The 121,896-nt window shown below is 38.4% G+C and overlaps 9 protein-coding genes and 1 long non-coding RNA gene across 13 annotated transcripts; 6 read left to right on the top strand and 4 right to left on the bottom strand.

The window, feature by feature from the left end:
• The first annotated feature begins 4,038 nt into the window (after positions 1 to 4,038).
• Positions 4,039 to 30,883, top strand: LOC117291736 (very low-density lipoprotein receptor-like). Of its 3 annotated transcripts, XM_033773604.1 has the most exons (9): positions 4,039 to 4,477; positions 19,754 to 19,897; positions 22,785 to 23,048; positions 23,762 to 23,884; positions 24,821 to 24,940; positions 26,101 to 26,232; positions 27,054 to 27,194; positions 28,891 to 29,039; positions 30,237 to 30,883. In XM_033773604.1, exons 1-9 carry the CDS (start codon positions 4,177 to 4,179, stop codon positions 30,327 to 30,329), a joined length of 1,467 nt encoding a protein of 488 aa, XP_033629495.1. In that variant the 5' UTR covers positions 4,039 to 4,176; the 3' UTR covers positions 30,330 to 30,883. The 3 variants fall into 3 exon arrangements, with proteins under 3 accessions (XP_033629495.1, XP_033629496.1, XP_033629497.1); XM_033773605.1 differs by lacking the exon at positions 23,762 to 23,884; XM_033773606.1 differs by lacking the exon at positions 28,891 to 29,039.
• A 6,626-nt stretch (positions 30,884 to 37,509) lies between these two features.
• Positions 37,510 to 46,402, bottom strand: LOC117291720 (syntaxin-17-like). Of its 2 annotated transcripts, none has more exons than XM_033773582.1 (7): positions 46,223 to 46,402; positions 43,659 to 43,902; positions 43,028 to 43,093; positions 41,489 to 41,732; positions 40,573 to 40,760; positions 38,936 to 39,022; positions 37,510 to 38,472 (listed from the first exon to the last, which is right to left on the bottom strand). In XM_033773582.1, the coding sequence occupies exons 2-7, from the start codon at positions 43,821 to 43,823 to the stop codon at positions 38,197 to 38,199; spliced, it is 1,026 nt and encodes a 341-aa protein (XP_033629473.1). In that variant the 5' UTR covers positions 43,824 to 43,902; positions 46,223 to 46,402; the 3' UTR covers positions 37,510 to 38,196. The 2 variants fall into 2 exon arrangements, with proteins under 2 accessions (XP_033629473.1, XP_033629474.1); XM_033773583.1 differs by having other exon boundaries at positions 40,573 to 40,757.
• Positions 46,403 to 49,370: 2,968 nt separating this feature from the next.
• On the bottom strand, positions 49,371 to 62,078 carry LOC117291592 (boophilin-H2-like). Its single transcript, XM_033773408.1, has 6 exons — positions 61,798 to 62,078; positions 52,787 to 52,948; positions 52,035 to 52,119; positions 51,271 to 51,308; positions 51,050 to 51,157; positions 49,371 to 50,152 (listed from the first exon to the last, which is right to left on the bottom strand). Exons 1-6 carry the CDS (start codon positions 61,871 to 61,873, stop codon positions 50,046 to 50,048), a joined length of 576 nt encoding a protein of 191 aa, XP_033629299.1. The 5' UTR covers positions 61,874 to 62,078; the 3' UTR covers positions 49,371 to 50,045.
• A 2,969-nt stretch (positions 62,079 to 65,047) lies between these two features.
• On the bottom strand, positions 65,048 to 66,571 carry LOC117291871 (beta-1 adrenergic receptor-like). The gene has a single exon (XM_033773813.1). The coding sequence runs from the start codon at positions 66,155 to 66,157 to the stop codon at positions 65,054 to 65,056; it is 1,104 nt and encodes a 367-aa protein (XP_033629704.1). The 5' UTR covers positions 66,158 to 66,571; the 3' UTR covers positions 65,048 to 65,053.
• Positions 66,572 to 69,033: 2,462 nt separating this feature from the next.
• Positions 69,034 to 70,155, top strand: LOC117291372 (trace amine-associated receptor 8b-like). The gene has a single exon (XM_033773022.1). The coding sequence runs from the start codon at positions 69,034 to 69,036 to the stop codon at positions 70,153 to 70,155; it is 1,122 nt and encodes a 373-aa protein (XP_033628913.1).
• Positions 70,156 to 73,087: 2,932 nt separating this feature from the next.
• Positions 73,088 to 74,331, bottom strand: LOC117291371 (beta-1 adrenergic receptor-like). Its single transcript, XM_033773021.1, has one exon. It carries the CDS (start codon positions 74,329 to 74,331, stop codon positions 73,228 to 73,230), a length of 1,104 nt encoding a protein of 367 aa, XP_033628912.1. The 3' UTR covers positions 73,088 to 73,227.
• A 2,876-nt stretch (positions 74,332 to 77,207) lies between these two features.
• Positions 77,208 to 77,795, top strand: LOC117291370 (trace amine-associated receptor 8b-like). The gene has a single exon (XM_033773020.1). The coding sequence runs from the start codon at positions 77,208 to 77,210 to the stop codon at positions 77,793 to 77,795; it is 588 nt and encodes a 195-aa protein (XP_033628911.1).
• Positions 77,796 to 86,484: 8,689 nt separating this feature from the next.
• Positions 86,485 to 87,255, top strand: LOC117291104 (probable G-protein coupled receptor 21; the record flags this gene model as incomplete). Its single annotated transcript, XM_033772631.1, is given in 1 exon segment — positions 86,485 to 87,255. A coding segment is annotated over 1 exon segment (720 nt), but the record flags the coding sequence as incomplete, so codon positions are not given.
• Positions 87,256 to 92,368: 5,113 nt separating this feature from the next.
• On the top strand, positions 92,369 to 94,384 carry LOC117291133. Its single transcript, XR_004519126.1, has 2 exons — positions 92,369 to 93,005; positions 93,882 to 94,384. It is a non-coding gene; the product is annotated as an uncharacterized LOC117291133 (long non-coding RNA).
• Positions 94,385 to 106,344: 11,960 nt separating this feature from the next.
• LOC117291369 (probable G-protein coupled receptor 21) lies at positions 106,345 to 107,579 on the top strand. Its single transcript, XM_033773019.1, has one exon. It carries the CDS (start codon positions 106,345 to 106,347, stop codon positions 107,176 to 107,178), a length of 834 nt encoding a protein of 277 aa, XP_033628910.1. The 3' UTR covers positions 107,179 to 107,579.
• Positions 107,580 to 121,896: the final 14,317 nt, after the last annotated feature.

Below are 121,896 nucleotides of genomic sequence, written 5' to 3'. Positions count from 1 at the left end.
TTTTGACTGGTATCCTACTCACTTCGTTAAGCAGAAAATTGTCAACAATATTTTCTACTTAAGTAGCGCTCTGAATATGAGCTCCAGTCATACGTGATAAACACTTGATGCTAGTTTGTCCCTCGAGTGCTTTCCTTTTGCTATGCGAGAATATGCGACTATGGCATCTCGTCGACATTCAGGTTGTTGTTTATGGCAGAGACATCTTCTCAAGGTCGCCGGTTCTATTCCCACCGAAGGTGCTGGTATGATTTATTTAAAGACAAGCACTTCAGTTTTATTCTCTATTCGATTGAAACTATAGCAACCTACATAATTATGAGCAGCACTTTCATGAATCATTTGGGAATTTTGTTATCATTCCCATGACTCGACAGCAGAAGATGAGGAAAGACTTGAGCGTAGTAGTGAAATTATGACTGGATAGATTTTTTTGTATAGGCCTATGCTACGTGAAACTTATATCTGAGCGAAAAAAAGCGAAGAACCCAGTGTCATGAAAACACTGTTGTTATTTGTATCTTTATGGCAAATCTTGTCTAATAAGTGGTATACAAATAAAAATAAAACTGATGAATAATATGGATGGAGCCATATATACGGCCATATTGTATTATGATGTCTTGTGGTGGATGAACGAAAAATTACCTTCATTGGCCCAATGGCTGGGAGTCCTCGTTAAAAAGGGTATAGACAAAAAATATGCTAAATGACGGTACCGAGCACTTTACTGGCGAGCAAGGCATTCAGTGCACTTGTCTTGGCATTCATTGTACAAGGATATCACCCAAAGACTCTTGAGTCTGTCTCCTTTCATACAACAAGTTTGTCTCTGAGTTCTTTCAATACTGGTAATTTGAAAAGGTCATCACACTCAGCCCTTCCCCCAATCGGCAGGAAACTTGTACCGATATGACAAAAGAGTCCGTAACATTTCCCCCTTTTCCCCCCAAAGGCAGTCATTTACCGGCAATTAGAGTCCATCTTTCGGGCAGATACAGAGTGGAATATTTCCATCTTGATCAATGACAGTGTTTGCCTGAGGTGGGACAAAACAAATTACAAAGGAAAGGAACACGGCGCGTTAGACCGCTCTCTATACGTTAATGGCCACCTTACGGTCACCGGGTCTGTACGTCATTGACTCTGGTTTTTTTTTTAAGTATTTAATCTGACTTTTCTATACGTTGAAGATGATAATAAACGTTGATGAAAACAATCTTTATTGTTTGAAAATCTGGCTATATATTTTGTTAGCTCCATGGTTTGAATCTAATGTATTCATTTTCCCCTTAGCACGCAATGTGATTTATTCATATAAGGATACACTTCTAAAGTTTTGCAGGCGGTTCAAATCTCACACTGTCACTATTTTGGATAGCTGTTTCTCATTTTAAGTGGATATAGCATCTAAGCTCAAACTTGCAGTGTAAATTGCATTATAGTGATGTGATAATGACATTTAGATAGAAATTAAGATGACGATAAAAAAAGACAAATGGTTGGGTTCGAATCCTGCTTTAAAACGTATTGCAATTTTCTAACCGGAAGACAAAATATAACCGATAGGCCTTTTCACCCTACGAAAAATCTCCGTTTTGGACACGGGTCCAACATCATCTTGTTCACACTGCAGCGTGCGCTTACCCCGTGTCTCCAACTATGATTACCTTTTGTGCCTCTACATTGGCAAAAAGCAAAACAAAGGTAAAATAATCATTATTCAGTTTACTCTTTGCATTGATTCCATCAAATAAAGCAAATTACGGAACGATCCCTTTGCTATAACAAGTTGGCTCAGATCAATAGCAAGTCACGTAGTTGCCTTAAGAAATGTTGATTTTGCACGGGCGGTTTAGTTCGATGGTGCAGCAGTGGTTTTCAGAAAAGTTGATCCACTCAAACAATATTAATAGGCCTGCCACTTCTTACTATCTTGTTGGGCATACGCATTCACAGAATCAGAACACTATTTTCAAAGATGACTGCATTTCAAAGACCAGTTATCAAAAACATCACTTGAAGCAAAGTCAACTCTTTCAAGATTTATAATCAGTGATGATGAATTACCATAACTTTGGTTTATTTCATTGTCTTGTTTATGTATTTTTGGCATGTTCTTGCTGATGTTATATCCGAATAAATTCAATCAATTATCAATAAATTAATCAACTACAACACGATTTCTAAGGACTGTTTCATAAACGCGGTAATGTAGTTGAATAACTTGAAAACACACAACTTCGTGTTACAAGGGTGTTTTCTTCTTTCATTATTATCTCGCAACTTCGACGACCAATCAAGCTAAAATTTTCACAGGTCTGTTATTTTATGCATATGTTGAGATACACCAACTGTGAAGACTAGTCTTTGACAATTACCAATAGTGTCCAGTGCCTTTAATCATTGCGTTTTTGTGACGTCAAAATTCGTATCGCATTCACGGAAAGTATAAACTAGCTTTATGGCACTACCTCCTATAGGCCACAGTATTGTGTTGTTCCGTTTGATTTGAAAACCAACCAGATTCTTTTAACTATAATATAAAAGTACAACAGATCAGCACAAAGGAAAACAATTATTGTCCAGCCTTTGTGGCTATGGTTTTCTAATATGTAGAACTCTTAATAGTGACTAAAGATGAATAACTAGTGGATGTTTCGAATCCTTGTTTTTCCTTTTTTTCCCATACGGATGTTTATGTACTGATTTGTTTTAATAATTCTACTCGTTGCTATACATCTAAAGAGCCTACTTCAATTTAATCTGACATATCCTGAATGATTATCCCTCGTTAAAGCATCTTCAAGAGGCTATTCGAGAATGTCAACTAGGATTTAGTCTTCCTCTAAAAGACATTTATTAGATTGGAGTCAAAATAAAGTGCTTGCTGAATTTTGTTTAAATCTGTACTTTACTGGGTTGTTGCTTATCTTACGGGTTTGCTTTAGCTAAATTGTGATCTTATTGTCATTTTCAATCCTTACATGCATGCAATACAGAAAACAACCGTGGATTTCGAAGAACAAAACACTGTCAAATAAATCGCCGTTGCCTCAAAGCATTTAGCTCATAGACATGTAAAACTTGGTATAGGCCTATACAATTGTGTAAAAGACACACAAGTACACCGAACCCAAAGGTTTGTGTTTGGCATCATGTTCTGATCCTTTGCAAACCCTCTATATAGGTATATTTGAATCTCGTCTTTAGCTTAAACATGACTTCCTCTTCTTGTCTTCGTGGGTTTCTTCACTGCCCGCGGCCTTAAAGAGTTACGTACTTTTGAGGCATATTCGGTTCCATTAAGCATTATACAATCAATGGGTCTACCTACCGTAATAGAACGATAATAGCATGCACTTGCAAAGGCATTGGGCTGTTAAATGTCGACAGCCAACAAAACCTTGCAACTAGTGATTTCTCAAAATTGACTTTAATTATAAGATGATCAGGGCCCAGTTTCCAAAAGCCTGTAAGCACAGAAAAGTATTGCTGAACAAAAACAGGTTGCCAGCCAAAATTGCATTCAACTTAAATTGTGGTGACTTGTGCCCCGCTTATTTGTTCTGCTTAGCAAAGAAATCACGCAGCATTTTCTGCTCAGCAGCTTTATGACGCGATGTTTAATCACATTTTGTATGTGTTTACCCCTTAAAGAAATCAAGCTTGCCTTATACTATAGTTTAAAAACAACGCATCAAGTGTCAGAGTTTACTTTTTACAACATAAGCAAAGATTTCAAACACCCTCTCATAAAATACCTTGACCAACCGAAAACCAATGTTGTAGGCATACAATCTTTTAGCATACGTTTAGTCGCTATAGTCAAATCGTAGAATTTTTAAACGGCTGACGGAGTATGGACAGTATCAAAACTGTTTCACATCGATTCCTGTGCAATAGATCACCTTGATGCATATTTAATAAATTATCATATTAATATCAATATTAACTTCGTATACGTATCCTCTCAGGAAAGTCACTAAATAAATCACGTGTATGTACAACACACAGTGCGTGGGCTTGCTTGTTGTGGATGGTCGTATATAAAAACTTGCTCACTTTACCGTCACTAAAGAAGTTTTACAAATCTCAACAGACGCGAATGTTCAGGAGTTCTTCCTCTCCACACTATTTTTTCTTTCATCATCTGATAAGTGACAATTTACACCAATGAGAAATTTTACGACAAAACCATGTGCGCTTTCACTAGCGTATTTGTGTCTAGTTTTATGCATCTGCAGCGGTGTTCAAGGTATTTGGTTTGGACGGCCAGGGGATAGCTGGATGCGGAGCAAGGTAATTTGGCAACGCCCGCAGAATGAGGAGATGGACGGGCCAGCCCCAGCGGACCGGGGCCGCTACCCTTCCCCGGGGGATGAGCCCCAAGAAGCCCTCTACTCCTGGTCCGCGGAAGAAGAAGATGACAAAAGGGACGGAGTCTCATCAAAGATACTTTTTAATTTAATCAGAGGTGAGTATTTCAATCCGGAAAAACGTTTCCGTATCATGCCACCTCGTTTTCATGCGTTATTTTACCTGAATGATACAATTCCCATTTTGTAAAAATGAGTGAAAAAGTGGTGGCAGGGTACGGAAAGTTTCCCTTTAATCAATTTATTGAACCAAAACCCTTGTAGAAACAAAACATTTGTATCCGAAAAATGGCCTAATGGATCCGAACTTTTAGAAGCTTTTCAAAACTCCTCCCATAAACTACCCCTTTGTGCTCGAAATGTTCAGCATTGTAATGAATTGTATGGTATTTAGTTCAATGATACTCAATCTTGCGCGCATAGTTTAAGTTGGAATGTTTTATTACGTAATTAAATCCTATTCACAGTATAAACCCACTTGGGGCACACACTCTCGTGGTCTGTCTTCCAGAGGCGCGTGTGTGCCGGCCACCTTACCTCGGCTATTTTCTTGTGGATAGGGTTGAATGCTGTACCGGTGAGTTTTTGTCCCATGTTAAAATTAAAAAATAATAATAACCTAAGCACGGAGTTTGTGCCTGCGTTTGCATTTTATTATGTTCACTTTGGCCAACTATGATCCCAAAGATGGTTGGAAAACATTACACAGTTAATAATGTTGTGGTCGCATTGTAATAAGATCGTTGACATCTGTGTAAAAAGAGTTAATGCAAAATAAACCACTTATATACAAAATAGGAAAAGTTTCCGTATGGCGCCACCACTTTTTCATTCGAAATAAAATAATATAGTATCTAATTTACCTGATTGATATATCCCTTTTTGTAAAAATGAGTGAAAAAGTGGTGGCGCCATACGGAAAGTTATCCACAAAATAAAATAAAATAAAGAAGTAACAATACCCTTCAAGTGTTAGTGCAGCTTTTCTTTTCAAGTCATCTAGTTTGAATTCGGTTATAACAAGATAACAACTTATTTAAACAGTGTTTTTAAACACCATTCACGGCACTGAATAACTATGTGGTAGATGTTGATTTTGCATCAGGCATACTGCAGTAATCTTTTATAAAAACTGTTTAAGCTCACTTCTCCATATTCATTTTTTATTTATCCATGTATGAAAGAGCTACAACTTCACATCACATATTGCCAGTTCGTGTCTCAGACTGAGTGATTTTGTTCTGTTAGACAGTCATCAAGTAAAACGGTTGTTTATGGCCAGTTTAAACTGTTTGTAAATTACTCTGTGGGGTGACATTGTTCTCACAGCTATATATTTGAAACACGCACGGATCATCTAAATGAATTTGCAAACATCTAGTGTCGAAATAAATAACGTAGATCTGTTATATATAATAAACGATGACCTGCTGTCGATTTCACATAACTCTTCCTAACTTCGGATTAATCTTAGGACTTAGGATGAGTCCCGACTCTGCACTGTTGCATGCAGACCTTAAGATTAATCCTAGTTTAGGACGAGTTACTCGTCCTAACTCGAGATAAGATGAGTCCTTTGTGAAATCGACATTGTGGGGTGATTTTTTGGACCGGGTTGTACTTGTTTCTACTTTGAGTCCCGGGCCGGGCAGCTGTGGCAGTCAGCAGCAGAGCGCATGGGTTGGGCGGCTCTACGTCCCCCCTGGTGGATCAAGAGGATGATGATGATGATGATGTTGTAGTTGTTGGGTGTTTGACTTTGGAAAGTTGTTAACAGGAAAGATTAAAGAAAAGCGATCATATACAACACCCGGGAGAGCGTCGCTCTGCTAAACATTATCTGTTTCGTATAGGCCTATTGCTTATGTAAAGGGAGTCGTTTTTGTAATTTGCTAGGGAAGAGACTACTTGATACCGATTCGATTGGGGTTGGAGGGAGGGGTGGGGTGTGATCCCTTTGAAATTAAAATTCATCAGAATAAAATATTGCACAATGTTTTGAGAATTGTTGAACTTTTATAGGCCCATACATTGATTTTGATTTTACCCCCTAGCAGTTTTATCTTACGATTTCTTGTACACGGCATAACACAGCTATGGAAACGGGATTATTTTAAAAAGGGTCAAAGGGAAAGTAGATCTACATTTGTTATTGGTCATAAATGCCCCCTAAGAAATGGCACACCTCTTTCCCCTAAAAATGGTACCAGAGCCTTAGCTTCGCCCATGGTGTTTGGTTTTGTGCTAGTTCTTGAACGTTTTATCCGGTTTTAAGTAAGTGTTTAAAACGTCGACTTGTTGTTTTCGTTTTCCTATTTTGCAGTTCTCGCCTTACCACCAATTGGGTATATGCTCAAATAAAACGCTTCGATCCAATTACCTTTATTTGTCAAGACTAGAGACACAGATGGTTTCACTGCAAATCAAAACTACAGGCATGTAGCTACAAAATATATAACATATACTTATTTTGCACCGTGGATGTATACAAAATATATCTTGATTTTTTTCAAATCGATGTGTTAAAGGCACTAATTGTCAAAGACCAGTCTTTTCACTTGGTGTATCCCAATATTGTATGCATGAAATATCAAACATGAGAAAATTTGAACTCAATTGGTCGTCGACGTTGCCAGATAATAATGGAAGAAAAAATACCATTGTCACACAAAGTTGTGTGCTTTCAGATGCTTGATTTCGGGACCTCAAAATATAATAATGATGTCTTGAAATCAAATTCAAATATTTTAGTGGTAAATTACTTCTTTCTCAAAAACTACGTAACTTCAGATGGAGTCGTTTTTCAGAATGTTTTATAGTATCAACAGCTCTCCAATGCTCGTTACTAAATAAGTTGTATGCTAACAATTATTTTAATTAATTAGCAACCTTTAGGCAGTATATACCCTGGGGTTAGATTCGAACCAATGACCTTTGTCATTCTAGAGAATGTGCCATAGAAACCGAGCTAGACCACCGATTCATATGTTAAAGGGAAGCTACATGTTTGGTAATCAGTCAAAACAAATATAACTTAAAAACTGACTTGGTAACGAGCATTGGAGAGCTGTTGATAGTATAAAACTTTGTGAGAAACAGCTCCCTCCGAAGTAGCAAAGAATGATTTTGAAATAGGGGTAATTTCTCACTAAAATAATAAAATACTTCTAGCTAGAAGTCTTTTACTCCTATCTGAAAGCACACAAATTTGTCCAACAAGGGTGTTTATTCTTTCATCATTTTCTTCCAACTCCGATGACCAATTGAGCTCAAATTTTCACATGTTTGTTATTTTATGCAAGTTTTGAGATACACCAAGTGAAAACACTGGTCTTGACAATTATCAATAGTGTACCTTCCCTTTAAGATTGCATTATACTATCAAGATATTTTGTTTTTGTGGTTACGAAATATTAACTGTTTTTCCGCTTGACTGTTTTGATATAACAAGATTAGCCAGCATTTGAATAGCTGATTAAACCTAAATTTTATCAACAGCAATGTTCTATACTATCAACAGCTCTCCATTGCTTGTTACCAAGTAAAACAATAACCTTAATAAATAAAATAAAAATATAAATTTTAATGAGTTTTATATTTTTATTTTATTTATTCAGGTTATTGTTTTCTGTGGTATTGTGGTTTAACTTGTGAAATTTTTGCATTTCAATATTTTATGTGTTGCCGTACAAAAGGATTTAAAATTTCATGTATTTTTATATACTTGACGAATAAACAATTCAATTCAATTCAATTCAATTCAAGTAAGTTTTTCTGCCAAATTTTTCGAATAATTACCGACAGTGTCTAATTCCCATAAAATAAGTGATGACACACTTGGGACCCTCCCATAATTACCTGCTGACTCTCTAAAGCTTCTAACACATTCCCACTTCCGTGTTGTACCCTTTTATATTACCGTTGTGTTTGCTGTTTTCCCAGGGTTAGGGTTAGTTTGGCATAAAGTAGGCCCAATCATTCTCTTTTAATATAGTAAAGGTTTGGGTGGGTTGAGTTGGGGTGGTTTTGAAAAGAATCATAGGTTTCAACTCAACGTTTCTATCAGTAGCTCTGATCATCGTCCACCATGCAAGTTTAAAATCCTACTAACTGTCTTCTGCCTAAACGTTCAATTTGAAAAACTTGTTTTTTAAACCCTGTGACCAAAACAATTGTGGACTGTAAATTATTGTTTAACAATAATTGATCATCCAGATCGAAAATTCATTGTCCTGTGCCACACTACACTTAAATAGTCCAATTTATCTTGAAGACCACGAACAGTGAATTTAGGGCCAATCTCGAACCATCCAGCGCATACTTATACCAATTTGGGTGAACAGACAGGGAACAAATTGGTGGGGGAAAAAACAGAGACAATCGGGCAGAAGGGTCATTGTAATAAAACGTATGTGTTTACATTGTTTAATATAAAATATCATAGAGTCAAATCTTCAAGAATTACAATAATGCAATGAATGAGTCAAAAACAATGAAACAAACTTCATTGCAAAGGTATTTCACAAATCTTGTCAAGACGCATCCTCAATCGCCTCCTGTCCACTGCCATCTGATTGGGCAAGTCTCTGCCTACGTCACATTTTCGTTGTTGAGTCTCAGGTTTTGTTAAAGGGGTTTGGGTCTTTTTCATACCACACAAAACACAACGTCCACAAATTTACTTTGAAACTTGGTTTGCAAATAATGATGGAAGCCATTCTCAGTTAGATAGGGATCCATTCGATCATTTCATGGCCAAAACTGTTTCTACAAAAGGTATCAAAAATCCTTTAAGGTTTCAATAGGCATAGTGGATAAAGTAAGCTGAATCTAAAGTTGTTTGGCTCAAATGTTGTCGTGTGTTCGTGTACTATAATATTCACATGTGAGTTATATTCCAATTATATCGAATACAAACTGTGCCCGTTACTTCCAATACCTGAATAATGCATGAAGCAGCAATTGCCCATCCACAGGTCCTGAAGGCCCATGACAGTAATTAAATATTTATTACATTACATTATTGGACAATGTTTCTCTGTCACTTTGGCAGGTTCCGTTGATTTATTTGAATAGAACACGACGATAACAACAACCGAAGAAAGAAAGAAATAGTTCCACCATCTAAAATGCAAGCTCAATAATAGTTGTTTTATGCGCACGAAGAAGCCTGCAGCTGCATGGCACCCTGTCGTCTCATTTTTGATTGATGCAATACAGGAAACAAACGATTACGTTACCACCCTGTAATGTTGAGAAAGTTTGTTTGGTGTTGTGGTGCTGGTTTTGTTTGATTGGTGTGGTGTTTGTTTGTTTGTTTGTTTGTTTGTTTGTTTGTTTGTGTTTTTGTGTTTTTCGTGTGTTTTTTCCCCAGTTTTGTTTTCACTGTTTATGATGACCTGCCTCATCCTCTCTCCATACCATCCGATACATCCCGCACTGTATGGCGTATGTCACATCGTGCTCATTCCAATTCACTACTTCCACACATGATCAATTAAAACGTAGGCTATTAAAAGCATTGGCTATTGAAGTATAATTCATTGTGTAAACCAACTAAAAAGTTTTCTTGTCAAAGCAAATTATGTTTTCAAATATCTCGATTCCTCTTGGTCTGGTGATTTAATCTGGATGTCGTTTCAACGTTGTGACCTTATGCACGGAGCCCAATTTGTAATTGTTGACGAAACCTGGTCAGAATTAATTGCAAACAAACTTTATAATAATCAAATATTTGTTACAACCCCTCTGCCGATTGCTCTTCTTGACCAATTTTGTTTTACTGCTGTGCAGTATAGGCAAACATTCATATCTTATGTCCCCTAGCCTCGTTGTTTGTGTAACTTATAGTTATTTTCATTTAGTGTGTAAATGCAATCTCAAATGCTGTATGTAATTAATACTTGTTGTAGCTACACACGTCATGGGGTCTCTACTAAAATCTCTGCTTTTTGGACACCCCACCACTTAATCACTTTCAATTCTGTATTTATCCCTGTATGTATAACTTATTGATTGGAAATAAAATGTTAAAATAAATATTGGAAGGAAGATGGTGGCTACCAACAATTAGTATAGCCATCGTCAAGAGAATTTGTTCCACCCCACGAGAAATAACGACTGTTTTTACACGTAGAATAAATAACAAGTTGTATGTTTGCTCCAAATTTACCCTACAAATTCATACTATATTTTATTATTAAGCCAGAAAATATTATCACAATATTGTGTGATTGCTAAACACCCATTTCGTGTCCAGTTTTACACTGAAGCCATTATCAGTTTTAATCAAAATCGCGGCGTCGTTAATTGAGGAAAACATATTTGGACAGTGGAATTAAATCAGATTGATTTTACAAGAGTGATTTTTATTTATTTATTAATCAGCATATACCGCTGGGATTTTAGAAACTTTGATGAAGGTTTTACGGCGTCGGAGGAAACGAGAGTAAACTCCATTTGTTTAAAAAATAAACATTGATTTTCTCAACTTGCGTAATATTGAAAAAGCAAAATTGAGTTGTAAGATTAAATTATTTTTTCCCAAACGGTTGCAAAACTTATTTTTACCAATAACTAAAGAGCATCAAAACGGGGGCGGTTCAAATTTATTGTGAGTACGGTAGACAATGTAGTAAATTTTAATAGTTTTATAGGAGTCTCGGAATACCATTATCATTATAGGTTGCATTAAAAAAAAAATTAAATGGTTCCCTCTGCTGTGAGGAACATCCTGGTACAGGAAATAACATCTCGGTGCTTGTTATTTATTTTTAGTTGGTTTATTTTTTTTTTAATTCTTGCGACGTGGGTCGGTTCATTTTCGGTGAGCTAGTTCAATTAAACGCTAAGGAAGAAGTTAAATCCAAAAGTACCGGGGTGGATTTAAAAAAGAGTTAGGACTAGTCTTATCTCGAGATAGGATGAGTAACTTGCCCTAACTTAGGACTAGCCATACATTGTAAGGTCGATTTCACAAACAGTTAGGACTAGTCCTAGATTAGGACTAGTCCTAGGAGATATAAATAAATGTATGGCTAGTCCTAAGTTATGACGAGTAACTCATCCTAACTCGAGATAAGACTAGTTCTAACTCTTTGTTGAAATCCACCCCGGACACTTTTGGATTTAGCATAAAAACTTACTTGGTAATGAGCAATGAGAGCTAATGATAGTATAAAACATTGTTAGGAACGGCTCACTCAGAAGTAAGGTAGTTTTTGAGAAAGAGGTAATTTCTCACTAAAATATTAAAAGACTTCATGTCTGAAACCTTTTATTTGGCATCTGAAAGCACACAAAGTTGCTCAACGATGGCGTTTTTTTCTGTCATTATTCTCTTGCAATCTCGATGAACAATTGAATCAAACTTTCCACTGATTCGTTATTTTATGCATAATTTTATGTTGGGATACACTAAGTGAGAATATTGGTCTTTGACAGTTACCAAATGTGTCCTGTAACTTTAATGTAGGAATGTCAATCCACAATCCGTTCTTCTCCTTAACAAAAACAGTTCCATATATCAATCCCTATCCAAACCGTAGCAATGAAACATCCCACGCGGTCTCACCTATCCCCCACTTAAACACTCCCTTACTCCCTCCCGTCCAGCCCCCGGTCTTTCTTCGGTGTTTTCCCTTACTCCGTCCTCCCCCTGCACAGGACGCGTAACATGTTTTCCAAAGCTTGCCTTTTTAATACATAACATTTCACAGGATTCCCATTTGTCAGCTTTTAAAAAAAGTATTCAAATTTTCTAGGAACAAAAGGCATAAACATATCACCAAAAGGAGAGAAGTAATCAAATAAATATATTCTATTCAAACCTGTGTCTTTATTTCATGGGATGCACATATTCTGCAAACCTGCTAAATAATGTAACATCGACAGATTCTGTTCGTAAATAGCGAGGGGTGGGGGTGGGGAGGGCAGACCTGAAAGCCTTTTCAAGGAAATTTCACATTCATCCAGTCTCATTCATGTACTCTAAAATCAAACTCAATATAACTAGCGGATCTGGGTCTCGACAATTACCAATAGTGTCCACTGCCTTTAAACTTCAACTTTATAGTTAATGTCTCTTCATGTTGAGAGCAACATTTCAGTATTTATAATCTATCAGAATAATGTTCGGTAACGCAACTTTCAAGTAGACAAAAATATTCTCATCAACATTAATAATGTAAGAAATGAGTAGCGGAACCATCCCAAACACACAGTCGCATATTTTATTTACATGTTATACAACTCTGGGTCTTATATATAATTCCCGATATTAATGCACGTAAGGTTTGCACTATTATGGACGCTGCTTTGACAATGTAAACACTTCGGTTGCGCTTGTGTTCTGTGGGCCATTGAAGTTATCACAGTTGTCACATTATGCGAGGGAATTCCATTGCAAACTTCAGTATGCTTTATGTCGGCATTTCCAATTGACGCCTTTTCAATGTCTTTGTTCTAATCTGTTCGTTCGATCGTGTTCTTGACACTGGACACATTTGGTAATTGTCAAAGTTCTCACTTGGTGCATCTCAACATTATGCACAAAATAACAAACCTGTAAAAATTTGAACTCAACTGATCGTCGAAGTTGCGAGATAATAGTGGAAGAAAAAACACCATTGTCACACGAAGTTGTGTGCTTTCATGTTCTTGATTTCGGGACCTCAAAATCTAACTCTGAGGTTTCGAAATCAAATTAAACAATTTTTAGTGGAAAATTACTTCTTTCTGAAAGCTACGCTACTTCAGAGGAAGCCGTTTATACTCACAGTGTTTTATACTATATCAACATCTCTCAATTGCTTGTTACCAAGTAAGTTTGTATGCTTACTATTTTTTTGAGTAATGACCAATAGCGTCCAGTGCCGTGTCTGTTCATCAGACATCTCACCTCAAGCCTCGGCTTCTAGATGATGCGTCCATACTTTATCAATCCACTTTCTGCCGTGTAAAAGAGCTTATTTATTGGTCACTTCTTCATAAATTATTGTTAAGGCATTTTAGCTATTTTTAATGAAGTATGGAAATGTGCGTTTGAATTTTGAATTGAATGTGCCATTTTATCAACTTCAAATGACAAAATATCGGTTCGGATACGCTTGTTTTCCCCTTCTATCCAACATATTTTGCAAGATACAATTTAATATCAAAATGTGAACGCCACGGTCGCAAAATATGTTTTCATTTCAAAAGGGCAAGCACCAAACTTCATTTTGTCTATAGTACCTTCGGCCCCAGGGAAATGTTCTTCAGGTCAGACCCCTCTCTCTCTCATCAGACGTGGACTTGATCTATGCCCGTTTTGCAGTCAAAATAACCACAAAAAGTACAATGACTGACACAAATATCACAGAAAACATTACTACTACAACATGGTTTAAACTGATATTTCATGTTTAGATATATCATTGTTCAATTTATTTGAAATCTGGTAATTTCAAAAACAGTGAGACAAACTGTCAGTTGTTAACGAATCGTTTCTATTATAGGCCTTTATCACATGCAGCAATCTGACCCGAATTTATGTCAAACTGACGGACAATCCGAGTCATGCATTCTCCCCAATTCGTTTTACTTCAATTTCCGGTTAAGCACAACCAGAAATGGCCCGTCTTATCTACACTTCACTGCATAATACACAATAATAACTCTTCCCCATACACAGTTGTGGCGTTAGCGAAGCACAAGGCGAGCGACGCCTACTCTTTTATTATATAAGAAAACATAAGTATTATAATATTATATTAACTTTACGTCATACCATTAAGCTGACATTGTACCTTCTTTGCACTTTGCACTTTGCACTCTGCACATTTTGCCCTCTGCACATTTTGCACCCTGCACCTTGCACTCTGCACTGTGCACTAAAAAACACATCATTGGGGGAACACGACTTCCAGGAAAAACCAGAGAATTTACTCTGGAAACCTGTGCCCAAAGACATTCGGAGTCCCCCTCCGTGAAGGTGTTGGACCTCACCTTGGCTGCCAAAATTAAATTTAAATAAATTACCTTACTTATTCCATAGTAATTAAACTTAACGAGAAGTACGCTGTGAAAGTGCTTGCTAGACTGACTACAATACCCTTTGTTACATAATGCCCACCTGATATGCACAATGCATTACTCGAATTCCTATAAGACAATTATTTCCCGCTATACTACGAACCGCGGGAAATGTGTAATATAGGGACTAAGAATCTGGGATTTTTGTCTGATCCGGGAGTTTTTAGTGTGTAACTGTTCATATCTTTGCAGTATTAGAATTTATTTTACTGTTCAACTTGTATATAATTATTGCGCAAACATCCGTAAATGGAAACCGTTTTTTAAAGTTACGCAATAAGTTGTTTGCAAAGCTTCAACCGGCCTAGTAATAATTATATTATAACTATTTCCCATTCGGTTTGAAGCGTATAAAGCAAACAACAGTCTATATCAATCACAATGATTACCTTACACACTATTGTCTATACATGTCAAGCTTTTGCGTATTAGCTGGCTGTATAAGTCGCAATAAGCTCTTTCACCCTTTTAAGCGACTATTCATGAAGACTGAAAACTGTCTTTAAGCGATTTATCCAGCACTTGTTTATCATTTCTGCGTTAAGAAGCCCATAGTAATGCTGACAGAAGATGGGGTTTTGATTTGTATTTTGTCCTCCTCTTTACAGGTTCTTGTTACAAAGCGCGACAAATTGTAAGCCTGGGGACTGACTTGGTTGATCACCTTGATTACCTCGTCACTAGTTTTGTACTCGGCTCAATTTCCCCCGAGTTGAAGTTTCTTTTATTCCCATCATTATTCAAAGCTACGGTGGTACACGAAAACATGCCAACCTCAGGCAGCTTAGGAAACCAAAATCACCGTCAAGAGGCCGACGAGCTTAATGGTCTGATCCGAGCTCCGGGCCAAAAGTATCAAATTAAATTCCGGCCACTTGGGACTGATAGACCTTTGTGGTGAAAAGCCAATCACAATCGAGGCAATTTGGGGGTTTCTTTTTTTCACCAAAGGTGGCGATTAACAAGTAAAGATTCATGTAAACAGAGAAGCTTGAGACATGTTCATGTATAGGCCTCAACACACTTCATTCGTGGGCTTCAAAGTATACGCAAATATCTCCTCTTGGATTACAATGGCTTTTATTTTAAACCCATAAAATCCAAATAAGTCAAGAAGAAGAAGAGAAATTGTTGGGGCTAGATGGTTGGCATTTGAATGTTTTGCTAAATGTCAGGGTACTTTTTTAAGAGTACACAATATTAACTATTTTCATTTAAAGGCAGTGGACACTTTTGGTAATTACTCAAAATAATTTTTAGCGCAAAACCTCACTTAGTATTGAGTAATGGGGAGAGGTTGAAAGGGTAAAATATTGTGAGAAACAGCTCCCTCTGAAGTGACGTAGTTTTCGAGAAAGAAGTTATTTTCCACGAATTTGATTTAGAGACCTCAAGTTTAGAATTTGAGGTCTCGAATTCGAGCATTTGAAAGCACACAACTTGGTGTGACAAGGGTGTTTTTTATTTCATTCATTATCTCGCAACTTCGACGACCAATTGAGCTAAAATTTTCACAGGTTTGTTATTTTATGCATATGTTGAGATACAGCAAGTGAGGAGACTGGTCTTTGACAACTACCAGTAGTGTCCACTGTCTTTAAGAGTACAAAACTGCAAACAGATGTGACACAGTAAATCCTTTTACAAAAGATTTAATGGCAACATAACAAAGTGCTTGGTGGTCACTCAGAAAAACCCAAAGTTTCTGAATTTATAATTTTACCTGGCACTTCCTAGTTAAAATTACAGCAAACTATAAGATAAACGAGATATGGCCCTTTAAGATTCCAGAAAAAATACTGTATTGTGGTTCTGTTATCTTCAAAAAATGACTTGCGTTTCTTTTTAAAATACCAAAGAAATCGAAAATTATAATTACAATATTTGATGAAGAAACCATCTTATTGTACTCTCTAGCATTCCATTTTAAAATTATAACGTTCTATAAGATTTCTGTTAGATAACCCCACAACCCTTGAAAAGTTATCCTTCAAAATATACATGTAAATAGTATTTAAAAGGCGTATTCTGAATGTTTGGAGCAGATAAGGTTTTGTCATGACAGAGCTAAGCTAATTAAAAGTTTCGCCCGATGTAGATAACTATACAAGTCCAAACTTAATTTGACAAAAAGGATTTTAAAACACCTTATAGCTACTGATCCTGGCAAAACTGTGAAATTACTCCAGAAATGCAATGATGGACCAATACATTTCACACATGTGAACGAGTTATGTGTTAAAGACACTGGACACTATTAGTAATTGTCAAAGACCAGTCTTCTCACTTGGTGTATCTCAACATATGCATAAAATAACAAACCTGTGAAAATTTGAGCTCAATTGGTCGTCGAAGTTGCGAGATAACTATGAAAGAAAAATCACCATTGTCACAAGAAGTTGTGTGCTTTCAGATGCTTGATTTCGAGACATCAAGCTCTAACCCTGAGGTCTCGAAATCAAATTCGTGGAAAATTACTTCTTTCTTGAAAACTTCTTTGCTTCAGAGGGAGCCGTTTCTCACAATGTTTTATACTATCAACCTCTCCCCATTACTCGTTACCAAGTAAGGTTTTATGCTTATAACTATTTTGCGTAAAAGTGTCCACTGCCTTTAAAGCTTGAAGAAGATGTAACAAAAAAGACTCAGGAATTCCTGAGGTTTAATAAACTTAATTCAAACCAAAGAGAAGCTCATTTGTTCTTAAAACAGAAAAACGTAGCATTCCTGTAAAGACACTAAGCACCCTTGATAATATTGTCAAAGACCAGTCTTCTCACTTGGTGTATTCCAACATATGCATCAAATAACTAATCTGTGAAAGTTTGGGTTAAATTAAAAAATTACTTCAAATCACTTCTTCCTCAAAAACTACGTTTCTCCCAGTGTTTTATCAACATATCTCCATTGCTTGTTACCAAGTAAGTTGTTACGCTAACAAACATTTTGAGTAATTTCAAATAGTGTCCATCACTGCCACTACCGGTCTTGATTCGTACTTCAGATGGGACGTAAAGTAGATCACGTGTGTTGTATATACAATGCATGTAAACTAACCCAGTTACACTTATCGCTAAGGAGACGGGGTTTGCCCCACAGTGCTGTGGCAGCAACGTCGACGTTCTGAGAATAATCTTAAAATTAAACTTGGACACTTATTGTTTCCTTCATTGAAACTGTGTCCATTCTGTGCTTATAGCTTCAAACCTTAATAATTGTATAGAGAATCATTTTCATTGACTGTAAACACCTATTCTGTTGGAGGTTTTACTCCTGCCCGTGGTCAATTGTTCCGCGTGTATTTTTAACAGAGCCTCAAATTGCCTTTCAGTGCGTTTTTTTGTTCTTAATGTAATAGTTTGTTCGTGGAAACTTGCGAAAATACATTTTCAACTTTGACTTCCTGTGTTCTGCGTCTAAATTTAAAGTTACAGTTTATCTTCGATTATAACCGAACAAGATATAGCTTTAGCATGTCGTTTCATTTATCAGCCATTTATCTGCCTTGTTAGTTTATACATATTTCTCTCATTGCAAGCCACGGTGATTTTAGTAATTGTTTATCATGCTGCCTCCATCTTGGTCATGTTCCGTGGTATCGAAAAACAAAAATGAATGCTAATATTAAGTTTGCAATTAGGAACCAGACTATTTTGTTATTTCTCCCATTAATATCAATGTTACCAAACCGAGGCCGGAATAAAAAAAAATAGTCTGGTTCCTACTTGCAAAATGATTATTAGCATTCATTATAGTTTAGGCACATTTCTCTCATTGCAAGCCAGTATGATTTTAGTATAATTGTTTTGTCTTAAATAATGTAACCTGTTTGTCTTGCCTCCGTTTTTGTAGTTTGTCTGTCTGTAGGCTGTCTTCTACAAGTATCGGCTTAATCTGACAGGTTCATACTCTCTTTTCAATTTGGTCTTTGTAGATTATTTGTTTCCCCTTCACTTTCGCTTGTCTGTGTAATGTGCTTTACATGTTTTATGATATCAAGAAGAAGAAGTAAATGTTGACTTGACTTGAATTAAAATTATATTAAGTGTGTAGCCTACAGGCAGTGGACACTATTGGTAATTACTCAAAAAATTATCATCACAAAACCTTTCTTGGTTACGAGTAATGGGGAGAGGTTGACAGTATAAAACATCGTGAGATACAGCTCCCTCCACGAATTTGATTTCGAGACCTCAAGTTTAGAATTTGAGGTCTCGAAATCAAGCATCAGAAAGCACACAACTTCGTATGACAAGGGTGATTTTTCTTTCATAATTATCTCGCAACTTCGACGACCGATTGAGCTCAAATTTTCACAGGTTTGTTATTTAATGCATATGTTGAGATACACCAACTGTGAAGACCAGTCTTTGACAATTACCAATTGTGTCCACTGTCTTTAATAGCCTAATAAGTCACCGTTACATTTTGTTTTACACAACTGTGGAAACGTTCCCAACTATTTTCCCACAATCCAAATTCAACAATTAGTAAAAAACATTGTCTGAATGCGGATACCATAAGTTTGTTCTATCCTCTTGTACAACATCAATGACGAGTCTTCACTTCTACTTTATTTCCCTCCATGTGTTTGAATAGGAGCATATAATATGAATCATAGAGAAAGAACTACAGACAAATTCATACTTTTGTACGACACAGTTGTACTTCCAGCGTTTTACCTCTACTGTGTTTTGACCCGTATACCTGAACTTTACCATTGATTTTTATACAATTATTTCAGTCATAAGTGAATTTACATCATGTAATTTTCTTAACATACCCCACACTCCTTTTTGAGAATTTGATTATGGGATTGAGACTGTCATGAAACACCTATGCTTTTAGGCCGCCAACGAGCTCAGTGAGAACAGGCCAGAGAATAATATATTGCGTAGACTTAGGTCGTAACCATTTTGATATCCCACCAGTATTAAACGATTCGAGATGTTGACAAAATAATATATATTTAAAATCACAGATCGTACACAAATCTAACTTGTATAAATCCTCAAACATTTGCCCTAACTAAGATATCTACTTAAGTGTTGGGTCATCGTTCGGTTTGTTTCAATAACAAAAGGCTTCGGCAGAAGTATTTTTTTATTTGAGTGGAAATTACATCTTTCTCAAACTGCGTTACTTCAGAGGGAGCCGTTTCTCACAATGTTTTATACCATAAACAGCTGTCCATTGCTCGTAACCAAGTAATTGTATATGCTGACAACTATTTTGAGTAATTACCATAAGTGTCCATGTGCCTTTGATTTTTCTTGATGATTTTGTTTTTCCCATCATAGGAAAGGGTCGTTCAAGTACAACAAAGCGCAGTGCCGAGTGTCAGACAGACGAGTTTCGATGTGGTGACGGCAGTTGCATTCCCAGTGAGTTGGAGTGTGATGGACAACAAGATTGCCAACTCGGCTCAGACGAACTTGTGTGCAGTGAGTAGTAAAACCCATAGTAGTCACATGCCCTGAAAATCAACCTGATAGATTGAAAGGCAACTCTACAAAGTTATAACTTACATCCCGTAAAATGAGAGTAAAACTTTACACTTTGACAACATTTAGATGTGCCTTTATTTTACTTATCTAATTAGTTGGTCGCAGGAAGTGAGGATCTCTATTTCCTATGGAAGCAAAGGTCGCCTAAAGAGTCTGAAGCTTGCGAAGGAAAAAAGGACTGGTCTTGGGAAGTCAAAAGTTTTACCCCACAAAAAAATATTGGACTCTGTGACTCTCTCTCAAGCAGGATATTCTACTAGTTTTTTTTTAATTCTCTAGTGTTAGTTATCAATTGCCTTCTTGGATGGAGAAAATCCCTTATTTATTGGAGTAGTTGATATGCCTTTAAATGTGTACGTCATAGTGGTCGTCAGAATCTAAGCTTCGGCAATGAATCTGTCGATCTCTTGCTAATGGCACATGGCTCTAAGGGATATTCATGTCAAGTAAATGACTTCCCGTAAGGCGGTTTTGGATTGCAAAAGACAGCTCAGGCTTAGAGCTGTCAATTTAAATACTAAGGAATTGGGGTTTACTTTCTCTGTTAGTATTAAGGTTTTAGCATTTATCCCTTCAGCTTTACTCCTGTAATGGCAAACTAATATTTGTTGGTTTCATACATTGAAAACAAGTCTAGTTTGATGATTTAACCATTAACGATTCACAAACAAGAAACATGGCATCTTCGGTATATAGCGCCCGAATCCTTCTAATTTCGACATCTTCTATATTTTGTTATTTCATATAAAACTTAGTTGTAATATGTTGACCTCCGTATAAATAAGCAACTGTCACTAACTATGGGCATGCTGGTATCTTGAACGCATGCTCTATGTTTACTAATAAATAATGGTTGTGCTCCACTCACAATCAGAGCAAGATTGTGTGTTTTATGTTTGTGAAGTTTGTATCAATAATAAATGACAGTACTGATATATTGAAATAAAGACTTTAACTAGCCCATGCTCTTATGCTATGGTTATTTGTTAAACTCAACTAAAGGATCAATGTTTTCCTATGAAACAAATTAAGTAATACACTCTAAAACCCAGAACTGACCCGAATTATCGGTGTAATGGGGCTTGACCTATTTTTGGGTCAAGCTGACCCGGAAAATGGTTTCTCAAAATTGGGTTATCAACTCAGTTATTGTGTCAGTTTGACCCACTTCTGGATAATTGATCCGTATTCCGGGTCATACTGACCCATAAATGGGTCAGGCCCCATAGACCGGAATTGACTTTTTCGTTCACTCTAAAAAAATTATTGCAAGGCATTAACACTGTTTATTACCCAACTTTTAGAAATAAACATTTGCTTTCATAACGAAGAAATTGAAATACAATCGTATAGCTTTGCGCTTTTCGCTTGATGTAGATATTTGATGAAGCACCCGACAAATCGAGAACTGCTAATTTAAAAGGTCAACTTTCCCCAAATTGTTCACAATAGCGGCCTTATGGTTTGTTTTGATGAGCTGTGACGTGTGGAGATTGAAAACAATTAAAAACAAGTCCCAAGGAAGTTGCCAATGGAAAAAAATATGACTCGTTAAGTGCTCAACCAAACTTTGAAATCTCACGAATACAGTTTTCCAATTCTTTCAGAAGAGCTGCAAAATCAGTGGCATTTAAATGCCCTCAAATCGCAGTGGCTTATTTATATTGCTGTATACAATCTAAATAAGTTCGATAGTCACATAAAAGAATTTCCGACCACATGCACATCAATGTTTAACAGAGATGTGATCACTGAGTTTGAATAAATTCAAATATTTTGTTGAATGTTTTTCGTGTATAATAAAAAGCAACTGCAAATTAATTGACTTTTATCAAAAAAATAACGTGTTTTTTTTCCTTTACCCAAAATGTACTTTATCAATACCCGTGAAAGAGCATCCGTAGGCCTACATGAAAAAAACAGGAATCCGACAATTATTTTATCTTATCACTGAGGAAACATCCACAGGTCTATAGTTGTAGAAAAAAATGCTCATCAGGAATGAAGTAGCAATAAACCAGAGTGCTCCATTAGATTATTATGCCCCTTGAGTTCCCAAAGACCGGACAATATTAAAGAACGACTTCTAAAGATTGGTAACATAAACAACGACACACCTGGGGACGAGGTTTCTTCAGGTGACGACGATTTCGGACGATATCATTTGTACCGTGGGGAGGGGGAGAGGGGGGGCGGGGGCATTGATGGATGTGATCCGTGCACTGAATAACAACTAACAACACTTGCACCAGTTAGCATTGCACGAGTAACTAACTCCACTTTTAAATGAACACTTTGCCTGGGATCGGCCGAGTAGGTCTTTGAAAAGCGTTTGTAACCGTTTGTTATAAATGCATATGGTTAGTTATAAACACATTTGCTTCGAAATTGCGTGGTTTGCCTTTTATTTTGCGAAGTAACACGTTCGGCCATTTATGGGAGTAAAAAATTTGGCCCTCATATTAATGGCCGACCGTGTTTGTCGACGAGGTAAAAGGGAAACCGTGCAATTTCGAGTGATACTTGTTTGGATCATGTTATTCTACTTTTAGAAATGTCTTTCTAATCATATGCATTTTATAACAAATACTTAAAAACTCTTTTCACAGACCAACTCGACCGATCAAAGTCGATGTGTTCCTTTAATTTCGATTCAAACTTCCCTCGGCCACGCAATATTTATTTGTAACGAGCGAATTTATAACTCAGATGGACTTCGTCATTGAGTTGTCACTTCGTCACTGTTGCATGTATTAATACAACTAAAGCATGGTGTGTTCCCCCTTCCCTACCCCTTTCCATTTTCCTCCCCCAAACAAATTAGAATTTCCCATGGGAAACGATGTACCCCCGAAGCATGACTCGACCCTTGGTGCCAGTGTAGGCAACCGCCAGCACGACAGAATGAATCAAGAATGCCTACACAAGCTGATTACCGGCTTACGTATTGCAGGCCCATTCACTCGAAGCTATAACTGTCCAGTAGGTTACATGAAGTGCGCCACCATCCAACGCCAGTGTTATGACGAACGTTACGCCTGTGACGGTCTTATCGACTGTTGGGACGGTTCTGATGAAGCTGATTGTGGTTAGTAAAAAAACATCATTAATTTAAGATTTTAACATCAATAAATCACTTTAAAATCCCAACTATCACGATTCGAACTTATAACGACGGCAACAAACTTACCGTTCATTTAAGAGCAGGGCGCCATCATTGGTTTGCTCCATTGTCATGGTTTCCAGGTTGTCAGATTTAAATTTCGAAGCTTCACTCAAGGTTTCGCCAACACTGATATAGGCCTATACATAGAACATGCCGTTGTATTATATGCAGTGATGTTTTAGTTCAAATGTTCACATTTTTCGGTTATTTCCCGGCATTACTATTATAACAATATTCTAGTATGCAACATTGGTTATTACTCAAAATAGTTGTAAGCATACAAACTTACTTGGTAATGAGCTATTGAAAGCTGTTGATAGTATAAACGCTATGAGAAACGTCTCCCTCTGAAGTAACGTAGTTTTTGAGAAAGAGGTTGTTTCTCAATCTTATAATGCAACTTCGATGTCACATCGACGACGTCACATCAAATCATAATTTTCACAGAATTGTTTTTTTATGCATATGTTGAGATACACCGAGTGAGGATACTGGTCTTTGGCAATTACCAATAGTGTCCAGAGCCTTTAAAATCAACTCAGTGGTACAGTCCACTATCACCAAAACATACAAGTCAAGCTTCCGTGTGTTTTTGAATCTGACTATTGGATTTGTCCCCCCTCTACATATTTTAGCCATAATTCCGTGTCCCGCAGAAGGATACATAAAATGTGACAACCAGTGGCAGTGTTTTGATACAACTCGTACTTGTGACGGACAGGTAGATTGCAACGATGGATCAGACGAGAGAAATTGTGGTATTTAAACAGTCAATTCATTATCAGATCATCTAAATATTGACTAATCATAAATATTTTATCAGATACTTTCCTTTTGCCGATATGTCATTTCAGAAACACCAATTAATTATTTATTAAGAAGTATAGAGTATTTTGTATCCACAGGTTGAATTTGGCATTGCATTTCTCACGGTCTGTTCCCAAAACCAGGAGGAATGTTATTGCAAATATTCGAGTTTTTAGGATCAGAGTTGTTGTTTTTTCTATGAAGGAGAATGATATACAATAGTCATTTTACGGAGTCAAATTTTTGACTCCCCAAAATGGCCGACCTTTGTTTGTTAGCAAAAGTAAAAGGAAAACCGTGCAATATCAAGGCATGTTTGTGTGGATCATTATATTTATTAAAAACATTTTCCAACCATAAATTATGCTTATCATAACAAACGGTTTCAAATGCTTCTCATCTTCCAACTCGCCCAATCAAAGGCAACGTGTCCCTTTCAAATTTACAACGATCATCGTACGGTACAGTTTATTGTTTATTACCTTAAGAACAGGTAAATAATGCATGGAGCCCGGAGAAGCTGTTCAAAGTAAAACACAAGACAGGATCAGTTTTAGTAGGAGTCCTTGGTGTTTGGGCCAGCAGCATTTTTATGCTTAGCTTAAGTCACGCCTCCTTTACAGACTTGTGTATTATCAACTTTATAACAATTTGGTATTGTCAGTGTATTCCTGCCATAGCTAATAGTCTGACGTTTCGACCATAGCAGAGTCTTTCTCGAAAGCTAAAAAAGACTCTGCTATACTAGGGTCGAAACGTCAGGCCATCAACTATTTGTTGTATTTATACCATAGGTCCTTTTGGTTGGTAAGCAGTTGGCAACAGCCAATTCTTTTTCTCAGAGTGTAATTCTAACATTATTTATTGATGATGTTAATGTATCATAGCGAGTAAACCATGCGCCAGTGACCATGTGAAATGTGCTGATAAGAAGCAATGCTACCCAGCAATCTACACGTGTGATGCCGTCATCGACTGTGTCGACGGTTCAGATGAACAGAATTGCTGTAAGTTTAAATCGCAATACAACCCCTTATTGTGCACTGGTAATGAATATTTGGTATTTTTTAGTTTGACACTATTCTAACCCTAACCCTAACCCTATCAAGGGTGGGAAGAGGGACAATTTAAAGTGGGACAGACATGTCAATGAAATAATCAAAAAATGTAACAGAAGGTTGTACGTGTTGCTTTGTTTACGTTCTCATAATCTACCTGTGAATGATCTATTGGCAATTTACAAGGGTTATGTAAGACCTTTTTTAGACTACTGTGTTACTTTGTTTAATGGTAATCTTACTAAAGAGCAGGTCAACAAATTGGAACGTTTTCAAAAAAGGGTGTGTCGGATAATTTCTGGTAAGAACTATTCTATAGAGGATGCTTTAACCCTCTAGTCACTGCACCGCCCGAGTTTCTGAAAACCAATTTTTCAAGATTCTTGCAGTAAACAACTGGAATCGTAGTTCAATTTTTAACAGATAGCTTAATATTTATGCACAATTTTTTACCCTTTCGGTAATGTTTGTATAAAAGTACAAGCTCCCATTGGGAACAATAATCGGCTCTCTAATATTTTTTTGTAAGGATAAAATGGACACAATAGCTTTTCAAGGCTTTTATCTGACTCTATATAACAAATATTAGAGACCACCCAGATGTGGAACAGTTCGCTACAAACAAAGTGCAATTCATCAAATCGTCAGTCTTTTCAAATGCCTTTACATATAATTATGTGTGTATATAATAATTGTGCCTACTGGTTGTTTTACCAACGTATTTTTGACAATGTATATAATAATAATTTCTTGTTCAATATCCTTTTCTTTGTTAATTTCTACTTGATGTAATTTTTTTTAACATGTGGTGTTGACATGTGCAATTCAGTTTTTTATTGCGAGACATGTTTTAATAAACCATTTTTTAGTTGAATTGAATTGAATTGAAAGATTGAATGTTCTATTCAGCGAGTTGAATAGAACATTCCACCTTTCAACGAATGAAAATATTCTCACTATTGCACGAATGAAAAACCTCTATTATTTGTTTTATATTGTGATGTCGATTTCTGCTCTCCGTTTGCATTTGTACGAGTGCAGTTTGTGAGCGGGTGCGGTCAACTTAGGTTAATTTCAACTATTCTGATTTTTGCCATTATTTTGTATAGCTACTTACCAATGCTTGACTGGGTTTAAGAAGTGCGCCAACAACCAACAGTGTTACAATCAATCTCAGCAGTGTGATGGGATAAATCAGTGTGTTGATGGGAGTGACGAAGTGGACTGTCGTAACAACGCAGGTCAGACATATATCATTCTCTGATTTAGAAGGTGATGATAATGGGAATAAAAATGGGTTAATGCCCCTAGAGGCAGTGGACACTATTGGTCATTACTTATAATGATTGTGAGCATAATAACCTTACTTGGTAACGGGCAATGGAAAGCAGCTGCTCAAAGTATAAAACATTGTGAGTAACGTAGTTTTTGATAAAAAGGTTATTTCGCACTCAAATTTTAAAAGACTTCAGGTCCAAAGCTTATTATTATGCTTCTGAAAGCTTACAACGACAACCAATAGGAGACTTTCCAACGCTAGGTGGCAGCAGACGTACCGGGTAAATTTCCATTGTTTACGTAGTTCTGAACATGCGCATAATTCTGAGAACAATGGATTTACCCGGTAAGTCTGCTGCCCTCTATCGTCCCAGAAAGTCTCCCATTGAGTCAAAACTTTAAAGAGAGGGGTTTATATAAATAAAAAAAATAAAAAACCGCTAGCATATTTTTTCCCGGTTAGTTTTGTTGTAGGCCTATTTATCTACATAAATTATATCTCATTTAAGAACAATCGAATGGTTCCGAAAATCAAAAGTATACTTTGCTTTTAAAACGAAGACTTGCCGTTGATCAAATAACATATATATTTTCTAATTATTGGTTATTTGTGAAAGTTATAATAAATATATACCTTGTTTTGATTAAAACAAATAAACCAAACCACGTGGTAATTACACGGAAGCTCAACATTGATCAAGAACCATCAGCAGTTTCAAAAAAGGTGCCAAGAAAAATGTGTGACGTTTCCATACTCAGTATTAACCGTTCTACTTTCCAACAGAAGTGAACTCGTCTTCAATGACTTCTAGCACTTGGCAATGCAAGCATGACCTATGTGAAGATGGGACAAAGTGTTACCTATGGCATCTACGATGTGACGGTGTCCCTGCATGTGATGACGGTAGTGACGAGTGGGGATGTGGTAAGTTTAATACAGTGATTTCTTATAGCGCGCATATCCGTCACTCAGTGACGCTCCTGGCGTTGTAAATGTGGGACTACGTTAAAATTATGAGACCTATTCCTTTATTGAGCACCATGTAATGGTTTACAAGGTGATGCGGTCCCCTTAAAGATAAGTGCACTTGTTTCTTTAACGTACACTAACCAACGCACGGGACATACGGCTTTGAAGGGATGCTGCAGTGAATTCAAATAAAACAGTTAATTTTGCTGTCATTATGTATTGAACATTAATAAAATGTGTTTTGTTTATTCCCGACATGTCTGACTTGCGTAATAAGCGAATAAGTCATGCCCCCCCCTTTGTGGATTGTTACCGCCCCCTACCATCGACGTCACGTCGGGAATTCAAACATCGTTGGCAAAAAGAGTCTGGTCCCTAACTACACGCGCCTAGGTACCAGGCCACACAGTGCACACGTCTCTATATGCACACAGCCAGGGGGCCCGACGGCTCGGGTTACCGACATGACGTCATGTTTATGCAAATGAAGGCTCCCTTTTAGGGGCGCAGTGGGTTCCCCTAATCTACTGAAAACCATTTTTAAAATACTTGCGCATTTAATAAAAAAATATTTAAAAATATTTCAGGTTTAAAATGTCATGTTTAATCGTTTAAACGCAGTGTACACTATTGGTAATTGTCAAAGACTAGCCTTCACAGTTGGTGTTTCTCAACATATACATAAAATAACAAACCTGTGAAAATTTGAGCTCAATCGGTCATCGAACTTGCGAGATATGAATGAAAGAAAAAAAAACACCCTTGTCACACGAAGGTGTGTGCGTTTAGATGGTTGATTTCGAGACCTCAAGTTCTAAATCTGAGGTCTCGAAATCAAATTCGTGGAAAATTACTTCTTTCTCGGAAACTACGGCACTTCAGAGGGTGCCGTTTTTCATAATGTTTTATACATCCAACCTCTCCCTATTAGTTGTCACCAAGAAAGGTTTATGCTAATAATTAACCTGATTAATTACCAATAGTGTCCACTGCCTTTAAATGAATTTTAAAAAAACAACACTGCAGCCACCCTTTAAGTCTCATCCGAAGGACGCAGCAATGATGATAAAGGACACAAGTGTCGTGACTCTCGAAAACAAACACTCTGCTGAACAGAAACACCAGAGCTCGAGTCCGGTGCTCTTATCCGCTCGGCCAACGACACGCCCCTGCTGCACACATGACGATTTTGTGAGATTGGAGAATTAGAATGGGAATTTTGCCGAGTGGTTAGTACTTTGAACTGATTGGGTCAGGTGTGTCAAACAATATACAGACCAAAGGCTATTCATGGTGTATGGGTCACAATGGGGAATTCTCTGAAGTCAGCGGACAATCTAGCTGTAAAAAAAAAACGGCAGGTAAACGAACGACCATGCCCTGGCATGGCCAATCGACCTTTAAAGTGTGTTTCTCAAGCGTATGATAAGTTTGGGAAGTTCTTGGTGAGAGCAGTGTGTCTATGGAAGAGTTGGAAGGAGGCCCTTTCAAAATAATTTGTTGTCACATCCCTCCAACGTCCACTCTTGTTACTTCTGGTTTACAACTTTTACAAAAATTAATTTCATCCCCAAATCTGCCCGACCAACCCTCTCTGATCCTCTCCCGTTACCCCTTGCCCCAATTTACTTCAATAACAACCATAATATAGCCTCCTCGTCATGCCCTCCTCGCAAAGTCAAATGTCAGGACAGACAGCAGTGCATATGGGAAGAATGGTTGTGTGATGGTGAAGTACAATGCAAAGATGGCAGCGAGGAACGGGGCTGTACAGCCTATGTACCACAGTTTGACTACCAGGTACGAATTAAAAGCCCAACTTGGAATCAGTGCATGAATTCCCCAGCTTTAGAAGTTGTTATACACAGTTGGGCAAGGTTTTAGGGCCATTCATCGAGAGCGTGTCTTTTTATCGGCTCCTGTTAAAGGCAGTGGACACTATTGGTATTAATTTACTCAAAATAATGGTTAGCATAAAAACTTGTTAACGATCTGGAGATAATATAAAACGCTGTGAGAAACGGCTCCCTCTGAAGTAACGTCAAAAAAGACGTAATTTTCAACGAATTTGATTTCAAGACTCAGCTTTAGATTTTGAGGTCTCGAAATCAAGCATCTGAAAGCACACAACTTCGTGTGACAAGGGTGTTTTTTCTTTCGTTATTATCTCGCAACTTCGACGACCAATGATTGAGCTAAAATTTTCACAGGTTCGTTATTTTATGCATAATGTTGAGATACACCAGGTGAGGAGACTGGGCTTTGTCAATTACAAATAGTGTCCAGTGTCTTTAAGACTAATAGAAGTGTTTTCTATAAGCTTCGACACTTCAATATTGTCTCTGCCGTTGATGCAAACAGCCACAAACCAAAAAACCCTAAATTCTTCATCCCTCCTTTTTTCAATCGACGTAAATTCGACTTTAGGGGACCTAAGTTTCAGATAACTCAGACCATATTTCTTTGTCTTCTGTGTTCTTGGGTTATTTTTTATATGACAAACATTGGCACTCCAAAAAATAACAATTCATGTTTTTCTCAGATTAGCATTATGGGCATGCACAATGATATGAAACGAAGTCTAATGCACATTATGGGTCAAAATTATACTGGGGCCATCTCGATATCCGACGGCACATTCGTCAGATTTGTATACAGGCCTATGGGTGTTGTCACGTTATAGATACAGGAACACATTTTACATCAAAAGAGGGTGTTAAAACAACACCAACACTACATCGGTTTTGTTTTAACACCCTATATATGAGGTTAATTTTGATTCTTGCGTGTGTATCTTTGTGACAACAACCTCAGTGTACATTTTGGCATGTGCATGTTCAGACTGCGTATTTTGAGGAAGAGTTTTGGCCAGTGAGACTTGTTCCTTGCTCATAGTGAGCCCCCGAGCCCCGCTACCCAAGGTATCATGATATGACACCAGTGATTTGGGCTCGATGAATTGTGTTTTGTTCTATTTTTTGTTTAATGTCCACGCAGGGTTGGATCAGTGATGTGACGGATGCTTTAAATTCACCGATAGAAGTGACTTCACAAAACCCTCGAGGAGAGACGTTTGAATCAAACGCTTGAGAGACTGGTACAAGTTAACTGTTGTGCATTATCGGTATGGCTGATGGAATAACTCATTCGACTTTATAATTATTTCTAAAATGTCATAAAGAAAATCAGTATGTCAGACCCCATTGAAAAACTAAAGCAAATCGGTTGGAATGTACAATTTCTTATTGAACAAAATATTTGATATTTCGACCCACCTCTCAGAAGTCATCCTATTCGGTTACTTTAAGTACGAGTTTTTTGCCGCCCTTTATTTCCAAAACTTTAACTTTCCCGGTATCAACTAATTTTGTTTGTAAGATGTCTATATGTTGATATAACCTAATTATGCTTTGAGTGGGAAGTTACCTGCGTTAATTAGCTATAAACATGTTTATGAAAAGAAAACTGGCGGGCTTTAATTACGTTACTGATAGGTTGAAATAATGTATGTAACTATACGCCTGAGAGTTGACTATACACTGTTTACAAGAAAGGGGACAAATAGTTCTTGGCCTGACGTTTCGACCCTAGCAGAGTCTTTCTTTAAAGGCAGTGGACACTATGGTAATTACTCAAAATATTTATTAGCATAAAACCTTACTTGGTAACGAGTAATGGGGAGAGGTTGGTAGTATAAAACATTGTGAGAAACGGCTCCCTCTGAAGTAACGTAGTTTTCGAGAAAGATGATTTCGACACCTCAGGTTTAGAATTTAAGGTCTCGAAATCAAGCATCTGAAAGCACACAACTTCGTGTGACAAGGGTGTTTTTTCTTTTATTATTATCTCGCAACTTCGTCCACCGATTGAGCTCAAATTTTCACAGGTTTGTTATTTTATGCATATGTTGAGATACAGCAAGTGAGAAGACTGGTCTTTGACAACGACCAATTGTGTCCAGGTGTCTTTAAGGCTCAATGACAACACAACAAACATGAACAGGTAACTTATTATTGTAACATAGTTACCTTCTTCCCATGATGTTCAAGAAGTGAGGTGCAAATACGTGAAAAGAGAAAAGAGAGAGGGAAGGAGAGCGAGTCACAAAGCACACAGAAAAAGGAAGGGGGAAAACAATAAATAGGGAGACAAAGGGAGGGGGGTTTTGGGGGAAGGGGGGCTGGTTTAACCACAAGAAGATGGAAACACAAAGGACAAAATCAAGGGTGGGAAGAGGGGCAAGGTAGTTAATTAGTGAATAAGGCAGACTAAAAAGAGGGATAATTGTGGGGGAAAGGAAAATGCCGCAAGGACAAAAGGAGGTTATTAGTAATTTTATCCTTGGGTGTCCAGATCATTTAATGGTCTGAGGGAGACATATTTACAAAGAATACATAGTGAAGTTGTCCCACTGTTCTTGATGGTTACCAGAAACTCACCCATAAATGTTGTATATCAAAATATCAATATGCCAAATATGTTATGCATTCCTTAAAATATTCATGTACTCACTATGTAGGTTACCATTGGCTCTAAATCAACGTTTATAGGGCAGGTTTTTTTTAATGACTAATGGTTCCACATAATTGACGATTACACATGTATGATCAAGGAGCTGTCAACGCGTTGGTTACATGGCCAGTCGATATATAAATAAGTGCATTATTAATCGAGTATAGATTACTATGATAAATAACCTTTTTGAATAATACAAGCCCACAGGTCTGCTGTGTGCATTTAATATTAATAAAAGGATGTAATGTATGGTTCCTTCAGATGCTTGCTATACGTTCTCTTAAAGGCACTGGACACCATTGGCAATTGTCAAAAACCAGTGTTCTCACTTGGTGTATCCCATCATAACCAGAAAATAACAAGCCTGAACATTTGGGCTCAATATTGGTCATCGAAGTTGCGAGAAAATGATGAAAGAAAAAACACCCTTGTTGGACGAATTTGAACAAAAGACTTCTAGCTAGAAGTCTTTTAATATTTTAATGAGAAATTACTTCTTTCCCAAAAAGTACGTTACTTCAGAGAGAGTCGTTACCCACAGTGTTGTATACTATCAAAAGCTCTCCAATGCTCGTTTACAAGTCAGTTTTTAAGTTAATATTTGTTTTGAGTAATAACCAAACGTGTACCTTCCTTTTAATGACTTTAAAAAGCATCAAAAAGCAAGTATGCGCGTGTTTGAATGATTAGGGGTCTAAGTACGCCACTGCGCATGACAAACAACCACTACCGCAAAAGCCATTTTCGATACGGCTTCGCTAGATTTCGGTTCAGGCTATAGATTGGCCCCGCGGTTGTTTTGACAATATTGCGCTTGCTTTTCATACACGCAAAGGTCTTCAGACGAGAGGGTGGAGTCTGAAGCCAAATCCAACGCAGAAGCCGTGGTTTCGAAAAGGGCCTAAGAATTCCACGTGTTCTTCGTAGCTTTGTTTATCATTGTTTAACCACGGTTCCTATAGTTCCATCATCTGGCCCAGATATTGTTGAATTATGCTGATTAATATTCGAATTGATGTTCATATTTTGTTTCAATGCCTGATCTGTATATTCTATGATGGTAAATAAAGAACAATCAACAGGGAAAAGATTGGTGCTCCCGTTTTTCTGACGTTTATTCTTTAACAATAATAGGGAAATGTTTTTTACTTTGAGTTGCACATTATTTCTTTATAGGTCAACATTAGACTTGTGGACAAATCGTTTGTCTGTCGAGGTGAAAGTGAAACGGCTTTCTCGTGAGACTGCTTCTCCAGCTCTCATGACTACCCCAATGGGTTATTGGCAAAAGACATACATTCAACGACTTGTCCATAAGTCTAGGTCAACCTTCGTTCGATTCGGATAAAACGCCATTATTTCCACAACAACAAGGAATGACAGAAAACAAATTCGTAGTATGATTGATCGAATGATGAAATACTAAAATCTCCCGGGTCATAATTGAACCAACTTTAAGCATTCTCACAGTTAACCAGCTGCTAAGAAATCGGATGAGAATGGATTCCGGATACCAGAGGGACTGACCCGTTTCTAGGTCAGTGTAACCAGAACAGGTGTCAAACGACCCAGAAATGGCTCTGACGCTAACTATATACCCCTCTTCTAATACCAGTTTCCGGGTCAACCTGACTAAAAATGGGGCAGGCCCTCTGACACACAGAACCTTGGAGGTTTTTTCTTTGTTGTATTGGGATTTTGTTTCGTATAATCTTTTAAAAACAAGTTGCGCTTGCGGAGTTTGTAGAGTGCAGTGCAGCTTGAGAGGAACTCCGGTGTTTGTGGGATCATTTGCCTATTGGCTTACGTTAATTTACATAACAGATAAAGCATGCGTTGTATTATTTGTCTTTACCTGACGTTCAAAGATTCAACTGAATCCTGGACTAGACGGCGTTTTGTATCCATCCTCACGCAAGCTTTCTATTGTTTTGCTGTTATACCGCCTGGGACGTTAATAAAGAAAGTCAACTCAAAATAAACTTGCTTTACTCATCACTTATGACGGGAGTATCAATTTATTTAAACAATAATAGTTTTCAACCCGAACCCAACGGTACAACACACAGAAGTGGAAAACACTATGGAATAAAAAAAAGCAATATAATGTAATCGTACCTGGTTTCAACCCCAAAAGAAAAATCAATTTAAATGTTAATACATGAATACTTATCTTAGATCTTACATATTATTACAAAAATGAACTTAAGGTTACACTTTGGTGGAAATGGGGACTGCATGCCACATGGACGTTAGATACAATAATATAAAACATTTGAATTACACTTTCTGATTCCAAAATAACAGTATAACTATGTCACCAACTGTGTGTACGTTTATGTGTAACGGCCATTTGAATTCAACCTTTTTCAGGAAAAAGTTTCGACCCAACAAGACCCATGGAATCTTGACGTTTCGATTAATAAATGTGCTTTGTATATTTTCAGGAAAATTCCATGGCTCAATTTACTTCCTAATCGTATTTGTACAATGTCAACTCAAACTATTGAAAATAATGCTTGAGATATCTCCAACTAAACGTAAACACATTAATTATTGTACAAACATGAGTGAAATACTAGTGAAATAGGTGATGGGGGCAGACAAACAGATGCGTTGTGTTTCACTCCAAAACAAGTAAAAGAAATTCTTAGATAGTAAGATAGCAAGTGAATTCTGCATCACAAAGATCGTCATTATAGGCAACTATATAAAGCAATTAAATACAAGCAAAATAGATTCCCGTCCTAAGCCATCTTTTTCAAAAATAAAAGGTCGACAAGTTACGGTCAAAAAGTGTGTTTAAAACCATGGAATGTATCACCGTTAACCATTTCCGGGACAGAATTGACCAGGATTCCGGATCCCATTGGGCCTGACCATTCCTGGGTCAGTATGACCCAGAAATTGTGTCAAAGTGACCATAAACTCTGTCAAACTGGTGCAAAATCTGAGCACAATCTAAATTGTGAACTAGTTTCCAGAAGTAGGTCAGGCCAAATGGGCTGAGGAGTCTGGGTTGAATTTGATCCAGGAGGTTTTTAAGAGTGAACATGACACCCTACTTTCGTTTTCGATTCACCACAAACAAAAACGCGCTTAGAAAACAGTGACAAAAAAAAGTACAATTTGTGAAAAACAGAGAGAAATAATTAGATCTGGATTAAGGTTTGAGAGACTGGAGGAGTTATTAAGAACACGGTGTGATGTGAATTAACAACTAAGATGCCTTGAAGCGTGTGTTCTCCAGTCTTGTAAACAAGACAAGGGTTCAAACAACTAGAAGCTCAACCATCCTTCGGGGCCCGAACACAGGTCGAAAACACAAAGTATCCAACCGGTTTTTGTTTTAGTCTTTTTTTATGGTATGCAAATAATATGTGATTGACTTGCTCTTAAAGGCAGTGAACACTATTGGTAATTACTCAAAATAAATATTAGCATAAAACCTTACTTGGTAACGAGTAATGAGGAGAGGTTGGTAGTATAAAACATTGTGAGAACCGGCTCCCTCTGAAGTGGAGTAGTTTTCGAGAAAGAAGTAATTTTCCACGAATTTGATTTTGAGACCTCAAGTTTAGAATTTGAGGTCTCGAAATCAAGCGTCTGAAAGCACACAACTTCGTGTGACAAGGGTGTTTTTTTCTTTCATAGTTATCTCGCAACTCCGACGACCAAAATCGAGCTCAATTTTTCACAGGTTTGTTATTTTATGCATATGTTAAGAGACAGCAAGTGAGAAGGCTGGACTTTGGCATTTACCAATAGTGTCCACTGGCTTTAAAACAGCAACTTTTAGGCCTCTGATGCGAGAAATACAAGGTTTTCCCTTTCTAAAAAAACACAAATCACGATGTCTGTTAATCGTCTGCCTCATTGGTGGGTTTAAAAGCTGATCAGAGCTGTGTAATGAGAGAACTTGCAAGTAAAGGCCATTTGGGTACTAAAAAACGCATGTGCGCACACAGGGTGCCAGACTATAGACTGTACGTTTGGTTGTGCTACATGAAACGAAAAGGCGACCAGCAACAACGTGAATAAAGAAAACTGTCCCTCCAAGTTGGAACTCTCTCAGTAAATAACTCTGAAACAGGTGAGTTTATTCTCTATAAGCACAAATTAGCACAAATATTTCCTGAACATTTTGTTCAACTTGACTATAATACAGCAATAGTGTAAATTCATTAAAACTATTCCGGTGTGGCAGCTAAGAGATACTGTTCCCCCGGAAATTCTGTTCTCACACATGGCGAACTGTGCACAAAACTTCTTCTTGTTCTGGATCTGGATTTAATATTCTCAACGCTCTAATTAGAGCAAACCGATAAGAGAAGATGTTGAAGAAATTTCAGTTTTAGATGTGGGAGGAAAACCCCAGAGAATTATATCAGGAAAGGCAATGGACACTTTTGGTAATTACTCAATAGTGTCCAGTGTCTTTAACAGAACACCAGCTCAAAACTTCAAAGTACTGACTATAAGTGAATTCAAACTCCTCAAGAGAAATTCTATTTTGGGTAAGATTTCCCACTTGTTGATAAAACAAATTAAAAGCATTTAAACTGTTTTCTATTGAGTTAAACAACTGCACCCTTTATTGTAGGCGTAATATTTGGTCCTTGGTGGTTTTTTTGTTATTAAAGACACTGGACACTATTGGTAATTGTCAAAGACCAGTCTTCTCACTTGGTGTATCTCAACATACATGCATAAAATAAACCTGTGAAAATTTGAGCTCATTGATTGGTCGTCGAAGTTGCGAGCTAAAAATAAAAGAAAAAACACCCCTGTCACACGAAGTTGTGTGCTTTCAGATGCCTGATTTCGAGACCTCAAAATCTAATACTAAGGTCTTGAAATAAAATTAGTGGAAAATAACTTATTTCTTGAAAACTACGTTACTTCAGAGGGAGCCGTTTCTCACAGTGTTTGACACTATCAACCTCTCCCCATTACTCGTTACCAAGTAAGGTTTTATGCTAACAATTATTTTGAGTAATTACCAATAGTGTCCACTGCCTTTAATTAAGTACAGAGGCTGACCTACATGTACACATGTTGAGGGCTCTACATTTCATGCCTTTATTAATAATCGGAAACCACACTTGGGAAAGATTACCATATCCAGCCACCACTTTTTTACCCACTTTTTACCAAAGGGAATATTTCATTTGAGTAAATTAGATACTTAAAAAAAAAATTACATATGAACAATTGGTGACAGGATACAGAATTGTTTCCGGCCATTGGTTTTACATATTTCTGCTAAGAAAGCATACAACAACGTTCACAAAAACAAAAAGTCATCATGAGTAAAATGAAATCCTAGTAGTAATCTCATGAATTTACAATAGTTATTGTCCTAACTATGCTTTTCCATTCTTATGTCAATTGTCAGATATTTAACTTCCTACATTGACCATTAATTGCCTGAAACTCTTTTCTGCTCAGTTTTCTTGTGAAAGGTTTCACACACTCAATTTAAAGGCACTGGACACTATTGGTAACTGTCAAAGACCAGTCTGCGCACTTGGTGTATCTCAACATATGCATACAAAAAACTGTGCAAATTTGAACTCAAATGGTCAACAAGAAAAAAACTCCCTTGTCACACAAAGTTGTGTTCTTTCAGATGCTTGATTTTGAGACCTCAAAACCTCAAAATCTAATTCGTGGAAAATTACTTCTTTCTCAAAGACTACATCACTTCAGAGGTAGCAGTTTTTCACAATGCTTTATACTAGCAACCTCTACCCATTACTTGTTACCAAGTGAGGTTTTATGCTAATCAACTATTTTGAGTATAGATTACCAAAAGTGTCCAGTGCCTGTGTACAGTGTAGATCAGAGGCGTAACCAGGAGGGGTCCTGTTGGGCACCCCACCACCCTGCTCCATTCAGATCAAAGAAATGCACATTGAATGGTTCAATCGATATATTGATTGGCCCTCTGCTTGCTCCTCCCCCGCCCCCCAAAAAAAGATAAGAAAAAATAACACCACTAGTGTAGTTACCTCCACCACATATCATATAACATGTATTTTTTATGTACATTTTGTTGTTTGCCTGGAAAAGGACAATATAGGTTCTACACCCTTCTTGTAGGCACACAAAGTACCTTTCCCAGTAACAAAGGGCCGTAAATAATTTGAATGGCTCCTGACAAAAGAAAACATGTCAAATTACCCCAGAGATGTTTTCCCATCTATTCAGAATTTAACCTCCCAATGCTGACCAATGAATGGCAGAAACCTGACCAAACTTTCACACTCAACAGTCTTGACACACAATAATTTTTTCATCGCATCCTTCTTCCAAGCACACAATGACTTGTCTATGCCATATTGTCAGACATCCAATGAGTAAGAAACCATGGAGTCACATTTTACTACACCATAACCTAGCATGACCATCAATACAGTATCAAATCTTCAAGAATACTTCATCTTGTTTTCTTGACTTCATTATTCAACCCTGGATCAGACGATGTTCTTCTTCTACTCTCAGCCGTTTGTTCCCCCATCTCTTCCAACTCCAAACTTGCCTGCCTGTCTTTCTTTTTCTTCAAGAACCTACCACTGACGTAGCCCAGAGCACCCCCACCCAGAGCAGCGACAGTTCCCACCTTCATGCCTGCATAAAGGCCCACTGGACCCCCGAGACATCCTCCAATGATAGCCCCACTGACTGGAAAGAGAGCAGCTTTAAGAGAGGAAGCCTGCAATAGGAACAGATGTAAACATATAGTTTTTGTAAAGGTGGGCAACCATATTTTGTGAGTAATGACTAAATCATTAGTAGGATTTGAAACTTTGCATGGTAGAGAAATACGATATAGAAAGGTTTGCGGTAACACCATGTAATGACTATCTCTAATGAGTTGGGGTGGTTCTGAAAAGAACCGTACGTTTCAACTTGACGTTTCGATCAGTATGCTCTGATCATCTTCTGGAGAAAGAAGACGATCAGAAGACGATCAGAGCATACTAATCGAAACGTCGAGTTGAAACCAACGGTTCTTTTCAGAACCACCCCAACTCATTAGAGATAGTCATTACATGGTGTTACCGCAAACCTTTCTATATTGACTTAATCATTGATGGTAAAAAATTGAAACCAAGTTGGTTTTCAGCTGGTATGGCTGCTGCAACAAGTAATCTTTTTTTTTCATTCAAACATACCTTTATCAGATACCTGCGACCTGTAGACACATGATCTTGTGATTTGTCGACATGATCCTCGATGCTGTCAACTATTTCACCCTGAACCTGAAAAAGAAAATAATTATGTCATCCATGAAAAAGTTACTTTAGTGACATTTCAACAGATTAGATTAGAAGCAAGACTATGTGATTGAAAGCTTGGGGCGTCTGCTTCCCCCTGTAAACCCTTTAATAAAGTGCTACATGAATTCGTCTCATAATGTATATTATCTTCCAGTATGCGCTAGTCCTCCAATCAGATGCTCAAAGTGATATCAGATGTTATCTTCCAGTAAGCGCTTATCCTGCAGTCAGATTCGCAGAATGGAGTGGTGATAAAAACCTGTATTGCACGGCTAATATCACTACCATGCGTATTGTGTGTTCTTATTGTTGTTCTTAAGTTTGCTTGCAGATAAATACGTTATCACACGCGCGCTCATGGAAATACGGAAAAATATAGCGCGTCTGCGTCCCATATCCAACTCGACCTACTCCTAGTTTTTATATTGCACTCTGCGTATTGTGAGTGTCAGTGCGTCACACGCTCCGCATACGGTCAGTGCAAAAAATTACATTCTAAACTTTGCGTCTGAAAAATCTAAAACAAAAACATAACCTAACCTCATTGACTTAATGAGGCTGGAAGATAAACATTTATTTGTTATCTATCACACTTGCGCTCGTGGAATACAGAAAAGTATAGCGTGTCTGCGTCCCATGTCCAACTCTGCCTTCAGCTTCGTTGGATATGGGACGCAGAAGCGCTATATTTTTCTGTATTCCACTCATGCTTGTGTGATAACTTATAATAACTTCAAAACCTGTCTTTAAAAAGTGTCTCTCTTTGTTCAAGTGCTTCTTAAAGCCTCATTCATGGATACGTATGCTACATGTATGTAAGACTACATTATTATATGCAACCCCCTCGGATGCCCACACTACTCAGGTTGTATTATAAATTGAGCATAACCTTAAACCCTGGGTTTACGGCAGTATTTGGTCCTATGACTTCAGACTGGCATCCCCTGACAAATCTATTGACATAATGGGGACATTTCAAAGATTGGGCTACACAGCCAAGATAGAGCAGGCTCAAATTTTGTTTCATTTTTTTTTTTCCTGATTCACCCCATCATAAATATCTTTAACTATGCGAATTGGAAAATAAACTGTATTTTATTTATACACCATTCTGTATGAGGCACTGTATACTCAGTACTTGCCCCGAGTTTATTTTGGGGAAAAAACTCCAGCCAAATCACTCGGGTGGGATTCGAACCTACGACCTTTGCATTGCTAGAGCAGGGCCCATTTTCATAGACCTGCTTAAGCACAAAAAAGCTCAGCACAGCAAAGTTATGCTTACTATGATAAGGTTAGCAGCCGAAATGACATGTCACATGTACAATTTGTGACTGGTATCCTGCTCTTTATTGCTAAGCAGGAATTTTTAAACAATCTGCTTGAGCAGCTCTATGATATTGGGCCAAGATGTCTTACCACTAGACCATCCAACTAGCCTGATGACTAGAGGCAACTTGGGTTTTTGATGTCTACTGGGCTGGGCACTATGTACAATGTTCTCTCACTAATATAACAACTGTTTCCCTTACCCTAACATGTGTAGCAAACTCATGAATGACTGAGTTTAATGAGATTAGATCATTGTGAAGATTCTCCCATGCTTCTAATGATGCCTTGCTTTGTGCATCTGCTTGCTGCTGCATCAAACGTTCTAACTCGCGTTCTGACTCGGCTTGGTGGGTGTCTTCAGGAATGGTTTCTTGTGCATTAATGACTACATAACAAACAAGGGAGACAGCAGTGAAGAATAAGTATCATTAAAATGTTTTCCAATAGAAATAAACAAAAGAGTGTTATTTTTCAGCACTTGAATATAAGTATCACATGTTGATCTGCTAGCAAAATTATCATTTACTGCATTTTCAATCTTTACAAATACCATGTCCATAACCCGAAAATACTGTGCAATAAGGATTTTGATAACTAACACACCAAGAACTTATTGACAGTTTGTTTGATGTTTGCAACCTGATTAACTGTTTATTTCACTGTATTATATTTCAATGTTCTGTTTTAACAGTTTTGTTTCACTGATCTGTTTCACTGTTCTAATTCATTAAGGCCGGTTCATACCTTTCGCAACTCGGCACAAATTTTGTCGTCACAAAATCGCAACAAATATTCCGCATCATTTGACTTGTGCTGAACTCCTGCCAAACATTCGCAGCGAAAACAGCCCTGTGACGCCAAAATTTGTGTCGCATTCGCAGGAAGTATGAACCAGGCTTGACTCTGTTTCCACCATTTCATTTCACTGTATTTTTCACTATTCTGTTTGACCAATTTGTTTCAATGGCATGTTTCACTGTTCAGTTTCTGTTGCCTCCAACAGGGCTTCAACTAAACTCATCCCTAGTTCAATAGTTAGAATTCAAAGATCAAAGTAAGCCCAAATTCATTCATTTAAATACAAATAACAATTAAACCATTCAAGAATTTACAAACCTTCAAATTCGTCACTGGAACCCAAATTTCTGTGTCTCAACATTGAGTCCCCTTGTGATACAAAGTTCCTAGTATGAGCACCCCCTAGTGGTGCTTGCTCAGTATCATTCATCTCAAGGAAATCAACAACAGCATGGATTGCTTCCTCTTTCACGGGGGTCACCCTACTATCAAAGGACGGGAGATCTTCTTCTCTAATAAGGCTCCTTGTCTTTTCCATCTCACGTATGTTTGCTTTTAGTTGCTGTTGATAAATTACACAAAAGTGTTAACCCTTTTGCAAAATCAAGAGAAATACAACAAATAAACAAACTACAAAATATTTTTGAGAATCCAAGGAAAAGGGGAAAAAAATGGGGGTGAGGACACAATGCCACATATTGAAGACCAAATAAGGTCACAATAAATAGCCTTGCTTGAACCATGATATATAGTATTCAAGTTATCCCTTAAATACAGGTTACCTTCCTAAATAGCCTTGCTTCAACCATGATATATAGTATTCAAGTTATCCCTTAAATACAGGTTACCTTCCTCAGTCATTATAAAAATGAATCAGAGGAACTGCTGGTCAATAATGGATTTACCTGGACAGTTTGCTGGGCATTAATTTGCCATCCATAAATACCTCGGACATTTTCGCTATTCCTATTGGTGGAGAGCGCGTCACATGGGTGTGTGTAAAAACACCGGTAAAAATTGTTGAAACATGGGCGTGACATGCCTGCTTGCACCTGTTCTTATAAGACCGTTTCTTCATTCCTATTGGTCAAGAGCAACGGCTGGACAGTTGTGCCACATCACGCGATACGCGCGACGCCCACAGCATTCCCTTATAAGGAGTTGTTTACCCGAGGGCGGCGGAGGGCCTTACCATTTCATAGCTTGAGGGGTGTTGTGTTGAAAGAAATCATTGAACAATTATAATTTTTGCATTTATTTTATTTTTTTTACCAAAAGTGTTGATTTTTTTTGACTGAAAAGGTATTTATGAATGGGAATCAAGGTGTGTTGAATCAGTTTTCAACTAGTGGTTTAAACCCGCCGAGGCCTGGTTCATGACTTCGTCTTGGTAAAATTATCAAGAACCAGGCCTCATTGGGATTAAACCACTAGTTGAAATCCTCTTCACCACACATTGATTCCCTTATTAAATAAAACACACCATACTGCTGGTCAATAACAGGTTTACCTGAACTGTTTGCTAGGCATAAGTTTGCTATTATAAAACATTTATAAAACCATTACATCCTTTGGTTCTTTGTTATCCCTGTTTGATACAGCCCTAGGGAAACTTTTTTTTTTACCCCTTGGTTACCCGGTGACTTTCACACTGTGTCCCTATTCCACATGGTTCCGGTTGCACATTTTAAGAATACCCCAGCGTTTTATCGCTTACCACTAGTCCAGAGCAGGGGTTGCCATTACCCAGGGTAGATCAGGGGTAAAGCAATCAAAGTGTGAAAGGGCCGGCCGTTAATCCCCAACGTTGCTCCCAGGGAATAGAGTAGAGTAACTGCTGGTCAATAATTGATTTACCTGAACTGTTTGCCGGGCATTAATTTGCTCTGTGGTAAGCTTCTCCCAGTTTCTTTGTTTGTGAAACTAAAGAAAACAAAAGGCAAATATTATTACAACAAGAACATTGTTTGCCAGGTATTCCTGTGTCTCGCTGAGATGGTCTGTTTTGAATGTAAGCAATTTGCAAGCAAGATTTGGAATAAAGTTAAGTACAATGTCTTGTTTGATTGGTCACAAGTGAGCACTTAAATTGGATTTACTAAAACTAAAAACAATGAATGGTTCAGGGGGTCGGGCCAAGATTTTGTATAGCATCACTTCACTACACAAGCAGAACATACTTCGTTAACAAGAACTTGTACGAGCTCTTCAGCTCTTCCCAGAAGTCTTGGATGAGACCACCGGGGGCTGAGCAAAATTAAGGTTATAGCAAATAACGTACGTAAGCATTTCAACCAGTCTCTCTTCGCCCACCTTTAATTTTCCTTCAGTCCTTTGCAGACGAATCAAATCACTCCTCAATAACTTGATATATTGGTTTCTTTCCTAAACTCAGTTACCCAAAACAAGTTACAAAACCACAACCAATTCTATCAATACCAGAAATAGTCTGAAGCAGTGAATAATATTGACATGAGAATCACAATACCTTCACAATGTTGACTTTGTGTTGCCGTAGTCTCTCTAAATCTGTTGGGACGACAATTTTGGTGAACTTGAGCACGGACGGCTCAACACGTTTTAATGGCTGAGAACCCTGCGTTGTGTCATACAGACTACTCGTCATGCAGTCCTCCTCACCAAACGCAGCCATGGTGTCCACTAATTTGCCAGAGCAAACAAGACTCCTGGTTGTGTTGACTTACAGTGTGTTTCCTGCCTTCTGGTTGTTCCTGGGAATATAACAATCACGCTAGAATATCAATCAAAATACTACATCAAATGTTTGGCCAATGTCACAAACTTGACCAAATTTCATGGCTATGCTTACCGTAAGCAAATAATTGGCTCATGCGGAAGCAGAGAATTCTGCGCTTATGTCAAGCGTACTTCACAGGTTAACAGGGAATTTTGACTTGTGCACGATACTAGGCATCCTTGCTTACACAGCTATAGCGCAGAAATATGCAAGCAGAGAACAGAAATCATTAGCGCAGAAATTTTGTGGTAAGCAGAGCCAAGACAGTGGGCCCCGGCGGCTTATCGTCTGAAAATTACAGTGGTATTTCAATTTTGTCTTATCTTGAACTAAGCTTGAATGGCTATCGACAGGCCCTACTGCAAGAAGTCTTAGGTCTGTACAGACTCTATCAATCAATTTATAAACTACATGCAATTATGATGAGATGTTTTGCTTTCTTTAAGACAATGTCAGCCTCGGAGGACTAAGGTCTCCTTGTTTTTTGTCCCAAATGAATTTCTTGAAAAATCAACCATTTACCAATGATGTACTGTATTTTCCCTTTTAGGGCCTAATTGTTCTAAAATCCTCTTTATCCTGACTAAATTATTATATTTAAATGAAACTTATTTGTTTTGTCGGTCATCTTCTTTAAATTATAGGAGTTGAACTAGCCTCTCAACACCAGGGCTCACTTTTATAAAGCTGTCAAGTAGATAATTCTGCTTAGCAAATAATATTCAAGTATGGTTCCAGTCGCACCAATGATAAACGGTATGGTATTTAGGGTGGTAACATGTTTCTCCTAAGCAATATATTTCTGTGCGTACCAAGTTTTTATGCTTTATGCTTTATGAAACAGGGCCCAGGCAGGTCGAGTGCGCAAGTGGTGGTTAACACATTTGCAGAATGCAGAGTGTTTTGGGTTATAAATCCTTCCACAGGTGCACAATGCTATAAATATATAAATCACACATCGGTTAAAGGTAAAACCAACAATATAAATCTTATTTAAAGGACATCAAATGAATGTTTGAGTCGTCATTCTATTTCGTAACGGTAGGCCACTCAGCCTTGAACACATCGTGTTAATCCTGCAGGGTGTATGCATGTTTTTTTTGTGGGACTTGGGAAAGCGCTGAGCATACAGTGCTTTTCACACACCAGTGTAGGGTAAAATAAAATGTAACATTGTTCTTTATCCTCAATACATCACTACTTCCCTGTCAATCTGTGGTTTCTACTATGAGTTATCACACAAGCTCGAGTGGAATACGGGGGAAAAAACCTCTGCGTCCCATATCAAGCAAGGCCGAAAGCTGTTGGGATATGGGACGCAGTGAGACGCACTATATTTTTCCGTACTCCTCAAGCATGCTTGTGATAACAAATTTATCTTTCAGCCTCATACAAGTCAACCTCATTAAGAAACAATGCACGCGCAAAATTTAGAATGTAATTTTTGCACTGACCGTATGCAGAGCGTGACGCATTGACACTCGCAATACATAGAGTGCAATATAGGCCTATAAACTGGGAGTAGGTTATGGCTTATGATCACACTCCGGTTCGAGCATCTGATTGGTGGATTAGCGAGTACTGGAAGATGATTGTATGATCCATAATTGCATAAATTGCTGGACTTTTGTTTTGTTACTGAAAGTAAAGGCTCCACCTCCCGGCAGGATTTAACTCTTTGTGTGAAAAGGTCAGTCCAGGACCACGACCGAGACGGAGACCTCGGTTGAGGCCGCAACCACTAGTGCATCGTCATTGTGCCCTGCATGAAAATAGTTGGCCAGTTCCAACCAGTGGGGCTGAGTGAGCTTACTCCCATATCCATGGAGTCAATAGCGGAACAAATACAGCTCTAGGAGCACAACAACCCGTGCCCTCAATTATCCTCATTATAGGTCTAACCCAAGTCATAAGTAAGTGGCCAAGATTAAGAAGAGAACAGGTAGAGATGCAGCAAATGAAAGTGAAAAACCTGGGCATAATTGCAAGTGAGTGAAGATTCTTCGGGAAAGATTCAGCACCGATGGCCCAATTCTCTATTAAATGCAAATCATGGATTCATGCACAATATCAATATCATGTTAGTCTGTCACTGTCCAAGGGTCAGCATGGAGCAATAGAGTTGCTCCATGGTGGTATCCGCCATTCGCCATCCATGAACTTACTCAACTGACAAACTATTAATAATAATTTTTATGTGGATTTGAATACCTGACGTACGGACTACGTACGACGTGTAGTGTGTACAACTTTGAAATTTCACACATCGGATTGTCAATTTTGAGTGTGCATACCTCTAATTCCACTTGCGTAAGTTCGACATGGAAGATGGTAAATCTTTCTCGTCTCTGCATGCAGGCCGATCCTATCCTTGATAAACCTCTAACGTCTACAGAAACAAAGGAAACCGTGAAAAGCTGTCTGGGTAAACATTGTAACAATCGTCATGAAATGAAGGTCGGGGAACTCCGAACGTAAACAGTGTGCACAGTACAACTAAAGAGGGCGCTGTTCACTTTGCAGAGCCCGATTTATTGGGAAGGATGGCGGGTCACACACATTATCAAAAAAAATGGAGCATTACAAACTGATTCAAAATGTAAACAAAAACAAATAATTAGAAGCCTCACAGCTTTTTACAGTAGAGAGGAAATTGTTCATTGACTCTTAAACTTTTATCCCGCTTTGCACTAATCACGAACGAACGTAAGAATGGAAACAAAACATGTATTAAAATGAAATGTTTTGTTGGATGGTGTCTGCTCACTCGGAAGAGGATGAAACTTATTTTGGTCTCCCAAAATCACCAAAAAGTAATGACATTCAATGAAAAACTTGGGAAAACGACACGTCCGCTTGAAGATCAATAGACCTTTATTGATGGTGCAGCCATCTTGATTTACTCCCTCTCAAATCAACCAAACCGAGGCTGGAAGGAGAAGTCTCGATCTTTTTCCGGAGGCCTAGGCCTACACTGAATTCATTGCTGGTATTATTTGATACAATGAACATGACCAAGATAGTGCGCCGCATGACACGACTAGCCACCCCCCCCCCCCCCCCCGCAACCCCGCGCTCTTTATTAGTCTTTCTGTTGGAAGGACCGACAAGCGTGGAACTGGTGTTTAAAAAATTACCCAAAAAGGAAGGGCTGGATCTATTACAATTTGAGCTTGCTCTGTGATGACATGTCGATGGTACAGAATACACAAAAGAGCATATTCGTATCATCTATACAATAATTTTGTTCGGGTTCATTGAGCGGGCCCTATAACACCACACCTCAGTTATGCCCAGTTGCACTCGCACACGCCCTTGTTTTGCTGAATAAAGTTTCCCTTGTATAGATTAGAAGATTCTGTGGTATGTCTCCGCCCGGTCCCCGGCGATTACGGTGCCCCCCCCCCCTTTACACACCCGAAGATTCTGTCCAAAATAGGAATGCTTATAAAAATGGCAATAATTATTTTATGTCGACTGAGAAATTCCAGAGCTATGTCTTTTGAGACAGTTGCGACATGATGGCGCCATTGGTTGTTGGACGCCATTTCGGTCCAAATGCAACACAACCCACAAACTGGTCCAGCGCCGTGTATATGCACATCTGGGTTTTTTTTAACACACAAAAAATGGTTAGCTGTCTAAAGGTGCGTTCGATTTGCTTCCCTGGGTCGACCCCGATTGGCCCCCGGTACGTTCGAATAGATTTGACGTCATTGGTCAGCCCCAAGTGCCCTGCTTGTGGAACGGGTCACTTCTGACCCGAGGTGCATGACGTCACCACGAGAGGGTGTGATTGTTCGATTAGCTCTTTTCAGAGACTCACCCAAATAAGCACCGCGCAGGGTCGACACAGGGAAGTCGAACACACCCACACATACGGCTTTGAGAAATTCCATCTGATAGCGCCCTCTTGAATCAGCTTTCTTACATAATAATTCAGCCCATGTTGATTACCGATTATGGAACACCATAGAATTATGTAATAGAACTATAGAGCAATACACGTAACTGCGCTAGCCCACAATGGGTTCGAATCCCTACGAGTAAAATGTATACAAAATTACCCCGTACAATGCTGGCTGTGTGAACTGGTATGTGACATGTGTAATACGATGGGTCAGCACCATTTTCTCAACGGCAAAACAATGCTCTTTACGCCCCTGTATTATAACTCTATGAAGGACACACCCACAGCAAGCCAGGTAACAAAATCCCCAAGGAACTTGGACTCGTATTCATGCTATCTTGATAAAAGGTGTTTGTCAATTGGAAAGTTTGCCAGATGATAATTGTTAACTGTTCATTTTATGCACCAAGATGACGTTGATGTAACAGTGGACACAGCAAAACACAACAAGTCTTGAGGGTTTGGACGCCGTTCGAGTTGTAAACTGTTTGGCATAGGGGGCCACGAACTGAAACTGATACGAGAGTAAGGTCCAACCTGGCGTGGCCAGAGAGTGGTCAACATACTGAAATTTATTCCCAGTGGTGGCAATAGAAGCATACCACTGTGAATACAGTCAAGGGCCTTGTAGACTAAATTTGTCAAGAACTGTTTGTATATAAGCTGTGTCCCTTCAGAAGCCCTGGTATAGGACGTCAGTGCCATTGAAAAAAAACGGGAGAGTCCACCATAGTGGGCTAAATATACCCCTAACCAGGACCAGTGTTTCCTCTCCATATTTGATGGCGTCGGTGGATTAAGTCAAGTCAAGTAAGTCACCTGTCTCACCTTCAGCCCTTCCAAAGATAAACCCACGGTGATCCCGTAAAGATTACAGGTAGGACACACTCATTATTCTGTTCACAAGTTCCATTGGGAATTTCAAAACTTTCCGTATCCTGCCACCACTTTTTCAAGAATTTTTTACAAAAAGGAATAATTATTATCTCATTTGAGTAAACTTATATACTATTTTATTTCATAACAAATGAAAAAGTGGAGGCGGGATACGGAAACTTATCCTAAATTATCTTTAGAAAGAAAATAATAACAGTTGTTTTTAAGTAGCCAAAACCTTGTATGATACCGATATCCCCAAACCTATACACAAAAAACCGTCACACTTCACATTAACTTTAAAAAATAAATCATACGCCTTCCTCATTAGGTGTATATAACCGTATAGTTATTTATTTCAAACGTTACATCATCAGGTGGAATGCATTTTTGTATTCAAACGTTCGACTTTGCTTGTGTAACTCATACAGTGGAAGTCACTGTCAATGTTACCTTTGTTTGCACATTTTAAGCTGAGGATGTAAGGCAGTATTTCTCCTCCAATCGGTAAATACCATTATGATGATACTTTTATAACAGAATTGTACACCGATACTTTTCACAGTAGTCTTGGACCAAGACGTTATTGTTTGTTTACTAAACCGAACCATTAACAGAACAAGAGGGCGCTGCTCTCACGGCCAGAGCCGTATGTCTGTGGTATAGCCTAAACATTTTACAGCTCTGTGCACGGTTCAATAAACTGACTTTTCAAGGGACCCCACACAAGTCGCTATCAAACAAATACAATGACTCTTTTCGCCACTGCTCCGGCTTTGGGCTCAGGCTCAGGCTATCGAAAGGCACACGTTTCAAATTAACTTACAAGCCAGCGCCCAAGACCAAAGCCGTGGTTTCGAAAACGGTTTTCTCACTGCAAATATCGAACGCCCTCTATTGTTGGAGTTGTCTCGCCACCACCGTCACGAAAACCAAACCAACAAGTTAATGAAAATAAATAACAACAGAAGCTGACCACTTCTAATCCAGGAATCAAACTGGTATTCTTGAAATGATTTTGTGATGGATATGACATAGCCAACAAGTATTAGGCCAGTTATTGATAAAGCAAAACAATAAGCTACAATTTTCTGTTGAAAAAAACTCACTAGGAAATTATAATGTTCATTATTGTTGTTTACTTATACTACTGAAACAAAAAGATGATGCCTTACCGGTGTCCAACCACATTCCAAAATAAAAATGGAAAATGTTGTAGTCTGCATACAAGTTCAGCTTTATGTTCATTGCCATTTTGTTTAATAGTTGAAGTATACGGCACTTGTAAATACAGTGATTACATTGGTTAACATGTAAAGTTCAAGCTAAACTTATATCTTGTTGTAGCAACTACACTGTGGAGGACACTTTACTTTAGTGTTGACCCGGCAGAAGTTACACACTTCTTTACAGTAGAAACTGAAACTTTCAAGGTGGCCTGAAAAAAAAAGGAAATAAATAAAAAACTAATATTATTTTTTATCATACAGTGCACCGGGTGCGACGAGCAATATTTATTCTCTATTTTTTTTCAAGAGTTTTGCGGGATTCGAACCCACGACCTCCGCATTCTAGAATGTATGCAAATCATACCACTAGCAATAATTGCATCAGACCAAAATACAACATAGGTGTTTTTTATCCCCGATGCAATCGTACAAGTAAAACACATGACCGTATACTCATTCCCTTTATACACAGGATAAAGATTACAACTTTGTCATACATAGTCATTTGTGCAATATGGTTACAAGAAAGTTCAACGAGTGTTAAAAAGAAGGGTCATCCTTCTGGCTAGACAGTTTCACGAGTGGAAAAGTGAATGTGTTTATGTTTATAATGGCTTAACTGTCTACGGTAAAACTGTGATACACAATGTTGTTTAATAATTTATTCTGATCATGAACCCGGAAAACCTTTAAGCAACCGTGTAAGCGTTTCGAAGTTGGGTCTTGCCGATGTCAAAGGGAAATCTGTTCCCGGAGATTGTGTCCACCATGAAATAAATAAGGGCTGGAGGAGGATGATTAAAAAGAGGGCGCTACCACAAGAATGCGAACATCTTTCGTCGTTTTTGGTGGGGGAGGGGGGGGGGGGGCTAGAATCTATTGCCACACTTACATGTACATAAATATTCTGACAATACCGTAAACGAGGTTTTGGCTCTGCTAGGCTTGGTTTCAAGATGGCGGATATTACAAACTAACGCAAAGTGTTTAAATTTTAGCAAGATGTACTGAACTACTTGCAAGCATTACATTCTGTCCCCCCCCCCCCCCATCGTGTACCCCTGTTAGTGTAAGGTTACCAAATCACCATTTGTAAGTGACCGTACCTGGTTCGGGTTTGCAGTCACATGTCTCGCATCCCATCTCGTCAATCTTGGATCCATAGCGGCATTTATCCTCACAATTGATCTTAGCGCACACCAAAGGGATTAAATCTGAAATGTAATGAGTGATATTGCTATCAGTGTCAAAGTCTTCATACAGAAAATAATATTATTAAAACAATCAATCAATAACTTGTTATTTTGTGAAGAAAATATAAACTTACTGCAGCTGGAACATTCGAACAATCCATCGTTGCAAGTGCTTCAAAAAGAGAAAAAGAAAAACAAAAGTATGAAAAGAAATATACAATTTTTCAGTTCACGTTAGATTAAGGAATATGGAAATAATTATAGTGTTGATTGCAAAAAAAAGTACACCGAGTTGTCTGCTTATCGTCCTTGCTATAACCGTCCTAGCGGGGTGAACTAAGAAAAGCAAGAAAAGGGACGTGTATACTTGAAAAATACATGTATTATATTTTGCCTGCAAATTGTAAAACAAAACATTGATTTTATTCGAATGATGTAAAGTGCACTGATGATTCATACCACTACCAATCCTCCAAACGTCGGAATTCCTTTAAAAAAATGATGTAACAAATGAGTGTTTGTGATCGTAATGGTGAGATTATTTTTATGAGTTGAAAGAATAAATGTTCAAATCTTTGTTTAACGCATACCAAATTGGACATAATAAAGAAGTGCATGTCTATCGAACTGAAAAGTAGAAAAATTCTGCATTGTTCTCAAGTTTATAAGATGGTGTCCTTTATGGACCATTTGTCGACTGATATTTTAACACCATGGCTTTCAGTGTTACGAGTAGGCCTACATCTACTCAGTGATGTGTTGTTTCTTCGTTCAATAACCCAATCACAGTCTTGAGCCAAGACTAAGTCACCACCAGACCCATGATCAGACAGACATTTTACTGATGTCAGACCCAGTCCCAGACAGACTCTATACAAGGAAGTGATTTTGATCCTACCATCCGCCACATCCGGCTCCGCCGTTCGTAGACTCTTGATGATAGTACCACATATTGTCTTCTTCATCGAAACATGAACGGGGATCTAAAACAAACAACCCAAAAACAATAAGGGGAAAGTAAGTGAGTTTGCGAACACGTTTTATCATCAAATCTGCTTTTGAGTTAGCCACTGAATTTGTTATTTAAACGAACCGGAGCAAAATAGCAACTGTATCTTTAGTGCAGTTCAACCATGTTTTCACTTCCGTATTCAAACTTTTTTCGGCACTCAAAAATTTAGACTTGTATAGGTTTTCTTGGTCAAATCGGCAAATGGGCAGTCAATTTCATTTTCATGTGTTTGAATTAAAGCTGTTTTGCCTCTCCAGTTGTTACTGCGTTTCAAATTCAGAATTCGGCCATTCAATGTCGTTTAGAGTCGAGTCAAATTCCTTTAGCACTCTGTTCAATTTAGCGTACCGTCATTCTTTTTCGTGACACACCCGCCTCAAGAAGCGTCTGCGAATTTGAATGCTGCTTTGATGAATTTTAAATTGAATGATTATTTTGTTAAATCGAATGACGCAACATTACATTTGACTGATCATAAAACGAAATCGAATGACCATTTTCAGTAGCATTCGATTTCGCTCGAATTAGAATTGCTACTCATTTGCCGAAATTGACCGAGAAAACCTATATTATGCAGTATAAAAAGTATGTTTAAGTTCAATGGGCTAAAGTTTGTTGGGACTATGTTGATTTCTTACGTTCACACATCTCGATACATTCTTCTTCAGTCAGGAAGTTGTTAGGATTGCCTCCACAACCACCATAGATAAACCCTCTGCATTGTTCAAGCTCGGTATCGTAGCCCCAGCTTGGCATACGTCCCCTACAAGGTCCATGATCCAACTTGGCCTCACATTTATCTGATGGATAAATAAATCAATGATCAGGAAAATAAATAAGGAAACATAGTTGTTGACATGTATTATTATTATTTTTTTTAATGCTGATCACTGGACTGTGGTGCGTATCGACTATGAGGCCGTGTCCACAGCCACGGCCATACGGCTAGGTTTATGCGTCGCTAACAACAACGACAACAACAGCAACAAGGACAAGAACAAAAACAAGAATAATGACAACGACGACGACGGCCACATCTACAACAACACCGACAGCTACAACAAGAACAAAATCATCAAAACATCAACAGCATTTACAGCAGCAGCAACAACAACGACAGCGACGGCGACAACGACGCCGACATCGACAGCAACTGCAGTAGCAAAAACAACAAAAACAAAAACACAAACACAAACATGACAACACAAACAACACCAACAACAACACGACTGCATAATTACATAATTGAATTATGACTCCATATTTTTGATGTCATCAGAGTTAAAGCCATTATACACTTTCGGTACAGAAAAAAAAAGTTCACAGATTTACAAATAATTTACAGGGTTTACAGAAGGTAATGGTGAAAGACTTCTCTTGAAATAATATTGTTCCATGAAATGCTTTACTTTTTGAGAAAACATGGAAACAGTATCAATTCTCGATAGCGAGAATTACGAATTTAATATAAACACATGTCATGACACGGCGAAACGCGCGAAAACAGGAGTGGGTTTTCCCGTTATTTTCTCCCGACTCCGATGACCGATTGAGCCTAAATTTTCACAGGTTTGTTGTTTTATATATAAGTTGTGATACACGAAGTGTGGGACTTGGACAATACTGTTTACCGAAAGTGTATAATGGCTTTAAGCCAGTAATAGGACATTATGTTCGTTAATTAAATAACCATCCTAAAACCCAAATCAATCAGAATGTTAAGGAACACGTGGGCTAGATTTTCATATGGAAAAATAATGTCTTGACATACGCAATAACACCACCCATCATATTCATCTGTCATTATCATCCGTCATTGTTTTAAAGTAGGCGTTCTGAATCCAATATTATTTCTCAATGAAAGGTCGTAATCTCTTGAAGCATATCGAGACAAAAATGTCAAACCAAATTGATTTGTTGTTGGTATGTCCGTTTGATGACATCAAATCATGCATAGGAGCCCTGTGTTAATGTTTATGATGGGCAAGGGATAGTTGGGTTCAAAGGGTTACAATTTTACGACTGGTTTCGTTTTAATTGGCGCGCGTAGAATGAAACAGATGGTGTCTCATTCTATCGCTTAATTGAAAGCTGATAGTGGCCTGATTCTTTTATTTTAGTTAATTAATCATTTAAGTGCCCTTATGCAAACCACAATATTGTGGTTAACGGTAATACTGGAGGAGTTTGAAATGCCTGGCTGATTTGTCGTACTTAATGGTGGATTTGTTTTCTCTGTAAAATCATTGCCCCAAATAGACGTCTTTTTATTACATGTAGGCCTACTTCCAACGTCCTGACGTCATACCTGCTGCCTGCTTTGACGTTTATGTCAACATATTTTCTGGACATAGTATATTTAAAGGGGGGAAGAATATAGTTTACGGGAAAAATAAATCAGACAGCTTTACTTTTTTCCGTCTGAAGGAAAGTTTGGCTGGGCAGTTGGACAAACTGATGCATCAATTTTGCTTTGCTAATTTAAAGTCACCTCGAAATATAATTTCCTTTCTTTAAAACATAAGAGTATATGCTTAAGAACAATAAAACAATTTTTTTAGTAATTGTTTGTCCGATTTATATGTTTAAAAAATATATAAAGTTGTTTGGGGGCTGACTCCGCCTACCCCTTTTGTGACGTCAATCGAGGCAGAACAATAATAACAATAAAACAATTTTTTTAGTAATTGTTTGTCCGATTTATATGTTTAAAAAATATATAAAGTTGTTTGGGGGCTGACTCCGCCTACCCCTTTTGTGACGTCAATCGAGGCAGATGCGTATAGTAAACACACGTGCAAAGTACATGTACGTCCAAGTCGTGAGTTGGTACATTTCAAAAAGTGTTTTTCTGCATTCAGCAGCAATACACCTGGTCGGCATTGCCGGAAAAAAACAAAAAATTTTTTTTTGAAACGTACAAACTCACGACTTGGTCTGTACATGTACTTTGCAATTGTGTTTACTCTACGCATTACAGGCAAAGTCTGCCCCGATTTACGTCACGAACAGCGCCCTCTCGGGTCGGGGTCTACTCTTTAATTTGTAAATAACATAAGAACTGATTTTTTTAAACCTTAGTTAACTGTTTATTCACATTCCACTCATCAAAACACATATATTAGTGACAAAAGCTTGATTTTGAAAAAATACCATTCCCTTCCAGGTGACTTTAAGTTTTGCACTGGAAACGACGTGTGGAAACGAGGTGAGGAAATACAGTGGGAAATAAAATGGTGTTAATTTGGCTGTACAGAATAGTCAGTTGGACGGACTAGTCTGACTGCCGTACTATACGGCACGGGTATAAGCCAATCTCTCTGCCCATACAAATAAGCAAGGCAGAGGGCAGAGGGTGTGACCGCGTGACCCATTCCAACAACAATTCGTGTACGTATACGATATATACATTGTATCGTGTATTAAAGACAGTGGACACTATTGGTAATTGTCAAAGACCAGTCTTCTCACTTTCTCACTTGGTGTATCTCAACATATGCATGAAATAACAAACCTGTGAAAATTTGAGCTCAATTTGTCTTCAAAGTTGCGAGATAATAATGAAAAAAAAAACACCTTATTCACACAAAGTTGTGTGCGTTTAGATGGTCGATTTCGAGACCTCAAGTTCTAAACTTGAGGTCTCGAAATCAAATTCGTGGAAAATTACTTCTTTCTCGAAAATTATGGCACTTCAGAGGGAACCGTTTCTCACATTGTTTTATACTATGAACCTCTCCCCATTACTCGTTACCAAGTGAGGTTTCATGCTGATAATTATTTTGAGTAATATACCAATAGTGTCCACTGCCTTTAAGAGGGATGTTGTGTTTATTAATGTGTTGGCAATAGGCTTCCGTACGTATAGGATTCACGTGAAAAAAATTTGAAAAGGCCACGTTTCCCTAAAAATCGTGTTTGCAAGTTCGTGAAAAGCTTTTTTGAGAATCAAACAACACGAACTAGATTTGATTGGTAGAATTTGAAACTTTGCATGGTGGAAATAAGATATAGAAGAGTTTGCGGTAACACTTTGTATAATGACTATCTCTAAATGAGTTGGGGTGGTTCTGAAAAGAACCGTTGGTTTCAACTCGACGTTTCGATCAGTATGCTCTGGTCTTCTGGAGAAAGATTAGATTTGATTGAGCAGTTTTTGTTTGAACTTCTAAAGAAATATAAAATGCAATTGGATTATTCGATTAAAAAATATATCGGCCTATATATGTAATGCAGTTGGTACCAATGACAGATCTTAGACGTCGCTACTCGGGGGATCCGTTTTCAAGTTGCAATAATTTTGCTTGGTGATCCTTTCCGACTCTTGGCGCCCCTTGGCACCACCTCAAACACTTTGTCAAACTATGAAGTGGAAAGGTTTCGTATAAAAACATGTGAAAGTAATAGGAAACGGAAAATCCATGCTGCGCTCTGAGTTTCGACAATAAAAAGTAAATTGGGTAACATCTTAATCTTCAGGCCCCAGGCCAAAATAGTTACTACTTTGTGAAAAGAAACCTACCTCAAACTTACATAAAATGAAACTGAGTTGTTTGGACAGACGCCAGAAGGTTACAGATTGTCAGTTTTGCATTGTGGGACGGGTAAAAATATCAAGACACATCGAGCTGGTATTTTTTTTTACAGCTACAAAGGTCGGTTGCGTTCACACGAGAAAAACACACTGGCACTGCTTAATTTTAATACGAGGATTCTTTCCCAAAATCGAAAGACATCGCAACTCATCGTGAAGCCATTTGCTCCCATCTTTGAGCCACATCTCTCCCCAACCCCTCTCCACGTCGTCCCGGCACACACCAATCTATGACGTAGTACACACATAGCGTTGAAACTACATAGCCATTATTGTCTTCTGTAATTTTGAATCTTAAAGGCGCTGGACACTATTGTTAATTGTCAAAGACCAGTCTTCTCACTTGGTGTATCTCAACAAATGCATAACATAAACAAATCTGTCAAAATTTGGACTCAATTGGTCATCGAAGTTGCAAGAGAATAATGAAATAAAAAATACCCTTGTCATACAAATGTGTGTGCTTTCAAATGCCTAAAAAGGCTCCAGGCCTTGACGTATTGTAAAAATGTGAGTGAGAAACTACCTCTTTCTCAAAAACTACGTCACTTCAGAGGGAGCCGTTTTTCATAATGTTTTATACTATCAACAGCTCCCCATTGCTCGTTCCCAAGTAGGTTGCTATGCTAACAAATTATTTTGAGTAATTACCAATTGTGTCCTGCGCCTTTAAAACACTTTGTCCCAAAGCAAAGTACCGAATCAAAATCGTCTACTTGAAACGGTTGGGCAACCATGGTATGGTGACCACATGGCGCGAAAGTACAAGAAAAATTAGTGGGGGCAAAATCCACTCTTTGAAATTTAATCTGTTTGAAAAACACGAGGACTGACATACCGCTTACTCCTGCAGAAACATTTGGAATAATGTCAGCAATCTTGCTAGTCTTGGTTACAAGAACTTTGCATGGATTATGTATCAGCCTCGGTAACATAGAACCGTTACATTACGAGTATGGTATAGTGACGTCTTGGACAAAGACTACGATCTTGCCGAATATGGTGGCCCAATTAATGAATATGTCTTTATTAAATTTGTGCCCATTGAGGCGAGTAACTTAATAACTGCGCTCCCAAAGATTTACGGAAATATTATCCGCTGTTCTAATTGAATTGTCATGTGTTTAGGCAAAATACGTTTTGTTGTGTCTTCCAAGCAGGAAGTCAGCTCTAATTAAGAAATTATTTCGTATAGCAACCACTAAAACATAACAGAAACAAACCAATGTTGCCAAGAAACTGTTGCGATAGGCCTATAAGAATGGAAAATTTATTTGGATCACTTTCCAAATGGATTCCCAACTCGTAGTTTGAGACCTTAGCCTCGCTATCACTCTTGCTAATGGTTCGTTTGAGAATACTGTGATTAGGGGCTTAAAGGCAGTGGACACTATTGGTAATTACTCAAAATAATTATTAGCATAAAACCTTTCTTGAATACGAGTAATGGGGAGAGGTTGATGGTATAAAACATTGTGAGAAACGGCTCCCTCTGAAGTGCCATAGTTTTCGAGAAAGAAGTGATTTTCAACGAATTTGATTTCGAGACCTCAGATTTAGAACTTGAGGTCTCGAAATCAACCATCTAAACGCACACAATTTCGTGTGACAAGGGTGGTTTTTCTTTCATTATCATCTCGCAAGTTAGGTGACCGATTGAGCTAAAATTTTCACAGGTTTGTTATTTTATGCATATGTTGAGATAAACCAACTACGAAGACTAGTATTTGACAATTACCAATAGTGTCCACTGCCTTTAATATCATCGATTGTTGGGTTTTAGAAACAAATTTGAAGTGGCTACATATTGTGACGCGGTTTGTTTTGGAGTTCCATCCACTATTCGTTTTACCCTATTTCTATAACCTTTTTTTCCGAACGGAATTTGACAAATTACACAAAGTAATGATTAAGTAGTGGTGTAGGGCCCGTGTTTTTATTGTTTATTTTGCATTTCGTGTTATTTTAATTTTAGTATAGACTTTTGGGGTTACCAATACATACATCTGTCTACGCATCAAGCTTCTGGTAATGTTTAGAGACACAAACATTAAAATGAAGTGATCAAGTTCTGGTCGCCATTTGCCAGACTGTTGTTGAATACTGTCTGATATGGACAATGTCTTCATTGTTGCTTGTAAATGGTTGAAAATATACACTAATATAATATCTATTCAACATTGCTGAATAACTCTTTGTTGGTGTAGTATTTCTGGAATTTTCATTGCACCGGATTTTGTTTATGTTTTTTGGGTCAAACTAGAGTGCTGTTAAAATGTGTTTAGTTTTATTTGACCGATGCTGGTTTATTTATTTATTTATTTGTTTTAACTTGAAAGGTGTATCATTAAAGGGAAGGTACACGTTTGGTAATTACTCAAACTTCCATGGTAATGAGCATTGGAGAGCTGTTGATAGTACAACGCATTGTGGGAAACGACTCCCTCTGAAGTAGCATAGATTTTGAGAAAGAGGTAATTTCTCACTAAAATAATAAAAGACTTCTAGCCAGAAGTCTGTTATTCCTTTCTGTAAGCACACAAATTCGTCAACAAGGGTGTTTTTTCTCAAACAATTTTCTCACAACTTCGATGACTAATTTAGCCCAAATTTTCATAGGTTTGTTATTTTATGCTTATGTTGGGATACACCAAGTACACCAAGTCTTTGACAATTACCAAACGTGTACCTTCCCTTTAAGTGGTTTTTGTCAACATAATGTTCATGTACAGGCCAAATCATCAACACAAATACAATACAATACAATTCACATGTGAAAGTTTCAGTTGAATACAGTGCCTTTGTTAAGAAAACAGCCAATAACTCATCAAGGTATTTTCATAAAAAAATAGTTTGCAAGGTGCCAGCGGGTACCAACCGCATCTCTGACCGCAGTATTCACAAACGGACACCATGGACATTTGAATCTCAACAAATCGCCTGAAGGCGATCATTTGAGATTGAATTTCGTTTACATAATTGATTTCTACTCAACGGGGGCACTTCAAACAAAATCATTTCGCAGGAGGCTTACAACCATTGCTTTCGGAGAATTTACCTTAATTATAAAATGCTCATTTAAATAATCAAAAATAAATGTTTCATAATAAGATTGTATGTTGTTGTACAAGGTGGAATGGACAGTGTTTCTCTGACCATTCTCTGACTATTTTAGGAAACTTTCTTACTACAATTATTTAAAATGTATACAAAAGAATCAAACGATTTCAAACTGCACATGGCCCAAAATGTACTATCGACACGCTCGAAATATTAAACTACTGTCAAAATGTACGATAACAAAAATATATTGTTAAGAACTTTTCAGAACTATATATGTTTCAGTACAACTTCTTTAAAGATTTTTTGTGATAGCACAGGAAAATTTTGATTTTTGTAAAGCGATTGTTGTCAAAGTTATTTATCTGAGTGTTTCTCGACTCTTTTCAACAAAGAATGACAGGGGGTCAGGGAGTTGACATACTTGGGATCAAAACTGGCATTTTTGGGTTGAACGCCAGAGGCGCTTTCGACACTTTTTTACAGTGTCTGTTTGTGTAATGGTCGTTTTAGGTCTCGCTTAAAACAACGTTTTGTGATAGTAGATTTTTGTAAACTTATTTCACAAGCTGCCTTCATTTTCATTTTACCATAGAGAAGGTTATATGAAATGATAACTATTACCAAATATGCACACTTTCAGCTGGTGAGTTGTTTTGTTTTTCAAACATATATAATTATTTTGCTTTTGTTATCGTTTTGCCATAAGAGTAGGCCTATTATTACAGTCCCGTCTGAATCCTTGATGCAATCATGGACTTGATGGGCCTAGGTTTGACATTAGAATAAGACACTGACTGAATTGACTATAAAACATCAATCAAATCTTTCTTAACTAAACCAAGGAAATAACTATAAACGGGACGTACATGTATGGGTTTTTTCAAGCAACTGTGGCGATACTATACTTCAGCACCCTGTGAAATGCGTTCGCAGCAGGGCTGTCGTATGGCAGCAAGCCACACCGACCCATTGCAATTACCACATCCGTAATATATCGAAAGTGTTTGTTATTTCCGGAAGGAGGAAAAACTGGCGGGCCTGGGGAAAACTCTCATAGCATAGAATAGAATAAACACTCGATCTTATACTCATAACCTTAGCCGGATTTTGAACCAGGAAAGTTATGAGAGGCGAATTATTCTTGAAAGTTCCATATTTTCTAATATAAATACCCAATATCTTTCTCACTATAACTCTTCTGCTATGGTAAAAACAATATCACCTTTGTGAAACATCACACTTATGCAGGAGCACAGAGTATCATATAATGTGACATTGTGGCTTTCCAGAAAAAACTGTAAATTCAAGAAAAATCTAGAATGGACCACCGGACTCTTATCGATTTCACCACAGGGACGAAACAAATCTTCCCAACAATCACTACGATAATCAAACGTAATGAAAAGCTGATCAGCTTTCGCAGAGTTTGTTTTGTACACATTCCTCTATCAAAATATACATTTTTACTTTCGAAATGAGACGGTATAGGCGTGCAATCTAATAAACTTTACGTTTTATTTGATTTTATATTAGCTTTGTAATTATTTTTGGGGAAAACACTGATTTATTCTCCTTGGCGTGTCCTGGCCTAGCGGTTAAGAGCACCGGACTCAAACTCTGGTGTTTCTGGTCCGCAGAGTTGGTTCGAGTCCCAGTCGTGACACTTGTGTCCTAAAGAAAGACACCCATCGATGCTTCGTCCTTCGGGTGGGGGGACGTATAGCCGTTGGTCCCGTGTGTTGTGTAACGCACGTAAAATAACCAAGTGCACTTGTCGAAAAGAGAGGGTGTTCGCCCCGGTGTTCCTGGTTTGATTGACAGTTTATTGCGCCACAGCACCTTGCAAACCATTACATGGTGCTATGTATAAGGAGTAAAGGCCTCATATTTCAAATGTAGTCCCACATACCTTACAGGAAAATACCGAATGTTGACGGATATGCGCGCTATTTAATTATAGGAAGCCACCATTATTAATATAACTGTACCTACCTTTAACGTAGCGGTCACTGCCTCCATTGACACACATTACCATGACCATAACTCCCAAAATCACGTACGTTGCCATTTTAAAGTCTTTATAACGGTAGCACAGAAAAACACGAACTTATTAGATACCAAATTGTAACTTGTTCTCTCTAGAGCTAGAAATAACCACAAGTAAAACGGATCCAGGCAAGGTCGAAGCTTTTATCAAGTTATTTTAAGAAACGCCCACTTGCGTTGACCAATGAACTTATCCTGGCATGAGATACCAGATGAAATATCATTATGGCATACACTCCTCGTTTATTCAACTTTCGCTGATCACCAGCGAAGCGATATGAGTGTTGACGTCATCGTTACACTATCCCGTCACTTATTAATTAATTACATCAGAAATGTTACTTCTATTACTTATTGGGCTGTAAAGACATGGGTGTGTTCGCTTTGACGGGCAAATTAGCAAATGAAGCAAAAACAATTACCCTTTCTTTCCGGAATGGGGCAATTTGTTATGTTTTGTAATGAATGATGGCGACGTATGCTGCTCGTCCATGCATACTTCCTTTGTATACATAGCCGGCTGGGTGTGACACAATAAGTTTCCTTTGTTTTATGGGTCTGCTCTTATAACTTAAAGAGAATTGTCTGCAAATTGAAACAAAACGTCCAGCCGTTCGCAAGGTGGTCGATCTGTTAGTGTAGTAACGGTTATAGCCACATGCAATCTGCTTCATGGAAATTTTACTATAAAAAGCCGTCGCTGCAAATCTGTTTGTGTTTGACATGAAAGCGCTGCCATTTGACACAGATGTTTCTCGTTCTCTCAAAAAAAGCATTTCATTTGTCGTTTGGCAGTTATTTCAAGGTCTATGCCCTATGGAATAAAGTGATGGGTGTACAATTCGGTGGAATATTTGAATTGTTCAAATGTTAATTGTATTCATCAATTTAATGATTAACAATGAACTGTTTGTTGTTATCGCGTTACTAAAAGATAACTTGAAACTATATAAATCTGGAGTATACTTCCGTCTATACCTTACCGCCATGTCTATGGCCGTGTCAGAATTGGCAACTACATGCTACGGCTACGCATACGACTGTTGCTAAGGAAGTTGCTATAAGAACTGCCAGTTATAGACGCTAAAAGTCTAGCGCGTTTCAAAAATGAAAAAAAAGAAAAAAGTTACACAAAGGCTGTATTTTGGGTAAAACGAAATCTTGTATTTAATGTAGACCCTGTGTGATTATGAATAGATATATAAACTGTGATTAAATAACTACGACAATACTTATTCTAACCATTGTGAAATCAGCGGTTAGCTTGGGGATTCGAACCCACAACCTTCGAATGCAAGTCAGTCTTACCATTTCATCATGGCGAAAATACTATTTGCAATTCAATTTGTGACTTATGGTGTGTACAAATTTTAAAGATCCTTTAAAACATTCAAACAAACACCCAGATACAGATTCCTGTATAGTCAACAGTAGGCTCGTAATGACAAATCCTGTCACAAGTGGGCGCACTTTGATTTGAGGAGACTTGATTTCAAAGACCCATTGGTAATGTTAACAGTGTTTTTTAACTTCAGCCAATTCCTTTGATCAATATATTGCAGGTGAATCTTATAAGCAAAACTATGATCAGTCGGACTTGATCTTTCTGTAGATTATTAGTTTATTTATTTTTCTCTGCCTCATTATTAGGGAAGGTACACTGTTGGTAATTGTTAAAGACCAGTTTTCTCACTTGGTGTATACCAAGATAAGCATAAAATAACAAGCCTGTGACAATTTTAGCTAAATTGGCCATCGAAGTTGCGAGAAAATGATGAGAGAAAGAACACCCTCGTTGGGCGAATTTTTGTGCTTGTAGATAGGAATAAAAGACTTCTAGCTAGAAGTCTTTTATTATTTTAGTGAGAAATTACCTCTTTCTCAAAATCCATGCTACTTCAGAGGGAGCCGTTTCTCACAATGTTTTATACTCACCAACAGCTCTCCAATGCTCGTTATACCAAGTAAGTTTTTAAGTTAATATTTGTTTTGAGTAATTACCAAACTTGTACCTTCCCTTTAAATAGCTTTGTTTATTGGTTGTTCTTTTAAAAAAAGTGTTTGCGCTCTGTTTTCATGAAGTAAGGAAATAAATAGCCTTCGAGAAAGACTCTGATAAGGTCGAAACGTCAGGCCATTAAGTATTTTTTGAAATAAATATACATTTGAATGAATGTAATGAAAGGAACGGCATAAGAAATATAGTATTTAAAAACAGCAGATTAGATTCAATATGAGCCTCCACTCCTATTTTCCACATAAATACACCAAGTCAACCAATAAGTAATTATTTTGTGTGTTAAATTATAATGTTGTCTGTTACAATGACGTGCTTGATGACAAGTTACCACTAAAATTGAATTGACTATCGAGACATTTGCCATTGTCACATGATTAGGGCATTAGGGCAAGCTTTTGCCTAGGTGCGTAAGAGACAGTGAAAACTCTACATGATTCTGAATGGATGTGTATGTCACAATGTTACCAGGTTCTGCTCATCTGGAGGTTGTTACGCAAGCTTGCCCGAACCATTTGACATCTAAATGTAAACGGTACATTGTGACTAAAGTCCCTTCACGCTACACTTTAATCCGGAGAATCTCGGTGTTGAGGAATAATTTAACACCGAGCTTCTCCGGATCAAAGCAAGCCATTGTACCAGACACTATTCATATCTAACTTGCAAATGGCTTATTTGACAAAATAAATCATCAAATAGGAATTGCCTTTAAAGGCAGTGGACACTAATGGTAATTATCAAAGACTAGCCTTCACAGTTGGTGTATCTCAACATATGCATAAAATAACAAACCTGTGAAAATTTGAGCTCAATCGGTCATCGAACTCGCGAGATAACAATGAAAGAAAAAACACCCCTGTCACACGAAGTTGTGTGCGTTTAGATGGTTGATTTCGAGACCTCAAGTTCTAAATCTGAGGTCTCGAAATCAAATTCGTGGAAAATTACTTCTTTCTCAAAAACTGTGGCACTTCAGAGGGAGCCGTTTACTCGTCACCAATATACTAATAATTATTTTGAGTAATTACCAATAGTGTCCACTGCCTTTAACAAAATAAGACCGAGTTGAGGAATATTACGAGAAAAAAAAATTGAAGAAAGTCAATCGAGACGCCAGTTTTTAGTGTCACATTGTCTTGGAGCAAACTCTTTTTAAGACAGGTCACCAGCAATATATCAATACTATACATTAGATGTGGTACCTTTTTGGAAAACGGTAAGTTCGATAGCTAGTCTACTGTCAGAGTTTGTGCTCGGATCTGCCCTCCTTATTCCCTTCACGACAAAACACAGACAACAACACAGCTGTGCAGAGATCTCCTTGGCGCGGACACGGAAGAGCTTCAACATGAAAAAGTAAATCAATGTATTGAAGAGCGTGTTTGAGATGAGCAGCCACTGTGCAGCGAATTCAAAGATTGGTGAACTTTCCAAAATGTTTGGATCTGCAACATTCAACATGGCACCGACGATAGCTGGTATCCATGAGATGTAGAACGTAGTTGCTATGAGCACAGTTACTTTGAAGATGCGAGAGTTTTGTGCGGACACCATGGACGCGTTAGATTGTAGATGTGATGCGTGCACGCCCTCAAATAAACGTTTGCTTTCATTTGACCGTCGCACCACTGCCCTTAACATTGTAACGGAGGTATAACTCACCACGGCAAAGCTGAAAATCAACAATATGGACGATAGAGCCATAAATGCCCCACGAATGTCATCATTTTTAGTACGGCGACAAACGTATTGGCGTGGTTTGTACTTGAATTCTGGCTGTGTTACTGCGAGTATGGTTAGAAACACACAAGAAATCATCGTGCTGACACCAATGGCGATCTTGGTCTTAGTTTTAGTGATGAGTACTCTGTATTTCAATGGATGTACAATGGCAATGTACCTCTCTCCACTCAGTAGAACCACGATAAAGAGATTGAAAACCATACAGAATTCGAATAAATATGCAGATAACTGGCAAATGATGGTCCCGTACAACCAGCATTTTGTCACAACTGGGTAGATGGATAGTGTAGCATTACATCCAACTATGAATCCACCAATGGCAAGTGCTGACAGGAGATAACCATGCGCAGTGCGGAGTGACTTAGTTGTACCCAAAATGGCCAAATTGATTGCATTTCCCGCCAAAATGAAGACAGTTGTGGCGATTACTGTAATCAGTTGCCCTGTTGATCCAGAGAACGGTTTGAATCCGGTCAATCCACACGCTAGAATTGTTGTATTTGTAGCTTCAAATGTCATGTTCTTTTCCGTCTGAGAATCCATTTTCAAGCCATTATTTCCCGCCTTCGTGCATCAGCAAGCCAACCCGCACCACCGGTACTGAATTAAGCAGCATGCATCGTCAGAGTACAGCCCTATCCAGAAGTCGATCAGAGCATAGCTCGAAACGTTGCGTTGAAACATACGGTTCTTTTGAACCACCCAGCTCAATTAGATATTATCGCTACGTGTTACTGCAAACCTTACTACAATTTTCACACTGCAATGTTTCAAATCCTACTCATTTTGAAGCTGTTTCCACGGCATCACCCTCCAGAGAGCACTTTGCAAATACAAGACATTTACACAGACCTCATAAATGTCTGGCTGCAATGAATGTTCTTCTTTGAAGGACTCTGCTAATGGAGCTTTAATTAGCACATCCAATAAATACAAAACGAGACAACCAATTATGTAATCAGAATCGTAGCCTTCATCACAAGAAAAGACGTTAACTATCAGGTCAGGCTCAGTAGAGACCCTGCCTGAACATCTCATACCACACTTGTGAATTACGCCAGCGTTCTGCCGTTGAGCCGTCGTCCACAATCATCTTTGACTTCGCATCAATCACCTGGCTTTCGAGGTTCTTGGGATTTGCATTTAATTCTGACATACACGTGTATACATACAATCCATCACCTGCCCTGGGGACAAGTCTGAGACTGATCCTGGTATTTCAGTGTTTATTGTTTTGTATCAAGTTTCCTTCAACGTTCATCCCTTGCTTTTCTATGGGCACTTTTATACGCCCCTTATTTCAACTTAATTAAAGACACTGGACACGTTTGGTAATTGCCAAAGACCAATATTCTCATTCCAAAAAAATATGCAGGAAATAACAAAGTCTTGAAAACTTCGACTCAATTTAATCGACGAAGTTTCGAGAGAATAATGGAATAAAAAATACCAATGTCGCTACACAAGTTTTGTCAGATTTCTTGAATTCGAGATTCAAGTCAAATATTTTCGTGATAAGTTAATACCTCATTCTCAAAAACTACGTTACTAGAGGGAGCCGTTTCTCACAATGTTTTATACTATCAACAGCTCTACATTGCTCTTTACCAAGTAAATATTTAGTGCTAACAATTATTTGTGAGTAATTACCAATAGTGTTAATTGCCTTTAAACATCATTGACGTATTCTGTTACACTAGTAGATAGGCATTAACTTTTGATGTATGTTGTGTTGCCAATAGTCTTCGAGGAAGACTGCAAGAGTCGAAACATCAGTCCACAAACTTATTTAAAAAAATAGTTAAATAACAAAGAAAGAGAAAACAATTTACGACTGAAGATAATTTAAAAAACAACCAATATTTTAGCCACTGTGGTTAGCTATGTAATGGACCTTATTGCAATAAACTGGGTATGCCCACGTAGGCGTGTAATGAGGTGCATGCTAGCTTGATCGCTAGCTAGACTAGCATGTTCCTCGTTCAACAGTTAGCGTTTGCGCGATTGGTTGTGAAAAGGTCCATTGCTACATTTACGGATGAAGCTAAAACGCCCTCATTCATGTATACTTGAACAACCCCATGTTCTCCAAGAGTCTTAGCCTGAAGAGTGCACCCCACTTATATGGAAATATTGACCGCTATGAGGGGTATAATTATAGGCCCACGGTGATGTCAAAACCATGAAGAAGACCGAAGCGAAGCTGAGGGGATAGCCGCTCTGTTTTCTCCCTATAGTTGGGTGCACACTTAGCATGTAATGTAGGCGGGGACCTTGATTCTGCAAATGATCAAAATGTGCAATGCCGATATTGTATTTATCGGGCGACGCCATGACGTCGATTACACCATATTAGGGGCAAGCTTCTCCCCGTCTCTACTGTTTCAATATACTACGATTGGTGTGCATAGCATGAAGCAAAAAAAAAAACAGCCCTTATTAAGTTCAGTGGAACACCTTATAATCTAAAGTCTAAATTAAGATCACCTTATTTGGATGAAAATGCTAGTATCAGTCTTCTTAAAGGCAGTGGACACTATTGGTAATTACTCAAATTATTTATTAGCATAAAACCTTTCTTGGTGACGAGTAATGGGAGAGGTTGATAGTTTAAAACATTGTGAGAAACGGCTCCCTCTGAAGTGCCATAGTTTTCGAGAAAGAAGTAATTTTCCACGAATTTGAATTCGAGACCTCAGGTTTAGAACTTGAGGCCTCGAAATCAACCATCTAAACGCACACAACTTCGTGTGACAAGGGTGGTTTTTCTTTCATTATTATCTCGCAAGTTCGATGACCGATTGGGCTCAAATTTTCACAGGTTTGTTATTTTATGCATATGTTGAGATACATCAACTGTGAAGGCTAGTCTTTGACAATTACCAATAGTGTCCACTGCCTTTAAAGGTAATGATTAGCCAGCAGGAAAAGGTAAACAAATGGAACTATTTAAATGTTGGTCCGAGTAAAAACACGGATCGCTATGAATCAAGTTATTTACACACTGTTGTTCCATCTACCTCCATGGTTGTTCACATTATGATTAAACACGTCGAATAACTGTATTAAATGCTCAAATAAACAAACATAATCGTCAATATTTTCAGGTCACTGTGACCATGCTCCAAAGCATGTGTATATTAACAAACACTTTATTACTAGAGTGCCTGTGTTTGTCACCACTTGAAGCAAAAACACAATAGCGTTGTCTACGTCATATGACCCCGTGGCTGTTTGAAGGTCGTTGAAAACTGAAACTGTTGAAAGGTGAGTTCAAATTTTACTTCCTGATTGGTTTCGACCAAAAACTGCATGGGTTGTGCCTCAACAAACTTTCAAATTACAACACCATTAAAAGGTAATAAGTTAGCACTGCAAGGGCACTGTGTGATCCGCCAGTAAGTGGTTTAAAATACAAAATGGATGACTTGACATGTGATGGTAATTCTTCATGTCTGAACCTCTGTCGGTACCCGACACTATGCTACATGGATCTCATGTTTGTCATCGCAATAACGTTTCTCATCTTGATTGGAAATTTTGGGAACTTATTTGTCTTTTTGTTGACTCCATCCTTCCGGAATGGTCACGGAATAATCCTGATATCTCTCGCAATTGCTGATTTTGGAACTGGTATTATATCATGTTTCTCCATCTACCCAATGGCTACTTTTCTTGTAACGCCAGAGGCTTGGCCATACGGAGACACGGCGTGTAAACTGACTGCGTATTTTGGGCAAGTGTTCATTACATCATCGGGGACTACTCTGACTTTCCTTGCCATTGAACGCTACATCGCTATTGATCACCCTTTCAAATATTCCAGGTTTGTCACAAAGAAAGTCACATTGACTTGTGTGGTAGTCAGCTGGGTTGGTATTGCTCTGGCGTATGTGACTACATTAACTGATGTTGCTTCTTATGAGTACGTACCGGCGTTGCATACATGCACGATTGCGTTCCTGGGCGAGCCAGTGCTGATCGCGTTTGTGTTGTTCGTCATTTTAATACCAGACATCATCATCGTATCTGTGACTTCTTGTATAGTAACTCGGACACTAAAATCAAGCGACCGTATCCGTGCCAACATGGCGATTGTTGCTACAACCCCATCCCCAAGCCAACCGGGTTCGACCAACAGAGCAGCAACCAGTAAGAAGACGTTGAAACTGTTCCAAATGGTAAGGGTTATGACGATTGCCGTGCTTGTCAGCTGGTTGCCGTACTTCTGTGTAGCCTTTCTCATATCGGTTGTCAAGGTGGAACTACCACACGAAATTCTCTCCACGAGTCGCTTGCTACTCGTGTCCAATGGGTTCTTCAACTCTGTGATTTACTTCCTCATGAATAAGACATACCACGACAGACTTGATGAATTGTGTAAGAAAATGATACCGCGGTTTTGTTTTCGACTGAATGATTGTGAGATTAAAACAACATATTTCTGCTGTACCAACAACCGTGGAGGTATACAGGAGAACAACGACAATATCGAACATGAAGGACCAAAGATTCCCGTGGATTTAGAGCCAAAAGCGTAAAGACATTATTCCTTCCATGCCAGACGACATGCAAGTCACCCATAATAATAGCGCACAAAATACAGGCAAAACATAAACTGTTAATTGGTGTTTTCAGAAAGCGACATTATGATGAATATCACCCATTTTAAAGGCACCGAACACTTTTGGTAGTTACAACAAAATAATTGTTAGCATGACAACTTATTTGGTAACGAGCAATGGAGAGCTGTTGATAGTATAAAACATTTAGAAATTGGCAATTTTTCACTCAAAATAATATTAATAGACTTCAAGCCTGAAGCCTTTTTAGGTATCTCAAAAGCAAAGACATTTGCGCAACAAGGGTATTTTTCTGCCATTATTTTCTTGTACCTTCGATGACTATTGAGACCAAATCATCACTTGTTGGGATACACCAAAGAAGTGAGAACACTGGTCTTTGACAATTACTAAAGGTGTCCAGTGACTTTAAGTGCTTTATAAGAGCCGGTTGGTAACCACGCTCCATCTACCATTTTCAATTAAAATCAGTGAAGTGAAATTCCTAGTTTAAAACCATGATAACTGAAGCATTAAATAATGTCAAGATATACTCCGATGAAGTTAGGCCTAGAATGACGTGTCGTGACTTAGCGGTTAAGAGCACCGGACTCAAGCTCTGGGTTTGCTGATCACCAGATTGTGGGTTCGAGTCCCAGCCATGACATTTATGTCCTAAAGCAAGCACTCAACATGCATGATGCTTCGTCCTTCGGGTGGGACGTTAAGATGTTGGTCCCGTGTTTTGTGTAACACACGTAAACTAATCCAGTGCACGTATCGAAAAGAGAAGGGATTCCTGGTTTGATTGGCAGCATATTGGGCCACATCACCTTGTAAACCATAACATGTACATGTAGATCTCATAATAATTCAAACATAGTCCCACATATCTTGCAGGAAACACTGTATGTTGAAGCGCGTTGAGCGTCACCGAGGGAAGGATGAGCGCCAATACTTCTATGAAGACAGATTTATGCCGAAAATTGACGCATGTGTTAGTTTCACTCTTTGTCACTGGCGTTTAAATATTATCAAATATGAGACTACATTTTGATAGTTCGTGTACACTCTGATAGAAATCATGTGAAGGTCGTAACCTTAACTTCGACTGCCCTAAAGGGACATCAATCATATATATTATTTTTTGTAAATAATATTTAATTGTCTCAACCAATACTCATGCTCACATACTCAAAGTCTGGGCTGTGGCATGACGTCGTACTGCTTAGGGACCAGTCCAAATTTACCGTCATTAAATTTGTTATTGTTCCTGCAGTGTGGTAGCCTTCAATAATTGTTGTAAGATTAAACTCTCGTCCCAGTGTCTTAATTGAAATATAATTAATTAGATTGCTTAGCGTGTATTGTTTTGTTTTTCTAAGCGCCGTTTCCGATGTGACGTCAAACCCAGATTGTCTGATTGTAGCTCAAGCGTTTCGGATTGCCGCATGCCTGAAATGGAAGGTACACGTTTGGTAATTAAAATTAAAAACAAATATTAACTTAAAAACTGACTTAGTTACGAGCATTGGAGAGCTGTTGATAGTATAAAACATTGTGAGAAACGGCTTCCTCTGAAGTAGCATAGATTTTGAGAATGAGGTAATTTAATTTCTCACTAAAAATAATAAAACACTTCTTGCCAGAAAGCACACAAATTCGTTTCAACAAGGGTGTTTTTTCTCTCATCATTTTCTCGCAACTTCGATGATAACCAATGGGAGACTTTCTGGGACGATAGAGGGCAGCAGACTTAGCGGGTAAATCTATTGTTCTCAGAATTATGCGCATGTTCAGAACTACGTAAACAATGGAAATTTACCCGGTATGTCTGCTGCCACCTAGCGTTGGAAAGTCTCCTATTTAGCTCAAATTTTCACAGGCTTGTTATTTTATGCTTATGTTGGGATACACCAAGTGAGAAGACTGGTCTTTTACAATTACCAAACGTGTACCTTCCATTTACAATGATTTATATAAATTGTACTTTTGCTAATTAAATTAAGGAATAAAAGTGTAGCGACGAGTTCTTTCACGGCCGTTTAAAACAGGCAGGGTCGTTGCCGTGTGATCACGGCAACGACCCTGCAAGGTTTTAAACGGCCGTTAAAGAACGAGTCACTACTCTTTTATCACCAAGTCAACCAATAAGTAATTATTTTGTGTGTTAAATTATAATGTTGTCTGTTACAATGACGTGCTTGATGACAAGTTACCACTAAAATTGAATTGACTATCGAGACATTTGCCATTGTCACATGATTAGGGCATTAGGGCAAGCTTTTGCCTAGGTGCGTAAGAGACAGTGAAAACTCTACATGATTCTGAATGGATGTGTATGTCACAATGTTACCAGGTTCTGCTCATCTGGAGGTTGTTACGCAAGCTTGCCCGAACCATTTGACATCTAAATGTAAACGGTACATTGTGACTAAAGTCCCTTCACGCTACACTTTAATCCGGAGAATCTCGGTGTTGAGGAATAATTTAACACCGAGCTTCTCCGGATCAAAGCAAGCCATTGTACCAGACACTATTCATTTGACAAAATAAATCATCAAATGGGAATTGCCTTTAAAGGCAGTGGACACTAATGGTAATTATCAAAGACTAGCCTTCACAGTTGGTGTATCTCAACATATGCATAAAATAACAAACCTGTGAAAATTTGAGCTCAATCGGTCATCAAACTCGCGAGATAACAATGAAAGAAAAAACACCCCTGTCACACGAAGTTGTGTGCGTTTAGATGGTTGATTTCGAGACCTCAAGTTCTAAATCTGAGGTCTCGAAATCAAATTCGTGGAAAATTACTTCTTTCTCAAAAACTGTGGCACTTCAGAGGGAGCCGTTTACTCGTCACCAATATACTAATAATTATTTTGAGTAATTACCAATAGTGTCCACTGCCTTTAACAAAATAAGACCGAGTTGAGGAATATTACGAGAAAAAAAAATTGAAGAAAGTCAATCGAGACGCCAGTTTTTAGTGTCACATTGTCTTGGAGCAAACTCTTTTTAAGACAGGTCACCAGCAATATATCAATACTATACATTAGATGTGGTGCCTTTTTGGAAAACGGTAAGTTCGATAGCTAGTCTACTGTCAGAGTTTGTGCTCGGATCTGCCCTCCTTATTCCCTTCACGACAAAACACAGACAACAACACAGCTGTGCAGAGATCTCCTTGGCGCGGACACGGAAGAGCTTCAACATGAAAAAGTAAATCAATGTATTGAAGAGCGTGTTTGAGATGAGCAGCCACTGTGCAGCGAATTCAAAGATTGGTGAACTTTCCAAAATGTTTGGATCTGCAACATTCAACATGGCACCGACGATAGCTGGTATCCATGAGATGTAGAACGTAGTTGCTATGAGCACAGTTACTTTGAAGATGCGAGAGTTTTGTGCGGACACCATGGACGCGTTAGATTGTAGATGTGATGCGTGCACGCCCTCAAATAAACGTTTGCTTTCATTTGACCGTCGCACCACTGCCCTTAACATTGTAACGGAGGTATAACTCACCACGGCAAAGCTGAAAATCAACAATATGGACGATAGAGCCATAAATGCCCCACGAATGTCATCATTTTTAGTACGGCGACAAACGTATTGGCGTGGTTTGTACTTGAATTCTGGCTGTGTTACTGCGAGTATGGTTAGAAACACACAAGAAATCATCGTGCTGACACCAATGGCGATCTTGGTCTTAGTTTTAGTGATGAGTACTCTGTATTTCAATGGATGTACAATGGCAATGTACCTCTCTCCACTCAGTAGAACCACGATAAAGAGATTGAAAACCATACAGAATTCGAATAAATATGCAGATAACTGGCAAATGATGGTCCCGTACAACCAGCATTTTGTCACAACTGGGTAGATGGATAGTGTAGCATTACATCCAACTATGAATCCACCAATGGCAAGTGCTGACAGGAGATAACCATGCGCAGTGCGGAGTGACTTAGTTGTACCCAAAATGGCCAAATTGATTGCATTTCCCGCCAAAATGAAGACAGTTGTGGCGATTACTGTAATCAGTTGCCCTGTTGATCCAGAGAACGGTTTGAATCCGGTCAATCCACACGCTAGAATTGGTGTATTTGTAGCTTCAAATGTCATGTTCTTTTCCGTCTGAGAATCCATTTTCAAGCCATTATTTCCCGCCTTCGTGCATCAGCAAGCCAACCCGCACCACCGGTACTGAATTAAGCAGCATGCATCGTCAGAGTACAGCCCTATCCAGAAGTCGATCAGAGCATAGCTCGAAACGTTGCGTTGAAACATACGGTTCTTTTGAACCACCCAACTCAATTAGATATTATCGCTACGTGTTACTGCAAACCTTACTACAATTTTCACACTGCAATGTTTCAAATCCTACTCATTTTGAAGCTGTTTCCACGGCATCACCCTCCAGAGAGCACTTTGCAAATACAAGACATTAACACAGACCTCATAAATGTCTGGCTGCAATGAATGTTCTTCTTTGAAGGACTCTGCTAATGGAGCTTTAATTAGCACATCCAATAAATACAAAACGAGACAACCAATTATGTAATCAGAATCGTAGCTTTCATCACAAGAAAAGACGTTAACTATCAGGTCAGGCTCAGTAGAGACCCTGCCTGAACATCTCATACCACACTTGTGAATTACGCCAGCGTTCTGCCGTTGAGCCGTCGTCCACAATCATCTTTGACTTCGCATCAATCACCTGGCTTTCGAGGTTCTTGGGATTTGCATTTAATTCTGACATACACGTGTATACATACAATCCATCACCTGCCCTGGGGACAAGTCTGAGACTGATCCTGGTATTTCAGTGTTTATTGTTTTGTATCAAGTTTCCTTCAACGTTCATCCCTTGCTTTTCTATGGGCACTTTTATACGCCCCTTATTTCAACTTAATTAAAGACACTGGACACGTTTGGTAATTGCCAAAGACCAATATTCTCATTCCAAAAAAATATGCAGGAAATAACAAAGTTTTGAAAACTTCGACTCAATTTAATCGACGAAGTTTCGAGAGAATAATGGAATAAAAAATACCAATGTCGCTACACAAGTTTTGTCAGATTTCTTGAATTCGAGATTCAAGTCAAATATTTTCGTGATAAGTTAATACCTCATTCTCAAAAACTACGTTACTAGAGGGAGCCGTTTCTCACAATGTTTTATACTATCAACAGCTCTACATTGCTCTTTACCAAGTAAATATTTAGTGCTAACAATTATTTGTGAGTAATTACCAATAGTGTTAATTGCCTTTAAACATCATTGACGTATTCTGTTACACTAGTAGATAGGCATTAATTTTTGATGTATGTTGTGTTGCCAATAGTCTTCGAGGAAGACTGCAAGAGTCGAAACATCTGTCCACAAACTTATTTAAAAAAATAGTTAAATAACAAAGAAAGAGAAAACAATTTACGACTGAAGATAATTAAAAAAACAACCAATATTTTAGCCACTGTGGTTAGCTATGTAATGGACCTTATTGTAATAAACTGGGTATGCCCACGTAGGCGTGTAATGAGGTGCATGCTAGCTTGATCGCTAGCTAGACTAGCATGTTCCTCGTTCAACAGTTAGCGTTTGCGCGATTGGTTGTGAAAAGGTCCATTGCTACATTTACGGATGAAGCTAAAACGCCCTCATTCATGTATACTTGAACAACCCCATGTTCTCCAAGAGTCTTAGCCTGAAGAGTGCACCCCACTTATATGGAAATATTGACCGCTATGAGGGGTATAATTATAGGCCCACGGTTATGTCAAAACCATGAAGAAGACCGAAGCGAAGCTGAGGGGATAGCCGCTCTGTTTTCTCCCTATAGTTGGGTGCACACTTAGCATGTAATGTAGGCGGGGACCTTGATTCTGCAAATGATCAAAATGTGCAATGCCGATATTGTATTTATCGGGCGACGCCATGACGTCGATTACACCATATTAGGGGCAAGCTTCTCCCCGCCTCTACTGTTTCAATATACTACGATTGGTGTGCATAGCATGAAGCAAAAAAATAAAAACAGCCCTTTTGAAGTTCAGTGGAACACCTTATAATCTAAAGTCTAAATTAAGATCACCTTATTTGGATGAAAATGCTAGTATCAGTCTTCTTAAAGGCAGTGGACACTATTGGTAATTACTCAAATTATTTATTAGCATAAAACCTTTCTTGGTGACGAGTAATGGGAGAGGTTGATGGTTTAAAACATTGTGAGAAACGGCTCCCTCTGAAGTGCCATAGTTTTCGAGAAAGAAGTAATTTTCCACGAATTTGAATTCGAGACCTCAGGTTTAGAACTTGAGGCCTCGAAATCAACCATCTAAACGCACACAACTTCGTGTGACAAGGGTGGTTTTTCTTTCATTATTATCTCGCAAGTTCGATGACCGATTGGGCTCAAATTTTCACAGGTTTGTTATTGTATGCATATGTTGAGATACACCAACTGTGAAGGCTAGTCTTTGACAATTACCAATAGTGTCCACTGCCTTTAAAGGTAATGATTAGCCAGCAAGAAGGTAAACAAATGGAACTATTTAAATGTTGGTCCGAGTAAAAACACGGATCGCTATGAATCAAGTTATTTACACACTGTTGTTCCATCTACCTCCATGGTTGTTCACATTATGTTTAAACACGTCGAATAACTGTATTAAATGCTCAAATAAACAAACATAATCGTCAATATTTTCAGGTCACTGTGACCATGCTCCAAAGCATGTGTATATTAACAAACACTTTATTACTAGAGTGCCTGTGTTTGTCACCACTTGAAGCAAAAACACAATTGCGTTGTCTACGTCATATGACCCCGTGGCTGTTTGAAGGTCGTTGAAAACTGAAACTGTTGAAAGGTGAGTTCAAATTTTACTTCCTGATTGGTTTCGACCAAAAACTGCATGGGTTGTGCCTCAACAAACTTTCAAATTACAACACCATTAAAAGGTAATAAGTTAGCACTGCAAGGGCACTGTGTGATCTGCCATTAAGTGGTTTAAAATACAAAATGGATGACTTGACATGTGATGGTAATTCTTCATGTCTGAACTTCTGTCGGTACCCGACACTATGCTACATGGATCTCATGTTTGTCATCGCAATAACGTTTCTCATCTTGATTGGAAATTTTGGGAACTTATTTGTCTTTTTGTTGACTCCATCCTTCCGGAATGGTCACGGAATAATCCTGATATCTCTCGCAATTGCTGATTTTGGAACTGGTATTATATCATGTTTCTCCATCTACCCAATGGCTACTTTTCTTGTAACGCCAGAGGCTTGGCCATACGGAGACACGGCGTGTAAACTGACTGCGTATTTTGGGCAAGTGTTCATTACATCATCGGGGACTACTCTGACTTTCCTTGCCATTGAACGCTACATCGCTATTGTTCACCCTTTCAAATATTCCAGGTTTGTCACAAAGAAAGTCACATTGACTTGTGTGGTAGTCAGCTGGGTTGGTATTGCTCTGGCGTATGTGACTACATTAACTGATGTTGCTTCTTATGAGTACGTACCGGCGTTGCATACATGCACGATTGCGTTCCTGGGCGAGCCAGTGCTGATCGCGTTTGTGTTGTTCGTCATTTAATACCAGACATCATCATCGTATCTGTGACTTCTTGTATAGTAACTCGGACACTAAAATCAAGCGACCGTATCCGTGCCAACATGGCGATTGTTGCTACAACCCCATCCCCAAGCCAACCGGGTTCGACCAACAGAGCAGCAACCAGTAAGAAGACGTTGAAACTGTTCCAAATGGTAAGGGTTATGACGATTGCCGTGCTTGTCAGCTGGTTGCCGTACTTCTGTGTAGCCTTTCTCATATCGGTTGTCAAGGTGGAACTACCACACGAAATTCTCTCCACGAGTCGCTTGCTACTCGTGTCCAATGGGTTCTTCAACTCTGTGATTTACTTCCTCATGAATAAGACATACCACGACAGACTTGATGAATTGTGTAAGAAAATAATACCGCGGTTTTGTTTTCGACTGAATGATTGTGAGATTAAAACAACATATTTCTGCTGTACCAACAACCGTGGAGGTATACAGGAGAACAACGACAATATCGAACATGAAGGACCAAAGATTCCCGTGGATTTAGAGCCAAAAGCGTAAAGACATTATTCCTTCCATGCCAGACGACATGCAAGTCACCCATAATAATAGCGCACAAAATACAGGCAAAACATAAACTGTTAATTGGTGTTTTCAGAAAGCGACATTATGATGAATATCACCCATTTTAAAGGCACCGAACACTTTTGGTAGTTACAACAAAATAATTGTTAGCATGACAACTTATTTGGTAACGAGCAATGGAGAGCTGTTGATAGTATAAAACATTTAGAAATTGGCAATTTTTCACTCAAAATAATATTAATAGACTTCAAGCCTGAAGCCTTTTTAGGTATCTCAAAAGCAAAGACATTTGCGCAACAAGGGTATTTTTCTGCCATTATTTTCTTGTACCTTCGATGACTATTGAGACCAAATCATCACTTGTTGGGATACACCAAAGAAGTGAGAACACTGGTCTTTGACAATTACTAAAGGTGTCCAGTGACTTTAAGTGCTTTATAAGAGCCGGTTGGTAACCACGCTCCATCTACCATTTTCAATTAAAATCAGTGAAGTGAAATTCCTAGTTTAAAACCATGATAACTGAAGCATTAAATAATGTCAAGATATACTCCGATGAAGTTAGGCCTAGAATGACGTGTCGTGACTTAGCGGTTAAGAGCACCGGACTCAAGCTCTGGGTTTGCTGATCACCAGATTGTGGGTTCGAGTCCCAGCCATGACATTTATGTCCTAAAGCAAGCACTCAACATGCATGATGCTTCGTCCTTCGGGTGGGACGTTAAGATGTTGGTCCCGTGTTTTGTGTAACACACGTAAACTAATCCAGTGCACGTATCGAAAAGAGAAGGGATTCCTGGTTTGATTGGCAGCATATTGGGCCACATCACCTTGTAAACCATAACATGTACATGTAGATCTCATAATAATTCAAACATAGTCCCACATATCTTGCAGGAAACACTGTATGTTGAAGCGCGTTGAGCGTCACCGAGGGAAGGATGAGCGCCAATACTTCTATGAAGACAGATTTATGCCGAAAATTGACGCATGTGTTAGTTTCACTCTTTGTCACTGGCGTTTAAATATTATCAAATATGAGACTACATTTTGATAGTTCGTGTACACTCTGATAGAAATCATGTGAAGGTCGTAACCTTAACTTCGACTGCCCTAAAGGGACATCAATCATATATATTATTTTTTGTAAATAATATTTAATTGTCTCAACCAATACTCATGCTCACATACTCAAAGTCTGGGCTGTGGCATGACGTCGTACTGCTTAGGGACCAGTCCAAATTTACCGTCATTAAATTTGTTATTGTTCCTGCAGTGTGGTAGCCTTCAATAATTGTTGTAAGATTAAACTCTCGTCCCAGTGTCTTAATTGAAATATAATTAATTAGATTGCTTAGCGTGTATTGTTTTGTTTTTCTAAGCGCCGTTTCCGATGTGACGTCAAACCCAGATTGTCTGATTGTAGCTCAAGCGTTTCGGATTGCCGCATGCCTGAAATGGAAGGTACACGTTTGGTAATTAAAATTAAAAACAAATATTAACTTAAAAACTGACTTAGTTACGAGCATTGGAGAGCTGTTGATAGTATAAAACATTGTGAGAAACGGCTTCCTCTGAAGTAGCATAGATTTTGAGAATGAGGTAATTTAATTTCTCACTAAAAATAATAAAACACTTCTTGCCAGAAAGCACACAAATTCGTTTCAACAAGGGTGTTTTTTCTCTCATCATTTTCTCGCAACTTCGATGATAACCAATGGGAGACTTTCTGGGACGATAGAGGGCAGCAGACTTAGCGGGTAAATCTATTGTTCTCAGAATTATGCGCATGTTCAGAACTACGTAAACAATGGAAATTTACCCGGTATGTCTGCTGCCACCTAGCGTTGGAAAGTCTCCTATTTAGCTCAAATTTTCACAGGCTTGTTATTTTATGCTTATGTTGGGATACACCAAGTGAGAAGACTGGTCTTTTACAATTACCAAACGTGTACCTTCCATTTACAATGATTTATATAAATTGTACTTTTGCTAATTAAATTAAGGAATAAAAGTGTAGCGACGAGTTCTTTCACGGCCGTTTAAAACAGGCAGGGTCGTTGCCGTGTGATCACGGCAACGACCCTGCAAGGTTTTAAACGGCCGTTAAAGAACGAGTCACTACTCTTTTATTCCCATTCAGCCTTTTTGGTTGAAAGGCGTAATAAAGTAAGAAACTCTGTAAAACTTATCCGTTTCGGACGTGCTTGAGCTCTGTATGTACGACGTCCGTGTGTTACATTGTTATGACTGAACCGCCCAGTTTCCGGATCCTTTCGTGCGCGTTGTAGTCTTGGTGCAAGACGTTATCGTTTCCCTTTCACACAAAGCGCGGCCAACTCACCGACAGCGCCCGCATCGCCCTTAACAAGAAACGTCTTGCATCAAGACTAACCGGTTATAAACAGAGTCTAGCTGGTCATTATCAACCGTTTAAACACCCCCACGTGACGCGCTCTCCACCAATAGAATAGCGAAACTGTCTGAGGTATTTATGAATGACCAATTTAAATCGGAAAACGTTAAAACCTGCTTCTTGCTTCTTATGTTTGAGAAGGAACATCTAATCCGTGACAGATGAAATAATGTGATTAAATATACGAAATTGCAAATAATTTGCTATGTAATGTTTGAAGGGACACATTGTCTTCGGATTGGGCGCTTTCGGCCCAAAAGCGTTTGTTCTGATATAAATATAGTTGGAAATATGTTTTAGAAATAGAATATTATTAAAATGATCCACACAAATATACCTCGAAATTGTGTGTTTCTTTTACTTTATAAACAAAACGGTTCGCCATTTTGTAGTGACCACTTCGACTCCACAAAATGTTAACCGTGTTATAGTTCACGAAGTAAAATAAAAACCACATAATTTCGACGGTTTTTTCTGTGGATAATTTTATTCTAATATTCAAAAATCTTTCCAACCATATTTATTTCATAGTGAACGCTTTAATAGCCCAAAGGTGCCCAAATCCGAAGGCAACGTGTCCATAAAGTGTCTGTTTATTCGTTTGGTTTTCGGAGCCCTTCGAATGTTTCAACTCTAAAGAAATGAAGGTATACAATAAAACAAACCAATGACAATTTTATTTAAAAATCGCCGGATTGATGTCCATGCAGGAAAAACAATCTCTTCCAGGAATACACATAATCTTAGTAGCGTTACCGGTGACGCTCCTTATATTCAAAACTGTTAAGATAAAAAGTGTACCCCTTTTTTCAGAACCCGAATACTCAAAGAAACTGGACACTATTGGTAATTGTCAAAGACCAGTCTTCTCACTTTGTGTATCTCAACATATGCATAAAGTAACAAACCTGAGAATATTTGAGCTCAATTGGTCGTCAAATTTGCGAGAGAATAATGAAAGAAAAAACACCCTTCAAGATGCTTGATGTGGAGACCTTAAAATCAAATTCCGAGGTCTCGAAATCAAACTCAAATATTTTAGTAAAAAATTACTTCTTTCTCAAAAACTACGTTACTTCATATATAGGGAGCTGTTTTATACTATCAACAGCTCTCCATTACTCGTTACCAAGTAAGGTTTTATGCTAATCATTATTGTGAGTTATTAGTTACCAATAGTGTCCAGTGCCTTCAATCGCGAAATGTTCCTCAAAATGAATTAGACTGTCGAAAGCTATTTTGCTTCTTACAACGTAATTTTCAGATGAATCCCAGACTGTCCCTTTGTGACTGTTTTGCTTTATGCGCACGAGTAATAAGGAATAAGACTGACCCTACGTTAATAGACCCTTCCCATGAAATATGTAAATTGCACATAGCGCGTGCGCACTAACGTTTTGGTTGGCAAAAGAGGGAACATCGCGCTGTTTTGTACACGGCTAATGGGTGCGTGACGCAGACGCGATTGCGCGTCTGCTTAGTGCACAACTCTATGGCGTTTGCCAACCAACAGGGTATGTACAGGGAAGGGTCCATTTAGTTAACCCTGATTGCTTGAAACTAAAAAAACACCTCATGAATACTTATATTGATTAAACTTGATTGTCATCGCTGTCAATTATCCATCCATCATTCCAAAATTACACAAAATCACACAAAAAACGAATCGCTCAGTAGATGACACGGTTTCTCGGCTTCAACTTCCACTGTCATTTGCTTGTGACTGATGCCCTTCTTGTTTATATGGTCGATAGCAATTAAATTGTTTACCATTTTTGTTCGGTTTATTAACAGTTTTTGATAATATCGTTACATTAAAGGCACTGAACACGTTAGGTAAATGTCAAAGACAAGTATTCTCACTTTGTGTATATATCCCAACATATATAAACCTGTGAACATTTGGGCTCAATTGGTCATAGAAGTTGCAAGGGATTAATGAAAGTAAAAACACCCTTGTTGCACTCTGTGTGTTTCAGATGCAAAAACAAGTCCTTAGTTGAAGTATTTAAATTTTTGAGAGAGAAATTACCTCTTTACAAAAAAACTATGTTACTTCAGAGGGAGCCGTTTCTCACAACGATTTATACTATCAACAGCTCTCCTTTGCTCGTTACCAAGTGAGTTTTTATGCTGATAAATATTTTGAGTAACAACCAATAGTGTCCAGTGCCTTTATCACATTGCTCAAAACCGTCGCCCGGGCCATGATAGATATAAATATAGATACGAGGTTTATATGTAATAACTTGGACCGGTAAAAGTGTATTGATAAGACATGGTGGATCTGTTTTGATTAATTTGAACGGTTATATTAAAACTTCTGCCCGGTGTATTTGATAATTAGTTTCTTGGCGTGCCGTAATTGATATGAGTCTGTGATGCACTTAATGACATTGAGCTGCCATTGAGCTGCCATTAGGGATGTATGCATAACGTAAGTGAGCGTGACTTTCATTGGTAATGGGTTGTCTGTGATTATGAGCGCAGTATTGCGATGCTCTGTGATGAAATTGCAAAGATGTGGAATCGGTTACACAAAGGCGGCGCAAAGCATCAAGTCCGCATTGCTTTCAGTATGAGAACAGGTATATAGGTCACCATTGCCAATCTGTACAGACTGAACAATTCTGGTTCTGGTGATTACTGCACAATCTCCAAATATTGAGATGTACACGAACAGATGCTAAGACCCTGTGTTTAAAAAAAAAACTTCACAGCTCGGGGACCAGTGCTGTGCCGATAAACACAAGATCAGGCAGAGGTTGTGTGAGCTTTTGCAGATATGGAAACTAATACATCAACTACAGAGATTTCAGGATGTGAGGGTTTCACCTGCATTATTGAACTAAGCATTGCAATTGGGGTGACGTATTGTGTACTGATAAGTAACTTACTAAACCTGATCGTTCTGGGGCTTACTCCTTCTCTTCGAAACTGCCATGGTTATCTGTTGATTTCTCTGAGCGTAGCTGACTTTGGAGTTGGAGTCTTTTCGGCCCTGTCCATCTACCCCCTGGCCAAGGCAAGCATTGACTGGCCATATGGAGACGCCCTTTGCCTGATAACGGCGTATATCCTCGATACGTGCAGAGATACGTCTGCGCTCATAATAGTCGCACTCAGCATCGAGCGATATATCGCCGTTGTGCACCCGTTACGTTACTCACGACTAGTCACCAAAACTCGAACCCTAACCGTCTCTCTCCTATGCTGGACGGTGTGTTTGCTACTCTACTCGGCGGTATTCTTTGAGGACTTTGTCGGTTACGAGTATTACCAGGAGTTCTACACATGTTTGCCTCAATATAAGAGTAATTATACATATTCATTTTTGATTATCTTTGGTCTAGCGATACCATGTTTGATAGTCGTACTATTCACATCAATTTAAGTGAAACGGTCCTTGATAAGGCACCGAAAACTCCGGGCCGAATTGACCCAAGCGTCATCCACGAGTCAACGAGGATCATCAACAAATCATCACATCGTGAGTGAAACTGGACAAACTATGAAACTTTTTAAGATGGTCCAAGTGATGTGTATTGTTTATATCGTATCATGGATGCCGTTTTTGATTGCGATTTCTTACAGCACAATCACTAATACAACCATTAACCATTTTCTTTTGTTCTGCACGAGCTGGATGGTCACTTTCAATAGCTTCCTAAACGCAGTCATCTACTTTTCCATGAACAAAACATTCATGAACAGAGCTCAAGAGATTTTCAAATTTATTCAACCAAAATGTTGTATCCGTGTGAACACGTGGCACCTATGTATTGACAATGTTTGCGCAGAGGTTTGCTGCATTCATGGCGAGTTTGACTTGCGTAAAGAACTGAGGGTCGAGTCGTCTGAAATAACACCATATACTATCGACTGTGAACTCTTAACTTTTAAGACTCCTCTTAACAAACCAGATACTACACATTTTAATATAGAATAGAAAAGTCCTGCATCATGACTTTGTTGTCTTGGATCGGGCGAGTTGGTCTATGAAAAGTATATGAAATCGTTCATTATCAAATGCATATGGCTAGAAAGATTTTTTAAAGGTAGAACATAATGATCCACTCAAACGTTCCTCGAAATTGCACGGTTTTTTTTCTTCTTATAACGGCACGCCAATTAGCCAAAATTGTTGACTGCACAAAATGGCCGACCGTGTTTGTTCACAAAGTTACAACTGGTGCCCTACTCGGTTTTTCGCTTAGTGCACAGCCACAAGGCACCGATGAACAACTGTAATATTGAGTAACTTTTGGCTGGTCTTGTATTAGAAATACTCAAGTGTTTTAGGTCATAAATAGAAGAGTTACTCGCATTGGTATATAAATAACATTAACATAGCATTCAGTGGTTTTCAAGCCTACCTATGATTGTTGCTGTGCACCTTAGCAATTGAGCAGTATTTTTCTGCCGAACAGCTGTGTGAAATTCGACCGAAGTATTTTTGGTCTAGGCCTAAGCAGGTTTTTTTTTACAGCTATGTTTGATTAGTTTTTCAAATTGTTTTGTGCTATTTCAAGACTATTCCGTTTCAAACTAGTCACTCATGTATGGCACAATGCATTACGGTTTGGGTACAATTATTGTTCATGATTGTATGTGTTGATTTTGGTTAGTCTAGGAAATGGTGTTAGTTTCTTTCCAATAAATTGGAAATATTATTGTTGTATGAAGAAATGTTGTGTTTCGTGTACACCGATTTTAGTATATTAAATTCTTGATTTAGTAAGAGATGGGCAACAATTTCCCCCGCGATACGGCGAGTCATTCCTGATGCGTTTCCCGAGTCAAAAGACCTACCCTCCCGTTTAAAAAAACCTTCTAAAGGTTAAAGGCACTGGACACCTTCGGTTGTTGTCAAAGACAAGTATTCTCACTTGGTGTATCCCAACATGAGCATAAAATAACAAGTCTGTGAATATTTGAACTCAATCGACCGTCGAAGTTGCAAGAGAATAATGAAAGAATTGTTGCAAAAATGTGTTTGCTTTCAGCTGCTAGTAAAATGCTTCACGTGACGCGCTCTCCACCAATAGGAATAACGAAACTGTCTGATGTATTTATGAATGCATTTTAAAAGAATTTTAGTAAAAGATCACTTGTTGTCGTTTGTTCAAGCTCGTCTTAAACTAAAAATACATTTGAAGCTGCCAGCGAAGAGCCACTTTGCACTGGGGGCTGACGTATGACAACTCTCTCTCATGCTCGATCCCCGGCTCGAACCATTCTAGAGGCATTCTGGTTATATTAAAAAGACGACTGCAAAAGTCATGACAGAGGCTTATTTAATCCATCAGGTGGGCTGATTAAAAAACGGGCAATAATCCATCCGTGTTGTGTACATGGTGGATTAATCAGCATGACAATAACAACAAAATATACGTAGACAAAGATACGTAATTATTTGTTTCTTGGACCAGCAGAAAAGTCCTGCATCATGACTTGGTGTGCTTTGCGATGACACACAGTCTCACTTCACACCATCCACAAGTTGGACCATGTATATATAGGCCCAGTATTCCATCTACTAACACTAGAGGCATTGCTGACACTGCAAAAACGATTTCTCTGTTCAGTCTGAAGGATTTTAGATTTAAAATCAGCATGGAAAATGAGATGGAGAATCCGACTTTATCGTCCCCTGTTTGCCAAGGATTTGTATGTGTTATCGAGTTAGCTATTGCCATTGGTGTAACCGTCGTGGCCTTACGGTGATGAGCTTTGTCTTTTAACAGCGTACATCCACGAGACATGCCGTAACGTGTCTGCTGTGACACTAGCCCTACTCAGTGTGTAGAGGTACATTGCTGTTGTGCACCCATTGAGATACTCAAGCATCGTGACCAAGAAAAGAGCCCTGTGGGCAGTTGTGTTCAGCTGGGTTCTCTTTCTGTTGCTCTACTGTGTGGTTGTCTTCGATTTCTTCGGATTTGACTACATATCAAACTTGTACACGTGTTTACCACTGTATGAAAATGCCCCTGTCTATACACTTACCATTGTGATAGCTTTAGCATTACCAGTTGCGTTGGTCATATTGGTTACGTCGATTTTAGTGAGAAAGTCACTTGATGATCATCAACGCACAAGAGCCAGCTTAACTCATTCTTCCTCACTTCAGCGGGGTTCTGGCAAAAAGAACCTTCCACACAATGCAGGCATTAAACAAACTGTTAATCTCTTTAAAATGATCAGGATTATGAGTTTGGTATTTTACGCATGCTGGGTGCCGCATATGATAACCGTTTCATACTCAATCATAATGCAGACTTCTGTCAACCAATTGCTTATCTTCTGCACCTATTGGACCTTGGCGTCCAACAGCTTTCTCAATACTGTCATCTACTTCGCTATGAATAAAGTCTACATGAAGAGAGGAGAGGCGATTCTGAAGACGCTTCTTCCAGCATGTTGTGTCATGTGAATACTTGGCATCGGCATGTGGACAAATTTTGTTTCAGGGTGTTTTGTGGTCGCAGAAGAGGAGAAACTGACCCCAACACGGCAAACAGTGCATCGTCTGTGGTGACAGATAATACTGAGTGCAATATGGTGACATTTCATACTAACACAAACTTTTCAAGTGATGCTGACGTCAACAGCAGTGTATAAGCATACACCCTTTACATTAACAATACTGTGTTGTAATTATATTTCGACTGTCATATGGAGTCTATACATATAAAGGATTTGGGTACTTTATGTATCACAAAACACTATGTCCAAAGATTTACAATAAACTCGCGCTGCAGTTTGAAGATAGTGATGGTAGAAGGCTTCCCTAAAAATATTACTGAGGTGCTGTAGTTTTTGAGAAATGAGTAAAACAAGTCACGAAAATAATGTTCGTCTCGTTTTAGCATGTAGAACGTATATTTGTGACATTGTTTTACTCACTATTCAAAAACTACAGCACGTCAGCAAGTAAGCTTTCTACTATCATTATCTTCAAACGGTGTCAATTTAATGTAATTATGTGAACAATGTATTTTGTGTTGCAAAAAGTACTAACCATTTAAAGTAGTTCAGGTCCTTATTAGCTTAAACTTCAGAACACAATTGTTTAGGGAGGAACTTTTACATTTCTGAAGATAAATATTTCACACACTTGTTTTTTTCTTGTTTCACTTTTATCTTTTTGTAAAATAAATTCTCTCTGGAATCTGTATGCAGTTTTACTTGAGTTTCCTCGTTTAAACGGCAATTACTAACTGCAGTACTGCAACAATGAAAGACATTATATTCGGCTTTGAATAAAGTCATTGCAACTCTATAATATAGTTTCGATCTATAACTTTATAAAAGATATGTCACTGTATGTGTGAGGGAGCATGAGTTGGAGTGTGTTGTGACATGTATTTCGTATTCTCCAGAGCCCATTTTCAATACAATGGTTTTTGGCTTGGGCTATGGCTTTACTTGAGTTGCCGTGACTGCAACAGTGGCGTAACTAGCAGGTGCCCCCCCCCCCCAACAATCCACCCATGTGATGTCAGTGCCCCGGATGCCCGCCCCCTTGAGATGTATTCTGTAGGAACTTGGGTGTTCTGAAGCAAGGGCGGATCCTGGGGGGGGGGGGCAAAAAATATATTCCAAACCGACCAACCCTTTACTGCGTTGGTGATCTAACTGGAAATTCAACTCAACTTGTTCCCTTGCATTTTGAAAGAATCTGATACTACTCTACATATGTCTTGCAACGAAAGTTTAAGTATTGCCCACGGCCCATACTCTACAGCTCAAGTTTTGAAGGTGTTTTGTTCTGTTTCCTTCATCAATTAGGCCTATATAATAACATGCCTCTAAATGGCCTCAGATTGCACCACACAGCATCTAGAATGCAAAATTTTCCGGGGCCCGGACCTTTTGTCTGGATCCGCCCCTATTCTGAAGTGCCCCCCCAGACAAATATGTGCCCCCCCCCCCTTTGTGCCCCCTAAGAATGTACTTTAGTCACGCCACATGGTTTGCAAAAGACCCTCATCATGCTGCCATAATCTTGATCATGTTCACTGTATCCAATAACATTGCTGAATGCTAACATGCATTGCATAAAAAGGAACCAGACGTTTTCTCCTTCCAGCCACGGTTTAAAAACATTGTTTTGAATGAAAATAAATCAAGATGGCCGCTCCATGATAAAGGTATCTCCGGATGCATTAGCCTGCAAGATTGCATATTATCAAGGATATGAAACTATACCGTTGCGGAAGTAGAACGGGAAACTGTGCTTTTGTTGCATGTATGGGCCTATAACTTTCTTTTGTAATTCACCAAACCGCCTTGGTTGGCATGGACGGCCGTATGTTAAAAACATGTTTTTAACATGTCATGCAAACTTTCAATTAATAAAATACCTTCCATAATTATTTGTTTTGTTCTCAACAAGTTCAACACAATGTTTGAATATGTTTTCAATGTTACAAACAGTAGTGATCTGTTTTTGATTTGCAATAATGGCTTTCCATAGTTTTCCAACCTGGGTTGGCAAAAACTCGGGCTTTGACGTTGCAAAAAAAAGGTCCAGGGGGTGGATTTCACAAAGAGTTAGGACTAGTCTTATCTCGAGTTAGGACTATTTACTCGTCCTAACTTAGGACTATCCATGCAATTTGTATATCTCCTAGGACTAGTCCTAAGTTAGGACTAGTCCTAACTCTTTGTGAAATCGACCCCAGGACTCTAATTGCACTTCGGTGGTACAAAACACCACTTTCAATCAAATGCTTTATACACATTTCGCGTTGGTACAGACACAATAGTGATCTCTGTAACTATTTTCTCCGTGGTTCAACTGCCTTGACTCAGTGTTCAATCTTTTTGTTGCAAACCAACGCGTTTAATAATATCGAAGTCTAATATAGCGCACGTATCTACCAAACAAAAGTACCTAAAGTGCTGAGTACATGTATATACAAACTTTCAGAAAGATAGGTATTTGCAGTGATGAATTTTGGGACCCAATTATTTAGCACCTTATAAGGTTTACAAGGTGCTACGGCGCATACAGCAGACACAGCCAGGAACACCGGGGTGAACCCCTTCTCTTTTCGAAAAGTGCACTGGGTTCTTTTACATGCGTTACACAACACATGGGACCAACGATTCTGTTTTGAATACAAACTCAGTCAAAAAACATGAGCAAATGATGAAACCAAGCTAAAATTAGTTCTGCTTTATTTTAATATAAGGCACAAAGTTCGACCTTGGATAGTCTTTCGCAGTGAATTTGTCAAATTATTTAGTGAACAGCGTCTTCTATTGGGTAAACTTTTCATTTTGCTGAAATGCACATGGACGCAATCTGAATGTAAATTTTTAAAAAATATATAAGATTCCGAGATTAGTCCATAAAAAGTCAAGAAATAATTAAACTAGATTTTAAATTACACTTTAGTATCATAGTGTCATTTCTGGATTGCCGTTACGTTTACTTGCTGAGTATAGAGGCACATATACATCAATTAAAACATCGCCTTAAAGATTCTATGTCAGATTTTTGGCCGAATTGACCCGCAAATTTTGATTTAAAATTCAATAGGTATTTTGATGGGGGTCGAGAAAGTTACAAGCTTTCATTTGAGCCATTGCTCGAAAAAGTCCGCCAATTATTAGTAACAGTGAAATAAAGTGCTCAAAATTAGTTTTTGTCGGGATCCCAACAATATATCACGTGACCATTTCTTATGTGTTTTATAAGAAACGTTTTAAATTTTTGTCATGGTTCCTGACCATTAAAAGTAAAAGTTCAACTTGTTTTCGTTAGAGCGGGTGATACTCTTTGAAATACCATTCACTCGAAAAAATCTATTTTTTAATGTTGGGGCCAAAAATCTGACATCAAACAAATGACGAACATTTAAAAAGGTACTGGTGTTTTGGGGATATTGCCCAAAGTCTGGTGCAGTTACGGCCATGCTGGATGAGTTATCCGTTAATGGGAATACACTATCTGAGAAAAGTTTCATGCATAAACTATTTCTCAGATGTTTTTGAATCTCTTTCTCTTAAACAACATTCATCAAAAGGAAATCGTTTCTTAAAAAGGAGATAATATATATATATAATCAACAGCTGCAGTGCTTCTTGTAGTTTTATGGTCATTAATTTTGGAGTAACTACCATGGTATATGCCTTGACGGACTCCCTTACAATCCAATGGTTGTGTTACACCTGCAGCAATCTTGTTAACTGATGAAGTTTCACATAGCGACGGAAGTATGGTAAACATTATTTACTCATCATTCAACATTTCCTTTAGCTACAATGTTTTTAGTGAGGTCTCAATAATAATTGGTAATAACAATTCTGTAATGATATTTCGAAATAAACCCTTAACCAAAAATTACAAATAGTCGTTTAACTAATATTATTTGTTTATTTTACTGAGTTGAAATATCGATACAATCTCTTTAAAGGCAACGGACCATATTGGTAATTACTCAAATTAATTGTCAGCATAAAAATTTACTTGGTAATGAGCAATGTAGAGCTGTTGATGGTAAACAACATTTAGAATCCTACCATAACCATTCATATTAAGAACTTATTTTATACTATTTTAAATACACTTTATACCGTGACTTACTACGCCAAAACCTTGTTTGTCAACAGAGTTAACGATATGCGTATTTTCTATACAAGAAAGACTCTTTATGATGACAATTGTTTCATAGAATGCCAACATTTCATGATTATTTAGTATTGGATTCATATATCCAATAAATATTGGGTACAAAATGAGTGCATGTCAAATCACAAATCATGGCGTGGATTCTTGACCATTCCATTTTATGAGACGAAGCCGAGTAAAATGGAAAAGCAAGTTTTAGGGGAAAATACTGTCAAATAGTGAGCACGTGAGTGTGAAACCTTTACGGCATGGGTCCGGGCCCGCTCAAGGGCCCGGGAAAATTTTGCATTCTAGATGCTCTGTGGTGCAATCTTAGGCCAATACGAGGCATACAGAACGGAACAGAACATCTGTAAAAATGTGAGCAGCAGCAGAACCTTTTGGGTTGAAAGCATCTTCAAGTACGGATCTATATGAACCAAGTTTTAGGGGGAAATACTGTCAAAGAGTGAGCACGCGAGTGTAAAACCTTTACGGCATGGGTCCGGGCCCGCTTAAGGGCCCGGGAAAATTTTGCATTTTAGATGCTCTGTGATGCAATCTAGGGCCAATTTAAAGAGGGGATATTGTGTCATCCTTTGCCCACAGGATTAATGCCCACATAGGGACACAGGGATCCGTCTTACACAGTGCAAAACTTGGGCTTCATGATAAAGGTGGTCAAAAAGGTGGGGGGACATTTGATATTGTGTCCCCCACCCTCCAAAAGGTGGGTGGGACATGTCCCCCCTGTGTCCCCCCCCCCCCCCCTGATTGACGCCCATGACAGCGACTTCAAGCAGGCACACGGTGGTAGTCGGACAGGGCTCGTTAAAGAACGAGGCAATAAAATCACTAGACTTGTGGACAAGTCGTTAAATCGGCCCCACGTGCTGAGATAGTGCTCCCCCGACAACACTGCTCTCGCGCGAACTCACTGCTCTCGCGCGAACTGATGGCTCCCCGATTTTGACTCCTCATTAACGACTTGTACAAGTTGTCATCAGTTTGTGCACAGCCTATGGGCACTTCAGCCGAAATCGTACGGACGCATCTGATTGGTCGATGTCGTTAAATCAATGAATATTCAACATGTATATGCTATCAAACAGTACACCCTGTATTGGATGGGTTCGGGAAGTCACATGTATGAATGAACGATCAACAAACCTGTCAGCGTGTATTTATTATGCCTACACACTAGACGTCGTGTGTGTATGGTTGTACTTTTGAGTACGGATTTTCATCGGGAACTTTGACGTGCATATTAAATAAATAACTTCGTCTTAACTTGGTCTGACTTGGTTGATAAACTTGAAGAACAAGATATAGAAGCAGCTGTCAAGTAGCCAGTTTTCTCAAGGCATGCAACATGCAAGAGATCTGCTCACGTCGACGACAGGTCGCAAGGAAAAAGAAGAAGAAGCCGCCATTTATATGCATCATGCCAACACACACACACTGCACACAGCGTGTATTGATTGATGAAAGGCAATGACACTTTTGTAAACAAATGATTTGCACCGGCCGAATATTCGATGAAATCAGTAGCCTTGCTCAAGGCAGTGGTGATGGTTGGTGCATACTGTGTTGGCATCATGAAATCAACACAGGTGAGCTTGCTGTTAAGTTTCTTAATTAAACTACTAATAAATTTGCGTTGACAAATAATATTGCAAAAATCTACCTCCATGGAGTTACCGGTAACTTGGTTTGGGGCTTCTTACTTAAAAGAACAAGTTTTGTTTTGAAGTAAAACTTAACAAAACATGTGTTATTATTCATATAACTCACTGGTTCCACCATGGAGGTAGTTTCTACCTACATGGTTCCACAAAAAGCACTGTCGTCAGTGGCGGTTGCACCGACACACACAGGTTATTAAAATTGAGCCCCTACTTCTAAAGTTCTAGTTCTACACAAGGTTACTTGTTTTGCATTGTTGTTGGAACTTTTGTATCTAGAGAGTAGAGTCTCAAGCAATGCAAAAAGTACCAAATTCACTGTTTTTGTTGTTGTTGGTTTTTATAATTAAACATAATTGTTTTTTTTTTTAGAAACAATAATAAAACATAATAACAAAATGTTTAAAAAATTTAAACACTAAAACTTAAATAAGATTTGAAATTACATGAGAGTCTTTATTTGTGATGGTGTTGCCTCGAACCTCACTTTAGCCCGTAAGTATTAGGTAGGTTTTATTAGCTGCATGTTATGCCAGCAAACACGTGAACGTGAAGGTCAAAACATTGTGTTGTTAGGTGACGTCACCACTTTGGGCTTAATTCATGCTCACGTAAGACGTCTGCACAGAGAGGTACCTGACGTGAAAAATGGTATCTTCATGTGTGATTTTAACAACACAATTTTCTGACATTTACGTTAACTTATTTGCTTGCAATAAGTATTAGCCTATCATACTACGGATAGTATTACACAATCAACATAAGTTCAGGTCAACATTGTGTGTTTCTTTCTTTTCTCCACAGGGTCACATGGCAGCCTGACAGTGCAAGGGAAACACTCCTCGTTTAAGAAGGAAGTTCATTCCACCCCTACCCCTAAGCTGCTGTAAAAACTGAAAGTTTGATCTCCTGCCTTACTGCGAGTCATGGGAAAAGTTAGCCGAGATGGATCTGCATTGGAGTGAAGATGTGTACACAAAAACTGATACAACTCTAGACACTCATTAAATTACTCTGGTGCCTGATTTATAAAGAAATGTTCATACAAATAAAATAATCTTAATTGCAATCCTCTGTTTAATTGGTAACCAATGAAGCGATCTTAGAAGGAGCATGGCATCACGACGGCGATTTAACCTAAATATAACACGAGCAGCCCAGTTCTGCAAACTGTGAAGTCTCTTTTAAAATATGCATGTGGGTTTTCTGTAAGCAGCCCATTACAACAATCTAACCGAGAAAGAACATGGCTGCGAATCACATGATGTTATGAATCGTCAGATACATACTTCCTAATCTGTGACACATGAAATCGAACAGACTTGCAAAGCTGGAGCCGTTTTCACGAAACGTTAATCTTAGGGTTTGCATGTTACGTTGCAAGGCTGGGACTCAACTCAAGTCGTAAGATTAACACAAGTTGGAAAGAGTTTGGTGTAAACGAAAGCAGGTCTATTTGATCAGTCATAGACAATTCAATCAAAATATGCACCAAAGTTCTTGACTGATGTGGATGGTGCATTCTGAATGGTTCCAAATGTAAGAATGACATTTATACTGTGCAATTACCAACAATTATTTTGCTCATTTTAGTTAAAATTTATTCTTTCCAATCCAAATACTTAAATATCCAAAGCACAGACTGAGAGGGTTTGATAATGTATAAAGGCTAGGCGGTTGTGCAACATAGGTAGAAGACCCATTTAAAATGTTCATTCAAGTTAGTTTTCCCATATCCACCACTGTTTACATTTCTGTACGGTCTTCTAGCGGTGTCCACCCGAAGGTCCGTTAGTCCGAAGGTTTGATTGTCCGAACGCACAAATTTCCCATAACAGGGGGTTCATTAGTCCCAAAATGAAGTAGGTTTCATTAACCCGTACATTTGATACGATAGTCCGAAGGTTCATTGATCTGAAGGTTCACTGGTCCAAATAAGGTCCGATAGTCCGAATCGACGATCAAACCTTATTGTCAATTCGGACTATCGGACCTTATTGTCAATTCGGACTATCGGACCTTATTGTCAATTTGGACTATCGAACATTCAGACTATTGAACCTTCGGCCATCGAGCTGTAACCCTTCTAGCACTCGCCTAGTTTGTAAATTGTTTAAAGTGTTTTGTAATGAACAGGTTTTGCAAAAGTCAACTACTCACTATGTTTATATAGCAACCTGGAAGTGCAAGGGAAACACTCCACATTTTCTTTATTTACAGTTTCTACCATCAATATCCATTAGTCTGAAGGTATTTTCATTGTTTATTGCTCAATTTAATTTATTTATTTCAACCACTGGTTTGCATTTGTTGATCGATTTATCAATAAATTTGTTTCTTGTTTTTTGTTTGAGGCAAACTACAATTTGAGTCACTGTTCCTTTTTTGCATTTCACGGTGTCTTTACCCTATTTGAGCCTTATATTAATTGTTATGATTGCTTGGAAGTGAGGAGTATTTTTCGTGGTTACAGTTGCTTAAAACAAAACAAAAGTACAGCTGCTATATGAAACCTTGTCTTGCAATATCTTGGGCAAGTAGAGTGTATGTCGATGATTAGCTATAATACCTTTAAAATACATCGACATCTGAAAAGAGTTACTGAAATTTTCCGGAATCCCTGCGATCCGCACACGACTGCCCTGTGAAACTTGTCCACAAGACTCACATATCAAACTTCCACATGTCGACCATGGTTTTCAAAATCACTTTTTAGATGAAAACTTAAAATAAAAAACATTTGTCAGTAAACAAATAATGAATTTTGGGACTGGTAGTATTAATACAAACTATATTTTATGTTGCAACTTGTCCAGTGTACACAGTCCGAGCAGAACACATCGGGTTAAAGGATTGCATTGGACCATTACCATTGACCGTGGGCATTATTTATTTGCATGAGGCAGCTCACGGATATTAAACAGATAAATAGTAATGCATATGAAGATGACTTTGTAAAGTTAGGCCCTAATCAACTAATAAAGCAGTTAAATCAAAATAAAAAAGATTCACAGATGCCCTCCGGTTCAAGCTTTACAGTATTAGAAACTATTACTACCCTCTTATAAAAATGGACTCGTCTGCACGATTGTCTCCGCGGCAACAGTGAAGGTATACCGCGTTCGTACTTGAATACATGAATACGTACCGCTGACAACTTGTACAAGTCGTTAATGAGGAGTCAAAATCGGGGAGCCATCAGTTCGCGCGAGAGCAGTGAGTTCGCGCGAGAGCAGTGTTGTCGGGGGAGCACTATCTCAGCACGTGGGGCCGATTTAACGACTTGTCCACAAGTCTATAAAATCACCGGAAGTGGAGGTACGTCGCCCGGGCCATGATAAATATAAATATAGATACGAGGTTTATATGTAATAACTTGGACCGGTAAAAGTGTATTGATAAGACATGGTGGATCTGTTTTGATTAATTTGAACGGTTATATTAAAACTTCTGCCCGGTGTGTTTGATAATTAGTTTCTTGGCGTGCCGTAATTTATATGAGTCTGTGATGCACTTAATGACATTGAGCTGCCATTGAGCTGTCATTGGGGATGTATGCATAACGTAAGTGAGCGTGACTATCATTGGTAATGGGTTGTCTGTGATTATGAGCGCAGTATTGCGATGCTCTGTGATGAAATTGCAAAGATGTGGAATCGGTTACACAAAGGCGGCGCAAAGCATCAAGTCCGCATTGCTTTCAGTATGAGAACAGGTATATAGGTCACCATTGCCAATGTGTACAGACTGAACAATTCTGGTTCAGGTGATTACTGCACAATCTCCAAATATTGAGATGTACACGAACATATTATGCTAAGACCCTGTTTAAAAAAAACACTTCACAGCTCAGGGACCAGTGCCCAGTAGATTGAACAGAATCAGGCCATTTGATTAACCGTTCAGTTTGATGAAACCACTTGATAACTGGAGTTGATCGGGTACACACACGGGTTTATTATTATTATTACCGGTTTATTGTAAAAACATCTGCTTGTCGCAGTCCAGAGACTGAATTAAAATACAGATTTACATTATTAAATAAACATTTTAAAAAGCAGAGAGAAAATTTATACACAAGAAAATTTGAAAAATTAAGAGCAAAGTCAAAAGAGACGTCATGAGAACTAAAATTAGATAAAACAAAAACAATAAATATTTAACAAGCACACTTAACTAACAAACCCAACAGCAGCCCGACAAACATACCCCCCCCCGCCAACAGACACCACAACAAACACCCCAACAAACAAACAAACGAACAAACAACCAATCAAACACCCCAACAAACAAACAAACAAACAAACAAACAAACGAACGAACGAACGAACGAACGAACGAACGAACGAACGAACGAACATACAAACAAAACACTCCACCAGACAAACAAACACTCCACCAGACAAACAAACACATTAAAAACACACAAACAAAAAAACCAAACACACCCGCGCAAAAAGGTAAAAAAGACTAAACAAACACGCAAACAAGAAAATAAAAACTGGGAATAAAATCGATGGTAAAAATATGAGGCCTGCCAAAATGTGTTACATGTTCAAAATACCGGTGAGGTAGGGAATGGGGCTAGACCTGTATCGGTTGGTTCAGCCTGCCGCATGTATAATAAGAGACTGCATACATATTATAGTATAAAGGACAACTTTATGTTTAGAAAACCACTCCAGGCGTGTTCATTAGTATACATTTCTGAAGGTTTTGAAGGTTCACACACCCATGAAAAGTGTTAATAATGCATCGACAAGACAGCGAGTGCGTCCAACCAAGCTCATCCTTGCTCTAATAATGGATGAATTTATTCTTCCATGCTCTAATAATCACCGTCAGGACAGGCTGGCTTCGGTGCACAATGGTTGCTGGTATGACCCTATACAAATGTTGTGACAATGTTGTTGTTTGTTGATGCATCGGGCCGTGGATTTGTTGACAATAATAAGAATGAGCTGTCACCTCAAAACGCAGGATTTTACAGACAATGATCAAAAATCTAACTATTTAAACTTCTTATAGACAAAACATATATATGTACTTTATCTTTAGTTTCAACTTTTACAGTAGAGTTTGACAAAAACTTGAGTTTCTTAGAGTTCAACTCTTCTCTTCTGGACTACCCATGGGGTTTCAGTATTCACAGTTTTTACACGTTTGGTTTACACAAAGTGTGTAATTTCCTAATTTTCTCCGGTTGGCACATACTTTCAAAATTCCCGCTGTTGACACCTTTTACCTTAGCTTTTACAAGTTCAGACGATTTTGCATGAGTGTCCTGGTGATATATTGTTGATATTGTCCCCAGACGTATTCGGTTCCACTTGTATGCCTTTGCTGCAGATACAGGAAGTACAGTCTAAGTTTTTTTCCAACTCGTTCAATCGACGACAGCACGAAGGAGTAAGTTGCTCCCAAATCTCTTCGACGCGGCTGTGAAATGTTTTGTTCATCACAAAATAGATGATGGAATTGATAAAACCGTTGGAAACCACCAACCAAAAAACGAGAAAAAATATCACTTGGGGCACAACAAAATCGAAAGAGATGGTTGTGACAAATAGGCACAAAAATGGAACCCAGCAAATTACTATAGCGAATGCCATAACCCTTACCAAATGAAACAGTTTGATGGTCCTGGGTGATGTTCCTGCTGGGGTTGAAATGGTGTCGGGACTCGCCGTGGATAGTGCAAGTTTGGCAAGCCGTTTCTCGTTCTGTTCTAACTTCTTACTAACAATCACTGAGGTTATGACAATAACTATAAGACTAGGTAGTACTCCAACGAAGAACAATAAGTATGCAAAAACAGACATATCATCCAGTCGTGGAACGCATGCGTACACAACGCTAGAGAATGTTTTCCTTAGGTCACCAACAACGTAGACCAACACTGTGAGCATCCATCCTATTGCGATAACCAGGAGTGTTCTTCTTTTCGTCACAAGTCTTGAATATTTGAGTGGATGGGTGACTGCTATGTACCGCTCAATACTCATTAGAGTCAACGTGAATCCGGAGTTTGAGAGACAAATCTGTATTGCGTATGCCGAGATCAAACAAACGGTGTCCCCGTACGGCCAGGAGTCCGGACTGACTCGGAGAGTAGCGGACGGGTAGATAGACAGCGCAGCAACGGCACCCGTTCCTAAATCAGCCACGCTGAGTGACAGCAATAAGTAGCCGTGACTGTTTCGAAAGGCCGGTGTTGTCAACAGAACAACTATATTCATAGTGTTTAATACCAAAGTCAGAAAAGCTACGCCAATAATGAAAATAGCTTCTAAAATACAAACGGTATTGTTTGGGCACTGGTAAAGAGAAGAACTATTATCAGCAGTAAAATTCCCCATGGTTGATATTCGCAGTTGTCAGCTTTAGAAGCTACTCGTAGCTTACTACAATGAAGCTTTCTGCCAGCATTACCTTCAATCAATGACTTCGTTTATTGTAAATATGTTGATGTCCTACAAAAAGTACACCAACACCAACCCAACTCTTTTGCTACGGATACGGATAATACGATAACCGTATCCGTTCACGTTGGATGTGCGTCAGATTAAGTTATGTAATCATAGATTTATGTGTCAGGGCCCGGGCCAAGATAAAGACACACGTTGGCATAGGTTTTGAGAGCAAAACAAATCCAAAATCAGTATGTGATGTATGTTCTATCTGCACTGGATAAGGTGATTGAACAATATTTTCGTTAACTGTTTGGACCTCCACGTTAATAAACGAGTGTAAAGAAAGTTTCCAGCAAGCACACTAAATGACAAAGACGACTTTTTATACTGCATTTCTTTTCCATACTTCGCCTACAATTGACCAACACATGACACCTTTAAAGGCAATACCGGAAACGAAATTTCGAAAGGCCTTGTCCCGCAATACTAACTACAGAGGCCGTCAGCGTTAGTCTGAACATCTGATGTCACATTTTGAGGCTCGTGAATTACGCCAGATAGTGGTCTCTAGCCTAGGTTAATCCCTGTCCAAAATCACATTTCACCTCCTTTATTTCACATTATGCACCCAAAACAAGACAAACTAACATTACATATAGCGTACATGATACACATGGACACTGCATGTATAGATGAACGAAAGAAGCGTTCCATATCTGTGTTTTGATTGGTCCGAGGTGATTTCTGTCCGCTCCACCCACTTCACCTCTGAGACCAGTATGGAAAAGCTCACCTCACTGCATGTTCATTATATGACGTCATCGTATCCAATGAAATCACTGGTTCTAAAAAGCAAGTACCTGTCTTTATCCTTGCGGATATACCAGTCTACGTCAAACATGGCCTTACACTGTGTACTCTTCATAAACGGACTATGGGAATTATGGGTCAGTGAGTACTAAGCCCGGTTCATATTTCATGGGAATGCAAATGCGAAGCGAATTTGACATGAATTTGACGTCAAAACCCTCCTTTCGTAGCGATATTCGCAAGTGAGTTGAGCAAAGTTGAACTGCTGCGAATTATTCTTCGCGAGTTTGTGACGTCAACATGCGTATCGCATTCGCATTCGCAGGAAGTATGAACCGGGCTTTACTTTGGTAAACAACAGTGTCAGCCTCAGCATACGCAGTAGACACATTTGAGAGAATGGTTGTAAGACTTTAGCTTAATGTGAAAGCAAGAGCAGAATAAGTTCATATTGAGTAGCAACAACTCAGTTTCGATCTGAAAGCTCACTGATATCAATGTTCAACCGGGAACAAGTTCCAAGAGTTGTATGTACGTTTGAAATGATGTAAAATCTGATTGTTTATATTTTGAGAAAGTTTAAAACACAAAATGATAGTTCACACAGATCAAACTGTATTTCTCAAGGAAATTGACATTAATTTTGATCAATCAGTAGTTTGAGAATAATTGAATAACAAAGATGTATACTGGAGAAATATTACAACACAGAATTTATTTATTTATTTGTTTATTTATTTATTTAAAGATCTGTAATGGTCCAGTGTAATAAAACAAAGGAAAAAAGAAAAACCTTAATTAAAGCCATTGGACACTTTCGGTACACAGTATTGTCCAAGGCCCACACTTCGTGTTTCACAACTTATATATAAATTAAAATAACAAACCTGTGAAAATTAAGGCTCAATCGGTCATCGGGGCGGGAGAAAATAACGGGAAAACCCACCCTTGTTTACGCACATTTCGCCGTGTCATGACATGTGTTTAAAATAAATCCGTAATTCTCGATATCGAAAATTGATATTGTTTTAATGTTTTCTCAAAAAGTAAAGCATTTCATGAAATAATATTTCAAGAGAAGTCTTTCACCATTACCTTCTGTAGACCCTGAAAATTATTTGTAAATCTGTGAACATTTATTTTTTTCTGTACCGAAAGTGTCAAATGGCTTAAAAAAAATACAAATAGTTAGAGTAAAAAGATTTCACAGTTTCCAAAAAAGAAGAACAACAAGAGGATTAAAATATACTTAAAAACTGATTTGTTTATACAGGCGGACGTGCGCCTATGGCCTCATTTTGGGCGAAAAATTATGACGTCATGCATGAATATTAAAGGAACACGTTGCCTTAGATCGGTCGAGTTAGTCTATAAAGCGTTTGTAACCGTTTTTTATAAACTTTATGGGTAAAAAGATGTTGTAAAAGTAGAATACAATGATCCACATAAACATGCCTCGAACTTGCACGGTTTTCCTTTTAGCGCGTCCACTAACACGGTCGGCCATTTATGGGAGTCAAATTTTTGACTCCCATAAATGGCCGACCGTGTTAGTATAGTTCGCACAGTAAAAGGAAAACCACGCAATTTCGAGGCAAACTTGTGTGGATCATTGTATTCTACTTTTAAAACATTATTTCCAACCGTATGCATTTTATAAAAAAAACGGTTACAAACGCTTTGTATAGACCAACTCGTCCGATCCAAGGCAACGTGTTCCTTAAAGAGAAGCGTAAGAAACCCATCCTAAGTTATAAGACAGTTTCTTCATTCCTATCGGTCGAGAGCAACGGCTGAAACAATGTGCCACATCACGCGATACGCGCGACGCGCACATCATTCCCTTATAAGGAGTTGTTTACACAAGGGCGGCGGAGGGCTTTACCATTTCATAGCTGGAGGGGTGTTGTGTTGAAAGAAATCATTTAACAATTATAATTTTTACATTTATTTTACTTTTTGACCAAAAAGTGATGATGTTTTTGACTGAAAAGGTATTTATGAATGGAAATTTAAAGTGTGTTGAATCGGTTTTCAACTAGGGGTTTAAACCCGCCGAGGCCTGGTTTTAATAATTTACCTCGACTTCGTCTCGGTAAAATTATCAAGAACCAGCCGTCGATTTCACAAAGAGTTAGGACTCGTCTTATCTCGAGTTAGGACGAGTAACTCTTCCTAACTTAGGAATCTTAAGGTCTGCATTCTACAGTGCAGGGTTGGGACTCGTCCTAAGTCCTAAGATTAGTCTTAAGTTAGGAAGAGTTTTTTGAAATCGACGGCAGGCCTCGTTGGGATTAAACCACTTGTTGAAAACCTCTTCACCACACATTGATTCCCTTAATCAAAAACTTCATAAACATTTGCACATCCTGCATGGCTGCAGACTTCCATATCTGTGTTTTGATTGGTGCACTGGCAAACGTCACCTTGTGCCAATCCAAACACAGACTGATATGGAAAGCTTACCGCACTGCAAGCGTATTGAAATAAATCATTGTATCCTATTAAATCACTGGTTCTATACCTGTCACTATCCATCCGTGTGGATAAAGACGCGTGGCCACCTCGGTACACAATTGTCGCTTTTGCTGACCTCACATAACAGTTTTGATGCAATTTATTTATTTTTTTATATGTCGAATCGTGGACTTTTTAATACTTCAAAACCAGTGTTGACAGTTAAATTAAGAAGCAAATTACAGGAGTAACTCGAAACTAGTAAACAGGATTTTCCTCTAAATAATCAAAAACGAGGTTATTCTTTTTGACAAAATATCGTAGGCCTACCCATTAACTTTACTAGAACTAACAAATTGCTTCAAATTGTGCTTTAATTTTCAAAGAGTTCAACTAATGAGTGTCATAACGACCGTTCCTCTTAAACAATTATGTTCGATTGGCACAAAGTTCATTTTCCAAATTCCTCGTTGTCGACACCATGTACTTTTATTTTCACAAGTTCGACAGAGTTTACATACGTGTCTTGTGTCTTATTGGTATTGTCCCCAGACGTATTCAGTTCCACTTGTATGCCTTTGCTGCAGATGCAGGAAGTACAGTCTAAGTTTTGTTCCAAATCGCTCAGTCGATGAAAGCACGAAGGAGTAAGTTGCTCCCAAATCTCTTCGACGCGGCTGTGAAATGTTTTGTTCATCACAAAATAGATGAAAGAGTTGACATAACCATTGGAAACCAGCATCCAGAATGTTAGAAACCAGATAACCTGGGGCACAACGATGTCGAAAGAGATGTTTATGACAAGTAAACACACAAACGGAAACCAGCAAACTACTACAGCGACTGCCATAACCCTTACCATTCGGAACAGTTTGATGGTCCTGGGGGATGTTCCGGGAGATGAATGGGTGTCTTGACTCGAGGAGGATTGTGAAGGGTTGGCAAACCGTTTGGCGTTCTTCTCCAATTTCTTTCTGACAATCACTGAGGTTATGACAGTAACTTTAAGACAAAGTAGAGCTCCAAAGATCAATCCGCATGCAAATACAGAATTAGCGCCCAGTGATGGAATGCATACGTACAGAAACCCGGTATACATGTGTTTCGGAACACTGACAACAGTAAGCAACACTGCAGTTAACCATCCTATTGCGATAAGTATGAGCGTTTTTCTTGTAGTTACAAGTCTTGAATATTTGAGTGGGTGGGCGACTGCTATGTACCGCTCAATACTCATAAGACACAACGTGAATCCAGAGTTTGAAAGACAAATTTGCAAAATGGATGCCGAGATCAAACAAACGGTGTCTCCGTACGGCCAGGAGTCCGGACTGACTCGGAGAGTAGCGGACGGGTAGATAGACAGAGCAGCAACGGCACCCGTTCCTAAATCAGCCACGCTGAGTGACATCAATAAGTAGCCGTGACTGTTTCGAAAGGCCTGTGTTGTCAACAGAACAGTTATGTTCATTATATTTGATATCAAAGTCAGAAAAGCTACGCCAATAACTAAAATAGCTTCTAAAATACAAACGGTGTCGTTTGGGCACTGGTGAAGAGAAGAAATATTATCTGCAGTAAAATTCTCCATATTTTCACCTTCGCATTCGCAGTTGGCAGTATTCTGAGCGTCGTACGTTTGCACAATCAACCTATACGCCTGCTAATGACAGGACGTGCGGGACTACTAAATATTGACATCAAAAATTAACCTTTTTCCAGCAGTATATGCCCAGTGCATTAGTTGACTCCCTTGTAAACATTGAAATCATCACTATAGCAACATGCTGTCAGTCGTAAACCGAGAGTTAACTGACATCGACCAATAATTAGGACCACAGTAAATGATTGACGATCTTACTGATTCAACTGGTAGACATAGTATGGGAGTTTAGAAACTGACAGCACTAAAGTGTGAAAAGAGAATATATGACCGTTCCCGAAACGGCGACTTCGGCTAGAGCTACGGCTAGATCAGCGCGTCTGTTAGTGTTGAAGGATAGGCAGACATGCGCGATGTAGCCGTAGCTCTACCCGAAGTCGCCGTTTCGGCCTGATTTGAATTAAAAACAATTGTTCAAACTGCATGGTATCCCTCTGCGGCTGATGCTTAGTTTCCGATTATCTCACCAGTTTTACTAAAGTTGTGTGGGGGTGACTCCGCCTACCCCTTTTGTGACGCCAATCGAGGCAGTCTTTGCCTCGATCGAACATCGAACACACGTACCTCCATGTACATTCAAGTCCTAGTCGTGTATTTTAATGAATGTCTTGAGTTGTTGTATCGACATTTGCGTACAAATCTTCGCTCCAACGCAGATCCTTTTCGCCTTACTTTTCCCATGACTCACAGTAAAGCGGGAGATCGAACATTCACTGTTACAGCAGCTAAAGAGTGGAATGAACTTCCCTCCTATATTAAATCTGCTGAAACAGTGAATGTGTTTAAGAAGATTCTCAAAACATACGTCTTTCCTAATTGATTTTTTTTTTCTTTTATTGTTGTTTGTTTGTATAATGTTTAATATATTGCTCTTTGTAAACGCTGTGACATGGTTTTACCAAGCGTACCTAAATGCATAATAGTAATAATAATAATAATAATAGTCGTGAGTTTTACGTTTCGAAAAAGTTTTTTTCTTGCATTTTTTCCGGCAATGTCGACCAGGTGTATTGCTGCTGGATGCAGCAAAACAACTAAAGATGGGGTCAGTTTGCAAAGTGGTCCGGTCGGACGTCTTTTCCAGCGCTGTGCAGCAAACACTTCGAAATCGACGGCTGCCCATCTCCATTTCTTCGATTTAATGGCCTTGTTAAAATTATCCTGCACTCAATTTAAACCATGAAGAATCGAACAGATAATTTTGTGCGTTGTTTCGACATCATTATGGGGGACGAGAGTTGGCTAGAGGAGCAAGGGTTAGCCTCCACCGCTGCGCCACTGTGAGCCTATAATAATAGTGCGCACCTGGTGGTCATAAATTATAAGAGGGACTTCAAAAATAAATCGCATTTCACTACTTGTAAAATTTGGTAAAAACTCGGTATTGAACCCAAATGATTCTCACGGAGGGCGCTATAACATTATCTCTCTCAGAGCCGTATATTCTCCCCGTACTCCCTACAAAATATTGAGAATTATATTTGCTCTCTCTTGCCGAAATCAAACCAGAAAAGAGCCCGGTCCAAAGGTCGCATTTACATTCCAAACTTTAAGTTTTGAAAGACAAATTGCGAATTGAAAGCTTACCAATTCAACAATTATTTAAACACCTTTGATCCTGATTCTGTGTCACTCCGAACAGCCTGCTGTTAGTTATGAGGGGCCGTTTATGACTAAATGAGCAAACCCATAAAGAGCAAACCCATATATATAAGAGCAAACCCATATATATAGGAGCAAACCCATATATATAAGAGCAAACCCATATATATAGGAGCAAACCCGTATAAATAGGAGCAAAAGCATATATAAGAGCAAACAAGGCTGAATTTACGGCTCGATGATTTTCGTTCACGATTTTAACCTTTGACGGCTGCTAATGTCCTTTGTATGAGACTTTTATGTATATATCTCGGCATACGCAATGCAGATTTGTCTCTCAAACTCTGGACTCACATTGACTCTCATGAGTATTGAGCGGTACATAGCAGTCACCCATCCACTCAAATATTCAAGACTTGTAACGACAAGAAGAACACTCCTGGTTATCGCAATAGGATGGGTTCTCACAGTATTGGTCTACGTTGTTGGTGTCCAGAAGCACATCTATTCCGGGTTTGTATACACATGCGTTCCACTACTGAATGATGGATCTGTACGAGTTTATATAGTTTTCTTTGTTGGAGTTTTGCCCAGTCTTATTGTTATTGTCATAACCTCAGTGATTGTCAGAAAGAAATTGGAGAAGAACGCCAAACGGTTTGCCAACCCTTCACAATCCTCCTCGAGTCAAGACACCCATTCATCTCCCGGAACATCCCCAAGGACCATCAAACTGTTCCGAATGGTAAGGGTTATGGCAGTTGCTGTTGTAGTTTGCTGGTTTCCGTTTTTGTGCTTACTTCTTATAAACATCTCCTTCGGTTTATATGTGCCCCAAGTGATCTACTTTCTAACCTTCTGGATGCTAGTTTCCAACGGTTATGTCAACTCTTTCATCTATTTTGTGATGAACAAAACATTTCACAGCCGCGTCGAAGAGATTTGGGAGCAACTTACTCCTTCGTGCTGTCGTCGATTGAACGAGTTGGAAAAAAACTTAGACTGCACTTCCTGTATCTGCAGCAAAAGCATCAACGTGGAACTGAATACGACTGGGGACAATACCAATAAGACACAAGACACGACGTGTGTAAACTCTGTCGAACTTGTGAAAATAAAAGTACAGGGTGTCGACAACGAGGGATTTGGAAAGTGAACTTTGTGCCAACCGGACAACAACGGTATCGACACTTGGTATCAAACTTGTAAAGACCGCTCCCAATGGTGGTTCTATGAGAAAAGACTATCTGTGTTTTGATTGGTCCGAGGTGACTTTTGGCAACTGCACTTTTTGGTCGTCTGCATGTGAATGTAGGTAAAGGTGAAGTTGGACGGGGATTGACCTAGGCTTGAGGCCACTCTCTGGCGTAACTTACGAGCATCGGGAGTGTAATAACGTCAGATGTTCAGGCTACTGTAATTATCACGTTTGTTGTAAATCGAACGTGTAAAAAACTCCAAGACCACACCCGTGTCCTAGCGAACTCAAATCAACTTAAAGCCATTGGACCCTTTCGGTAAACAGTAGTGTCCAAGGCCCACACCTCGTGTATCACAACTTCTATATCAAATAACAAACCTGTGAACATTTGGGCTTAATCGGTCATCGGAGTCGGGAGAAAATAACGGGAAAACCCACCCTTGTATCCGCGCGTTTCGCCGTGTCATGACATTTGTTTAAAATAAATCCGTAATTTTCGTTGACGAGAATTGATATTGTTTTACTGTTTTCTCAAAAAGTAAAGCATTTCATGGAATAACATTTCAAGAGAAGTATTTCACCACTACCTTCTGTAAACCCTGTAAGTTATTTGTAAATCTGTGAACTTTTTTTCTGTACCGAAAGGGTCCAATGGCTTTAAAGCAGATATTTTTGTAAAAACGAGTGCAGCATATATATTAAGCTGATAATTTAATATTTGAATATTAAGGAAAATCGTGTTTTGGTTTAGGTTTATTGCTGTAATTTGCTTCTTAAATCTGTCATCGCATGTTTTATTTTGGCAAATCCACGCTCCGATTCACCAATAAAGAAACCAATTACATCAAAACTGTTATGCTGTCAACATAAGCGACCTTTGTGCACCAGCCCATTTAATTCACAAATGTATTAAAGGGTATATGTACTTTTTCCTAACAAAAAACACAATGTCCACAGATTTACATTAAACTTACACAGTTTGAAAGTTATGATAGTAGAAAGCTTCCCTTGGAATTTTACTTACTGAGGCGCTGTTGTTTTTGAGAAACGAGTAAAAGTAATCATTTTCGTCTCAGTTTTAGCATGTAAAAATGTATTAACCAGTTATGCTATGGTTTTCGTATAATATTTTACATGCCAAATAATTTTGGTCTCATGAGACCAAAATTATTTTGTGACTTGTTTTACTCATTTCTCAAAAGCTACACAATCTTAGTTAGTAATATTTGAAGAGAAGCTTTCCCCTATCATTATCTTCAAACCCTGTAAGTTTAAAGTAAACCTGTGGACATTTTGAAAAAGTACTCGAATCCTTTAACCATGTGTAATATTGTTAGGAATGTTTATGAAACGTTTCGATCAGTGGTGTGTTTACAAGACAAAATGCCCGGTAAACTCCAATTATTACAAAAGACCAATCGTGCCACGGATGTATATTTCATGTCAGCAAGAAATTAATTCGTTTAAATCATTGCTTCTATTTTTAAATTTCTCTCTAATATCAATCTTACCATATGTTTCTAATCGAATACTCTCATTATGCCAATTGATTCAAATTGAATGGCCATTTCCTCGAGAAATACAGTTTGGTATGTACGAAAAATAAACCTTGAGAAACACTTTTTTGTGTTTTAAACTATCTCAACATTTTAAATAATTCGAATTTTCTACATTTCGTACGTATACACAACTCTTGAAACTTGCTTTGGTTTTTATGAACATTGATAGTAGTGAGCTTTCAGATTGAATCTGAGCAATTTCACTACAGACTAAAGGCACTGAACATTATTGGTAACACTACTCAAAATAATTATTAGCATAAAAACTTAATTGGTAACGAGTAATGGAGAGCTGTTGGTAACAAATTGTGAGAAACAGCTCCCTAGATCTGAAGTAAAGTAGTTTTCTGAGAAATAAGTAATTTCCCACTAAAATATTTGAATTTGATTTCGAGACCTCAGAATTAGATCTTTAGGTCTCGAAATCAAGCATCTGAAAGCACACAACTTGTGCAACAGGGGCGTTTTTCTTCCTTTATTCTCTCGCAACTTCTAATTTTCACAGGTTTGTTATGTTATCATATGTTGAGATACACCAAGTGAGAAGACTGATCTTTGACAATTACCAATAGTGTCCAGTGCCTTTAAGACCGTACCTATGTTGCTACTCGTCACACATTTCTTCTGCTCTTGCTTTCCCATCAAGCTAAAATCTGATCACTCTCTCAAAATGCGTCGATTACGCAACAAAGGTAGACTGGTTTTTACCAATGTTTATAAAAACGCACTAGATTTGTTCAATCTTTTGGAGCGGTCAGTTCATAGACCCTTGGGCCGATTTCACAAAGCAATAAAATTCATCGCAAGACAAATTTTCAGTATCACCATAGAGATTTGTATTGTGACATCACACTTTACTTAGCAACTACGATTGATTTGAAGTTACGATCAATTTGAGACCTTTGTGAAATCGGCCCAATCGCAAATACCGGGGCGCGCGCGTAAAGCTTGGAATTAGGTGCATTGTGGTCTTGCTGGTATCAAAATTTGATCCATATCTATCCCACAATGCACCTCATTCAACAGTCTGCGCTTGCGCATTGGTATTTGCGATAAGGTCTATTGTGAGAAGTATAGGTATAGATAGCGCCCTCTGCAGTTAGATGGTAATGCAGGACAAGCCCTTTCGAATTGTCGGCTTTGGCCTTGTCTTGGGCTTGCATGTTCTGATGGAATCCAATTAGTGGTTTCCTGCGTTTTAATACATTTATATTAGTATCATCAATGCATAAATTGATCCTGAGTTTTAGCATTCCCATGTTTCACATAAAATTATGGTGTTTAAATACATGAACAGAATGAGTTGCTCATTAAAATAATTATGTTAATACAACCGCCATATATTTAACTGTCTAGGAAACACAATGGAACATGACAACTTAAAAAAATTGTCATAATAAATTGAAGAAAAATAATCAACAATCATTGTTTTAAGTATAGTGTTCTTCTGTCTTTAAAGACACTGGACAACTTTGGTATATCTCAACATATGCACAAAATAACAAACCTGTGAAAATTTGAGCTCAATCGGTCGTTGAAGTTGCGAGATAATAGTGAAAGAAAAAAAAACCTTATCACACGAAGTTGTGTGCGTTTAGATGGTTGATTTCGAGACCTCAAGTTCTAAATCTGAGGTCTCGAAATCAAATTCGTGGAAAATTACTTCTTTCTCAAAAACTATGTCACTCCAGAGGGAGCTGTTTCTCATAATGTTTTATACCATCAACCTCTCCCCATTACTCATCACCAAGAAAGGTTTTATGCTAATAATTATTTTGAGTAATTACCAACAGTGTCCACTGCCTTTAAAGATCAACACTCTACATAATTTACTTGATTCAATAAAACTATGTTCAATGATTATGTTAACATTTCTGTAAAGACTGGGTTTCCCTTTTGGGTTTATTCACCCTGTGCATGTACATTATAAAGGCACAATCCTCCTCGAGTCAAGACACCCATTCATCTCCCGGAACATCCCCAAGGACCATCAAACTGTTCCGAATGGTAAGGGTTATGGCAGTTGCTGTTGTAGTTTGCTGGTTTCCGTTTTTGTGCTTACTTCTTATAAACATCTCCTTCGGTTTATATGTGCCCCAAGTGATCTACTTTCTAACCTTCTGGATGCTAGTTTCCAACGGTTATGTCAACTCTTTCATCTATTTTGTGATGAACAAAACATTTCACAGCCGCGTCGAAGAGATTTGGGAGCAACTTACTCCTTCGTGCTGTCGTCGATTGAACGAGTTGGAAAAAAACTTAGACTGCACTTCCTGTATCTGCAGCAAAAGCATCAACGTGGAACTGAATACGACTGGGGACAATACCAATAAGACACAAGACACGACGTGTGTAAACTCTGTCGAACTTGTGAAAATAAAAGTACAGGGTGTCGACAACGAGGGATTTGGAAAGTGAACTTTGTGCCAACCGGACAACAACGGTATCGACACTTGGTATCAAACTTGTAAAGACCGCTCCCAATGGTGGTTCTATGAGAAAAGACTATCTGTGTTTTGATTGGTCCGAGGTGACTTTTGGCAACTGCACTTTTTGGTCGTCTGCATGTGAATGTAGGTAAAGGTGAAGTTGGACGGGGATTGACCTAGGCTTGAGGCCACTCTCTGGCGTAACTTACGAGCATCGGGAGTGTAATAACGTCAGATGTTCAGGCTACTGTAATTATCACGTTTGTTGTAAATCGAACGTGTAAAAAACTCCAAGACCACACCCGTGTCCTAGCGAACTCAAATCAACTTAAAGCCATTGGACCCTTTCGGTAAACAGTAGTGTCCAAGGCCCACACCTCGTGTATCACAACTTCTATATCAAATAACAAACCTGTGAACATTTGGGCTTAATCGGTCATCGGAGTCGGGAGAAAATAACGGGAAAACCCACCCTTGTATCCGCGCGTTTCGCCGTGTCATGACATTTGTTTAAAATAAATCCGTAATTTTCGTTGACGAGAATTGATATTGTTTTACTGTTTTCTCAAAAAGTAAAGCATTTCATGGAATAACATTTCAAGAGAAGTATTTCACCACTACCTTCTGTAAACCCTGTAAGTTATTTGTAAATCTGTGAACTTTTTTTTCTGTACCGAAAGGGTCCAATGGCTTTAAAGCAGATATTTTTGTAAAAACGAGTGCAGCATATATATTAAGCTGATAATTTAATATTTGAATATTAAGGAAAATCGTGTTTTGGTTTAGGTTTATTGCTGTAATTTGCTTCTTAAATCTGTCATCGCATGTTTTATTTTGGCAAATCCACGCTCCGATTCACCAATAAAGAAACCAATTACATCAAAACTGTTATGCTGTCAACATAAGCGACCTTTGTGCACCAGCCCATTTAATTCACAAATGTATTAAAGGGTATATGTACTTTTTCCTAACAAAAAACACAATGTCCACAGATTTACATTAAACTTACACAGTTTGAAAGTTATGATAGTAGAAAGCTTCCCTTGGAATTTTACTTACTGAGGCGCTGTTGTTTTTGAGAAACGAGTAAAAGTAATCATTTTCGTCTCAGTTTTAGCATGTAAAAATGTATTAACCAGTTATGCTATGGTTTTCGTATAATATTTTACATGCCAAATAATTTTGGTCTCATGAGACCAAAATTATTTTGTGACTTGTTTTACTCATTTCTCAAAAGCTACACAATCTTAGTTAGTAATATTTGAAGAGAAGCTTTCCCCTATCATTATCTTCAAACCCTGTAAGTTTAAAGTAAACCTGTGGACATTTTGAAAAAGTACTCGAATCCTTTAACCATGTGTAATATTGTTAGGAATGTTAATGAAACGTTTCGATCAGTGGTGTGTTTACAAGACAAAATGCCCGGTAAACTCCAATTATTACAAAAGACCAATCGTGCCACGGATGTATATTTCATGTCAGCAAGAAATTAATTCGTTTAAATCATTGCTTCTATTTTTAAATTTCTCTCTAATATCAATCTTACCATATGTTTCTAATCGAATACTCTCATTATGCCAATTGATTCAAATTGAATGGCCATTTCCTCGAGAAATACAGTTTGGTATGTACGAAAAATAAACCTTGAGAAACACTTTTTTGTGTTTTAAACTATCTCAACATTTTAAATAATTCGAATTTTCTACATTTCGTACGTATACACAACTCTTGAAACTTGCTTTGGTTTTTATGAACATTGATAGTAGTGAGCTTTCAGATTGAATCTGAGCAATTTCACTACAGACTAAAGGCACTGAACATTATTGGTAACACTACTCAAAATAATTATTAGCATAAAAACTTAATTGGTAACGAGTAATGGAGAGCTGTTGGTAACAAATTGTGAGAAACAGCTCCCTAGATCTGAAGTAAAGTAGTTTTCTGAGAAATAAGTAATTTCCCACTAAAATATTTGAATTTGATTTCGAGACCTCAGAATTAGATCTTTAGGTCTCGAAATCAAGCATCTGAAAGCACACAACTTGTGCAACAGGGGCGTTTTTCTTCCTTTATTCTCTCGCAACTTCTAATTTTCACAGGTTTGTTATGTTATCATATGTTGAGATACACCAAGTGAGAAGACTGATCTTTGACAATTACCAATAGTGTCCAGTGCCTTTAAGACCGTACCTATGTTGCTACTCGTCACACATTTCTTCTGCTCTTGCTTTCCCATCAAGCTAAAATCTGATCACTCTCTCAAAATGCGTCGATTACGCAACAAAGGTAGACTGGTTTTTACCAATGTTTATAAAAACGCACTAGATTTGTTCAATCTTTTGGAGCGGTCAGTTCATAGACCCTTGGGCCGATTTCACAAAGCAATAAAATTCATCGCAAGACAAATTTTCAGTATCACCATAGAGATTTGTATTGTGACATCACACTTTACTTAGCAACTACGATTGATTTGAAGTTACGATCAATTTGAGACCTTTGTGAAATCGGCCCAATCGCAAATACCGGGGCGCGCGCGTAAAGCTTGGAATTAGGTGCATTGTGGTCTTGCTGGTATCAAAATTTGATCCATATCTATCCCACAATGCACCTCATTCAACAGTCTGCGCTTGCGCATTGGTATTTGCGATAAGGTCTATTGTGAGAAGTATAGGTATAGATAGCGCCCTCTGCAGTTAGATGGTAATGCAGGACAAGCCCTTTCGAATTGTCGGCTTTGGCCTTGTCTTGGGCTTGCATGTTCTGATGGAATCCAATTAGTGGTTTCCTGCGTTTTAATACATTTATATTAGTATCATCAATGCATAAATTGATCCTGAGTTTTAGCATTCCCATGTTTCACATAAAATTATGGTGTTTAAATACATGAACAGAATGAGTTGCTCATTAAAATAATTATGTTAATACAACCGCCATATATTTAACTGTCTAGGAAACACAATGGAACATGACAACTTAAAAAAATTGTCATAATAAATTGAAGAAAAATAATCAACAATCATTGTTTTAAGTATAGTGTTCTTCTGTCTTTAAAGACACTGGACAACTTTGGTATATCTCAACATATGCACAAAATAACAAACCTGTGAAAATTTGAGCTCAATCGGTCGTTGAAGTTGCGAGATAATAGTGAAAGAAAAAAAAACCTTATCACACGAAGTTGTGTGCGTTTAGATGGTTGATTTCGAGACCTCAAGTTCTAAATCTGAGGTCTCGAAATCAAATTCGTGGAAAATTACTTCTTTCTCAAAAACTATGTCACTCCAGAGGGAGCTGTTTCTCATAATGTTTTATACCATCAACCTCTCCCCATTACTCATCACCAAGAAAGGTTTTATGCTAATAATTATTTTGAGTAATTACCAACAGTGTCCACTGCCTTTAAAGATCAACACTCTACATAATTTACTTGATTCAATAAAACTATGTTCAATGATTATGTTAACATTTCTGTAAAGACTGGGTTTCCCTTTTGGGTTTATTCACCCTGTGCATGTACATTATAAAGGCACTGCAGTCGATTTCACAAAGAGTTAGGACTCGTCTTATCTCGAGTTAGGACGAGTAACTCGTCCTAACTTAGGATTAATCTTAAGGTCTGCAATCTACTGTGCATGGTTGGAACTCGTCTTAAGTCATAAGATTAATCCTAAGTTAGGAAGAGTTTTGTGAAATCGACGGCTGGACACTAATTGGTAATTGTTCAAATAATTGTTAGCATAAAAACCTACTTGGTAACGAGCAACTTGAAGAGCTGTTTATAGTATAAAACATTGTGAGAAACAGCTCCCCCTGCAGAATTACTGAAACGTAGGTTTTTAGAAGAGGTAAATTCTCACAAAAGACTTCATGCCTGAATATTTAGGCATCTGAAACACAATTGTGTTTTCTCTTCCATTATTCCCTTGCATTTTAATGACCAATTGATTCCAACATTATAATGATTAGTTTAAGCATATGTTGGGATACAAGTGAGAATACTGGTTTTTGACAATTACTGAAGATGTATAGTGCCTTTGAACTTTGACCGAACTCAACATGTCTCAAACTCCTCCCAACATGTCATGAGGATCGTCAATTAGATATACACGTATACCTTCAAAACGTTGCTCATCAGACACATTTATTTCGGCAGGCTTTATGTTAGTTTTAGTGACCTTTGGCCGGCTGATGTATAATTTATGTTGATAGCTTCTGTTCTTGTATTTTTCAGTGCATATTTTATTTTTAAATATTCTTAGATAATTGTTAACATCTGTACTTTTTACTATTGTGATTCACATCTTTACATTTTTTTAAATGAAACTTGCGCATAATAATAAATGAATGAATTGTAAGATAAAGTGAAAAGATATTAAAAAGTTCTTTAAAAACTGAAACAACGGAAATTGTCATGTGCACCTCGAGCTCTTTATATGTTTTACATTAAAACTGTAACGGTGTTATCGGGTTACCAGACTCTCTTCAATGGATTCAAAACTTTGCTGCAAGACTTTAGTTAATACTTTAATACTCGTTAACATGAAACCATTTTGTTTTCTTAACTGTATGCAATTAATGCATCAACTGCTGTTACATGTTTTTAACATGTTGGTTGTATCGATCAGTGCACTAAAAATGATGTAGGCCTGTTACAAAATAGTTGTCAACTAAAAAAAATTAACGGCCGTTGATATGATGTGAACGCTGTTTTCTTTTTTCTTCATGTGAATTACTTCCATGTTGGTTTTTTTCCCAAAGATTTCCGATAGGTGAACCTGATTTTAAATTAACATTTAGAAGTCAGTAGTGCATCTCCTGTACCTCCATATATGCTCTATTCTCTCTCTCCGTATCTGTTTACTAAAGAGTTTATTGGGTCTCAGTCCCCTGCAGCCGTAACGTGGAGTATACCCACACGCCAAAAACAAAACCTCCCTGCTTATCAGTGGATTACGGAAGCTCGGAATTCACTGCTTCCGTAAGCGCCAAGTTATTTGCTTACGGTAAGCAGAGCCATGTAATTGTTTTCCGATTTGTTTAAATGATTCCTTTGTAAAAAAAAAAAAAAAAAAGATTCAGAAGAAACAACTCTCCCATTGAAAGCACTAACGACAGTGGCAATTTCGTAATACAGAAAAATAAATGCTGCCTGGGGATGGCGCGGTCTTTAATCCTGAAAAAAAATATATAGCTCCTGTCACTGTGCACGTTTATCAAAATTATATCATTTTATCCAATGGAATCACTGGATCTGACAAGCTGGGACGTGTCTTTATCCTTGCAGATAAAGACAGGGGCCCAGTCTATAGACTTTGTTCAAAGTATTTGATCATGGCTTTTTAGTCGTTCTGATAGCCGCTACAAACAGTGCCCTCTGGTGATCAACCTTCGTCATTTAGCCTACGATCAAAGATTGCTGGAAAAAAAATACGCCACACAACGTCACCACGAGGGGGCGAGTGTGAGCGTTCGTTTTGCTCTTGTCAGGGGCTCACCAGAGTGAGCATTTCGGGGTAGACCCAGGGAAGCTATTAAACCGAACGCACCCATAGGGAGGTCAAAGGTCAAACTACACGCCGGTTTTAAAATACAATGCAAAAGTACAAACAATTGTTTCTATTTAAATGTGGACCTAAACAAATGGCAGCTTCTTACAAAATGGCGGCTCCTATGTTGTCGCCTTTTTTAGTATTTACATTAGTGTATAACGTGAAGTATTTAACGTTGCCCTTAAAGATGCTCTTTTTATGGCGGGATAAAAAAGGCAAAATGGTTTTATTCAAAGTCATCAATGAAATATCAGCTGTGTTTTTATATTGACTTGAGTTTTACCGGCGCCATAGGGGATTCTGTCACAGTGTGAGTGTCCACAATACGGGATTTGACAAGGGCTGGAGAAGCTGATTAAAAAAAGAGGTCGCTGTCAGGCGACATTTTTAAGACGACGACAGAACCTCCGGGAACACAGAATCTTCTGCCACCGGCATGTGACAATTGAAACAGCAATATCAGTCGATAGTTAAATAAGGATTGATAAACAAAGAAGAATGACATTGCATAAAGGTCAATTGTTCAGCAGCGCCAAAGCGAGGTCAACACAAGCTTAAGTGTGGTGACCTCGTTTTGGTGCATTTGTTTATTAATATTGAACCGTGATTTCATTCTAAGTCTTAGATGATCAAAATAGACGAAGCCAACTTAGCAGTGACATAAAACCCACTGGGCTTATCTATAAATACATTTTACAAAATTATTGTCTTAATGGGTGCTTTGTAGGACACAAAACACAATATCCACAGATTCACATTAAACTTACACGGTTTGAAGATAATGATGGTAGAAAGCTTTCCTTAAAATACTACTAGCTGAGGTGCTGTAGGTTTTATTTTTATTAGTAAAACGATGTCATGAAAACAAACGCAACTATCCTGAAAACATCGATGTACAAAAGGTGAAACCAAAGGTGAAACCTTTGGAAGTTTAATTTTGTAACAAAATATTGTACCTTTTGTTGTCGTCTTTTAAACAGTCTTCTTTCCAAAACCCCTCGTTGTTCACGCCTTGTATTTCAACTTTCACAAGTTTGACAGAGTTTGTATAAAATGTCTTGTGTCTTATTGGTATTGTCCCCAGACGTATTCAGTTCCACTTTGATGCCTTTGCAACAGATACAGGAAGTAAAGTCTAAGTTTTTTCAACTCGTTCAATCGACGACAGCACGAACTAGAGTAAAAGTTGCTCCCAAATCTCTTTGGCGCGGTTGTGAAATGTTTTGTTCTTCTTGATAAAATAGATGAAAGAGTTGACATAACTGTTGGAAACCAACATCCACAAAGTTACAAAATTGATCACTTGGGGCACAACGATATCGAAAGAGATGTAAGTAAGTAAGTACAAAAACGGAAAACAGCAAACTACTACAGCAGCTGCCATAACCCTTACCATTCGGAACAGTTTGATGGTAAACCGTTTGGCGTTCTTCTCCAACTTCTTTCTGACAACAACTGAGGTTATGACAAAAACTATAAGACTATAGGCAGAACTCGAACAAAGAAAAAATATGTATGCAAATACAGACTCCTCTTTAATCACTAAAAGAACGCATGCATAATTATATGAACCCAAAGTATCTGTACTGCCGCTGAAAACCGACAACGATAATCGACACTGTGAGAATCCATCCTGTTGTGATAACAAGGAGTGTTCTTCTTGTCGTTACAAGTCTTAAATATTTGAGTGGAGCGGCGACTGCTAAGTACCGCTCAATACTCATAAGACACAACGTGAATCGTTGTCGACACCCTGTACTTTTATTTTCACAAGTTCGACAGAGTTTACATAGTTGTCTTGTTGTGTCTCATTGGTATTGTCCCCAGACGTATTCAGTTCCACTATGATGCTTTGCTGCAGATACAGGAAATCATCACAGTCTAAGTTTTTTTCCAACTCGTTCATACGACGACAGCATAGCGAGTAAAGTGCTCAACAAAGTTTTTGGCGCTGTTGTGAAATGGTTTCTTCATGGGGAAAACGATGAAAAGGTTGACACAAAAGTAATAAATCGGCATCAGGTCGGTTAGCAAATAGATCCTTTGGGGCACATAATTATATAAACCGAAGGAGATGTTTATAAAGAATAAGCACAAAAATAGAAACCAGCAAACTAGTACAGCGACTGCCATAACCCTTGCCATTCGGAACAGTTTGATGGTCCTGGGGAATGCTCCGGGAGATGAATGGGTGTCTTGACCCGAGGAGGATTGTGAAGGGTTGTCAAACCGTTTGGCTCTCTTTCCGAAACTCAATTTTATTTTGACAATCAGTAAGTTTATGATATTAAACCAATAACAAAGCAGAACTCTAGCAACAAAGAGGAATCTAAACGAATCATCAGATCCATCATCACTCAGTCGTTGAACGCATGTGTCAAACCCGGAATATATATGTACTTCTGAACACCAACAATGAACTGCAACACTATGAGAACCCATCCTATTGCGATAACAAGGAGTGTGCTTCGTGTCGTTACAAATCTTGAATATTTGAGTGGTGGATGAGAGATTGCTATGTATCGCTCAATAATTATTGGAGCAATTGTGAGTACAGGGTTTAAGACACCATAAAATTGCGATGCGTATGTCGGGATCAAACAAACTGCGTCTCCGTACGGCCAGGAGTCCGGACTGTCTCCGAGAGTAGCGGACGGGTAGATAGATAGTCTTGGTGCAAGACGTTTCTCTTTTCCCTTTCACGCACACCGCGGCAAATTCACCAAACGCACAGACTCACCTGACTTTTAGTCCACTCACCGCCCCCACTCACCGCCCCGGGGCGGTGAGTGGAGGTGAGTCGGTGCGGGCGCTGTTGGTGAATTGGCCGCGGTGTGCGTGAAATGGAAACGAGAAACGTCTTGCACCAATACTAGTAGATAGACATAGCCGCAACGGCACCTGTTCCTATAAAATCAGCCACGCTGAGTGACATCAATAAGTAGCCGTGACTGTTTCGAAAGGCCGGTGTTGTCAACAGAAAACTATGTTTATGGTATTTGATACCAAAGACAGAAAAGCTACGCCAATATGAAAGTAGCTTCTAAAATACAAACGGTATTGTTGGGCACGGAGATGAAATTAATATTATAACCAATGAACCGCTCCCTAGTTATTACGTTCGCAGTTGTCGATCTTTTACGATATGTGCTTCGTTATGAGTTTACAACTGTCTTTGCACAACCAACCAATACACCTCCTACTGTAGCTTTAGGACGTATGTGCCTATACTTAATACTGACCTCCAAAATTACATAGTTCATTTGGTTGACTCGTTAAATTAGATGGTAGAATTGGTGACCCTTTCTTCCAGTCCACTAGCAGAAGGCTGCTCGTCTTGACAAAGGCTCTGGACACTATTGGTTATTAAACTTTTCTGAGCGACGGAGAGCTGTTTGTAGTACAACACATTGTGAGAACCGGCTTTCTCTGGAGTGAAGTAACGTTGTTTTTGTAAAAGAGGTAATTTCTCACTGAAATATTAAAATACATCAGGCTTTAAGCCCTTTAGACATCTGAAAGCACACAAATTATTGTGCAATATAGGAGGTGTTTTTTGTCCACTATTCTCTTGCAACTTCGATGACCAATATTGAGCCAAAATTTTCACAGATTTGTTATTTTATGCATATATGTTGGGATACACCAAGTGAGAATGTATTGGTCTTTAGTAATTATCAAAGGTGTCCTGTGCCTTTAAGTATAATGTGAAAGTTATACAACACGCACTGGAGCCATACTATTTCTTTGTAATATTTAACCTGGCCGTGGACGAAAAGTAATAGAGCGCCACCCATTGATCTTATAATGTCAGGTAGTTCATTTTGCCACGATCGCTTTGGTTTCACGACCGGCCTGAAAACATTTTGTTGCCAACTTGCCCAATAATGGCAATAAAGCCAACAAGCACAACTATATGGTTAGAATGTGCGTCTATTGTTGCATACCGCCATCCCCAACAACATCTCTATTAACTTTTACTTCTCTTTTATTTTCATCTCAAAGCGCTTAGGGACTTTTCTGCTGTGATTGTGATATGCACTCTACCAAAAAGGTTAATTATTATTATTATTAAATGGCATAGGCCTTTATTTCACAAAAGGGTCTCGATACATCATATATTTTCACTTTGTCACACGAAGTTGTGTGCGTTTAGATGGTTGATTTCGAGACCTCAAGTTCTAAACCTGAGGTCTCGAAATCAAATTCGTGAAAAATTTCTTCTTTCTCGAAAACTATGGCACTTCAGAGGGAGCCGTTTCTCACAATGTTTTATACCATCAACCTCTCCCCATTACTTGTCACCAAGAAAGGTTTTATGCTAATAAATATTTTGAGTAATTACCAATAGTGTCCACTGCCTTTAAATGCAGGGAGTACTTTTTGTAATATTTCCAAAGACACTTTGTGTATCCCAACATTATGCATAATATAGCAAACTTGTGAATTTTGGGGCTCAATTTATCATCGAAATTGCGAGAAAGATTAATATGCAAGAATAAAAATTTTAAATGCTATAATAGTGTTGTGCACTTTCACATGCACGAGAAAAGATTCACATTTTTTACGGGTGAAAATTACCTCTCTGTCTACCCCCCCCCCCTCCCCCAATATTTCAAATGGGGTTATTTCTGACCATGTTGTATTACAGCTCTCCATTTTTCTCTTTCTAGTCTTTACCAAGAAAGTTGTTATGGTCAACAATTGTTGAAGTAATTACCAAAGAGACCCATACCCTGCCATGATGCTGTGATATTCAAATTGTTTTGAAATGTTCATTGTTTTTGTTCATGTAAAGAGTGAATTACAACATGGTTACTAAAAGAAGATGTGCTTTGGTGTTCCAGCCCCCCCCCCCCCCAACAAGTTGGCGGTGCACTCACAGCACCCCCAACCCCCACTCTCGTGGGCCTGCCCACACCAATGCATTGTCTCAAGCAACATAAGAGGGTGGCCTTACCCTTCCTATCGGGGTCAAGAGCGCCAGCTGGTGTCTTCAACTCCAGCAGCATCTGGTAAGCTGCCCAGTGCCCATATAGGGGCCAGCTTGAATTTAAAACTTGTTCACAGAACACGATTCCCGATCTATGTAAATCACAAGTCGTAAGAATTTACGCAGTCGCAAAATATGTTATT

The sequence above is a fragment of the Asterias rubens genome, chromosome 6 (genome assembly GCF_902459465.1).
Source record: "Asterias rubens chromosome 6, eAstRub1.3, whole genome shotgun sequence".
Lineage (NCBI taxonomy): Eukaryota > Metazoa > Echinodermata > Asteroidea > Forcipulatida > Asteriidae > Asterias > Asterias rubens.
This window is presented reverse-complemented; position numbering and strand designations above follow the sequence as displayed.

Bases quoted from the DNA above. Each gene is read 5' to 3' on its own strand.
- LOC117291736 (XM_033773604.1), top strand. From the start codon at position 4,177: ATGAGAAATTTTACGACAAAACCATGTGCGCTTTCACTAGCGTATTTG. The intron at 19,898-22,784 runs GTGAGTAGTAAA...CAAACAAATTAG, and splicing joins CTCAGACGAACTTGTGTGCA to AATTTCCCATGGGAAACGAT. The intron at 24,941-26,100 runs GTAAGTTTAAAT...TATTTTGTATAG, and splicing joins TTCAGATGAACAGAATTGCT to CTACTTACCAATGCTTGACT.
- LOC117291720 (XM_033773582.1), bottom strand. From the start codon at position 43,823: ATGGCTGCGTTTGGTGAGGAGGACTGCATGACGAGTAGTCTGTATGAC. The intron at 43,094-43,658 runs GTATTGTGATTC...TGTTTTCTTTAG, and splicing joins ACAAAGTCAACATTGTGAAG to TTTCACAAACAAAGAAACTG. The intron at 41,733-43,027 runs GTAAATCAATTA...ATTTATCAACAG, and splicing joins ATGCCCGGCAAACAGTTCAG to CAACTAAAAGCAAACATACG.
- LOC117291592 (XM_033773408.1), bottom strand. From the start codon at position 61,873: ATGGCAACGTACGTGATTTTGGGAGTTATGGTCATGGTAATGTGTGTC. The intron at 52,949-61,797 runs GTAGGTACAGTT...TTTATCCATCAG, and splicing joins CAGTGACCGCTACGTTAAAG to ATAAATGTGAGGCCAAGTTG. The intron at 51,309-52,034 runs GTAGGATCAAAA...CTCTTTTTGAAG, and splicing joins GGAGCCGGATGTGGCGGATG to CACTTGCAACGATGGATTGT.
- LOC117291871 (XM_033773813.1), bottom strand. From the start codon at position 66,157: ATGGATTCTCAGACGGAAAAGAACATGACATTTGAAGCTACAAATACA.
- LOC117291372 (XM_033773022.1), top strand. From the start codon at position 69,034: ATGGATGACTTGACATGTGATGGTAATTCTTCATGTCTGAACCTCTGT.
- LOC117291371 (XM_033773021.1), bottom strand. From the start codon at position 74,331: ATGGATTCTCAGACGGAAAAGAACATGACATTTGAAGCTACAAATACA.
- LOC117291370 (XM_033773020.1), top strand. From the start codon at position 77,208: ATGGATGACTTGACATGTGATGGTAATTCTTCATGTCTGAACTTCTGT.
- LOC117291369 (XM_033773019.1), top strand. From the start codon at position 106,345: ATGCAGATTTGTCTCTCAAACTCTGGACTCACATTGACTCTCATGAGT.